The sequence below is a fragment of the Mauremys reevesii genome, linkage group 2 (genome assembly GCF_016161935.1).
Source record: "Mauremys reevesii isolate NIE-2019 linkage group 2, ASM1616193v1, whole genome shotgun sequence".
Lineage (NCBI taxonomy): Eukaryota > Metazoa > Chordata > Testudines > Geoemydidae > Mauremys > Mauremys reevesii.
The window spans coordinates 144,933,043-145,070,795 of record NC_052624.1 but is presented as its reverse complement, the minus strand read 5'-3'; the positions used below and the strand labels follow the sequence as shown (position 1 = coordinate 145,070,795).

The following is a 137,753-nucleotide window of genomic DNA, read 5'->3' as shown; positions in this document are numbered from 1 at the left end:
GGGCATGGAGTAGGCATAAGACACGGTGATGGCATTAAGCTTCTGATAGTCCACACAGAACCGGATCGACCCGTCCCTTTTGGGGACCAGCACCACAGACAAGGTCCCAGGGCTGGAAGACGGCTGAATCACCCCCAAAGCCAGCATTTCCCTGACCTCTCTTTCCAGGTCCTGAGCAGTTTGGGGAGCATCTGATAGGAGGATGTGATCCTGTCTCTACCTGGTGGACAGTCAGATTAGTGCATCCAGGCTGGCTGGAAAACAGCTGTCAGTACAAATGCAGCACCCCTCTGATCTCAGCTTGCTGGGCAGGGGTTAGCTGATCAGAGAGGGGAATTGTTTCCAGGGAGGAGCCAGCTCCTGTCTCAGGGAATAGATCTACTAAAGGGTCACCTCCCTGCTCCTCCCAGTGTCCACACACAGCCAACACCACATTCCCCCTGTCATAATATGGCTTCATCATATTAACATAGTACACCTGGCGGTGATGTGCCTGGTTAGACAGCTCCACCACATAGTTTACCTCATTTAGTTGCTTGACAACCTTGAAAGGACCTTCCCAGGTGGCCTGTAGTTTGTTTTTTCTCACGGGGATGAGAACCATCACCTGGTCTCCGGTGGCATAGGCGCGGGCCCGCGCTGTGCGGTCATACCAGACCTTCTGCTTCCTCTGAGCTCTGGCCAGATTCTCCTTGGCCAAGCCCATGAGCTCAGCAAGTCTTTCTCGGAAGGTCAAGACATACTCCACCACAGACTCTCCATCGGGAATGGCCTTCCCCTCCCATTCGTCTTTCATCAGGTCCAGGGGCCCCCTTATCCTTCTTCCATATAACAGTTCAAAAGGCGAAAACCCAGTAGACTCCTGGGGCACTTCCCTGTACGCGAACAGCAGGTGAGGTAAGTACTTGTCCCAGTCCTGCGGGTGCTGGTTCCTAAAGCTTTTCAGCATCATCTTTAGAGTTCCACTGAACCTCTCCACCAGCCAATTGGACTGGGGGTGATATGCTGAGACCCAGTTGTGCTGGACCCCACATTTATCCCACAAGCACCGGAGCAGGGCTGACATGAAGTTGGATCCTTGGTCTGTCAAGACTTCCTTGGAGAACCCCACTTGGCTGAAAATGGTCAGCAGTGCATCCGCCACAGTGTCTGCTTCAATGGAAGCTAAGAGCACTGCCTCGGGGTAACAGGTTGCAAAATCTACCACCACCAGAATGTATTTCTTCCCTGACCGGGTTGTCTTGCTGTGAGGCCCCACTATGTCCACAGCCACCTTCTGAAAAGGCTCCTCTATGATGGGCAAAGGTCTCAGAGCTGCTTTCCCCTTTGTCCCGGGTCTTCCCCACCCTCTGACAGGGGTCACAGGATCGGCAATACTGATGGACAGTATTAAAGACTCCAGGCCAGTAAAAGTTCTGTAGGAGCCTCTGCCTGGTACCCCAGATTTCCTGGTGTCCTGAGAGAAGGATGTCATGGGCCAGGTACAGTAGCTTGCAGCGATATTTCTGGGGGACCACCAGCTGCCTCCAGATCTCCCATGACTCCACTTCCCCTGGGGGAGCCCATTCTCGGTACAGGAACCCCTTCTCCCACAGGAACCTCTCCTGGCAGCCTCTCCCCATGGTATGTACTGCACTGAAGCCAGCCAGGTTCTTAGCTTCTGCAAGGAGGGATCTTTCTGCAACTCGGCCTGGAACTCAGAGGCTGGGGAAAGGATGGAGACCTGCTCCCTCTCGCTGGCTGGGTCTGAAGCCGCAGCCTCTCTGAGCCTTGTCCCTGGGTGCTCCCTCCCCACCAGGGTAGGGTCCTGTGCCTCAGGATATGGTTGATGGACAAAAAGGCAGAGGATCTGCAGACCGCAGGGCAGCTGGCCGACAAGTTTGTGGACAGCCGGTCAGGGGGTGGAACGGAGGAGTCCCAAAAGAATAAGCCCACCACAGTGCAGAGAGTGTGTCACCCTGGGATCCCCAAAGGGGGAATGTGGAGAACCCCATCTCAAGGGGAACAACCAGCACCAGGATCAACCGACCGGCTCGAGGGGACCAATAGAACGTGACTTGTTATTACCGTGGCCAGAGAGGCCACATACGGACCCAGGGCCCCAAGCTCAAGGACAGACTGAGCAAACCAAACCCTCACAGGGTTAACTGGGTAGGGACCCAGCCAGAGGAGGGGCGGGCTTCCCAGGTGTGTGTCTGGGGGGGGCTGGCAGCTTACCCACTGCTCAGGAGGGAGGACTTTCCCAGACCAGCTCCCCTGGCTGGCTGGATGCCCCAGACTCAAGGTTCTCAGTTTGGAGGGTGGGCGCAGGGTTGTCCCTGCCGAGCAAGTGCCTTGTTCCCCTGGAAGTGGATGGGAGAAAGGTCAATGGATACTGGGATACAGGTGCTGAGGTGATGCTGGTCCTCCCAGCCCAAGATGGTGGCCCCAGATCGGGTGGTGCCCGATGCCTACCTGACCCTGATGGGTGTGAGCGGGACCCAATTCAAGGTGCCCGTGGTGAGGGTACATCTGAAATGGGGGGCCAAGGAGGGCTCCAAAGACGTGGGGGCGCATCACCATTTGCCCACCGAGGTGTTGATGGGGGTGACCTAGAGGATTGGCCAAGCAACTCCCAGAACGCCCTAGTCATGATCCGTAGCCAGAGCCGGCAAGGGGCACTATGCCCTGACCTCGGGGAGGGTACCTCGCTGGAGGCACAGGACCCTACCCTGGAGGGGAGGTAGCGCCCAGGGACAAGGCTCAGAGGGGCTGCGGCTTCAGACCCAGCCGGCGAGAGGGAGCAGGTCCTCATCCCTTCCCCAGCTGCTGAGTTCCAGGCCAAGTTGCAGAAAGATCCCTCCTTGCAGAAGCTAAGAACCTGGCTGGCCTCTGTGAGGTACAGACCATGGGGAGAGGCTGCCAGGAGAGGTTCCTGTGGGAGAAGGGGTTCCTATACTGAGAATGGGCTCCCCTGGGGAAGTGGAGTCGTGGGGGATCCAGAGGCAGCTAGTGGGCCCCCACAAGTTTCGCTGCAAGCTACTGTACCTGGCCCATGACATCCCTCTCTCAGGACACCAGGGAATCCGGCGCACCAGGCAGAGGCTGCTACAGAGCTTTTACTGGCCTGGAGTCTTTACTACTGTCCATCAGTACTGCAGATCCTGTGACCCCTGTCACAGGGTGGGGAAGGCCCAGGACAAGGGGAAAGCGGCTCTGAGACCTTTGCCCATCATAGAGGAGCCTTTTTGAACAGTTCATAGTCTCCTGCCTCCACCCCTTCCATTTGGCTGTACATCCACCCCTCCCATTTGGGGTCCAGTAAGGGGGTGATAAACCGGAGCCTGTCTGCAGGGTCAACCCTGTGCAGCTTGCAGGCCTTCTCAAAGGCAATCAGGAATTCATCTGTGTCCTCCCCTTCCTTAAACTGGGACAGGGTGCGCTTATCAAAGCTCCATGTAATCCTGGGTTCCCCCTCACTCACTGCAGCAGGGGGCTCTCTGCTCCTCAGCCTTGCCAACTCCAGTTCATGCTGCTGCTGTTTCTCCCAATCCCCCAGCTCCAGCTCTTTCAGTTTTATCTCCCTCTCCCGTTCCAGCCGCCTCCGCTCCAGCAATGGGGAGCTCCACCGTGAGGATCCTCAGCTGGCTGCGGGGGTCAGGGTGCACCCAGGGTTCGCCAGGCTCCTTCCAGCCCCTCCCATAGCCATAGGTAGGAGGGGCCTCAAAGTGCCCTCGGCAGCAGACCACTCCCAGCCGGGACAGACACCGGTGCCCACGCTGCATGTGCCGGGCTGCTTCCCTCAGGGACAGGGATCAGTTCCTCCGAGCGATCCTCTTCCTCCAGCTGGGCCATCAGCTGTGCTTTAGTGAGCTTTCCAGCACGCAGCCCCCTCTGCTTGCACGGCTCTACAAGGTCCATCTTAAGATGGTTATACATCTCCCTGCTGTTTCCAAGTGGCTGTGGACTCACAGGCCTGTCTGCTCTCAGCTCCCCATGGTTTCCAGGAAGAACCCCTACTGTGCCGGCCCTTTTCCAGGTCGCCATCTCTCTTCCAGAATCAAGCCACAGACTTCTCCACCCCTGGAACCACTCACCAGGGGGACCCTGTTCCTGCAACAGTCCTTCTTGCAGGTCACACACTCCGAGGGGTTAAGTGTAGCTCCTTCACCTCCTGAAACCACTCCTCTCTGAGCCTTCAGCACGCCTGGTCCTCGTTAATCCCCCTTCGTTTTACTGCTCCCCAGTCACTCACTGCAGGAAGCGCCATCCACGGGGTGCAGTACATCCCACCACTGCCACCAGTTGTCATGGAGAGTGGGGAAGTCAAGGCCCTGCATGCCCCACTTCCTGCAATTCACAGTGACTCTCAGCCAGCTAGTAAAACAGAAGGGTTATTAGATGACAGGAACACAGTCTAAAACTGAGCTGGTAGGTACAGAGAACAGGACCCCCCAGTCAGATCCATCTTGGGGGTAGGGAGCCCAGACCCTGGTTCTGGGCCTCCCTCCATTTCCCCAGCTAGCTCCAAACTGAACCCCTCTGCAGCAGTCTCACCCAGCCACACCCCCAGCTCCTCCTCCAGCCTTTGTCCAGTTTCCTGGGCAGAAGGTGTCACCGGGCCCCAACCCCCTCCTGGGCTTAGGTTACATGCTCAAGTACCATCCCTCACATGAAGTTACACTCTTATATCCCACCACTATCTAGTATCAATGCAGACAGTAAACTAGTAAAACTCCCATGCAACATTACCAGGTTAAAACTCCCTACACCCTACTCTGTCACAGCCCAGTTGTCACAGAGCCTGGAAAGTGGCCCCATTAAAATTCTTTGCATGTCTTTGAAATGCCTTTTCCCGATTGCCCACCATGGCAAGCAAACCCAGCCCACCTACCACTTCACCTTTCGGGGTGCATCTGACCACGCCAGCCCCCGCCCCACACAGAGAGTTTGCAGACACGCTTCTGCCCAGAGCAGGATCTCCTCCAGCTTTGTGGGGAAGAGGCAGTGCAAGCACAGCTCCGGACAGGCTGTAGAAATATCGCCATCTGCGTGCAGATTGCACAGGGCTGCAACAGGACCATGGCAGGGCCGTGTGTGAACAAATGAACTTCGCCAGGCACACCACGAGGGAGGACAAGAATTCAGGTGCTGCCCTGCAGCCATGCCGTTTTTGCATGCTGGCCCTGTGCCCCCCCGCAGACCACGAGGGACACTTCAGAGGAGCCCGAGGCAGAGACCCTGCCATGAAGAGTGAGGAGAAAGGGTGGAGAACGATGTGGTGGGGACTCAAACACACCATGAGCCAGGAACTGTCTGAAACTCCACCAGAGTCAAGCCATGAAGCCAGTCGTACCAGGCGAGTGCAGCTGAGCCCGCTGCTGAAGGGGAATGTTGCTTGGTAACTGCATCTGTGCCTCATTCCTTACAGTGGCTTATTTACCTTCTGCTTCCCTGAAACCTCATCTCCCTCCCTCCTGGCCTCCCCATTTAAAAATGATGCCCATCCCAGCCGCAAGTTTAGAGAACGAGGTTATCAGGGTTGATCCCCAACTCTGTCACTCCAAGTGCAGGAAGTGGGGGCCCGCAAGGATTCTAAAAATTAATACTGGCCACTCCAGCCTTGTATTAAACTCCCAAGGTTACAGCTCTTCTCTGACCTTGGATTGGTAGATGCTGCCAGCACCCAAGTGCAGAACCCCTTTGAGAGCCCAGGAAGGAGCACTTGGGAATTCCTTCCTGTGGGGTCCCCTCAAGCCCTTTCGGGGAAGAGCTGAGAAAGAAAAAAAAAGGAAATCAGCTGTTGCCACCAGCTAATTAAACCACATGTGCACAAACCTCTTAAGACACAAAAATCCAATTCTGGTCTAAAAAAAAGTAAATTTTATTAATAAAAAAAAGAAAGAAAATACATCTGGGAACTCAGGCGATTGCTAGATTTTAAGAGAGCAACTACAAGGATTAAGCATCAAGAATAGCTCTCTGGAGGTCCAGCTTAAAGGTTACAAGCAAAACAAAGGCACCTGGGGTTAGCACAGAGGAATTCACGCACCATAACAAAATAAAGGTAATAAACCTAACTGCGTCTTCCAAGACATTTCCTGATCTACTTACATATTTGGGGGTTTAAATGAGTAGTTTCTAGTTACGAGACTGATGATTTTTTCATACCTGGCCCAAGTTTCTTACAGCATGACTCTGCCCTGGCCGCCTCTCCCTGGGAAAACAACAACAGACAAACCAAAGGGGAGTCTTGTTTCAATTTTAAAAAGTTCTAGCCTTCCTATTGGCTCTTCCTTTTACCAATGCAGAGCAGTGAGACTTTTTAACCCTTTAGAGGTAAAGCAATTAGAGAACAGCTACTAAGAGGGATTTTATAGCTACTGGCTGGCTGGGTCCATAAAAGGGGGCTCCCCACCCTTTTCATTTATCACAGAGGTGTTGAGTTTGGATTGCTTTACGGCTCTCATGTTACCCCTGAAATGCTAGGGAATACATTCAGAAAGGGCAGGATGGCAGCCCGATTACACAGCCCACATCAGCACAGAGTCCTGTGCTCGGGTAGAGTCCCCATCCGCTTTTCAGTTCTTTGGCTTGTTGAGCCAGACACAGGGTGCCGTGTGTAGCGCTCTGTTCGTCTGAACAGGGGTGTCTCTTGGGTCATCTTGAGAGATCTCCAAGAAGCTTGCATGGAGATCCTTCATGACCCTCTCTGCTAGGGAAGGCAGTCTTGTTTCTTCCCCTGCCATGGGAGGATTTCCCATGCTACTCTGTGACGTGCTGGGCCCATGTCACCGCAGCAAACAGGTAAGCAGCATAAGGGCTAGCCAGCTTCAGGATGCCAGTAGCAGCTAGATCCTCTGGATTGGTTACCCACACCAGAATCACCATGGCCTGCGAAACCAGTGCCAATATTTACTGCACTTGCCCTATGGCTGTACCCAGGTAGGGACGCCCAATGTTTACAGCTTCCATGTCACAGAACACTCCCACCACCCCGTCTGGCCATTCTCACCATGGTTTGAGCTGCCCAGAGGACCATGGAGAGAGCCATTGCTGCAGGAAAGACAATAGGACCAATGGGAAATGCACCAGGACAAAGCCAAATATTGCCCTCAAACTAATGTTCAACTCAGGATGGCCACTAAAGTGCCATTAGGGTTTGGCCCTGAGGAGGCCAGGGCAGGCGTTTTGGGTTAAGACAGGAGACAGGAGCTGGGGGGAGGGATAGCTCAGTGGTTTGAGCATTATCCTGCTAAACCCAGGGTTGTGAGCCCAATCCTTATGGGGGCCATTTAGGGATCTGGGGCAAAAATCTGTCTGGGGATTGGTCCTGCTTTGAGAAGGAGGCTGGATTGATACTGCCTAACCTGTCCCAGCATCACCCAGAACAGGCCTGATTGACTTGTCCCTGTGTGACAGAGATGGGAATTTTCTGTAAGATTTTTATGAGCTATTTGTGTGACTGTGCCTGTCATCTTGGCCTCATCATCCACTGACAGGGAGAATTAATTTGCTCCCTAGGACATGGGAGATCCAGTGTTTGAGACATGTAGCCACATCTGTGTCCACATATCTAAAACCTATGACAACAGCACCTTGTGGTCATCCGGAATTGAACATTCATTTGAGTGCTGTAAGGTCAGGCACTGGACACCCCACTGCCTCCCATGAACTACATCTTCCAGCTCACTCAGGGATCCTAGTGGACTGTTAGCCATGCAGGACCCTTGCTGGATTGAACCCATTCCTTTCCAGAAATCCCCCAACCTCCATGTGACAATTTCCTGCCTGTACAGTTCCAACCCTGCGCCTCCCATGAGCTAGTTTTCTTCTGGTTCCTTGCAGGCTGGTCCTGTGTTAATTCCATCCATCTGCATTTGGGCCATGCAGAATTTATAGCAGAGCCTCTCCTAGGCCATATGTACTTCAAAAAGTCTGCACCAGCCCCTGTGGACTTTAACTGGGCCACACACCCTCCCCCGGTCCTGGTCAATGTCCCTCCCCAGGAAGATCAAAATCAGAGTTTCTCAGCCAAGCAGCTTTGCCTGAGTCAAGAAAACCTTGGGAAGAACTTCCAAAATGGAGCCCCCACCCCCTTCTCGTTCGGCTCCAAGTGCTCAGGAATATTGGTTGGACTCTGGCAGGATATGAAAACAGCAGGGAAATCAGTGAGCAACAAGCACCTCTCCAGAATAGAAACACCTTAACTCTGCCCTCCCCACAAGCCACCCCTCTGATAGCAGGCTACAGAGCAATAGCAGAGACTGGATGGGACCTAGGAGCCCTGTCCCAGTTGCAAACAGGACCCAGCCGTCCTAGCCGACAGCACCAGCCTCGAACCTCTAGCTCCCTATTGTAAGCAGTGGGCTATAGCCACTGAATCAATCCGCCAAGCAGCGTGGCTACGGAGCGCATGCTCATTACACTCAGGCGCTAACAGAGGCTACGCATGCGCGATCTCCTCCTGCAACAGGTTTAGGGGCGGGGCTGGAGGACCCTCCGCATCCCCGCGCGCACCCGTACCTGAGGCGTGTGGCTGCGTGAGTGGTGGTTGGACGCTGCGCATGCTCAGAGTCCTTCTTCCAGGTATGGCGCGTGCGCAGTTCTCCTCCAGGGCCAGGCGTCCGAGTGGTTGCGCATGCGCGTCGTCCTCAATCCCCGGGGAGCCGTGGCAAGGCATGCGCGGTAGGCCGGGAGAGGGAGCGGGGCTGTCCATGGCCGGCGGCGGTGCGGAGCGGCTGCCCGGGATGCTGCGGACAGTGGCGGCCTTGGTGCTGCTGGCGCAGCTGGCGGGCCGGGGGGCGCATGCGCTCTACTTTCACATCGGGGAGACCGAGAAGCGCTGCTTCATCGAGGAGATCCCAGACGAGACCATGGTGATCGGTGAGGGGGCGAGACCAACCGGAGCGGGGATGGGAGAGACCAACCGGAGCGGGGGATGGGAGAGACCAACCAGCGCAGGGGGGCTGACACGAGGGGTGTGGTGGGAGCTGACAGGAGGAAGCGGACATGGGGTAAAGGGTACGGGGGGCTGACAGGAGGGGGTGGGAGTTGACAGGAGGGTGGGCGGCTGACACGAGGGGAGTGGCGTGGGGATGGGGGCGAGTGGGCTGGGTTTGATGTGGGGCAGGGTGTTTGGGGTGATGGGCAGCAGGGGTGGGGGTGATGGGGTGACAGGTCAGTGGGGGCAGCGGGAAGTGACGTCGGGGGGTGGAGTAGTACAGGGCAGTGGAGGGTAATGGAGTAGGGGGTGGGGGGCAGGGCCAGCTGGTGGTATGAGGGGAGGCCCTGCCCTGATCCCCGTCTCTGTTATGCAGGGAATTACCGCACCCAGCTGTGGGACAAGCAGTCAGAGTCGTTCTTGCCCTCCACGCCGGGGCTGGGCATGCATGTGGAAGTGAAGGACCCTGATGGAAAGGTAATGCTGGGGTGGCTGTGCGCCTCCTGCCCGGACTTGCCCTGCTGCTTCAGGCAGAGCCCAGTTATCCTGCACAGGGGCACCTTCATGTGCCCTCTTCCTTCCTGCTGCCCAGATCCTGGTGCCTCCCTTTGGTAAGGCCTCTGCTGCCCTTTGGGGCCAGATGTCAGGGGCTGCGGGCTTCGCTGGCCCAAGGCTTCCCTTGCCCTAGGAAAGTACCATCAGCAGCACGCTGGCACTGTGGGGTAGGATGGCGGGGCTTGCTCGGCACTCACGACTCTGTTGCTGGTGGTTCCAGGTGGTTCTGTCCCGGCAGTATGGCTCAGAGGGCCGCTTCACCTTCACCTCGCACACCCCAGGCGAGCACCAGATCTGCCTGCACTCCAACTCTACGCGCATGGCACTCTTCGCAGGCGGCAAGCTGGTAAGAGAATCCCATCAGTGCTTCGCCCTGGCTCTGCCTCTGAACCCGGCGAGGCAGAGGGCTCAGGGTGCAGGTTGTCCGTTTCTTGAGGGAGAGCAGTTGAAACACTGCCTGTTGGCTATGGGGAAGGGCTGTCAGCCTAACGTGCCTGACTGGGCACCAGTCCTGGCTCTGCCACTCTCTCCCAGGATGATCACCGTGGGCCATTGCCTGCCTTCTCTGTGCTTCAGTTTCTCCAGCCGTAGCACAGGGGTAATACCTACTGCTTGTGGGAAGGGGAAGTGGGTCTCTCTCATATGTGTAAAGTGCTCTCAGATGCTGGAGGGAGGGGACCAGAGGGTGTGTGGAAGCTGAAGGACAGATTCCCTGGGGCCTTAACCTGTAACTGCATGTGCCATGTTGCTGGAAGCCCTGTGCCTCTGACCCCACGTGTGCCATGTGCAGCGCGTGCACCTGGACATCCAGGTCGGAGAGCACACCAACAACTACCCCGAGATTGCAGCCAAGGACAAGCTGACAGAGCTGCAGCTCCGAGCCCGGCAGCTGCTAGACCAAGTGGAGCAGATCCAGAAGGAGCAGAACTACCAAAGGGTAAGGGGCCCCGGGGTATGTGGGTGTGGGGCTCTTGAGGGTTACTGAGGTGACTGTCCAAACCCCCCCCACCACAACTCGCCCCAGATAGTTCAGGGTTGTAACATCTGCTCTCACAGTGCTGGTTGGCGTTCTTGGAATCTGTATAGGGCTGGGACAGGGAACCGTGGCAGGAAAGCCAGCCCAGTGGCCATGGCAGAGAGGGCTCGTTAGGGGGCCGTACAGGCTGAAAACACACACTTGGCCTCATGTTCTGCCAAAGGGGCCATGCGAGATGTGCTTCGGCTTGTGGCTGGGTGAGGTGGGATTCATGAGGAGTGGGGGTGACATGAGGCAGCTGGGCATAGGATGGCAGTGCCCGCCCCCTCTGCTTCACCTGATCCTGGTCTGTGTCACATTTGGACCATTGCAGACTGAGTGGGTTGGTGCCTGCCTAATCTGGAAGCTGTTGGCAGGGGATGTAAGTGTGCATGTGGGAGACCTGCCCGGTTTGGAAGCCATTGGTGGGGGGCAGTAAGTGTGGGGGTGCCTGCTTGTGCACGTGAAGAGGGCGCCATATGCTGGCTGCACGGTAGCATGGGCAGTGATCCCCTTGGGGCGAGATGGAGAGGGGCCTACCGAGGGGGGGTGGCGTTGCCCCTGGGGGGCAGGGATTGGGGAGGGTTCCCCACCCATTCTGACTCCTCTTCCCATGTGCTCCCCCCACAGTACCGGGAGGAGCGGTTCCGCATGACCAGCGAGAGCACCAACCAGCGGGTGCTGTGGTGGTCCATTGCCCAGACCATCATCCTCATCCTTACTGGCATCTGGCAGATGAGACACCTCAAGAGCTTCTTCGAGGCCAAGAAACTGGTTTAATCCCCGGCCTCCCCAATTGCCACTGCAGCGCCCTCCTCCCTCCATTCCCCCTGCCCCCCCCCCCCACGTTGGCATGCCCTTCGCTGCCCCTCCCCCTCTGGGCATAGGTAGGCACTGAATTGCACTGGAGCTGGGAAGCATCGGTACCTACTGGCTGTCGCAGCACCATGCTCCCAAGCCCCTTGGGGGCCATGATTAGCCAGCCTGGCCACCAGGCATCTTGCTGTGTTGGCAGCAGGAGGCCAGATCCTGGCTGTCTTTGCCAGCAGGGGCTAGCAGCTCCTCCTGGGGGCTTGGCACTGATCTGCCTTTCTACTGGCAGGGCATCAGGGGTGTGCCAGCCTGGGCAGAGGTCGCTCTGTCCTCGCACAGGGGTGCCATCCGTGCTGCTCTCCCTCCAGTTGCTAGGGCCCTGATGCCCTGTCCTTTACCCTACTGGCACCTGTTTCGCTCTGGTTCATCCTGCCTGTGGTTGATAGCTGAGGCATTAGGGAGTGGAGTGCATCTGGTGCGTTTGGTCGGCGGGTTCGCACCTGGCGTGTGTATTTCAGCCCTTGGGTGCGAGGAGAGGTGAGGGGCAGCCGCTATTTTATACCAGAATCTATTTTGATAACTGCAGCCCAGGACAGTGGCATGGCCTCTTCTTTCCCCTGGCGCCCTGCCCCTTACCTGCAGGGGAGGCCAGACTCCACTTCCTCTTTCCCAGGTCATCTGCTCCAGTCCCCCATAAGAGACTAGAGATGCTCTGACTGTGGCCAGGAGCGCGCAGGAAGGGAGAGCTGAATTTAGCCTTCTAGGGCAGGCCCCATGCCAAGCTGTATCGGCCTGTCTCCTCCCGGCACGCGACCTGTTCAGTTTCGTCTGAGATCCCAGGCTTCTTGCACTCTCCCTCAGCTGGGTTGGCGCTGGGTCTACTCAGGGGGTGAAGTACATTGCAGTGGATGCTTTCCCCTGGAGTTTCTTCCCAGCTTTGTTGCGTGGCAGGGGGAAGCGGCCAGTGTCAGTGGACACTCCCCTCCCTTTTGGTATTTATGGTGGTGAAGGCAGATGGGTATGGGGCTGCCCTGGTATAGTTAAGATGCAGTAAATCTGAAATGCAGTTTGATGTTTTCTCCTTCCCCTATGGTACTACCGAATTGGGTTGGTTCTGTCTGGGCCCAGCCCCCATGCTGCAGGGAGAATTCATAACAGATGTTCTTTGTTACGATTTTGGAGTGAAATAAAACCTCTTCTGGTAACTCGCGTGCTGGGGGATGGTTATTGGACTGGGGCTGGTTTCTGAGCACTCTGGCTGGCTGTTTCTACTGCTGGGGAAACAGGGGAGACGCTAGAAAAACAACCCCAGTAAATTCTTTGGGGAGGCCCATATGTACAGTACCTAGCACCGAGCCCCACCCCAACATGCTGGGAAGAAAATGGATTTAGGTTTTGTTTTCATGCTAAATCGAAGTTTATCAAAAACGTGAGATTGAGGTGACAGTGAACAATACACACACACAACACAATCATAACTTGCTTTCTCGAGCCTCCCACCAGATACACTTCTCTAGAGAGGAAGTTAATCTCACCCAAAGCCCTCTGCAGCGTTTCAGCCAAGGTTGGCTGAGCCAGTTTTCATGAATGCAACCGCACAGTCTGTTTACTTCCCGGGTAGGAGGGTGTTCTCCGCCTTCTAGAAATCTCCCCCCCTCCCCCAAAGTTAGTTGTCTTAGCTTATGGACAGGATAACCCCCGCCCCCTTGCCTCCAGGCTTGCATGCTCCATTCCTGTTGACTTTACATCTCTTTGTTAACATTTGAGTGCATTTAGCTGGGCAGCCAGCGAGAGGAATAAATCTCTCTTGTCTGACAGAAAACCTGCTTTACACCTCTGCTGGTGCCTTGTACTTCGCTGCAGACTCTGACAACATATTTTCAGTCTATGTACGTAACTCGTTACAGGCTATTCGGGTGTACGTTTCACGCCAATGCTAAGGAGCAGTGTGACCCTGGCTTTCATATGAAACATCACCTGACACCCATTGGTGAACCAGCATGTACAGACCAGTCAGGATATACCTGTAAGCCCCTTGTCAGTGCCATTCCGAAGATCTTGGGTCACAACAGGAGCTGTTCTGAGCTCCACAGCTAGCCCACAAAGCATGTGGGAAGAGAGGGGAGATGCCTGTGCTCACCTACGGACACGACCCCAGAATGTAGATACAATCGCAGCCACAGTGATCCCGAGTGAATCGCTCACAACTGACACGCAGTAAGAACAGCAAAAGGGGTACGTGATGAGGTACATGCTAGAGTACATCCTCCCCCTGGGGCAATCGCTCTCTGGTGTTTCCTGTGGGATCCTGCAGGGATCAGTTCTTGGCCCTGGTATGTTTCATATTTTTATCAATGGCCTGGAAAAGAATAAAATCACTGATGAAGTTTGCAGGTGCCCTAAACGGTGAGGGAGTGGTAAGTAACGAAGAGGACAGGTCACTGATACAGAGCCAGCTGGATTGCTTGGTAAGCTGGGCGCAAGCAATACACATTTTAATATGAGTGAATATAAAGTTCTACATCTAGCAACAAAGAATGCAGACCATGCTTACGTGATGAGACTTCATCCTGGGAAGCAGTGACTGAAAAGGACTTCTGGAGGCATCAGGTGAACATGAGCTCCCAGTGACACACTGGGGCCAAAAGAGAACCTGGGATGCATAAACAAGCACAGAGGTTATTTTATCTCTGTATTTGGTGCTGGTGTGAGCGCTGCTGGAATCCAGTGCCCAGTTCTGGTGCCCACAGTTCAAGAAGGATAGTGATTAATTGGAGCGGGGGCAGAGAAAAGCCAAGACAAAGATTCAAGGATTAGAAAACCTGCTTCGTAATGAGAGACTCAAGGAGCTCAGTCTGTTTAGCTCAACAAAGAGAAGGCTAAGGGGTGATTGGATCATAGTCTATAAGCATCTATGTGGGGAACAAATTCAGTGGGGTGTGTCAATCTAGCGGGTAAAGATGTTGCAGCGTAATGGCTGGAAGCTGAAGCTAGACAAATTTAGACTGGAAATAAGCTGCACATTTTTAACAGGGAGGGTAATTAACCACTAGAACAATTTCCCAAGGCTCGTGGTGCAGTCTCCATCACCAGCAATGTTTAAGTCCAGACTGGATGTGTTTCTACAAGATCTGCTCTACTTCAAACAGGAATTAATTCAGGGAAGTTTTAGGGCCTGGGTTATGCAGGGGTCAGCGTAGCTGCGCACATTGGTTCCTTCTAGCCTTGAAATCTATAAAACAGTGGGGGCCCTGATCTGTAATGGCATTTGGGTGCAGTAACAATACAAGTAAAGTAGTTGTAAAATGGCCTGGTTCCACGTGGAGTCAGCCCATGGTGCTTAAACACCACAAATCTGGCCCCAGCTTAACCAAAAAGCTCTAAGTTGGTTCTTTTTCTTTGCCTTCATGTCTCTGAGCTGTTAGGCAAGGCATTTCCCAGCTTTTCTCTACCAACATGACTGGTAGAAACTTACACAATCACCTGACTCCAGGAGCAGGTGCTTTAGACTGCTGAGAGTTGGCAACACTGGAGTGAAGAGTGGTTGTCCTACAGCTGGGCATTGGAACTGGCCTGGAGGTTGGGGGACTGCTGGGTCAGAACTGGAACCAGGGAGCAGCTGGGTGGAGCTGGGCATTGGAACCGGCCCCAGGGAGCGGCTGGGGTGGAGCCAGGCGTTGGAACCAGCCACCATCCTGTGGTTTCTCCCTGCGGAGCCCCTGGCTTGTAGCAATGCCTTTGATGCCGCCCCGGCTAGCTAGGTGGGTGAGTGGAGCCTGGCACTGCTGGATCTCAAACCTGAGCCAAAGGTAGGGTGACCAGATGTCCTGATTTTATAGGGACAGTCCCGATTTTTGGGTCTTTTTCTTATATAGGCTCCTATTACCCCCCACTCCCTGTCCCGAATTTTCACATTTGCTGTCTGGTCACCCTAGCCAAAGGGTCATTAATGGCCCTTTTGTCTCCTGACCCCTGCTCTGGGGACTGAGGCCAAGGGCCAAGCCCCACTATCCCAGCTCGGGGAGGGGAGTCTAGTGGTTAGAGGGGGGGGGGGCTGGGAGCCAGGACTCCTGGGTTCTGTCCTTGGCTCTGGGAGGGGAGTGGGGGCCAGGGGTCAGAGCAGGGGGCGCCAATGGGCTCTTGCCAGGGCTCTGCTCCTGCCCCAGGCAGGGGCTGTGGGGGTGGGGCTCTTCCCCGCGGGGTGCAGGACTCTCCTCCTGCCCAGGGGGCAGCAGACGGAAGGAGGGGGGGGAGACGCTCTAGTCGCGTGGTTGCGCCTTTATGGTGCTTCCGCGCTGCAAGTGGCGCATGCGCCCTGAGCCGGGGGCGGGCAGCGCAGGCTGGAGATGGAGCCGAGCTTCGCGCACATGGGGCTGGACGGGCGGCTGCTGCAGGTACCGGCCCCCGGGCCGGGCGGGAACCCAGGAGCCCTGGCTCCCCCCACCCAGCTCTAACCACCAGATTCCCCCGACGCCCCTGGGCTGGGCGGGAACCCAGGAGTCCTGCCCCCCCCCCCAGTCCCTAGCCCCTCGCAGAGCCAGGAGCGGACCATGGGATCCAGCCAGTGCCGCCCCCAGGGCAGGGTGGGAGGCACGAAGCCGGGAGGCCCTTCTCCCTGCAGAGGCCACGGGAGACCCCCGCCCCGCCCTCCCTGTGTCCGTGGGGGGGTGTCTCAGCGAGGGACCAGGCGCGTCCCACCAATCACATCCCCCTCGGTGTCCCCTGGCAATGCCCAGCTGCTGCCCTGGGTGTGTGTGGGGGGGGGTGATGATGTGACCCCCCCCCCGCTCCGCTTGGCACAGCTGGCGGGAGCATGGCCTAGTGGCTAGAGCCCTGGCCTGGATGTCAGGGTGCTGGGGTTGTGTTCCTGGCCCTGCCACCCAGGCGTGTGGAGCTGGGGGGCATGTCCCCCGCTCTGTGGCATGGGGTGATGGGGCCGGGGTGAAATTCATCCCCTTGGCAAAGCTCCGTGCGATCTCAGCTGCCAGCTGCTGGCTGTGGTGGGGACCTCAAGACTTGGGCATAGAGCCTGGCTACTTGTGTGCCCTCCCCCCCAGCCCCCCACCCCCGTAGGAAGAGCCCAGGGCACTGAGCGCTCTAGTCTCAGCCAACCAAGGGGCAGGAGGGGCCCTGCAGCACCCCCCCCCACTTGTGCCCCAGACACTTTGGCTGCTCTCTGGGGTTCCTACCAGGCTCTCTCCGTCCCTCCCCGCAGGCCATCGCTGAGCTGGGCTGGGCCAAGCCCACACTGGTCCAGGAGAAGGCCATTCCGCTGGCCCTGGAGGGCAAGGACCTGCTGGCCCGGGCTAGGACTGGCTCTGGGAAGACGGCCGCCTATGCCATCCCCCTCATCCAGCACTTGCTCCAAGTGAAGATGGTACGTCTGCACCCAGGGGCACAACTAATGGCTCGGGCAGGGCCCCCTTCGTGGGGGAGCCCCTCACTGCACTGGGTCTAGGCCTGATCCTGTTAGGGGCCCCACTGCCTTAGGCAGAGCAGCTGGGGTCCTTCTGCCTCTCAGCCCGCATGGGCCCCTTTTGCTGCTCATGCCAAGGTGCCCTGGGTGGAGGGATGGGGACTGTCTCTGCTGCGGACAGCCTGGGGGCCCTGGTGCATTGGATCAGAACCTGGCTCTCCAGCAGCTTGGTGCCCTCTTGAGCCCCAAGGCCATTGCTGTGTAACAGGAGATGGTAGCTCCTGGGGGAGGCTGCCCTGGAATGGGGGCAGTGCCCGGCTCAAGGCAGTGTCCATCCCTGGGGCACAGGCATTGTATCCTCTCCAGCGAGATACCCCGGGACATCCCACTGAGCGCCTGGCAGGCCGTGGGTGCCCAGCTGGTGTCTGACATTGACCCTTATCCTCCAGTCCCCCTTGGTGATGGAGCAGGCTGTGCGTGGGCTGGTCCTGGTGCCCACCAAGGAGCTGGGCCAGCAGGTGCTGCAGATGATCCGGCAGCTGACGGCGTACTGCTCCCGCGATGTCCGTGTCGCCGATGTCTCCGGGCAGGTGGACATGTCTGCACAGAGGTGAGAGCTCCAGGGAGAAGGGGCGGGCTGGGGCAGACAGGAGGGGGAGTGGGCTGGGGACTGGAGAGGGGGAAGATAGGGATTTAGGGGGCCTGGTGCCCACTCATAGTCAGTGATCAAAGCTGCCTGGTCCATGGGAGCAGCCTGTGCTCCGAGTGCCAGCCGCTCGCGGGACCCGAATGCACCCTGGTGCACCATGGAGCCAAAGGACCGGCTGGCTTGGAGCATGTCTGGGGATACGTGACGGGGAGCTATTGGCCTCTCCCAACCAACCCCAAGGGCTCTGCTGCCCTGGAGAAACCAGAGAGCCCCCGTGAGCCAGTGGCAATGTGTCAGGCAGGGTGCCTGGTGGGGGCAGCTGCTCTCCGGCTGAAGCTCTCCACGTGGATTGGTCTTTCCTGCCCTGATGAGGGCGCTGCCCTTCCCTTCCCCCCGAGGCAGGAGCCCTGGGAGCTCTGCAGGCTCACGAACTCCCCATGAAGGAGTTTCGGGGACACCTCCCTGGTTGGGGGTAGGGGCTCTGCAGTGCGGTGACTAGCTAAGCCCTGCTGTGATCCAAGCCAGGCTGGCTACCGGGACCAGCATGGACCTGGCCAGGCCAGCCCAGGCTATAGACTAGCTCCACTCGGGGCAGGACTGGGGGCTGGGGGCACAGCCTCTCTGCTCAGTGAGGATCATTACCCCATGCCTCCACACCCCCAAATTGGTAGAGGCTGCCAGTGCCTGGGGTCGCTTCTGCTCCGGCCCCTCCTGCTCTCTGGCCAGCTGTGGGGAGCAGCCAGGCCCTGAGAGCTGTGTCGTTCTTGAGGAAAGGAGCGGGACCGGTCTGGCTCCCTGCAAACCCAGGCAGCTGCTGTCCCAATTGCACTGGAATCCTGGTCTACAAGGTCTTCTTTCCAACCGTAAGAGCTAGGGCCCGCGGGCACAGCCCTGGGGAGGGCGTGTGTGCGGGGGAGGGTGTGTGCACGTGGGGTGCCCGGCCCGGGGGAGAGCGTGTGTGCCCTGGCTGGCTCTTGGCTGCACTCTGGGGAATGCTGCTGTATTAGAACCTTGCAGGCAGGCAGCAAGATCTAGTGTTTGGGGTAGGGGACAAGGAGCAGGATCTTTTCCTGGCTGTCCCTGACTTGCTGTGCAGCCATGGGTAGTTCCGGTCCCCTGCACCGCGTAGGAGGTGCTGGCGATCGCTGTGTACCTGGCCTGGTGGTGACACGGGGCCGGGGGTGTGTGTGTGTGTGGCCCAGCCCCTCACGCCGCTCTGTGCCCCCGGCAGGCCCATCCTGATGGAGAAGCCGGATGTGGTGGTGGGGACGCCGTCACGGGTCCTGGCTCACCTGCAGGGCCACAGCCTTAGCCTGCGCCACTCCCTGGAGGTGCTGGTCCTGGACGAGGCCGACCTACTCTTCTCCTTTGGCTTCGAGGAGGATCTGAAGAACCTGCTGTGGTGAGCTGCTGGGGCTGGCCTGAGCAAGGGGGCCCTGGGGAGCGGGTGTGATCTGGGAGGGTGGGGGGTCCCTGGGTGTGATCTGGGGGCGGGGACCCAATGAGTGGGGTTGATTGCGGAGGGGGCTGTGGGGAGGAAAGATTTGCTTTGCTGTCTGTTGCCCGAGGGTCCATACTGCCTATAAGGCCCAGCCAGGGCTCCCCTGTCCTGGCTAGGGCTCAAAGCTGGGAGACAGCGACTGCTGTTGTGGGCAGGATCATACCCCTCTTGTGTGGGCTGTGGACAGAGCCCTCGGCAGCAGGGTGGCCGGCCCCTCCTGGAACCCGTGGGGGATGTCGCTCTGGGGCCGGGGGGAGGCTCTGAACTGGTCTCTGGTTCCTTGGCAGCCACTTCCCCAAGATCTACCAGAGTTTCCTGATGTCGGCCACCTTCAGCGAGGAGGTGCAGGCGCTGAAGGAGCTGGTGCTGCACAACCCGGTAAGGGGGGACCTGGGGGCAGCTCGGCGGGTTCGGCATCTTTTCCCCCATGGCTCTGGGCAGCTCTGCTCTGTGGCCTTGGGGCGGGCTCCTCACTGAACCATCCTGGCCTGTTATCCTGGGGGTCCTTGGGATTGGAGGGGGGAATGAGATCTCCCAGCCCCACTGCTGCGTGGGGGCCGGGCCCCCTCCTCAAGGGGCAGGGTTTGGGCTGAGCACTAAGCCCCGCCCCGCCCGCAGGTGACCCTGAAGCTGCGGGAGTCCCAGCTGCCGGAGGCAGCCCAGCTGTGCCAGTACCAGATCCGCTGCGCGGGCGAGGAGGACAAGTTCCTGCTGCTTTACGCGCTGCTCAAGCTGGGGCTGGTGCCGGGCAAGGCCATCCTCTTCGTCAACACCGTGGAGCGCGGCTACCGCCTCAAGCTCTTCCTGGAGCAGTTCAGCATCCCAGCCTGTGTGCTCAACTCCGAGCTGCCCGTGCAGTCCCGGTGAGCGGGGGAACAAGCCCTGGGGGTGGGGAGGGGTGACCCATTGGGGCAGGAGAGATCGGGGAGGGGGTCCATGCAGTCTGGGAGGAGGAGGAGTCCTGGGGGTGGGGAGGGGTGACTCATTGGGTCAGGAGAGATCGGGGGGGGGGGGGGGTGTCCATGCAATCCATGGGGGGAAGAGCCCTGGGGGGTTGGGAACGACCCCGGGGAGTGGGGAGGGGTGGCCCATTGGGGGGTGGTCCCTGCAGTCCGTGCGGAGGGGGCGGGCACTCTGCCCTCCCTCATCCCCAGTGGATCCACACACACTGTGCAGTGCCGGGCCCTAGCACTGCCGCGCGGACAGGCCCTGACTGAGGGTTAGCGCTCGCCAGCCCCGAGCTGCTGCTGGACCCACGGGGACCCCAATAGCGCTGGGCGAGCCCCCAAGGAGGGAGGGCAGCGCCTGTCGCCCTCCAGGGCGGGTCTCTGCGGCTCTCACCGGCGCCTCTGCTTGGACTCCAGGTGCCACATCATCAGCCAGTTCAACCGAGGCTTCTACGACTACATTGTCGCCACCGACGAGCAGGCGCTGGCAGAGCCTGCGGTGCGGACCAAGAGGAGGAAGGGCGCCAAGACAGAGAAGTAAGGACCCGTCGGGACCCCCGGGCTGGCCGGCGCTGGCAACAGAGACCAGGCTCTTGGTCCGTGTCCGCGGTACCCAGGCCTGGCAGCGCCAGCCTCTGTCACCAGCAGGGGGCACCTGACTTCTCCATACTGCCCCTGCCTTATTCTGAGCCCCAGCCCTTCAGCTCTGCCGGGGCACCTCGCCCCCAGCCCCACCCCCAGCTCTGCTGAGGCCCCTCACTCCCAGCCCCCTGCAATCCCAGCCCCAGCCCTCACCCACAGCTCTGCCGTGGCCCCTCGCTCCCTGCGATCCCAGCCCGGCCCTGGAGGAAGAGCTCTAGGGAGCTGTCCTGCACTGGCAGTGCTGGCTGTTCTCCTGGGTCTCTGGTTGGGCTGACTGGGGCTTGGGCTGGTGGGTTTGGCTGTGCCCTGAGGTGCCCCTTCCCCTTCCCTTGCAGGGGCAAAGACCCAGAGTACGGCGTGGCGCGGGGCATCGACTTCCAGAATGTCGCCACCATCATCAACTTCGACCCGCCCCCCTCGGTCGAGTCCTACATCCACCGGGCCGGCAGGTAGGGGCTCGGGCTGAGGGGAGGGGTGGGAGGTTCTGCTCTGGTCCATATGGGCTGGTAGCACCCAGCTGGCTGGCTGTGGAGCCCCAGGGTGTCTCCAAGGGGCACTGCCCCATGGCTGGACCTCCAGCCAGAGGCACCAGGCTGGGCTCCTCTGGCTCTCCCTGCAGTGCCCGCATGTGTAGGGCACTTGGCTGGCACTGAGCTCGCTGGGGCTGCGCCAGCAGCAGCCCCCAAGTCAGGGGGTTCTGTCTCTAGGCTCTCAGGTCAGGTGGGGCTAGGGGGACATTGGGGGGCCCATGGAGCTGGGAGCCAGCGCTGAGGCCTCTTGAAGTCCGTGGGGCTGTCCCCTGGGACCAAGGCCCTGCCCCATCCCATCGGCGAGATCAGGACACCCGGCTAATCAGACCCAATCCGGGACAGTGCTATGGGGAGGGCACAGCCCTGGCCTGGCCTCGGTACCTTCCTCGGCCGGGTCCCAGCCCCTGGGGCTGATTGCCCACCCATGGGTCTGGGGGGCAGGGCGGTAGGGCCCCTCTGCGCAGCAGGGCAGGCGGAAGCTGCTGGGTCCCAGGCATGGCAGGAGAACCCCTCAATGCTCTCCCCTCTGCCCCCTGCAGGACGGCCCGTGCTGACAACCCTGGCACAGCCCTGACTTTCGTGACACACCCAGAGTGCCCCCTGCTGGCCGAGATTGAGGAAGCTCTCGCAGGAGGTCAGTGAGTGCTGGGGCTGGGGTCCTATGGGGGTGGGGAGATCTGGGCACGCAGCTCGATTGGCTGCCTGGCTGGGAAAGGGTTTGAGCCATTCTTGGGGAAGGGCACAGCCAGTCTGGTGGGGGTTGGGTGGGAGTGGGGGTTTCTGTGTATCTCCCACACAGGTTGTGTCCTGCCCCAGCCCCGCTCCCACTCCTCAGGATGTGGGGGGCTGTGGGTCCCCTCCTGGCCCATGGTGCCCAGGTCCCTGGCCCTGACAGGCCCCTTCTGTCCTCACAGAGAGCACCGAGCCTGTGCTGCGCCCCTACCAGTTCCGGATGGAGGAAGTCGAGGGGCTCCGCTACAGATGCCGGGTCAGTGGAGGGGGGCGGGCGGGAGGGAGATGGGCACGGGCAGAGCCACCAACCCAAAACAGCGCCCAGCCTGCCAAGTAGCCAGGGGCTGGGTGGTAAACACCCCTTCCCTCCCCGTGGGTCCCCCGCATCTGGGGGACCCTCCCCATACAGCGCCGGGGAAGGGACAGTGGGGCCCAAGGCAGCTTGGCCAGAGCTGGGGGGCTTGGAGCAGGTGCCAGGCCCTGGGGGTTTGGGGGAGTTACCAGGGCCTATGGGGTTGAAGTCCCCCCCGGAGGGCCAAAGCCGTGGGGGAGGGACGTGCTGGAGCCTGGGGGGCCAGGTTCTGGCCCTGTCTGTGCTGGGGGCTCTGACCTCCCCCTTCTTCCTCCTCCCCCCCCACCACCTCCCAGGATGCCATGCGCTCCGTCACCAAGCAGGCCATCAAGGAGGCGCGGCTGCGAGAGATCAAGGAGGAGCTACTCAACTCGGAGAAGCTGAAGGTGGGGGGCAGCAGTGAGGGGGCTGGGAACGAAGCCGAGTGCGGCCCCTCCCTCTGCAGGGAGTGACCCCTACTGCCCTGGGGGATTGGCTCCCCAGTGTGCACAGACGGGCTGGCTGCAGTGGGGCGTGCCTAGGCATGGCCTTGTCTCTGGCCTGGGGGGTGGCCGCCAGAGCCTGACTCCTGCTGAAGGGAGCAGGCATTGGGGGCTTGCGGGGGCTGGGGGCATGGAACTCCAGGGGTGGGGTGAGCTGCAGGGGGCATGGAACCCTGGGGGGGGGGAGCACTGACTCCCGTGATGGGGTCTGGGCAGGGGGCACTGAACCACAGGGCAGGCTGGTTGAGGTGGGGGAGGGCAGTTCAGAGGGGCCCTGTCTCTCTGCAGCTGGGTCTGGGCTCAACCCTCTCCCTCCCCCCAGACGTACTTCGAGGACAATCCCCACGACCTACGGCTGCTGCGCCACGACCGGCCCCTGCACCCGGCCATCGTCAAACCGCACCTGCGCAACGTGCCTGAGTACCTGGGTCAGTGCCACCCGCCAGGGCTGGGCTCGCAGGTTTCCAGCTGGGGGGGGGGGAGGGGGACAGGGACAGGGGCACTTCTGGGGTCCCTTGTTGCCTCTGTAGCGCCTTTCACCCAGCATGATCCCAAAGGTCCTCCAGACCCTTTATAGGGCCCCCTTGTCCAGCGCTGAGATGTGCTCCTGTGGGGCAGGGTGCGGGGGCTGGTTATACAGTGACCCCTTGCCTGGCACTGAGACCCGGCTCCTCTGGGGTGGGGCATGGGAGCTGGTTATACAGGGACCAGTCACCGAGTCGCAGCCTATCTGGGGTGGGGCGCAGGGGCTGTTAGCCCCAGGGCACAGTCTCCTGCCAGTTTGGGGCAGGATTTGGGGGGGCCTGGCCCTGCAGCAGGGATATCCAGGGTGTAGGGTTCCCCCAGCTTTGTCCTGGCCTCGCTGGGTGGGGCAGGGAGTCCCAGGTTCAGGGCCCAGCCGCAGCTCTTGACCTGTCTTCTCCCTCGGCAGTGCCCCCCACCCTGCGCGCCATTGCCCAGCCCCTGCTCAACAAGCGCAAGCGACGGAAACACTTGGCCCCCAGCAGCAGCCGCCCCAGGGGGGGCTTCCAGGTGGGTGTCTGGGCTGGGCTCCTCCCCAAGCCCCAGAGCACTGATGGCTGGAGGGGGGGTTCTCCACAAAGCCTCCGTCTTCAGCATGCAGCTGAGGCCAAGGCAGAGGGCCCAGGAAGGGGAGGGGCTGTGATGGTGCCCACCCAGCCCCAGGGGCCCTTATCCTAGGGACTCGGTAGCTGGCACCACCATGTGCTGGGTGGGGTGGGGGGTGGGGGTCAGACCCACATTGTAGGGGGTGGGGGAGTATTCGGAGGGACCCAAGACAGCAGGAGATTCTGGGAGCCAGTGGGTCACAACAGCCCACGTTCTTCTTGATCCAGGGAGGCAGAGCCGCATCTGGCCAGCAGGGGTCACTGGGGAGCCAGCCCACTCCATTGCTTGGGAATGGGGCCCCAATGCAGGGGAGGCAGCTGGCGGGGGGAGGGAGGTGGAGCCCCCCACCCCCTGCCGACTCCCAGCTGCTGCCCCTAACCCCCGCTGCTTCTCTCCTAGGCCCGGGGGGGGCGCAATCCTCTGCGGAGCTTCCAGTACATGGGGAGGAGACCCCGGCGCCCCGCTGGCAAGGGGAAGACGTCCTGAGCCGTGGGCCCCCGTCAGCGACAGCACCTGGCTGGACTCAGAATGGACAATGTCCCGTGTGGCTGGGGCCGATTCCCCCGCTGGGCCAAGAGGAGACAAACGCTGCCCCCTGCACCCCACTGCCCCTGCCTGGCTCTGCTCTCTGAGCAGGGGTCTTATGGGGCATCTGTGGCTGGGTGTGGGAATCTCCTGCCACGCCCCAGTGCCAGGCCTCGGGAGCCTGAGTGTGGCTGTGGGGAGGGGGGGCTGGGGCCAAAGGGTTGTAGACGGCAGCTGACCCCAATAAAGCTCAGTGCTGGCTCCACACGGCTGGGTCTCTCTCCTGGGGCTCGGCTGCCCCCTGCTCCCATGGAGGCACCGGCCAGGGCACAGCTGGGGGTTGCTCTGAGCAGCCTGGAGGAGGGGGAACTGCTCTGTCCTCTCACCCCCGGCCTGCTCTGGCTAGGACGCTGGGCTGGAGGGGTGGGGGCTGGATGTGAATGTTGGGGGGGTGTCTAGCCAGGCCTGGTGCAGTGCCAGCCCCTCTGCCTAGCTGTCAGTGCCAGTGCTCATCCCACGGGCTGCCATAGGGGGTGGAACTGTGTCTGGCTCCCGGTTACGGTGCGAGGCTCTCCAGCCGGCTCGCTTGGACTCTCACCGGGGGGACATGCCTGGAGCCTGGCTCAGTTCAAACCCCAGGCACATGCTGGCCCCTCCAGGGGACACTGCTGTGGCAGTGTCCAGCAGCACATGTCATTGGAGGCTTTGGCAAACCCACTTTGCACGGTGGCCTCGGGTTTCATGCCCTGGTGTCGGGGGGATGGCAAAGGAGCCAACACTCGGCCCCTGGGCTCGGGGCTCTCAGGTCCTCGGCTGCTTGTGGCAACCTCCAGCAGGAGGCAGCCGTGAGCCATAGGGAGGATTCCACGTTTAGTTACAGCCAAGGATTGTGTTTGTGTGGCCCCAGAGATTGCGCCCCCCCCCCCACACACACCTTTTAAAGCAAGTTCGCTTCTCCTTTCAAAGTCAGAAACGCATCAGGTGCTTGTATCTCCCCTGGGCCGGTCAGTGCCATCACCCCCAATACAGCCATCAGTTCGTGAGAAAAGTGGCCCCTCTGCTCAGTGCCCAGGGTGTGGGCTGTCTGATTACATTGTCCTTCCCCTTCCCTGCTTGCCATGGAACAAGAGCTGGGATTGAAGGAATGAGCCAGACTCTCCTCCCCTGTGTGGCAGGCCAGCGGACGTGGGGAAGCTAGAGCTGAGCTGGATTTCTTGGGGCAATCAGGGCATTGAACCTTTCAGTTCTCTGGCTCGTGCAGGGGGCTGTTCCTACCACGTTGAAAGGGCGTGGGGGGTGTTCTGTGGAGTTTAGACAGGATGCTCCATCTGCCCTGCCTGGCCTTTCTCTGTGCCCCCCAGCCATGCTGCTCTCAGGGAAATTATTCCTGCCTGCCCCACCCATGCTGACAGGACCCCAGTCCCTGCATCAATCCAGGCCTACAGGGCCCATGAGCATAGGGTGGGCTAATGCCCCAGGGCCATGTTACCAAGTTATTTCACTCTCCTGGTTTAGGCGGAGAGGCTGGGGGCACCCGTCTGGGATCCCAGCAGGTGTCCCATGTCCTGAGCAGGCCCCGGGCCTGGTGCCTCGCTGGGCAGGGCTGGGCAGAGGTGAAGGCACTGTCTTGCTGGGGGTTCTGTGGTCAGCGTGACTCCCTAGGGTGGCCAGTACAACTGCAGCCCGGAAAGTGAGAGCTCTGCTGCCCAGCACTGGGCCCTGTCCTGGGGGTGTCCATTGGGGTAGGAGCCAGCTCACCAACTGCCATGCGTCTGAGGAAGTGGGCATTCACCCCCGAAAGCTTATGCTCCAAAACGTCTGTTAGTCTATAAGGTGCCACAGGACTCTTGGTCCCTTTTTACAGAGCCAGACTAACACGGCTACCCCTCTGATGCTTCTCACCAACTGTGAGCATCCTCCGGGGCCCTCTCCCTGCCAAGGGAAAGTCCCTGCCTGTGCCAGGGGTGTGCTGGCTTCATGGCCTGGCTCAGCCCCGTGCACCCCAGGGCTCAGGCTGGGGGCACTCTGCTGCAAGCGCTTGGCAGGGCTTAACGGCCCCAGACACCAGGGTTTGGGGTGGCTGGTAGATCCCAGACAGCAATGGGTCTCGTGGGGGAGAGGGGGCAAGTGTGCTGGGGGCATGAAGGTGGGGTTGGAGTCTCCTGGGGGATGGAAGGGTGGGGTCCTGTTACCTGGGGGACAGGAGGGAGGGGTCCTGTTACCTTGGGAACAGGAGGGTGGAGTCAGGGTTGCCTGGGGGACAGGAGGGCGGGGTCCCATTACCTGGGGGATGGGAGGGTGGGGTCAGGGTTGCCTGAAGGACAGGAGGGCGGGGTCAGGGTTGCCCAGGGCCCTTGCCTGTACCTTCACAGGCTGCCTGACAGTGCAAGCAGGTGTCCTTGGCACATCGACCAGGCTCCCCGTATCTGCTGCTGCATCAGCCTTATTGGGGCCTGGGACTGTGATCCAAGGCCGTAGGCGTCGGTTAGCCGGGTGATAACAGGATGGGGCAGAGGGCACCCACAGTCCCTGACACGCAGCACCAGATTAACGCATCAACTAACTAAACTACAGCTTAGGACCTCGAAACAAGAAAAACCTGACTCCATTTCCAATTTCTTCAAAATAGGTTGATAACTAAAGGAGATATGGGGGAAAGAAGATTCTCTCTAAATACAGATCTTTTCATGCAAATATGACACAAATTTACATACCTGGCACAAATACCCTTACCTTACCCTCACCCTTCACTAATTGTTCATTACTGACAGGTGGGAGGCCAGGGCTGAGAAAAAAAGCCATAACTGCACTTGTAAAATTAGTATTTCTATAAGTAAGTCTGCTGTCAGTCTCCTAAGGCAGCGTTTTGTTGGCCAGCTGCTACGGGTGAAATACTGACCGTGCTTTCAGAAGTTATTTAAATAAATAAATAAATAAATAAATAATCTCACTGCCGATAAAATCGGGGAAAAATGTGAGGTCGGAGATGACAGTGTCGTGTAGCAATCGTGCTAAGCTCATACTCGTATGGGACTCATCCTAGGAGTGGTGTCACATATAGCGTCCCCCTTGGCTGGTGATAGCCAGAAGGCCGCCATCTTTTGTTTATGGTCCTGCACGCTCAGTCATAGTGTCTTCGCTCCTGTTTTTCTTCATTTTCTTAAATGTTAGTGTGTTTGTTCCTCTGGTCTGTACATATGGACCATTGTGTGTTTTAGTGCACACGACGCTTTCTGCTCCATATGCTATCCAGGCTTCACATGACTGAGTTTGCAGGTGATGGTCTTATGGACTATGGTCAAGTGGATCTCGAGGAGGATAAATTTGTGTTGGCTTTCTTCCATCAGTTTCTGGAACCTTCCCAATAAATATCAGAGAGTGCTGATGAAAGGACAAATAGAGGGTTTTGAGAGAAAGTGAAGGCAGATATACATATATATCAAAATATTCTGAGCAAGTTATTTCAAACTATCTGCATATATGATTTATAGGCTATTAAATATTCATTATATTTGCTTGAATATAGACTAGTTTTTCCTCACTTTCTCAATGCCTGGCTAGAGATTACCAGTCTTTTTTCTGGTAAATTCTTTCTCTTTCGCACATATAGCTTGTTGTCACTCTGTGTGTCCGAGGTGTTTACTCAAGATTAATTAGTGGTCCTGGGGGAGACAGAGGATAGAGAAGCGAACACAAAGAGAGATGTCTGCCTAGAAAAAAAGACTGGGATATTCTGCTCAGCAGGTTTGGAGCACACAAGATAATATTTTATTATAGGTAGTATGTTATGTAAAAATTCATATATAGACTTATAAATCACATATCATATGCATAATACATTGTATTTTTTATAGTATGATAAAAGAAAAATCCCAACAATTCATTGTTTCATAGTGAAAATTAATCAGAATAAACATTTGTAAATATATTTTATAGAGAGTCTGGATAAACTTTGTAATAACAAAATTAATCAAATGTTTTTTTTAATTTATTCATATGAAAAGAAGGATAATTTTCCTTATTCATGGTGTAAAAAAAAAATGATATATCCTCTCTTGTTTTCCTGTGAGAACATAGACAAAATAGCACTAACTTTCACAGAAATATCCTGGTAAAATAACAGGTTTTGGGTGTATATATATATATTATTTGTTGTTGTATAGATATATAAATCTCAATATGTATAATATAAAATTATTATTTTTTAATTTTTTACTGGTTTTTAGAAGTGATTTTGCAGCTTTTTTTAGTCCAATGGTAACAAACTGCTCAGGAGAAATTTCAGTTGCAAAAATGACCTATATCAAGACTGAATCCAGGGAACCAATTGGCTCAGATGGAAATGATCAGTGAAAATGCAAATGACCTGGCTGGCAGGAGGGAGGGGCTGCTGGGCTCAGGATACCTGCCTACCTGTAACCAGACCTCTGGGGCTGAGTGGGACAGAGAGATGCTCCCCGCCCCCCTGCAAACCGGAGAGGGGGCTCACGCTGGCTCTGATGCTGTGACCAGAGCAGAGAGCTCGCTGCCTGCCCCCACTGGGACAGCCACGGCAACGCGGAGCATGGGGGGAGCTGAGACCCCAGCTGAGTGGGGGGACACACAGGCAGAGCAGGTCTGCTGCCAACCAGGTTTGCCTGGTCCAGATGTGCTGCTGGGAAGTGATTACACAGCAGGGAGGAAGCTACCAGGGACAGGGCTCAGAGGGGCTGTGACCCCAGGCCCAGCCAGCAAGAGGGAGCAGGTTCCACTCCCTTCCCCAGCAGCTGAATTCCAGACCGAGCTGCGGAAGGATCCCTCCTTGGAAAAGCTGAGGGAACTTGCTGGCCACAGCGCTGCAAACCCCCTTGGGGAAGGGACAGAGTCCTGCGGGAGAAGGGATTCCTGTACCGGGAATTGGTTCCCCAAGAGGAAGTAAAACTGGGGGAAATCGGGAGGCAGCTGGTGGTGCCCCAGGAATCCACAGGGTTCTTCCCATTCGAGCTGCTGTATGGGAGGAGAGTGAGGGGACCCCTGGACCTGGAAGGAGAGGATTGGGAGGAGAAGGGGGAAGACCCCCTGGTGGATCTTTTCTCTGAGGTGGGATCCAATCTCCCCATCGGGTGATCCCCATTCAGAGTCACTGGGAAAGCAGCCCAAACCCTGGAGAGAGAGGTCAAGGACATGCTGGATTTAGATGTGATCCAGCCGTTCAACGGGCCTCACTCGTGGGGCTGGTCCCCAAGGAAGACAGGATGATCTGGTTCTGTGGGGACCATCGGAAGCTTAAAGCCATCACGGTGTCCGATGCCCACCCCATGCCTAGGCCTGGGGAGATTCTAGACAAGCTGAGGGGGATGGGGAACTTGGCCTGGCGTACATCGATGACAGGTGTGTCTTTAGCCAGACCTGGGAGGAACAGTTGTCCCAGGTGAAGAGGGTGCTGGGCTGCCTCAAGGAGGCAGGACTGACGGTAAAAGCCGAAAAGTGCAAGGTGGAGATGATCAGAAATTGGCCCATTCCTCAGACCAAGAAACAAGTCCAGGCCTTTATCAGGTGGGGGTCTACCAGAGGTTTGTACCTCACGTTATCCCCCTAGCTGCCCCCATCCCTGAGCTATGTGAGAGGGATAAGCCAGACAAGGTGGTCTGGACCGAGCAGTGCCAGAGGGCTCTCTGTATACTTAAGGGGGCTCTAATTCAGGGCCCGGTAAATCCGGTAAACCCAGACTTTGCCAAGCCTTTTGCAGTGCTCACCAATGCCTCAGATGCAGGGCTGGGCATGGTGCTGATGCAAGCCAATGCTGAGGGGAGGAGACACCCCATCGGGTACCTGAGCAAGAAACTGCTGCCCCGGGAGCAGAACTATGCGGCCTCAGAGAAGAAATGCCTGGCCATGGTGCAGGCCCTTAGAAAGCTGCAGCTGTATCATTTTGGGTGGCGCTTTACTGTGTATACTGACCACTCTCCCCCGACGTGGTGGTGTCAAATGCAATGGGCTGATGCCGAGCTGCTGGGGACAGAGACACCTGTTCAGAGGGTGGCCAAGGTCCAGATGGGCGCTTTTAACCCAGAGAGCCCGAATTGCAGCCCTCCAAACTGGAGCACTGGGAAAAGACCCAATCCCAGTTTAAACCCCAGGGGTATTGGGGTGGCAAAAGGGCACGGGCCACATAAAACTTCCCACATGCAGCCTGCAAGTGCCATCAAGCACAACAGACCCACAGGAGGGTGAAACTGGAAAGGCCTGGTGTAACTCCCACCAAGGAATGGGAGAGATGCTGGGGCATCAATGGGAACGCTGGTGGGTTCGAACTTCCCCAGGTCACCGGCTAAAGTGACCTCGCTCAGTTCAGTCTCGAAGAGGGGAGAGATGTGACGAAGTGGGACTGTTCTTAATATTTCCTCTGACTACTGTGTGGGGGCCTCAGTTTCCCCTATGCATTTCTTAAGTCTCCAGTGTGCATAAATGGCCGACAATCTGTCTCCTAGCAACAAATGGCCAGGGTCTTTCCCCCCTGCCAGGGGATGGCTAAAGGTGAACAAAGAGATCAGGTGACCTCCTGGCCCGGGAAAGAGACAAAGGCCAGAAAGGAGGGGATGGAGGGGGTTTCAGTTTGGAGCTGGCTGGGGACGGGGAGTGAGGGCAGACAGGGGTGTCTGGCTCGCTGGGCCCCAGAATGGACCCGGCTGAGGGATCCCGTTCTCTGTACCTACAAGCTCTGTTTTAGACCGTGTTCCTGTCATCTAATAAACCTCTGTTTTACTGGCTGGCTGAGAGTCACGTCTGACTGCATAGTGGGGTTGCAGGACCCTCTGGCTTCTCCAGGACCCCGCCTGGGCGGACTTGCTGTGGGAAGCGCACGGAGGGGCATATGCTGAATGCTCCAAGGAGAGACCCAGGAGGTGAAGCCATGTGAGCTTCTTGCCCCGAAGACAGTCTGCTCCATGGGAGAGGAGGCTCCCCAAAGGCCTGACTGGCTTTGTGAGGAGCAGTTCCAGAGCATCGCCCGGGGACTCCGTGACAGTCAGTATTAAAATGAATGTGATGTGCAGACAGACATACTGCAGGTTGTCCTGCCTCCATTAAGTAAACTGGTCTGTGTAACTGTAACTGCTTTTGTGTTGCTGTAGCTATAAAGTTTTCATATCTACTAATTAAGAAATCATAGATGAAAATACGTTAATTTGAAACTATTTTATAATGCAAACAGGAATATTGCAAGACATGTTTTAGTTTGATTATTATTCTATTTTTACAACTTTGCCTTTGTATATATGCTACTATAAAGCCTTCGTGTTTATATATTCAATGTCCTTTCTGTGAAAATAATCAATTATTATTTTTTTAATAGTATGGGCCTTCTTACACTTGACATAATTTAGGGCCTCAGAATGTCCTAATCTGGCCCTGCTGACATGGGTGGGCCCAGTGCATCACACCCAAGGAGGGGCATGAACCATAGACCAGCACCAGCCCTGAGCAAGAGGGGCAACCAGCCCCCACTCTCCAACATGGTCCCACCACAGCCCCACACCCACCCACCATACAACAAACCAACCCCCTATAGCCGCACACACCGTACAACAAACCATCCCCCCAGCCCCACACCTGTACGGGGGCCATTGTGAACACATTATATGGACCCCCCAAACCTGCAAACCCTGTTGGGAATGTGGGGCAGGAGGCTCCATGTTGGATGAGGATCTAGGGCTGCCAGGTGTCAAGTTTTTGACCGGAACGCCTGGTCGAAAAGGGACCCTGGCGGCTCCGGTCAGCGGCGGGTGTAAAGCAGGCTCCCTGCCTGCCGTGTCTCTGCGTGGCTCCCAGAAGCAGCGGCATATCCCCACTCCGGCTCCTGGGCATAGGAGTAGCCAGGGGGCTCCGCATGCTGACCCTGCCCCAAGCGCTGCCCCCACAGCTCCCATTGGCTGGGAACCTGGCCCAGGGGTGTTTGGTTTTGTGCAAGTAGAAACCTGGCAACCCTATGGAGACCCCCAAGGCCGGTGGCAAAGGGCTAACGAAAGGGAGTCATTGACTTAAGTGCTCGCGCATTGCAATGCAACCGCGGAGCCGGGTTGCAAGAGGACGTCTGTGGGGACTGTCCCGGGGTGGCAGGGCCTGGAGGGCCTCCATCTCTTCAGCCATTCTCCCCCGCCCACGCTGAGTGCAGGAGCCAGATGGGGAGGGGGTCACAGTTGGCTCCTCCACGCTGCCCAGGAAAGCGGGGCGAGGTGGGGCCCTGCGTGGGGCAGGTTCAGGTGATCTCTAGACTCTGGTTTGCTGTTAAGTGAAGAGCAATGACAGGCTAGGCTCTGTGCAAAGCGTCTGGCCGGGTGCTCCGGGGGCCCCGGGACGCTCTGCGAGACAGTGCTTGGCCAGCGGGGAGGCTCTGTGCTCTGTGCGATCAGGTAAGGTGGCTCGTACGCCGTGCATGTGCAGGGGACGCAACGAGACGCTGGGCTGGGGCTCTGCAGAGACACCAGAGGGGAGAAGCGCCTGGGGACTCAGCCGCTGGATCCCTCAGCAGTGTGGGGAGCCGCCAGCTGTACACCAACCCCCGCCCCACAGCCACTACAACCAGACACCTCACCCTCAGCCACTCACCCCCACACACACACAGTGCACACGCCTGGCCCCACACCTACCCCCAGCCATCACAACCACACACCCCACCCCTACACTGCGCACCCCCAGCCCCACACCTACCCCCAGCCACCACAACCACACACCCCACCCCTACACTGCGCACCCCAGCCCCATACCTACCCCAGCCACCACAACCACACACCCCACCCCCACACTGCGCACCCCCAGCCCCACACCTACCCCCAGCCACCCCAACCCCAGCCACTCACCCCCCAACCTCACACCTGCCGCCAGACACTACAACCAGACATCTCCAGGCCCACATCACACACCTACCCTTACCCCTGCCACCATAACCAGCCACCCCATCCCCACGCGCCAACTTCTCACCTACCCCCCAGCCACCCAACCACACATCCACATCACACACCGACCCCAGCCCACCAGCCCCCTACCAACCCACACTCAAAGCCACTGCCCTCCCCCACCCACCTACCCCTTCAGCCACGGGCCAGGCCCCTCCCCCACTTAGAACCCACTGACTTGGCACTCGGTGGGGGAGAGGAGTTCCTGCTCTGTTCAGGAAAACACTTTGCGTTGCCCTCGAACCCTGATCTAATTTCTCCGTGATAGCCTTTATCTCGACGGCTTTTATTGCCGATGTGCAAGGCTACGTGTGCTGCTCAGTTCCACCTGGGGCAGATGCGTTGCAGTGAATCAGACCGAGCCGCACCGGGCTCACACCCTTCTTTATCACAGGCGGAGCCGGTAGCAGCATCTCTCCTCAAAGTCACCCGGCGCCTGCCAACGCATGATCCTGTTTGCAGCTGCTTTGGCTCAAGTTGGGCTTTTGGGTGGAAATTTTCCAGGCCGAGCATCTGCCTCGAGCTGAGTGTTCAGAAAAGTTTCAGCCTAGATGTTTCCAAGGAGATCGGCGGAAAAATACATTGTTTTGCCCATGTTAAAAAAAACCCGCTTATAACCTTTGGGTGAGAAGCTCTAGCATCCCCAAGCTTTGGAGCATGGGGTCGCCTCGGTGGCTGGAAGGGGCCTTTTGCTGCTCTCCTGAAAATACACCCACATTTGGCCAAGTTACGAGCCTTTGAAAAATCTTTGCAGCAAGTGCCCAGTAGAGACTTGTTAGAGTTTGGCTGCTAACTTCTGATGATTCTGAATGCACTGAGCATGCTCTGTCCCCGCAAAGTGACTGAGCGTGCTCCGTCCCAGGGCTGCAGGAGCTGAGCAGGACGTGCCCTGCAATTGATCCTCCGGGGACTGGGGTAGTGGCAGGGTCGGCTCTGGCTTTTTTGCCGCCCCAAGCAAAAAAAAAAATTTAAAAAAATCGGGGTGGCCAGAACAGCAAAGCAAAAAAAAAATCTGTGGTGTGGCCAGAGCGGCAAAGCAGGAAAAAAACCAAACAAACCTGTGGGGCGGCCAGAGCCAGGGTGCAGGGGGACTCCCTGTGCTGCAGACGTGGGAGGGGGTGGGAGCAGGGGGAGAGAGAGAAGGGGGGCAGCCAGGGCTTCAGTGGGGCGCTTGCCACGCGGCCTCGACCGCCGCCTGCCGGGCAGGCTCCGCACCGATCCGGTCGGCGGGGAGGGAAGGATGTGGGCTGCCCTGACAGGCTTGCTACAGACCTGGCACCGGCTGGGGCAGACGGAGCGCTCAGCCCACTCCCAGCAGGGCACTCCCCTCCTCCGCACCGCCGCCCCCTACAGGGCAGCCGGATCGGCGAACAAAACAAAACAAAAAAGCAGCCGTGCTGCCCTAGGATTGGGCGGAAGCCGCCCCGTAGAATCTGCTGCCCCAAGCACGAGCTTGCTTGGCTGGTGCCTGGAACTGGCCCTGGGTAGTGGCCAGTGTGAGGGCAGGCCGGGAGCCTGGCTCTCCTGTGCAGATTGGGACAAGGAGTCTGGGACGGGAGGGGAGCAGTGAGACAGGGCGCTAAGGAAGAGGCTCTCTGCCTGGGAACTGGCACACTCCTGGCGATTGCTGCACATTAGCTGCACCTCACACACAACTAACGCGACACTCATCACCCAAACCTGCAGTATCCCCGGAGATACCCCTGGGGTCAGCAAGATGAGCAGCTGAAGCCAATGTGTGTTGGGACAGGACAGCTGGGGCGGATGAGTGGAGGGATCCCCAGAGCAAGTTTTGCAGGGGGGCGCCGGGGTGGGGGTGGGGGAAGTGGTTCGACGATGCAGCTGGCTGGAAAGGAGGCAGCATGGCCTGATTCTCAAACCTATGTAGAGACCGCGAAATGCAGAGGACAATTGCTGCCTGAGGAGTCCTTGTGCTGGTCAGTATGATGTGACTGTGGGGCTTCCCCCTATGAGGGTGGCTGGATGGACGGGGAAGACTGGGTCTGGGACGTGGAGCCGGGCGGGGCAGGGGAGACAGGACTGGGCCGAGGACAAGTTAGACGGGGTGGGGCAGTGAGGGTCAAATCTGTTCTGGGAGAAACGGGCAGAAGTGTCTGTGCCCACTACAGATGCTCCCCTCCAGAGCCTGGCATGGAACCCAGGAGTCCTGAGTCTCACCCTTCCTCTGCTGTCAGCAAAAAACCAAGAACCCCCTGGCAGAGTGTTTGTCCCGTCCCCTGCTAGTGCTGGTCCATGCAGAGGATGACAACCTACTACTGCTGTCACTTCCTGCAGTAGCTCAGGTGGCAGAGATCTGAAGGGTGCAGCTCGGCTGTTGACCCAGAGGGGTGTCAACATGACCCCACATGCTGGGATTTCTAGTTTTCAGTTTGTTTGTTTTAAAGACACTCCCCACCCCTCCAAAAAATCCCTGTTAGAATATGTGTAACAGCAGCTCCTGTTGCCCCAGACGGCCTGCCCCCAAGTTAATGATACAAGGGATTTACGGCTGTGGCGCAGTCTGATTGGCTTCCTGGCCATCAGGCCAGCCAGGCTAATAGCAGGCAGTAGTTGCATTAATGCAGGGCCTGTGGGGGTGGGGCAGACCTGGCCCTGGGCTCCCACTGCCATCTGCTCCTCCAGGGCTGGCAACACTGAGAGGATGCTGGGCCGCTTCCCGCTCACCCTGGTGCTGCTCAGCGCCTCCCTGGGCCTGGTGAGTGAGTCCTGGGCATGGCCAGTCACTCCGCACTGCCCCAGCTGTTTGGCGGGGTCTGGGGAGTGCGGGGAGGGCAGGGGACCCTTATACAGAACAGCTGCTGGAGGCCTCCTGGAGCCACCCAGGGAACTGGGCTGGGCTGGCATCGTCTCTTCCAAAAACAGGGTGATTGTGCCAGTCTGGGACAGCTTCAAGGATGGGCAGGGAATGGGCAGGCTCCGATCCACCCCCAGGGCAGGGACTGGCTGGCTCAGGGGGGGCAGGGGAGGGAACACGGGGCCTTTCCCCTCTAGGGGGCACTGGCCCCTATCCGGCCAACGCTTTCAGTGTCCAAAGGTCTGATGGAGTTTAGGGGTCCCTACGCAGGGGTCTGAGCCCATAGTCCGTGGGCAGGGGGTGATCACAGCTCCGCTGGCCGAAGATGCCTGCCTCTGCCCCCAGTGGGGATCTCTCCAACCGCAATGGCGAGGGTGCTGTGCGGAGGGGCAGCTCAGCTGGCTGCCCCTGCTCCGTGGTTAAGGGGTGCCCAGTTTCTGGGCTGGTGGGACTGGCATTGTCCCCAGCACTGGGTGGGACTCACGCTGGCATTGGCGAGGATGTTTGTGGGCAGGTGCATTCATGTGTGTGTGTGGGGGGGTGCATTCATAGAATGCTAGGACTGGAAGGGACCCCGAGAGGTCATCTAGTCCAGTCCCCTGCCTCATGGCAGGACTAAGTATTATCTAGACCATCCCTGACAGGTGTTTGTCTAACCTGCTCCTAAAAATCTCCAGTGATGGAGACTCCACAACCTCCCTGGGCAATTTATTCAAGCACTCAACCACCCTGACAGTTAGGAACTTTTGCCTAATGTCCAACCTAAACTGCCCTTGCTGCAATTTAAGCCCATTGCTGCTTGTCCTGTCCTCAGAGGTTAAGAAAAACAAATTTTCTCCCTCCTCCTTGAAACAACCTTTCATGTAACTGAAAACTGTTATCATGTCACCGCTCAGTCTTCTCTTCTCCAGACTAAACAAACCCAATTTTGTCAATCTTCCCTCATAGGTCATGTTTTCTAGACCTTTAATCATTTTTGTTGCTCTTCTCTGGACTTTCTCTAATTTGTCCACATCTTTCCTGGAATGTGGCACCCAGAACTGACACAATGCTCCAGTTGAGACCTAGTCAGCGTGGAGTAGAGCGGAAGAATTACTTCTTGTGTCTTGCTTACAACATTCCTGCTAATCCAGCCCAGAATGATGTTCACTTTTTTTGCAGCAGCGTTACACTGTTGACTCATATTTAGCTTGTGATCCACACTGACCCCCAGATCCCTTTCCACAGGACTCCTTCCTAGGCAGTCATTGCCCATTTTGTGTGTGTGCAACTGATTGTTCCTTCCTAAGTGGAGCACTTCACATTTGTCCTTATTTCATTTCATCCTAGTTACTTCAGACCATTTCTCCAGTTTGTCCAGATCATTTTGAATTTTAATCCTATCCTCCAAAGCACTTGCAACCCCGCCCAGCTTGGTATAGTCTGCAAACTTTATAAGTGTACTCTCTATGCCATTATCTAAATCATTGATGAAGATATTGAACAGAACCGGACCCAGATCCAATCCCCGTGGGACCCCACTGGTTATGCCCTTCCAGCCGGACTGTGAACCACTAACTACTCTCCGGGAACGGTTTTCCAACCAGTTATGCTCCCACCTTATAGTAGCACCATCTAGGCTGCATTTCCCTAGTTTGTTTATGAGAAGGCCATGTGAGATAATATCAAAAGCCTTACTAAAGTCAAAATATACCATGTCTACCACTTCCCCCATATCCACAAGGCTTGTTACCCTGACAAAGAAAGCTATCAGGTTGGTTTGACGTGATTTGTTCTTGGCAAATTCATGCTGACTGTTACTTATCACCTCATTATCGTCTAGATATTTAAAAATTGATTGTTTAATTATTTGCTCCATTATCTTTCTGGGTACAGAAGTTAAGCTGACTGGTCTGTAATTCCCCAGGTTCTCCTTGTTTCCTTTTTTATAGATTGACACTATATTTGCCCTTTTCCAGTCCTCTGAAATCTCTCCTGCCTTCCATGAGTTTTCAAAGATAATCACTAATGGCTCAGATATCTCCTCAGGCAGCTCCTTGAGTATTCTAGGATGCATTTAATCAGGCCCTGATGGCTTGAAGACAAATAATTTTTAACTTGTTCTTTCCCTGTTTTAGCCTCTTATCCTACGTCATTTTCACTGGCATTCACTGTGCTAGACGTCCAATCACCACCAATCTTCTTGGTGAAAACCGAAACAAAGAAGTCATTAAGCACCTTGCCAGGGCCAGCTCCTAGCTCCCACCGAATCCTGCCGGAGGTCCAGGGCTGGGCACAGTGGGGCTGCTGCCAGTTTGATTGGTTGGCTCGGGCACCCGACAGTTTTCCAAACTCAAACTCGCTTGATCTGGAAAATTCCCCATTTTAAAGTTCAGAAAGATGTTGGGTCAAAAAACAATCTTGAGGGGGTTGAAAAGAATTCAGAGGCAGTTTGGAAATAGGGGGCGCTGGGAGCAGCTGGCCAGGCGGTGTGAAAGCTCTCAGCAGGGTGGGAGGGCAAGGCAGGTGCAGGGCCTGGTGCTGAGCTCATGCTGGGGGGGATCACAGTGTTGGGAGTTGGGGTGAGGAGGATGGTCTCATTAGGTTGGGGGTTGTGCGGTTGGGGGTCAGTCGCACTCTAGGAGGGGTCATGTGGTGCTGTCAAGGCACTGGGTCAGAGTCACACGTTGGGGGTCAGGGTGGGGGGGTCGGTCTCCCACTGGGAGGGTTTCTGGGTTGGGGGTCGGGGTGCAGGTGGTTGGCTCACACTGGGGGTGTCCCCGAGTTGGGGGTTGGGGTGCAGGTGGTTGGCTCACACTGGGGGTGTCCCCGAGTTGGGGGTCGAGTGCAGGTGGTTGGCTCACACTGGGGGTGCCCCCAGGTTGGGGGTTGTGTCGTAAGGGTCAGTCTTGCACTGGGGTGTCCCTGGGTTGTGGGGCTGGAGGCTTAGGGTGGGTCCCATCCCCAGTGACTCCCAGCTCCCCAGCCGTGCTGCTGGTAACCCGTCTCCTTTCTCTCCTGTGGGGACAGGCTACAGCGGCACTGACAGGAATCCACCAAGCCGGGTACTGCTCCTTCTACGGCGCGAGTGCGGAACCCCGAGATCAACGTGAGCCTGCTGTGGTCGCCGGTGCCCTGCCTCTCCAACACACCGGCCCGGCTGCTCAGAGACGCCACCCTCAGCAAGCTGAAGGAGGTGTGCCCCCAGCTGTACACGGGCGAGAACACCACGTACGCCTGCTGCTCCTACAAACAGCTGGTGGCCCTGCAGCTCAGCCTGGCCATCTCCCAGGCCGTCCTGACCCGCTGCCCCGCCTGCTCCGAGAACTTTGCCAACATCTACTGCCAAAACATCTGCAGCCCCAACCAGAGCCTCTTCACCAACGTCACTCGCTTCTTCAACCGCACCATCCTGGGCACGCGCCAGGTGGGCGTGCTGGAGTACCAGTGCTTCTACAACCAGAGCTTCGCTGACCAGTCCTACGACTCCTGCAAGGGCGTCCGGATCCCTGCCACTGGTGGCTACGCCATCGCTGCCATGTGCGGCAAGTACGGTGCCACCCTGTGCACCAGCCAGCGCTGGCTGGACTTCCAGGGGGACAGCAGCAACGGGCTGGCCCCTCTGGATATCGACTTCCAGCTGGTGCCTGCCAATGGTGCCGTTGGGGAGGGCATCGTGCCGCTCAATGGCAAGACTTGGCGCTGCGGCGAGGCCGTCAGTGCCGACGGGGAGCCGTGCTCCTGCCTGGACTGTGCTGAGTCCTGCCCACAGATCCCCGCCCCCACGCCCCAGCCCCCGCCCTTCAAGGTGGGCAGCCTAGACGGGGTCTTGTTTGTGTGCTGTCTGCTCTTCTGCCTGCTGACCGTGCTCTTCGGGGCCTTCCTGGTGTGGCGCTGCATCTCCAGATCCAGGCAGGCCAGCGGCAAGGGGCGGCAGCGCCAGAGGGACCGGATGACATGCTCGGAGAGGCTCAGCCAGGCCACCCACCGCGTCCTGGGGGAGATGTTCAGGAGATGGGGCACCATGGTGGCTTCCCACCCAGTCTCGGTCATCTTGGTTTCAGCCGTGGTGGTGATAGGACTCTCCTGCGGGATGGTCTTTATCCAGCTCACCACCGACCCCGTGGAGCTCTGGTCCTCGCCCGACAGCCAGGCCCGGCAGGAGAAGGACTTCTACGACCAGAACTTCGGGCCCTTCTTCAGGACCAACCAGGTGATCCTCACTGCCAAGGGCCTCCCCAGCTACACCTACGACTCCCTCCTCCTAGGCAAGAAGAACTTCAGTGGGATCCTCTCCATGGCTGTCCTGCTGGACCTGCTGGAGCTGCAGACGCGGCTGCAGGAGATCGAGGTCTGGTCGGAGAAGGATGGCAGGAATGTGACGCTCAAGGACGTCTGCTACGCGCCCCTGAACCCGAACAACACCAGCGCCACCGACTGCTGTGTCAACAGCCTGGCGCAGTACTTCCAGAACAACCGCACCCGCCTGGAGATGACGGCCAGCCAGACGCAGGGGGGCCAGACGGGCATGGTGGACTGGAAAGACCACTTCCTCTACTGCGTCAAGTAAGTGCCAGGCCCTGGTGTGGGAGAACAGGGGGTGTGCACACTTCCCACACAGCTCTGCCAATGCCCCTCATTCCCAACCTGCAGCCCCCCGCTAGCCCAGCCCTGGGCTCCCCCCACAGCTCTCCCCTTTGGCTCAGGAGGTAGGAGTCAACACAGAAGGTCGTGGTTCCATACCTGCTAATGGTCTGTAGAGACTTGGACTTGACTGATGCCCCTTTATTCCATGTCCCCCCCAGCCTCCTATCTGTGGCCTTTTCCTTCTGGAGCAGGACTGATCGCTTTCCACTCTGCTTCTCTCGTGCGTTTCCAAGCCCTCCTTGGTCCGCCCCGTCCCCTGTCGGCCTCGGGATTCCGGCCCAGCTCCTGCCTCGTTCCCTGGCTCAGCTCTTCCCTCCACACATGTTCTACCACCTCTGTTTTCACCCAGCATTTCCTGGCCCATCACTTTCCTTTTCATCCTCCCCCCCCCGGGTTCTGCGTTTGGGAGCTTTGCTGGCCGTCTGTTAGTGTGGATTTGTCCTAGGCAGCTGGGCCCAGCACTTGGCATTTGGTTTGGGTTGCAAATCATGTCTGGCTTCGTTATTCTGGCTTTAATGTCTCTGTCTGGCCGCCTCTTGTGCTTACAGCGCTGCCGAGTTCGGCAAAGTGTCAGACGCCACAGTCAATCCAGTGACAGTTCAGTGTCGGCTCTTCGGTGCCTCTCTCCTTTCCCAGTCCATCCCCGGCCGGGAGGAAGCTCCCTGACATCCTAGTGTCACGGATCCCCAGGACCGGGGCCATGGCCCCAGCTGTGGCACAGTCTCTGGGAGGCCCCCTTCAGCGAGCCAGACCCCCGGCGGTCTCGCTGTTCCACCAGGACAAGCCCTGCAGCTTCACCACATCCTTAGGCTGTCAGCCCCCGAGCTTCCCACCGTGAGCTCCGCTCAGTGAGTCCCACCCAGGCAGCCCCTGAGGGAGACTGGGATGATCTCGGGGAGCAGCACACGCCCCTCCACCAGCCTCTGCAGGGACACCCAGTCAGCGTGGGAACTCGGCTGGACACAGCACAGGGAGGCCTTTGGTAGCCCAGAGAAAAGAAAGATCCAGCCCTGTCCATCCTGGTTAGCCCAGAGCCCTCAGCCCCATCCCTCTGACCTCCCTTTGTCTCAGGTCAGGTGCCCCAACTGCTTCCCACAGCCCACTTTGAGCTCCCTGAGCTGCAGCTCAGCCCCTGGGAGAGGCGGGCAGTGCTGCTCTCTGGGGCTCCATGCCCGGGCAATCGGATTTGCGTGCTCTTCTCCAGAGCTCCACTGATGTGGGATCGAAGGCCCCAGACAGCTAGGAGCCATTCACACCTGTGTCGTAGCCTGCCAGAGAGCACACAGCCCTTCCTCTCACAGCATACAGGGGAAACTGAGGCACACATAGGCTTCATAAAAATACTACCAAAAATTCCCACTTGTCTGATGCTGGGAGTCACCTGGACTGGCTTAGTCAATCCCCTCCCCCGTGGGGACCATACCGGGGGCCGTCAGGCCGGCATTTGCTGCCAGGCTGGTCCAGGTGCTGCTCTCCTTGCTGTTGTGCTCAGGCACCGAGCACTAGGTCCTGAGACTGGCATTGCCGTGGCATCTGGTTTCCATGGGGACATGGTTACTTCCCAAGCCAATAGCCACATCACAAATGCCCAGTGTGGCTGGGCACTTGCGGGGAGAGAGTCCAGCAGTGCCACTGCCTGTCGCCCCCTGGTGCCCACCCAGAGGAAAGGCATGTAATGGCACCAGGTCCCCAGGGAGCATGGCGGTGTTCCAGGGCGCTCGAGCCAGTCATCTGGGGGAGGGAGCAATGGGGCCTGGACGAGGGCGGCCTGGGACTGGTGGTGCACACTGGGCTAGCGCTGGTGGGGGACACCGGCCTGGCAATGGCAGTGGGGGTAGCTGGACCGATGTTGGGGACAAGGGGGTTATCATGGGTGCACCCTGGCTTTTAAACAGCCCCGGGGACCCCTTCAGCTTGCCAGCCCCCCAGGGGTCCCCCTCTTCCTTCTGGGTGGGCCATGGCATCCCAGCCCTCCTGCATCGCACCCGGAGCTCTGCCCGGGAGCACGGCCGAGCCAGCCGGGTGTGCAGGGACCCCCGGCAGCCTGTCCCAGCAGAGCAGGGTTTATTGGTCAGCTGGGCGCAGACCAGCACAGAGACGTGGTGCTGGCCAAGCCGGTGCCCCCCAGCCACGTGGCCAAGGGCGCCTGCCAGGCTCTGCCTCGCTGCCCCATTGCCTGTCTCCGAAGCCGGATATGTATCCCCAGCCCAGGCCCCCTCGGGCTTTGTTCTCCAGCTGCCTCTGCTCAGCATCCCTGGTGAGAGCTGGGGGAACCCACCCCTTGCCCCCTCCAGCCCTGGGCCTGTTACACACCGCTCCCTGCCTGGATTTCCCATAGACCTGGGTCAGCCTTGGCCACTCCCACCTCCTCGGCTCCTGCCCAGCCCCAAGGGCAGACAACTCTTTCGCCCCCATGGGGTTGCCATGAAAAGTACGGGGGAAACTGAGTCACAGGTAGGCATCACAAAAATACTACCAAAAATTCCCACTTCCTTACAGGGTGGCTCTAGGGGGCTCCTTGCTGGGATGTGTGCTGGGAGGCTCTGGATCTACACTGGGGGTCTCTCCCTGGAGGGCCGTGGGGGACGGGCAGTGGCTCAGCCCTGGGGTGGGGAGCTCCCTGTGGGGCAGTAGCTCTGCCATGCTGGGCGCGCCCTGCAGAAAGGCTGGAGATGGGGGTGGTTAGAGGCTGCCGACCTTCCTCTCCTGATGCCCCTGCCATGCCCACTGCCAGCTCCTGCCCTGTCACTGGCTTCCTCCCTCTCTGATCTCTCCACCCTTCAGCTTCGCAGTTCCCCTCCCCACCCTGCGGTCTGCCTCCAGCCCCCCTTCTCTCTGCCGCCACCCTGGGTCCGTCCCTAAGGGGAGCTCCTGGCACAGGCTGCAGCTCGCAGAGCGCTGTGCGTGGGCACAGTGCCGCAGAGCCAATGGGACCGTGGCACCAGGAGGACCAGGGCACAGGGGCCCCGCAGCGCCCCCGGCAGGCATTCTGCCCTCACTCACTCCTTCTGCCTCCCCAGCTCGCCTCTCTCCTTCAAGGACATCACCAACCTGCAGCTGAGCTGCATGGCCGACTACGGCGCGCCCGTCTTCCCCTTCCTGGCTGTGGGTGGCTACACAGGTAAGGGGCACCAGCGCCAGGCGGGTACCCAGCCCCACGGCTTCACAGGCAGCGACCGCCCTCCTCCTCCACCGGCTCACAGCTCCGTCGGGGAGGGGGGCACAAGGGAAGCATGTGGTGAGTCGGCCTGGTGGGTGTTGGGCACAGTGCCCCAGCAGCCTGGCACCGCGGCCGGGGCACAGTGACAGAGGAGCTGAAAGGTGGATAACGAGGCAGCTCTGGGGATGTTTGCAGGGAGCTTCTCCCCAGCGTGAGGGGCAGCCGGTGCCCAGTGGTATTTGTTGGGCATGTACCACATGAGTGGTGCCAGCTGGCACGACTGGCAAAGCACAGCGGGGCTTGCCAGCGCAGGAGAGGCGATGGGCAGGGTGGAGAGAACCAAGCGGGACCTAGTGAGAGAAGACCAGCGGCGGGTGTCCGATGCGCCGAAGAAGGTGTGAGGCAAAGAGAGGAGCAGCAGTGTCCGAGCGGGGCAGGTCTGAGCAGTGGCAGTGCCAGCCGCTGAGGGGCCAAGGTCCAGACAGAGATGGGCTGCAGAAAGAATGGGCAGGAGAGGGCTGAGCCCCGAGGGCACCCTGTTCGAGGGCTGGATCATGGGGTAGCTGGTGGTGGGGCTGACATGGGGGGCAGCAGGGAGCCGTGGAGCTGCTTGCCTGCATCTGGCCTGGTGGGACCGAGCGGGGATTGTGCCCGTCAAGCCAGGGTGACTCCAGGTCTGCTCTGAAGTATCGGCCCTGCGGGGCTCCCGGCATCTGGGTGAGAAGCCCCCAGCCCTGGCACATGACTTAGCTGGTTCAGGCCAGTGGGGGCGCTATGCTCCTGGGGGTGCTGTCTGGAAGAAGAGACAGGAACTGAGGCCCTGGCTGCTTGGGGCCATTCGAGATCCCAGGACCCTGTGCTAAGGATCCTGGCTAGTGCTCCAGGGACTCCAGCCTGCCTCCCTGACCTCCCTCCACCCTGTGGCAGTATCAGCTGTGTACAGAACTGTCACGGCCTGTCCTAAACGGTCAGCAGGCGTTGCGGTGTGGGGTTAGCCAGCTACCGCGTTGCAGCCCAGAGGTGGCTGCCTGTCAGTGATGGTGGAAGGCTCCATGCCACTCCCGCACTGATCCTGGGGACTGGTATTCGGGAAGTGGCCCTCGATCCTGAGCTGGAAGGTGCCCGGGAGGGGCGGGGTGGCAAAGTCTGGATATTTACGATCTCCCTTATCAGACCCGCTCCCTTCCTGTGGACTGGGTGCTGCCTTGGGCGGGGGCAGGAGGCTGGCTGCCAGGGGCTGGCGGGAAGAGGGAGATGTCTGTGCCTGCTGGCTCTCAATGCCCTCCCCGCACCAGGTGAAGATTATTCGGAGGCCCAGGCACTGATCCTCACCTTCTCGCTGAACAACTACCTGCGCAGCGACCCGCGCTACGCCTGGGTGCTGCTGTGGGAGCAGCGCTTCCTGCAGGTGGTGGGGGAGTTCCAGCGGACCCACGCTCACACCTACACCGTCGCCTACATGGCTGAGGTACTGGGGCCATCACAGAGACCCGGCTGGGGGCCAGCCCTGCACGATGGGGGCTCAAAGAACTCTCTTATGGCTCATGGCTGTTCAGCCCCCATTGCTCTCTGGAGCCGGGACCCCCAACACTGCACAGCCTGGAGCAGCCCCCAGCTCGGAGTGACTCCCGCCATCCTGTCACCCCCTCTCCTTGCCCCATTAAAGGCCAACGATGAGCCTCTGCTGCTGGCACAGTGGGCAAGCTCTGGTTTGGGGGCATATGGGTGGGAGACGGTGACAGACACGGGGCATTTCCTGATGCCAGACTGGGGCTGGGAGGAGAGGGGGGACAGCAGGAAGGGATGGGGGAGGGACAGCCACAATCAGGGCAAGGGCAAATAGAGGGCACAGCCCAGCCCTCTAGCCCCATAGGAGGCCCCTGGGCACAGCTCTTGGCTCCAGCAGGCACAGTTCCAGCCAGTGGCAGCGGGAAGCAGGCGCTGCCCCTGCCCCATGTGGCACTGCCTGTGTCTAACCCCCGGCCCCCGCAGCGCTCCCTGGAGGACGAGATTAACCGCACCACGGCCGAGGACATCCCCATCTTTGCCATCAGCTACCTGGTGATCTTCCTCTACATCGCGCTGGCCCTGGGCGAGTACTCCAGCTGCAGGCGCATCCTGGTACGGGGGCAGCGGGGCTGGCGGGAGGCTATGGGGCTTGCTTTGGGAAGCAGGGGACTGGGGTGGGGGCAGTGCCTGTCTGCTGGCCTGTCTCATGCCAGTCTCTAGTAGCCAAGCAGCCCTTCGCCCACCCCTCGCTGGCACCCCCTGGGGCTGAGTGGGCCCTGGAGAGGGGGCTGCCCTCTCCCTGCAGAGAGGGGGGCTGGGGCTGCCTGTTGAGGACCCTCAGTCTCTAGAGCCGGTTGGGTCCTTTGCCCAGCTTGGAACAGACTCAACCAGCCGCCACAGAACGACCAGGTCCAGTGCGTGTACCCTGCACCTCTGCAGAGCCCCGGCTCGCCCGCCCCACAGCCCAGCGCCCCCTGGCTTTGCCACCCACAACCTCAGCCCCATAGCCTGCCCTGAGCGCCAGGGGAGAGCGCCACCCACTAACCCCACAACCGGCCCCTGGCACTGCCATGCACAGCCCCAGGCCCATAGCCTGCCCATAGCCTGGCCGAGCCCCACAGCCCGCTCCCCGCAACCCCTAGAAGGTCTCTGTAGCATCTCCCCCAGGCTCTCCATCAGTCCCAAGAGGCCCCACCCCCCGCGGGTGCCAGCCGCCCTGAATCACCGCGCTGCCCCCTGCAGGTGGACTCCAAGGTGACGCTGGGCCTGGGCGGGATCCTGGTGGTGCTGGGCGCCGTGTTCTCCTCCATGGGCTTCTATGCCTACGTGGGGCTGCCCTCCTCCCTCGTCATCATCGAGGTGGTTCCCTTCCTCGTGCTGGCTGTGGGCGCTGACAACATCTTCATCTTTGTGCTGGAGTACCAGGTGAGCCAGGGCACCCAGGCCCCCCCCAACACCCAGCTCAGCCCCCCCCCGGAGTACCCAGCCCCCCAGAACACCCAGCCCAGCCCCCCCGGAGTACCCAGGCCCCCCGAACACCCAGCCCAGCCTCCCTGGAGTACCCAGCCCCCCCAGAATGCCCAGCCCCCCACAGAATCCCTTCTATCCCCCACACCCCAGTGCCCCCTCCTGGCACATCCTACTGGGCAGCATCCCATTGGCTCCTGGGGCCCGCTGGGGAACATCCCATAGGTCATGGGCTGGGGTGTCCCACTGGGGCCCGGCTGAGGGGGCTGGGGTCAGGGTCTGACACTCATGAACGTGGGGGTCAGATATCAGAGGGGTAGCCGTGTTAGTCTGGTTCTGTAGAAGCAGCAAAGAATCCTGTGGCACCTTATAGACTAACAGACGTTTTGCAGCATGAGCTTTTGTGGGTGAATGCCCACTTCTTCAGATGCAAGTGGGGGTCAGAGGGGCCCTTCCCACAGCAGCAAGGGTGTGGGGAATCAACCCTGTCTGGCTGTGGGAGCAAGTGATGAAAGGAAGAAAACCAGGCTGGTCCACTAGCAGGACATGGCGGAGGGGCAATAGGCAAGGCGTGTGCCCCATCCAGGGCAGGGCAGGTAGGGGGCAGCAGGCTGGGTCTGGGTGCCCCTGGCAGGGCAATTGAGGGGCAGGTGGCCAGTTGGGGGTACCCCGGCAGGGTGGGGCAGTTGGGGGGCAGCTGGCCAGGTGGGGTGCCCCTGGCAGGCAGGGGGCCGGGTGGGGCTGCCCCCAGCGGAGCCAGGCAGTTTGGGGGCAGCAGGCTGAGTGGGGGGGGCAGCACAACAGTGGGGGGGCTGGGGGGCCCCACAGGGCGAGGCAGTTGGGGGGCAGGCGGCCAGGTGGGGGTGCCCCAGCAGGGCAAGGCAGTTGGGGGGCAGCAGGCTGGGTGGAGATGGCCCTGGCAGGGCAATGGGAGGGCAGGGGGCCAGGTGGGGGTGCCCCCGGCAGGGTGGGGCAGTTGGGGGGCATCGCCCAGCCCCTCCTCTCACCCTGGTGGGTGCTTTGCAGAGGTCGGTGCGGGAGCCGGGCGAGCGGCGCGAGCAGCACATCGGGCGGGTGCTGGGCACCGTGGCACCCAGCATGCTCCTGTGCAGCTTCTCCGAGGCCACCTGCTTCTTCCTGGGTGAGTGCCGGTGGCGCAGGACAAGGGGGCCTGAGCTGGGAGAGGGCTGGGCCCAGGTATGGGGCACCTGGGGGTGCCCAGCACCATGGCTGCTTGTGCCCTTCCTGGCATGCCGCCAGACCATGGCTGGGGCGTCGGGTCCCACGCTCGGGAAATGCCACTGTGGGCAGGGTAGCTCCAGGTGCACACAGCACCCCTCCCCCACACTCTCGAGCTGGCACAAGGACCCCCCGCCACTCACGAGCTCTCGTGTCCACAGGCTCCCTGACACGGATGCCAGCGGTTCGCACCTTTGCTCTCAATGCCGCCCTGGCTGTGCTCTTTGACTTCCTGCTCCAGATGTCCATGTTCGTGGCGCTGGTCTCCCTCGACGCTCGCAGGCAGGAGGTGAGAGGTGCCCGCCAGGGGGCATGGGGCTGGGGGGCAGGAGGGGAGGGGCACCTGCCGGGGGGGGGGGGGCCCAGGGACGGAGGGGGTGGGGCCATTCCCCAGCTGCACCAAGCAGGTAGATTTGACGCTCCCTTTGCCCCCAGGCTGCCCGCCTCGACCTCTGCTGCTGCCACCGCCTGAGCAAGGCGGGGTGCCCGGCGCGGAGTGAGGGGCTGCTGCGCCCTTTCATGCGGCGCATCTACACCCCCGTGCTGCTGAACCGTGCCGTCAGGGCCCTGGTGGTGAGTGGGGGCGGGGGAGAGGGAAAGGGAGGGGGCCCAGGTGCCAGGATAGGGAAGGGGCAGGGAGGGTGTTGGGTCCAAGGTTAGGGGAGGGGGCCCGGGTGCCAGGGCGGGAGTGGGGCAGGTAGGGTGTTGGGTCTAAGGTTGGGGGAGGGGGCCCAGGTGCCAGGGTGGGGGATCCTCTACGCAAGCAGGGTTGGGCCCTTGTGCTGGGGCTGGGGTGCTCTGCAGCAGGGAGGGGAGGGGGCTGAGGTGGGGGAGGGGCGGTAGAGCTGTCCTCACAACGGTGCCCCCCTACCCCCCAGATGCTGCTTTTCCTGTTCATGTTCTGTGCTGGGATCTACCTGGCGCTGCAGGTGCCCGTGGGGCTGGACCAGGAGCTGGCGATGCCCAAGGTAAGAACCCCCCTCCCCCCACACGCGCCCAGTGTCTGCCCGGGCTGCGCGGCTCTCACAGGGCGCCCGGAGTCTGGGCTGCCTGCAGGCTCCGTCCAGGCGCTGCCTGGCCCTGATGCCCCTTGGCCGTTGGGCAGTCGCCCCACCGCGGCCATGTTGGCAGCTTCCCAGGAGCCCCAACAGGGCAGCTTGGTCCTGCTGTGCCCAGGCCTTTCTGCCGCCCCATCACCAGGGTATCTGGGCACCTCCCCATCGTGCCCTTGGCGCCTGGGTGGGTTCCAGCCGTGCGTGGCTCGCTCTCCCCTGGGGGCGTTGCCCTGGGCTGGGCTCCAAGGAGGCTGGCTGGAGGCGGGCGCCCGGTGGGTTGGGCGGGGGCTAGGGAGGTGTGGGGTGCCCCATAGCCCTGAGGTTGCTCCATCTCCTGCTCAAAGACACCAGGTTGCCCTGGGGCAGGAGGTTCCTGGGGCTGCAGCCCCACTGGGAGCTCTGGCCTGGCATCTCTGGGTGGCCCAGGCTGGGGGCACCTGGGAGGGCAGGCCACGTCTTGGCACCGCCATCTGTTCTGTGGTGCCAGTGGAGGGGGCCGACACGCTAGTCACGGCTCGTGCCCAAGTCGGTGCCAGCGCGAGGTGGGGAGTTGATGGCGGATAAGGCCATGGCTGGGTGGGGCACAGTCTCCGAGCCAACCTAGCTACCCCCCCGCCCCCGGGTGGCAGGGGCAGGGAGCTGGCATGACGGGTCCTGTGGTGTCTCCTTAGGACTCCTACATGGTGCAATACTTCCAGTACCTGAACCAATACTTCATGGTGGGCCTGCCCACCTACTTCGTCACCACCGGCGGTTACAACTTCTCCACCGGGCCCGGCATGAATGGCGTCTGCTCCAGCGCCGGCTGCGACAACAACTCCCTGACCCAGAAGATCCAGTATGCCACAAGCTTCCCCAACGTGTGAGTGCCCCTGGGGCCGGGAGAGGGGCGCCCAGCCGTGGGGCCACACACAGCTCTGCGAGGCCTTCGCTCCGACCCACAGCCCCTGCCCCCCGGCTCTGCGGGGCCCTTGCTCCGACCCACAGCCCCTGCCCCCTGGCTCTGCGGGGCCTTCACTCCAACCCACAGCCCCTATCCCCTGGCTCTGTGGGGCCCTTCGCTCTGCCCTGACACCCCTGCCCCTCAAGCTCTGCCAGGGCCCTCGCTCTGACCTGCCACCCCTGCCCTTCCAGTTCTGCCAGGACCCCTTGGTCTGTCCCGATGCCCCTGCCCCGCAGTTCTGCTGGTGCCCCTCACTCCCGAACTGCAGGCCATCGCTCCCAAGCCCTGGGTGTCTTCTGGGCGCCCCGCTGTGTTGATTTGCTGTTTGGACAAAGACGGGCACCTCTAATGGTCACTTGGGACCTAAGTCATTATCTGAGCCCGGGTTCCCCAGCCCACACAGCGCCTCCTGCCCAGCTCTGTCCCTAGCCTGACCCGGGTGGGCCCGTGGTGCCCTACAGCCAGGCCTGCAACCCCCTGCCAGGCCCCCTCCATGCTGCGTCCCAGCAGGCAGGGCTCCTCACTGCCCAGAGTCTAACAGTCCACCCCCTGCTCCTCTTGCAGATCCTACCTGGCCATCCCTGCCTCGTCCTGGGTTGATGACTTCATTGACTGGCTCCACCCGCTGTCGAGATGCTGCCGCATCAGCTCCAACGACAGCCAGTTCTGCCCGTCCACCGACAGTAGGTCTCGCCCGTAGGGCTGGGGGGGTTAACCTGACAGTGCTGCCCAGAGCTGGGCACAGAAAGGGCTCCCACGGCTGGTGTGGCACTGTGAGCCCCCAACCAAAGGGGCAGGTGGTCACTGCAGTGAGAGGGGTCAGAGATGGGCTGGGGGCCCCCTGTGGGGCAGGGCAAGGCAGGGACCCTGCAGTCTGGGGAGGGGGAGGGCTGGAGAAGAGGGCTCACCCCTCAGCGAGACAGGACCACACCTCGGACAGAAGGGCTCTGCGCGCCCCAATGGCGTCTGGCTGCCACTGCTGAATGCCGCGGCCAGGCGATTCCAATACCAGGGGCCGGCCAGAACCCCAGGGGTTTAGGGCAAGGCGGAAAAGCCGGATTTCCCCTCAGATCGGCGTGAGCTCCTGATGGGGGCAGGCTGGGGCAGCGAGCTCGCTGGTAGGGTCAGTGGGGTCTGGCCAGCACCTCACCCACACTGGAAAGCTGGTTTCAGCCGAAAGTGACTGCCAGCGCTTGCCAGACTCAGTTCTGATCAGTGTGTGTTTGGGGGGTGGGAGTGAGAGGCAAAGGGGTGTGGGGGGAGGAGTCTGGCCGTAGTGGGATGGCAAAGGGCACGGCTGGGTGCACAGCTCATCCTGCAAAAAGAACAGGAGTACTTGTGGCACCTTAGAGATTAACAAATTTATTTGAGCATAAGCTTTCGTGGGCTACAGCTCACTTCATCAGACGCAAGCAATAAAGGGCACAATCCGCCGGTTTTCAATCCAGCGGAGCCTGTGGAACTCCCAGCCACTAGATCTCCAAGACCAAGAGCTGAGCAGAGCCCTGCATTGATCTGGGCAGCAAAAGCAGTTGGAGCTCCCTGGGGGGATAAAGCAGCAGCAGGGATCTGAGCCCTCCCATCCCTGACCATGAGCTGGCCCCGGCCTGACGGGGTCTGGGAGAAACAGCTCCAGGGGGCCGGTGATTCCAGAATAGCCATGGGATGGGGGCTCTGGCACATCCCTGGGACTGGCCCTGTGGGAGAGGAGACAGGTCCGGGCAGAGCCAGGTCTGATCCGTCCTGGGAATTCCTCTGGGTAAGCAGAGCCCCCCATGCCCCCTCGCCCCAGGATTCATGCCCTGCGGCCCCCTCACCGTGCCAGCCTCTTGCCCCACAGCAACTGCCAGCTGCCCGCTCAACTGCATGAGGGACCTGAGTGAGGTCATTCGCCCCTCCGTGGAGCAGTTCAACCGCTTCCTGCCCTGGTTTCTGCATGACATGCCCAACCTCAACTGCCCCAAAGGGTAGGTGCTGGCAGGGGCAGGGCCTGGCGCTGGGGCAGCAGCGGGGGAGGGTCCAGGCACGGGGCAGTCCTTGGGGGCTGTAAACATGCCCTGCGGGCACAGGGGCTGGGACTCGGGTGCAGCACATCCCCCACACAGCGCCCCCTGCTGGTGAGACATACACACATGCACACAGCGCCCCCTGCTGGTGAGAGGTGAGACATACACACATGCAGCGCCCCCTGCTGGTGAGGGAGTCCGAAAGACAGCGCCCCCTGCTGGCCAGAGGTGTCTCTCTCACACACACACAGTATCTGACTGTCCCAGGGGCCTGCGGCTCACCAGGCCCTCAGCTGTGCCCGTGGCTGTGCTGGGTGGGCGAGGCACAGGCTCCTGGCAGGACCCAGGGGCGCTGGCCATGAGCGCTGGCCTGACCTGCGGGGAAATGTTTCCAACTGACCCCTCCCCCTCCCAGTTTGCCATTCTAGGGGCGTTCTGCCCTGGGAAGCCACCACCTCGGGGCGGGGGAGTCCCCTGCCCTTTCTCGTACCAGCTAGCCGCACCTCCCCAGCCACCCCTCTGTCGCCAGCCTGACTAGCAGTGCAGGACACACGTACCCTGGCTGATGGGGATGGACTCAGAGCCCCATGCCAGCACCCTGGGGCCCAGCATTGCCTCACATGGGGACCCCACATCTGCCCCGTTGGGGACCTCTTCAGGCACTCCCTGCCCCATAGCGGGCAGCTCAGACTGTCGGCAGACTCAGGTGGGGGGAGGGCTTCCCATGGAGCGGGGGGGTTCACCCTGCCCCTTCCCGCTCTCACCCACCCCTCTCCTGTCCCCGCCAGTGGGCTGGGAGCCTACGACACCGCTGTGAAGCTGGGCCCAGACGGCGAGATCCAGGGTAAGTGCCAGCCATGCTAGGGACACCCACACAAGGGACAGGGGAGACCCCCACTGCAGTGAGATGAGCGGGGAGGGCCTGGCCCCCAGGGGAGGGGGGAATGGCACACCGCACTCTGCCCCCTGCGGGCGCCAGGACCGCACTGCCGTCCCACACCGCACAGCGCTGGGGGTCCGGCCCCATTGCCTGTCGCATGCTGGGGAAAGAGTGGGCATAAAGGGGCCCTGTGGGACCACACTGGAGGCAGGATCCAAGCATTGTGGGTGGTGGGGAGGGGAGGAGGGTACTGGGAGGGCATAGTGGGGGAGGGGGTCCCAGGATATGGGGGAGGGGAGCACTGGAAGGGGTGGGAGTCCCAGGGGAGCTCTCCAAGCCAGGGGGCAGTGGTCTTACCCCCCATCTCCCCAGCCTCGCGGTTCATGGCCTACCACACGCCCCTCACTAACTCCCAGGAGTACACGGCCGCGCTGCGGGCGGCACGGGCGCTGGCGACCAACATCACCAACTCCATGCGGCGGGTGCCGGGCACCGACCCCAACTTCCGGGTCTTCCCTTATACGTGAGGGGTCAGATGGCACGGAGGGGTCAGGGGGCGTCTGGGGTTCCTGGGGTCGGGGGGGCACTCTGGGGGGTGTTTCCCATAAGGATGTCACTGCCTTGTCCCATGAGGAGAAGGGGGAGGGGATGCCCATTGGGTTCCCTGTGGGGGGCAGCCTGGTTGAGCCCATGTCTGGAGGGATTGGGGCTGAGGCCAGTCCAGTGGGAGCAGGGACAGAGGGGCAGCACATGGGGCCCATGTCCCTGAGGCAGGGAGGGGATGGTCCTGGGGGCCCGTCTAGGGGCCCATGTCCCAGGCACATGGGGGTGGGTCCAGGGGGGGGCTGTGGAAGGGACCTGTGTTCCAGGGGAAGGCAGGGGAGGGTCCCGGGGGCACAGGTGGGGGTCGCAAGGGCAGCCTGGGGGGCCATGGCCCAGGCACAGGGGAATGGGTCCCGGGGCCATCCCAGGTGGAGGCGGGGAGGGCTGTCCAAGGGCCTGTGTCCCAGGAGGGAGGTGGGGAAGGTCGGGGGGTGGGGCTGTCCAGGGGCCCGTGTCCCAGGGGGGAGGCAGGGGAGGTCCTGGGGGCGGGGGGCTGTCCACAGGCCCATGTCCCAGGGGTGAGGCAGGGAGGGTCCTGGGGGGGGGGGGCGCGTTGCGGTCTCACACTGTGCCCGGCCCCCAGGGTCACCTACGTGTTCTACGAGCAGTACCTCACCATCGTCAATGAAGGGCTCTTCAACCTGGCGCTCTGCCTGGTGCCCACCTTCGCCGTCTGCTGCGTGCTGTTGGGTATGGACCTGCGCTCGGGCCTCATCAACCTGCTCACCATCATCATGATCCTGGTGGACACCGTGGGTGCCATGACGCTCTGGGACATCAGCTACAATGCCATCTCCCTCATCAATCTGGTGACGGTGCGTGCTGGCCCCGGGCACCCAGCTCTGGGTACCCAGTACCCAGCCTCCAGCCCCCGGTACCCAGCACCCAGCCCTGGGCACCCAGCACCCAGCCCTTGACACCCAGCCCCAGGCACCCAGCCTCCGGCACTGGCACCTAGACCTGGGCCCCCAACTCCCAGCCCCAGCCGCCCAGAACCCGTACCCAACCTCCAGCCCCAGGTGCCTGCTTCCCAGCATCCCCCAATCCTGCCCCAGGCTGCCATTCACAGATGCCCACAGGACCCAGTCAAGGCAGGGGAGGGCATGGCTGTGATGCTCCGAAGCCCATTGCATGCTGGGATAGGACTTTGTGGGTAGGTGGGTCCTTGATTCAGTGCTGCATGGAGAACCCGTTATCCGGCAGGCCCAGTGACCCCTCGCTGCCCTCTGCCACTGTGTCCCACGGGGTGGGGTCTCTGATCCCAGGCATGGGGTTTGGGTGCTGTGGGCAGACGGTGCAGGTGCTGGGGACCACAGAGTGCTGCGGGGGCACTTTGAGCCTGCCCCAGCTCCGCTAACTGCCCTGCACTCCTTGTAGGCCGTGGGCATCTCGGTGGAGTTCGTGTCCCACCTGACCCGGGCCTTTGCCGTCAGCACCCAGCCCACTCGGCTGGAGAGGGCCAAGGAGGCCACCATCAACATGGGCAGCGCGGTGAGTGGGGGGCTGCAGGGCAAGGTGGGGGGGGTCAGGGGCCAGTCAGCCCCAGGCAGGGAGGGACAGTGTGGGGGTGGCCGGGGCCATCTCTGACCAACCCCATTCCCTGCAGGTCTTCGCGGGCGTGGCCATGACCAACCTGCCGGGCATCGTGGTGCTGGCATTCGCCAAGGCCCAGCTCATCCAGATCTTCTTCTTCCGCCTGAACCTGCTTATCACGCTGCTGGGCCTGCTGCACGGCCTGGTCTTCCTGCCTGTGCTGCTCAGCTACTTCGGTGCCTGACACCTGCGTCCCGGCCACCCGTGCTCCCTGCCTCCCTGAGCGCCTGCCAGTGCTGCCCGCCTGCCCCAGCGCCCGCCCATGCTGCCCGCCTCCCCAGCGCCCACCCCACTGCCTTGCACTGCCTGCCCCAGCGCCCGCCCCACTACCCTGCACTGCCCACCTCCCCCAGTGTCCACTCTGGCTGCCCACCTCCCCCAGCGCCCGCCCCACTACCCTGCACTGCCCGCTTCCCCCAGCACCCGCCCCCCGGCCGCCCACACTGCCCCCCCCCGCACCCCGACACTGCTCACGTATCCCCCCCAGTGCCCCCCGCACCCTTCGCTGCCCCCATCCCATCTCCTCCAGCATCCAAGTCACCCCTCGCTGCTTGCCCACCCTTCCAGTGCCCCTGCCTGCCCACCAGCCCCCGGCTTCCCCCAGCACCCCTTGCCCCTGTCCCTTCAGGCTCTGCCAGTATGCTTTGCTGCCCGGCTCCCCTCACTGCCCCCCGCCACCCCCCGCCATGCTCCCCCAGCTCCATCTCTGAGGGGAGCCGCCCCCCAGCCCCAACCTCCTCCCCAGGGACCCCCTCATGTAGCCCCATGGAGGAGCAACTCTTCAGGAACGCAGTCCGACACCCAGGGATCCTGCCCCAGAGGTGGGAGCTGGGGGGTAGGGGACAGGGCATGGGAGCACCATGGTTGGCAGGGGGCGGGGGGGAGCTGCCTGTTATGCCCCTAGCCATGGCGCCCGCCATCCCACCTGGCTCTAACCTGCCCCTCCTGTACCCTAGGGCCCAGCCCCAGCCCTGCTGCAGCCCTGGCCGAGGCCCCGCAGCCGGAGCCGGAGAAGAAGAGCCCTGAGGGTAGTCTGACCACGAGGAACCCCAGCTTCCAGGACAAGGAAGAGCAGAGCAAGGGCCGGGGGTCCGGAGACCCTCCCATGGCCTCCCACCGCCTCTGAGGGGCAGAGCCAGGGGGCACCGAGCTGCTGCTACTGCCGGGGGGTCACTCCTCTCTGACTCAGTGCAGGTCGGGGGGTTCCGCTGCTGGACAGCCCCCCCTTTGCATCTTCAAATCTCCTCCCCCACTGCCTTGGAGGGCCCCCACGCACTCAGTGCCAGCCCCAGGGCAGAGCCCAGGGGTGCTGTGCTGCAGGGAGTGAGCTGGGGTTCCCCACCTCCAGCACTGACCTCGACGTCCTAGCTCGGCACTAGGGGGCGCTGTCTCCTCACACTCAGTGCTGCCCCAGCAAGACACCCCGTCACTCGGGCCCCTAGGGGGGCGCATGCACTTTCCTTGCCCAGCGAGTTGTCAGCCCCTAGGACCGGCCGAGCTAGGGGGGCCTGCATCTCTCTGATCCCCGGAAGTCTGGGGGCTCTGATTTGCTGTGTTTAATTCCAGGCAGATTCTGGCCCTGGGGCCGGGTGGAATCCGCCTCTCAGTGTTTACATAACAATTTACTACCTGAATTATATTTAAACCTTGTTCTCACCCTTCTACCTTTGTCTGCATTTAACCTTGCAAACAGGAAACCCCGGTGTGGGGTTTCACCGTCTCCACCCCACACTGGTGCAGGCTGCTGCACAGCAGCTGCGCTCCACCCCAGAGGCAGCTGCATTTCAGTGCAAAGGATTCCTGCCTCTGCTAAGCACTTCGGGATGAAATTGTTTCATTGACTCTTGAGCCAGAAGGGCCCCTGTTCAGCACAGGCCAGTAATTTTCACCCAGTTACCCAGTCTAAACCCAGACCAGGAGAGACTGAGGGGCTGTAATGATGCTGCCCTTGGTGGGACCCAACCGAGAGTACCAATTCAGGACAGATTGCTCAGAGCAGGGCAGTCACAGCCCCAGGCTGGGGTTCCTTTGTACACCAAGGCAAACCAAACCAGCCAGACAGAGAAGACTTTGGTCTTACCCCACTGGCTAACCACAAGTCACACAAGCAATTCCCTTAGACACTCCAGTTTCCCAGTATCACCACCAGTGCCACTCGTCCTGGGGATGAATGGTTATGAAAACCAACACCCCAATAAAAGAAAAACGGTTCTCCTGATGCCAAAGGACCAAGCCCCAGACCCAGGTCAATATACAAGTCAGATCTTACCCACCAATCACACTGTTGCCAATCCTTTAGAACAGGGGTGGGCAAACTTTTTGGGCCGAGGGTCATATCTGGGTGGGGAAATTGTATGCAGGGCAGGAGGTTGGGGTGCGGGAGGGAGTGCGGAGTGTGGGAGGGGGTGCGGTGTGCAGGAAGGGGCTCAGGGCAAGAGATTGGGGCAGAGGAGGGCTGCAGGGTGCATGAGGGGGCTCAGGGCAGGGGGTTGGGGTGCAGAAGGGGTGTGGGGTGTAGGAGGGGGATCAGGGCAGGGGGATGGGATGCAGGAGGGTGCAGGGGCTATGAGGGGCTTATGGTAGGGGTTGGGGTGCAGGAGGTGCGGGGTGTATGAGGGGCTTAGAGTAGGGGTTGGGATGCAGGAGGGTGCGGGGTGTATGAGGGGCTCAGGGCAGGGGTTGGGGTGTGGGAGGGGTGCAGGGTATATGAGGGGGCTCAGGGCAGGGGGTTGGGGTGCAGGAGGGGCGTGGGGTGTAGGAGGGGGCTCAGGGCAGGGGGTTGGGGTGGAGGAGGGGAGTGGGGTGTCTGAGTGGGCTCAGGGCAGGGGGTTGGGGTGCAGGAGGGGTGTGGGATATATGAGGGGGTTCAGGGTCGGGGGTTGGGGTGCAGGAGGGATGTGGGGTATACGAGGGGGCTCAGGGCAGGGGGTTGGGTGCACGAGGGATGTGAGGTGCAGGCAGGGTGTTGAGGTGTGGGGTACAGGAGGGGTTTGAGCTCCAACCTCACACCGCTGACCTAAAGCGGCTCCAGTAGGGTGACCAGACAGCAAGTGTGAAAAATCAGGACAGGGGTGGGGGGGTAATAGGAGCCTATATAAGAAAAAGACCCAAAAACCAGGACTGTCCCTATTAAATTGGTACATCTGGTCACCCTTGGCTCCGGGGTGGCAGCGGTGCACACCAGGGCCAGGGCAGGCTCCCTCCCTGCCTGCCCTGCCCCCCCCCCCCCCAGGCCGCTCCAGGAAGCGCTGCCCCTGGAGGAGGGAGGGCAGAGGGCTCCCTGTGTGCTGCCCTTGCAGGTACCTCCCCCGAAGCTCCCATTGGCCGCGGTTCCCTGTTCCTGGCCAATGGGAGCTGTGGGGGACTGGAGGCAAGGGCAACGCATGGAGCCCTCTGCCTCCCCCAGCCCGGGGACCACAGGGACATGGTGCCGGCAGCGCCGCAGGCCGTAGTTTGCCCACCCCTGCTTTAGAATCTAAAATCTAAAGGTTTATTCATAAAAGAAAGAAATATAGATGAGAGCTAGAATTGGTTACATGGAATCAATGACATACAGTAATGGCAAAGTTCTTGGTTCAGGCTTGTAGCAGTGATAGAATAAACTGCAGGTTCAAATCAAGTCTCTGGAACATCCCCAGCTGGGATGGGTCATTCAGTCCTTTGTTCAGTGCTTCCGTTTGTAGCAAAGACCCTCCAGAGGTATGAAGCAAGATTTGAAGACAAGATGGAGGAGCTGCAACAGCCTTTTATAGTCTCTTGCCATGTGGTCTCTGCTTTCTTTGTCCCAAACACAAGCTATCCAGCAGGTGGCATGGAAAAACTTTAGAGTTCTGTCCATAGGCAGGTCCCTGCATACCTTGCTGAGTCACGTGGTGTATCTGCCTTCTCTCAATGGGTCATTTGTACAGCTGATGGTCCTTAATGGGCCATCAAGCAGGCTAGGCAGAGCTGACACCAGCTTGTTGGGGGTGTCACCCAAGAAGCACAGCACAAGTTTGAAATACAGACAGGATAGAACCAATACTTATAACTTTAAATACAAAAATGATACATGCATCCAGACAGCATAATCATAACCAAAGCATAACCTTGTCTTAGACACCTTATTTGACCCCCTTTATACAAGATTTGGTACCACTACAGGATCTTGGTTGCAACAATGATGTATATGGTCCCAGTTCATATTAATAACGCCACAGGGGCGCCCATGCCCGAGGCCCCTGAGAGGGCAGGGACTTAACCAGGTGCAACATGCCCAGATGATGCCAGCAGGCGATCTGCTCCCCCAACTGCAGGGGAAGGCGATACTCCCCCCCACCCCCAAGGTCCCTGCCAGTCTGACCTGGGGGAAGGGCACATGTGCTGGGCATCTAGAATGGATTCTCTATGCCACCTCCAAACACTTGCCACCTACCCCCTCCCCCACAGGGTCCTGACCCCACTGTGGGCAAGCTCTGATGGGTCTGACCAGTTGGGCACTGGGAGAAAGATTCCTTCCTGACCCCTGCAGGTGATCAACTGCAGCCCTGAAGCATGCCATTGGATTACCATTGTTATCTTGGTGCAGGGCATTCTGCACATGCTGAGGGCCACAACGGAGGGCGACAGCCAGGGAGACGCAACTTCGCAGACTCCAGGGCCAGAAGGGCTCCGCCCAGCCCAACCTGACCCATGGGCTGTAGAGTTCCTCTCAGGAGCCAGCTTATAGCTTAGCCCTTATAAAGTGATCAGCTCGAGGTGTTGAGACTCCCAAGACGTGGCGATTCCAGCACCTTCTCACTGAGCTGTCCCGGTGTTTAACCGTCACTGCCGGGAATGCGGGACAAACCCAGACCCTCGTCCACGCGGCAGGACCTGGGCACGGTGCCCCGTCACCTCTTGGCCTCCTCATCCATAGGCGGAGTCAGTCGTGCTCCGTGGTGATTGTTGGGATGCCCTCCAGTAGCCCCCCACACTTCCTGGGGTGTGGAACCCAGCACTGGACTGGGATTCCTGTAACGGTCTCAGCCAGGCTGTGTCCTGCGGGAAGCTCACGGCCTTCAACTGGGAGCCCTGTTAGCCACAGCCCTGCACCAAGCGCTCATTAGCCACAACCCCCCTGTCCTTCTCTGAGTCCCTGCTCACCAGGGCACCGTCTCCCACCCTGCAGGGAAAACCCGGAGTCTGGGTTCCCTGCAGTGCTGCCTGGCCTCAGGCTGCATTCAGACACTGCTGGTCCATGGGCATAGCAGGTCTCTCTGTCGCAGGAACCCAGCCTGTCAGGACTTACACCAGCCTTCCACTTGCCTGCTAACTGTGCCAGCCTCCAAGATCTGAGCCTCCACTAGATCGGGGAGTGGGAGGGGGTAAGAGGAAATATTGAACAGCTTCGGCCCAAGGACCGAGCCCTGGGGGACCCCGTTAGAAGCATCACCCCTCACTGATAGCTCCCCATAACAACGCCCTGGTGTGATACGTGAGCCAGGTTTTCTCCATGCCCTACAGGCCCTGTGTGGTCCATGCAATGTGAAGCCCTACAGATCAGCCCTCCAGCAGCCCCAGGCCTCCCAGCCTGTTACCAGCGAGGGCCTGGAGCAATGACTATTTCCCTCTGGCCGTGCTGCAGCCAGGCAGCCCCAAGTGGGAATAGAACCCAAGAGTCCTGGGTCCCCGCCCCCCTGCTTTAACCCCTAGACCCCACTCCCATCCCCAGGGGCGGCTCTAGCAATTTCACCACCCCAAGCACGGCGGCACGCCGCAGGGGGCGCTCTGGCGGTCGCTGGTCCCGCGGCTCCGGTGGACTTGCGGGAGGTCCACCGGAGCCGCGGGACCAGCGGACCCTCCGCAGGCACGCCTGCGGGAGGTCCACCGGAGCTGTCTGCTGCCCTCCCAGTGACAGGCAGAGCGCCCTACTGCGGCATGCCGCCCCAAGCACGCGCTTGGCGTGCTGGGGCCTGGAGCCGGCCCTGCTCATCCCAGAGCTGGGGATAGAACCCAGGAGTCCTGAGTCCTAACCCTCCCCCTCCACACACATAGGCAGAGCTGGCTCACTTGTAAATCAGAGAGGGCAGGATTCCCCTCCCCCTTCCCTTGCAGTATCGACTCTACAGTGCCCTATGCCCTGCCCCCCTTGCTACCTCTGCCCAGCCTGCTCCTGCCATTAAGCTGGACCCTCCAGCCCCAGGTTTCGCAGGTGTGCCTCTGTGCTCCAGGGGAGGCCAGCTGGGTGGGCACAGGGCCCTGGGCCATTCACACGCTGATCACCCAGAGGCAGCACTACCTGCCCATGGGCTCCTCTGTCCTGCTCTCGGGGGTCCTGCCAGGTGGGGGGCAGGGTAGGAGTCAGGCCCCGTGGCCCAGCCAGCCCTCTCTGCTGCAGGGGGTGGCATAGCAGGAGGAGATAGGCCCTCTGCCCTGACCATGGGGGTTGCCCAGTTTGCAGGGGCAGTGGGGAAATCCTGTCCCTGAGTCTGGATCTAGCTGCCCCGCACAGCAACCCTTCTCCCTGCCCTGCTCTCACTGCAGTCCGCTCTTACCCATGCTGAGTTGGGGCCCCAGGATGTGGGTGGGGCACCCCCATCCCCAGCCAAAGTGGGACTCACACAAAGCATAGAGCCTGGCCCCAGCCCCTTGCAGAACCAACCAGCCACACACCGCGGCCCTGACCCACAGTCCTCATGGAAATCTCGGGGTCCCACATGGGCACGGTCCTTAATGAGTTTGGCAAAGCCCGGAGCCTGGTTCTCAGCCCTGCAAGTGGGTCGGACCTGTAACAATGCTCCCTGGGGCAGGGCCCAGCAGTGACCCACTCCGACCCCACTACAAATGGAGTGGAGGCTGGGGCTATGGAGGGCACCTGCCCTCAGCTGGTTATGTTCGCCCACCCAAGCTGACAGACACGCCCACTCCCATCTGCGACCAAGACAGGCTTTCTGCGCCCATCACCCTGGTGTCAGGGCCTGGGTACAGAGCTGAACACAGCAATCCATGCACTGATCACCTCCAGGCTCAACAACTGCTCCCAGGAACCAGCCCGAAGAAATCCCTGGTGCCACCCCACTGGGCATGCTCTGCCCTGCTATTCCCGGGGCCCGTGGGACAGGTCCTGTATACCCTGTGTCGTCCTCCATGTGAACTCCTGCTGCAGCCACATGGCACTGGGGGGACAACATTGGGCTGGACTCCAGAACTCGCTCCCAGAGATCAGAGCCCCTGGGTCTGAGCACATGCCCTGCTAACCGCAGCCTGCACGGCTCTGCTTTGGGGATCTGCTCCCAGAACCCCAGAAACCAGCCAGCTCTTCCCTGGCAGGCGGGCAAGGGGCAGAGCGAGGGGGCAAGACGGTATAAAACAGCCCCCAAAGCTGTGAACCTGCAGGCAAGGGACACTGGGACACATACCCCCAACGTGCCACAATGGGGCCCCGATTTTGGTCGGGGTCTGGGCAGCACCCAGCACGACGGGGCCCTGATCTCGGTGGGGGCGACTGAGTGCTCCCGCACCACACAAAATACCCACGTGTGTGTGTAAACTCTTGGGAGCCCCACGTGCCAGCACTGGGGGGGGCGGTTTGAGGAGGTCACAGGGGACCCCCCCGGGGCTGATGCTCCCGCGCCCCCAGAGCCTGCTGCTGAGGAGCCCCCGCCCAGGGGAGCAACGCGGGGAGCACAGACCAGCGAGCCCCGGGCCCGGCACCCCGCGCCCCTCCCCGGCCTAAGCCCCGCCCCCGCCCAGCAGCAGGCGGCATCGGGGGCGGAGTTACCCAGGCCCCGCCCCCTTCCCGGGGCAGTTTGGTTCGGTCTGGCTCCCCCCTCAGTGGGCGGAGCTTGGAGCGTTCCAAGATGGCGGTGCCCTTGTGGCGAAGGGGGCTGACGGTGAGATGCCGCCGCGGCCCGAGCCCCCTGGGGGCGGGGCCTAGCGCGGGAACTCGTTCCCCCCCCCCGGCGCACGTGGGGCCGGGGGTCGCTGGGCCAGGCAGACGTACCGCGACGGGCCGGAGCCGAGGCTAGCGGCTGACTCAGCCGGGCAGCGCCAGCGCGTGGGGATGTGCACGGCGCTGTACGTTGTGCCAAGGGCTGTGCGCGCACAGAGGGGGCAGGGGGTGTGTGAAACAACGGGGTGTCCCGGCTGGGTGGGACCAGGAGAGGGGGATGCAGCTCCCCCCCCCCCCGGTATCGCTGCCCACAGGCATTAAACCCCTTTCCCCGGAGAGCTGGCAATGCAAGTGCCCGCCGCACCGAAGAGCCAGCTCCGGCTCCTGTCAGAGCCCCGCGGACGTGCCGACAGCTGCGGCTTGCCCAGCCTGCCGCCCCTGGCAACTCAACCCGGGGACATTTCATCAAAATCCACCGGCCCAGCACTGAAATGGCCCCGCTGGGCGTCCCTGGAGCCGGGCTTGCAGGAGGAATGCGCAGGACCCAGAGGTGCCCGCGGCTTTGGAGCCAGCCAACGGGGCGTTACAGTAATAGACTGACTCTGGGCGCATCTCCCTCCAGTGGTTCTAGCACAGGGGTGGGCAAACTTTTTGGCCTGAGGGCCACATCTGGATACGGAAATTGTATGGCTGGCCATGAATGCTCACAAAACTGGGGGTTGGAGTGTGGGAGGGGGCGAGGGCTCTGGCTGGGGGTGCAGACTCTGGGATGGGGCCAGAAATGAGGAGCTCAGGGTGCGGGACGGGACTCCGGGCTGGGCAGGGGGCTGGGGTGCGGAGGGGGTGTCTGGCTCCGGTTAAGGGTGCAGGGGCTGGGGTAAGGCTGAGGATGAGAGGTTGGAGGTGCAGGAGGGTGCTCCAGGCTGGGACTGAGGGATTTGGCGGGCTGGAGGAGGATTAGGGCTGAGGGAGGGGGTTGGGAAGGGCTTCAGGGGTGCAGGCTCCGGGTAGCACTTACCTCAAGCAGCTCCTGGAAGCAGCGGCGTGTCCCGCCTCTGGCTCCTACACAGAGCCGTAGCCAAGCGGGTCTGCGCGCTGCCCCATCCGCAGGTGCCGCCCCTGCAACTCCTGTTGGCTGTGGTTCCCGGACCAATGGGAGCTCTGGAGGCGGTGCTTGGGGCAGAGGAAGCATACGGAGCCCCCTGGCTGCCTCTACATGTAGGAGCCGAAGGGGGGACATGCCGCTGCTTCCAGGAGCTGCGTGGAGCCACAGCATATGCAGAGCGGGGCAAGCCCCCAACCCCGCTACCCGGCTAGAGCGCCGGAGCAGGGCAAGCCCTGGACCCTGCTCCCTGGCAGGAGCTTGGGGGCCAAATTAAAATATCTGAAGGGCCGGATGCGTAATTTGAGCACCCTTGTTCTAGCAGCTGGTTCCCGGCTCCCACGAACATGACTCCTGCAGCTCAGTCCAGGGGTTTGTGTCTCTGGTGCTGCAGCTCCTTTGTTCAATTCCCAGCATGCAACCAGGGGTCTGTTACACTCGCCGCCTCCCCTGCTCCCTGACACCCTGTGCTTTGCTTTACTAGGCCGCTCCATGGACCCGGGGCTCTTTCTCGTGGCTCCTTTCCTGCAGCCGGGCTATTCAGACCACAGCTGTGTGTCACAAGGTAAGTGCACAGCGGGCTGCTGCTGCAAGGGTCTGTCCATGTGGATCCCAGCACTGACATACATGGCTCGTGCACTTGTGAGATGCAGGTGCCAGCCGTGGGATCCCATGGACAGCCCCTCAAAGAATCCCAGGAACTGTAAGGTAAGTAACAGCCCTCTGAACCTGCAAAACCAAAGCTGGAGAGGGGCCTGTGAGACAGGGCCTCACCCACTCAGCAAAGCCACTCCCCAGCAGGGACAGAGGCACAGAGTTCTGGGTGAGGCCTTGGAAACCCCCCATGTACCCCAGCAACCTGTGCCAGGAGCCTTTGCTGTCTCCTGTGGAGTCCACCCCAGCTCCGTGTCCCCCGAACAGTCCTGTGTGGCAGGTGTGGTTAGGGCAGGGAGGCAGGACTCCTGGGTTCTACATGCAGGTTTGCCACTGACTCACTGGATGACCAGGGGTGGGTCCTTTCTCGTCCATGCCTCAATTTCCCCCAGGACATGAGGTGATTCTGCCCTGTCCAGGGGTGGCAGGGGACTGGGGGCTCTGCGAGTCGATGTCGAAGAGCGGCTCCTGGGCTTAGTTCTGTAGCCTGCACCTCGCAGTGCCTGTTCTTCGCTGTGTCTGCACCTTCAGCGCCCCTGAGGTGCCTGCTCAGAGTGTGTGTGACTCTGAGGCGTCAGACTGGGCAGGACCCAGAGGCGCCCTTAGCAGGGAAATGAACACTCAGGCTAAAGCCTCCTGCAGGCTGCCTCTCACACAGGCTGCATGCCGTTCTGCTGCCACGCGTAGCCAGGGCATGACGGTGCCAGTCCCGAGGAAGGGCATGTGGATAGTGGGATCAGCCTGCTAGCACCAGGGGGTCAGTGCTCTGGGCCCTAGGTACTGCCAAACGCTTTGAAATACCTGCTGCCCCGGCCCTTCTGGGCCATTAACGCCTATGGAGCAGGAGAAGATGTGTGCCCCGCTCCTGGCCCTGCCGGGCGGGGGTAACCCCCATGTTGTTTTTCATCCCCCACCCATGGGTGTTATCTTACAGAACCGGGCGGCCCGGGTGCGAGTCGGGAAAGGAGACAAGCCGGTGACGTACGAACAGGCCCACCCGCCCCACTACATCGCCCATCGCAAGGGCTGGCTCTCCCTGCACACCAGTGAGTGACCTGCCAGCCGCTGCCCTGGGGGTACCTGGGCTTCCCCGTCTCTCAGCACGTGCCCTGCCCCCCACAGCGCCTCCTGCTGGGAGAGGCCAAGGCGGGAGCAGCTGGGAGTGCCTCCTCCCAGCCAGTGCCCTGCCCTGCCCCCCCCCCCAGCGCCCCCTGTTGTGAAGTCCCTCTGACTTAACAAAAGGGGGTGGGGGGTCTTCAACCTGGCATGGGCTGTTCTCCCCCCGCCCCCCTGAGCTCTTCTCCAGGCGTGGGGGAGGGGAGCGGAGGGAGAGGGAGTCTCTGTCCCCCGGCAGATGTGTGTTCCCTGGCCGGATCCTGATGCAGTGCCCTGGCTGGACACCAACGCAGCCCCCTGCTCTGGCTGGTGCTGCTCGTACCGTCTCTTAAGGGTGCCTTGTGGGCATGCGTGCCTGGCGCCGTCCCCTCACCCCCCTCCCCCGCTGCCCTGTCTGCCCTGCAGGTAACCTGGACGGGGAGGGCGGGGCAGCCGAGCGCACCGTGGAGGACGTCTTCATCCGCAAGTTCATCTACGGCACCTTCCACGGCTGCCTGGCCAACGAGATCGTGCTGAAGCGCCGCGCCAATGTGCTGGTCGTCTGCGCCGTCTTCCTGCAGCGCCTGCCGCCCTACAAGTTCTACTTCCTGGTGGGCTACACCGAGACGCTGCTCTCCTTCCTCTACAAGTGCCCCGTCCGGCTGGAAGTGCAGACCGTGCCCGAGAAGGTCATCTACAAGTACCTGTAGCCCTGCTGGAGCCCCTCTCCCCTGGGCCAGCCCAAGCAGTGGGGCTCCCGTGCCCGAGCCAGGCCACCTGCTGGCCCGTTGTGGGGCAGGAGAGTGGCTCCGCATGGGCCCGAGGAGGCAATAGACCCGCAGGTGGTGGCTGTGGGGTGCTCTGGGGCGGGTGTTACCGTGGCTCTGGACGTAGCAGTGGCCCGGCTCGGCAATGGGGAATAAAAGGACTCTGGCCCCTGTGTCCATCTGTGGAGTCACCGCAGCCCAGTTTCCTCCCAGCTTGGTCCCGGGGCGGTCAGAGTGTGGGCCTGGGAGCATGGGCAGTGGGTCGCATAGGTCTAGGCTGTGCCTCTCCAAACAGCCAGGCATGGCCCCACCCCATGCCGTGACCTCTTCCTGCATGTGGCTCCAGTCCTCCAGCTCCAGCCCACCAGCGCTCCAGTCCTCCAGCTCCTTCCCGGTGCTCCGGGGCCACGTGCCTCCCGCCTTCCCGGCGCTCTGGGGCCGCACGCTGCCTGCCCTCCCGGTGCTCTCGTGCTGGGGCCGTGCACCACCCTCCCTCATGGCCCTCCTTTGGGGCTGGGGGCTAGCTACGGGACTGGGCCGGTGGCCACGGTGGGGGGCCCTCTGGGCTCCGGCAGGTAGCAGAAGGGGTGTGGACTTGGGTGGAAGGGACAGGGCTGTCGGCTAGCCTCCCCCAGCCGCGGTTCATGCGCCGCCCATGCCTGGGAGCCAGCAGCTTCGCATCCCCCACCCCAGGACATGGCAACATCCATGAGGGCTCCCTCCTGCCCCCTTCCCACCTGAGGACCCCCCCTACTCTGTGGGGCCTACACACAGACACAGATCTGGGAAAGCCAGCATGGCGGGATTGGGCCCTGTGTTATGGAGTCGCCGAGGCGATGCTCTGGATCTGCTCCCTACGAAGCCAGGCAGGACTCTGGGGGAGCCTTCTTTGTCTGAGCAGACTGTGCCTAGGGCAAGAAGCTTCCACCTTCCTGAGTCTGACCCCAGAGCATTCAGCAACCCTGCCCCTCCATATGCTTCCTGCAGCCAGTCCGCCCGGGCGGGATCCTGGGGCAGCCAGAGGGCCCTGCACCCCAACTCCGCAGTCAGATGTGACTCTCAGCCAGTGTAAAACAGAAGGTTTATTAGTCGAGATGAACACAGCGTAGAACAGAGCTTGTTAGCACAGAAATCAGTGACTTTTAGCCAAGTCCATCCTGGGGGGAAGGGAGCCCAAAGCCAGGGCTCTGGTCCTCCCCCTGTGCCCTAAGCCAGACGAGACTGACTCCTTCCAGCTGCCTGGCTTCTGCCCTGCCCGTTGCTCCTCCTCTGGCCTTTGTCTTGCTTCCCAGGCCAAGAGTCACCTGGTCACCTTGCGAAGAGGCAGCCATAGCATCCATGCAGGCAGCTGGAGCAACCTCCACAGAAGTCACACACACTGATTCCCACCACCTAGACCAGGGGTGGCCAACCTGAGCCTGAGAAGGAGCTAGAATTTACCAATGTACATTGCCAAAAAGCCACAGAAATACGTCAGCAGCCCCCCAGCAGCTTCCCCTCCCCCACTCCCAGCACCTCCCGCCCACTGATCAGTGCCTCCCCGCACCTCCCAATCAGCTGTTTCCTGTGGGAGATTGTGGTGGGAAGGGAGAGGAAGGAGGGCACGGCAGGCTCAGGGAGGGGGCAGGAAAGGGTGGAGTGGGGGCAGGGCCTGGGGCAGAGCCAGGGGTTGAGCAGTGAGCACCACTGGTACATTGGAAAGTTGGTGCCTGTAGCTCCAGCCCCAGAGTCGGTACCTATACAAGGAGCCGCATATTAACTTCTGACACAGGTTGGCCACCTCTGACCTAAACATTGGTACAATACAAAGGGAAACTGAGGCACACACAGCATTCATGCAGAACAATAAGACTCACATACAACATGACAAGGGAAAATCTCCACTTCATCACACCCTGCATTGGCGCCTGCTCTGTAAAATGGGGTAGGGGTGGGAACCCCTTCTGGTGATAGCGGCGCCTGGCCCCAAGCACAGGTGTCCCTGGCTGGGGCACTGGGCGACAGCCCAGTGTGCCGTACTGCCAGGCCTGGTAATGGGGCTGAGGGAAGGGGTAGACCCCTAGTTGGGCAGGGGTAAGGGAGAGAAACCAGCAGGAATGAGGGGTCTGTTGAGCATGGCGGGGGCAAGATCTGACCCGCCCAAAGGGTGCCAGGGGACTCGGGGATGTGGGTAAGCCAATGGGAGGGGAACCTGGTGCTGATCAATGCCCAGCGGAGGGAGGAATGGACCCTGCTCAGATCTCGGTGGGCTGAAAAGGGGCAGGGCTGGGGCAGTGCCATGGAGATCTTGGTGTGGGGTGCTGCTGGACTCAGGGCATGAGGCACTGGGCAGGACCTCAGCACTGAAGAGACATGGCTGCCAGGGTGAGTGGGTAATGGGCACATGGATTGGCCACTGCCTGCAGCTCTGGCAGGCTCCACAGATGCTGATGCTGCGTTTCCTGGTCCCCACACCAAGGGGCGCAGACACACGGGGCTCTGGCCCAGAGGGGTGTTCTGCAGGAGTCTCTCGGGGCTGTAATGTGCCATCCACCTGCCTGTACTCAAGGGGCCAGCAGCTCAGCAATGGAGAAGAAAATACCCAGGGTTCCCTTGGCACCTGGGAGATGCAGCTGCTCTGGGGTGGAGCTGGCAGCTGGCCCCCAGCCACAGGGAGGCAGGCTGCACCATGATCAGCCTTGGGTGGTGGAGGGATGGTGTTCACATGCCAACTCTTGTGTGACGGTCCTAGTGGGGGCGTCCCATTGCCGAGCGGGCACCACAAACTGCAATGGTGCCAATTCACAGCCCATGCACAGGGGCCCAGGGGCCCAATCCCATGGTCCTGCTGCTCTCAGGATTGGGGTCTTTGGCATCGTGGGGCGTGAGACCAACTCCCTGGGAGTTAGCCAATGGCCAGTGCAGGAGAGTCCCCCCCCCTCCCCCGCCAACCTGCCTCCTCCGGAACCCACCATGCGATGCCGAACGGCTCCCCCTGCCAGGCCAGTGAGCGCCACAGCTTCAAGAGCTCCCAGTGGAGGAAGCCTAGAGATGGGCAGGGGGATCCCCTGGGTCCCTCCGCCCTGAGACTGTCCCAGCCTGGAGGCACTAAGTGCTGTCAGGGGCCTCAGCCTGGGAGGAGAGCGGAGAGCTCACTAGGAGCCAGGACTCGGGTTCTATCCCAGCCCTGCAAAGGGAGTGGTGGCTAGTGGTTAGAGCAGGGGTGGAGCTGGCAGCCAGGACTCCTGGGTCGTAGTTGGCTCATCCACTGACTTCCATGGGACCCTTCCCTTCTTTCCCAGAACGGGACGAAGCCCATGTCTCATGAAGAGGATGTGGAGGCAGTGTGGCCTGCGCATGATGGATCACGGGGCATGCACGGCACGCGCTGGGCTGGGCTGCAGGGCTCTCCGGGCCTGCCGGTGTGGGATGGACTCTGAACCACTGAAAATAACAAGAATGCTGTTTCCTGCTGCTCCAGCCAACTGAACGCTGGGGCACTGGCCCCACTGCACAGGAGGAGACCAAGTCACGGGGGGGGGGGCAGGCTCACATGGCAAGTCAGTGGATGAGCCCGTGAGAACCCAGGAGTCCTGACTCCCAGCCCAGGGATTAGGAACCAGGATTGCCAGGTTCTTTGCCTAGCTCTGGGTGGGGAGTGGGCTCTGGTGTGGGGGGGGGGGGGGTTGGCAGTCAGGATTCCTGGGTTCTAAACTCTGGTTTGCCCAGGGTCTCTCTGCCCCTGCTCCCATCCCTGGCATGGGCCAGAGCTCTGTAGCTGCATCCCGGGTGGCAGGTGCACGCCCTGACCCCGCTCTGGGCTCCTGCCAGCTCTGAGCATGTGAGGCAAACCGGAGTGAGGCAGAATCGCCCGTCCTGGCTGAGCTATTTACTGCGCTGTTCCCATGGGTGCCTGAAGGGGGGCAGAGGGCGAAGGATGAGCTGTGGGAAACTGACTTTCCTGGCAGGGCAGGGCTGGATTGTTCCCAGGCCTGTGCCCTCATGCCAAGCCAGCTTGGGCCTGGCCAGTGTGCGGCTGGGAGACCTGAGCAGAGGGTGCGGCAGTAGGGGCTGTTCTCCCCCCGTTAGTGCTGACCCCTGGCAGCAGGGAGCAGTCTCAGGACACAGCAGGGCTCCTCCCTGCCCCTCTGACACCAACCCCAACTGTGCCCCATAGACTGTAATTTGCTCAGGATCATTCTCACTGCTGGGGAATTTGAGGTAGGGAGAGGGGATGTGACCTCACTGCTGGAGAAACTGGTGGGGAGCGACATTACCTTGCTTCTGGGGAAACTGAGGCAGGGAGTGAGGCTGTAACCTTGCTGCTGGGGAAACTGGCGCAAGGAGCAGCAAACTGACTTGCCCAGGGCAAAGAACCCAGGAGTCCTGCTTCCCAGCTAATCACTGGAGCCCCTTTCCCCTTCCAAAGCCAGGACTCCCGGTTCGCAGTACAGTGCTTGGGTGGCAGGTGGGTGTGTGCAGTGTGGGAGAAGGCAGGTGCCCCAGGGCAGGGTGTGGCACTGGCTCGGGCCTGCTCTGTGGCAAGATCCTGTGGCAGGTGCCAAGGCAGGTTCCCATGTGTCAGGGCTGGGCTGTGAATCTCCAAGTGCACGTGAAATGGCAAAGCCTCCCCCAGGCCTGAGCACTGTGCGGGGCCAGATGCCAGCCGGGTGCTGCCAAGCAGGAAAGTGTCCGGGGCTCTCTGCTCCGCCGGGCACACGTTCCTGCCCCATTGCCTGGGCCTCTGTGCTCCACAGCTGGGCGCCCTGGGCAGTGCCGGGAGGGGCATCTGCACTCCCCACACACAGCGCCGCTAGCGCCCCTCAATCCCGACCTGCAGTATTCTAGTCCGGTGGGCGATGGCCTGAGGGAGGGGAGCAGGGAGAGTCGTGGCCCCAGTGGTACCCACTGCCCTACTGTTGCCCCTAGTGTGTCCTCTGCCCTAGCGCTGCCCCTGCAGTAGCCCCCTGCACCCTTGGGCCCTCACCCTTGTGTTCCCTGTTCACATGCAGCAGCTCATGCCCACGTGCCCTGGCTGCCCCCCTCTGGTCCCAGGGGGAGCGATGGACCTTGCCCCTCCGCCGGCAACAGGGAGCAGCCCGGCCATCTGGCTCTGTGGAACTCAGTCCCTGACCCCTAGCCCAGCCTGGGGCAGGAGGAGGTGGAGCTGTGGCCCCAGCCTTGCGCCAGTCAGGGGGAGCCAGGTGCCAGCCCCCAGGCCATGGGCAGAGGCAGCTCTGGGCCTTGCCATCAGCCCCGAGTCCCCCTGTGCCAGAGCCAAGGAACACCCAGCCCTCAAGCCTGCCCCTCTCAGCTAGTCCCTTCTCCCTCTGTACCTTGGCAGGCCCTGCCCAACCCCAAGTCCCTCCGAAGCCCACGTCTCCTGTGAGGCTTATTCGCTCCAAGATCAACATCTAGCCCTGGGCATCGCTCCCACCTCTGGGCTCCCTGGGTCCGTGCGCTGGGGGCTGCCTGGGGCAGGGACTCTCCTCACTGAGCCGGCTGCCATCATCTCAGCAGACCCAGAATCTTCGTCGGGGTCTGGGCAGCACCTGGCATGACGGGCCCCTGATCTCAGTCGGGTCTGGGCAGTGCCCAGCACAGATATAATGTAACTAATAACCTTCCAGGCCCGGTGCTTCCTGCTGAGAGAAAAACAGACATGGCTTTGCCTGGTATCAGCCCAGGGACACCATCCAGAAAGGTGCACTGCTCCCCCACCCCACCGCTAGTGTGCCCTTGCAGACCCCATGAGTGAGGGCCTGCAGTGCTGGAGTGTCTGGTATTCTGGGGATGCATGAGCAGCACCCCAGGGTGCTCTGGGACAGCGAGGGTGATGGGGTGCTAAGCACACAGGCCGCTGCCCACCCTGGGGAGACCTGGCTCGCCAGTTCCTCCACCCGCTCCTGGCTGGCTCAGTGCCGGGGCTGTGCCCTAGTTCAGAGCTCTGTGACGAGGTCCGGGCTGGCGTCAGGGTGGGCGTTAATGAATTCAGTGTTGCGTGGAGGAGCTGATCTCTGTGTTAATGAAAAGCACCTCCAGCGGGTTTGAAATTGCAGCGGGAGCGGAGGGCGGGGGCGGGGGCCTGAACTGCTGCCCTTCCTGACGGCAGGATCAGTCGTGCTGGGACCCCCGCACGCACCCCTGGGAGTGAAACATGCCCTCCCCTTCCAGGGCAGGCAGAGTTAGCTGCTGCCCCCAGAGCTCCTGGGTCCTGGTCCTCCCCCTCTGGCAATGTCACTCCGCTAGGCAGGGGGCCTTCATGCCCTGGGCAGCTGTGCACCCCAGGGAGGGGACCCACCCTGCCCGCAGCTGCTTCTGGGACTGGGTTCACTGGGCAGGGGCTGTCTGGCTCTGCAGCTGCACACTGAGCATCCAGCCTCTGCTCTGGGCAGTGCCCGGCACAACGGGGCCCTAATCTTGGGCGGGGCCTGGGTAGCGCCCACACATCAGGGGATGTCACAGCACAGGAGAATGCCTGCACTATGTCCCCACCACCCAGCCCTTCCCCCTCCCCAGGTGCGGATCCGTGGCTCTTTGGGGTGTGGATTGGGGAGGGTGACACCTCTCCTTGTGTGTGGAGGACGGGGAGGCTCCGTGAGCAGCCTGCTCCTCCGGGGGTTTCTGAGGGGCAGATTCGTGCACCTGCCGGGGTAGACCAGCATGCCCACCAGTGGGTGTCTGGGCGGTCAGATGCAGAAGGTGACTCCAGCCTGCCCGGCTTAAGGGAGTTGCCCAGGGTAGTGCCTCACCCCCCCCCCCCAGACGTTGGCACAGGTCGCTCTTTGCCTGGTACCTGGGCACGTCCCCATCCCACCTGGGGCAGGCGTAATCATGCTGCACCCACATGACTCACATGTCTCCTGTGTGATCAGCCCAGCACAACCGCTTGGGCGCTAACCTGGAGCAAACACGCCCGCCCTGCCAGCCATTGACCTGTGGGGCGGTGCGCGCCAGTGTTGGGCAGTGCCCAGCTTGGGCCCGTTCACCCACTGCCATCAGACAAGGCGGCCAGATCCCAGCCCCATCCGGGTACCATGGAGGGGCCCCTCAGGGAGCTCAGACCGCTTCCTCGAGCAAGTCCCCACAGCCCCATCTGGGAAGCTGGGGGGGAGGGGGCTGTGTTCATTGTCACACACGGTTCAAAACCTCCCCTCCCTGCCTCCCTCCCACACATCTCTTGGCCTTGAGTTTGAATTTGGATTTTGTTCCTGCAAAGGGGCCCAAGGAAGCTGCTGCTGCAAGTCTGACGCCCCGAACCCGCAGGGCCGAGCTAGCGCCAGATTCAAGGAATCCAGCCCCCCGCTGGCACCCGACTGCACTCAGTTCGTTGCAGGATGTGGCCATAAACCCGGGCACTGAGCCCTTCAAAGATCCCTGCCCACAGGCTCCATGTCTAGTTGGCAGCTGGTTTCAAGTGGAGAGCCCCAAGGGTCAGTCCTGGGGCCGGTTTTGTTCAATATCTTCATTAATGATCTGGATGATGGGGTGGATTGCACCCTCAGCAAGTACGCAGATGACCCTAAACTGGGAGGAGTGGTAGATATGCTGGAGGGTAGGGATAGGGTCCAGAGGGTGTGACGTTATGAGTATAATATCTCATTGAAAGGTGACAGGGCCAGAAAAAGTTAATTAACTCACCTCACAGACTGACCTGACCCATGGGTGAACCTTAAGAACTGGTTAGGAAGATCTGTAAATGAATAGAGCTTTGAAATGCAAGTCTGCATTGTTAGAGGTAGAAGGGTAGATGTTTGCTCAGGTCTTGTGATGTAAGCAAACAAGTCTTGTCTATTGCTATAGTTTTAATTCAAAGATCAAAAAAGGAATATTAACATTTATACTAATACTTGAGTGAAATAGTATTATTGTCTATGTGTCTGTTTGAAGGTTGTGGTAACCTGTATCTGAACTGTTTAATGGATAAATTACTCTGTGCTAATTGCCAGGCTGTTTGGGAGAAGGAGTTAAGCCTATTGTTTTCTCAGGCCAAAAGGCTGCTGGAAATGTATAAGAAGCCTGGGACATGATCCTGCTTCATCTCAGATCTGCTTTGGGTTTCAAGAGGTGGAAACCTTAAGCCATAAGGATTGAGATCCCCAGTCATTGACTGGAGCCACCCTGAATATGGACATTGGACTATAACCTCTGGACTATTTCTAAAAGAAATTTTGGCAACTACAAGCTCACCTCTCCTATGCATCTGAACCTCAAGAATTGAATTCAAGTCTGTCTGTATATTGATCTTTTAACCAACACGTCTCTCTTTTCTTTTTTAATAAATTTTAGCTTAGTTAATAAGAATTGGCTAATAGTGTGTATTTTGGGTAAGATCTAAGTTGTAATTGGACCTGGGTATGTGGCTGATCCTTTGGGATTGGAAGAACCTTTTCTTTTATATGATGAGATCAGATTTTTAGGAATCATCATCATATATCTGACAGGTGTGTCTGGACGGAGGCCTAAGGCTGGGTACTTTAAGGGAACTGCGTGGTTTGGACTTCTAAGTGACCAGTGAGGTACTAGAGAAGCTGTTTTGTGCTGGTTGGTAAATCTAAGTATTGAAATAACCACCAGCGTTTGGGGTTTGTCTGCCCCGTTTTGTTTGCAGTTCACCCTGATTGAGTGACCTCAGCTGGCTCCCACGGGTGGCACCATCACAGAGGGACCTAGACAAATTAGAGGATTGAGCCAAAAGAAATCTGATGAGGTTCAACAAGGACAAGTGCAGAGTCTTGCACTTAGGAAGGCAGAATCCCATGCACTGCTACAGACGAGTGGCTAGGCAGCAGTTCTGCAGAAAAGGACCTAGGGGTTATAGTGGATGAGAAGCTGGATATGAGTCAGCAGTGTGCCCTTGTTGCCAAGAAGGCTAACGGCATTTTTGGCTGTATAAGTAGGGGCATTGCCAGCAGATCAAGGGACGTGATCATTCCCCTTTATTTGACATTGGTGAGGCCTCATCTGGAGTACTGTGTCCAGTTTTGGGCCCCACACTACAAGAAGGATGTGGAAAAATTGGAAAGAGTCCAAGAGCGGAGGGCAACGAAAATGATCAGGGGGCTGGAGCACATGACTTATGAGGAGAGGCTGAGGGAACTATGATTATTTAGTCTGCAGAAGAGAAGAATGAGGGGGGAGTTGATAGCTGCTTTCAACTACCTGAAAGGGGGTTCCAAAGAGGAGCAGCGCCAGGGTTTCTGGCGTCCTAGGCAGGATTCAGGGGGCAGCATTTTGTGCGCTCCTCACGGGGCGCGCGGGAGCTTCCGGTTCCGCTCCAGTCAAGCTGCCGAAGAAAGACCCTCCGCTGAAATGCTGCAGGCAACAGCAGCAGTCATTGAGCTGCTCAATTGCCTGCCACTGTTTTCTGCGGCATGTCGGCGGAGGGTCCTTCTTCGGCGGCGCGATGGAAGCAGAACTGGAAGCTCCCGTGCGCCCCGTGGAGAGCGCACAAAATGCCGCCCCCTGAATCCTGGCGCCCTAGGCAACTGCCTAGGGTCGCCTAATGGAAGCATCGGCCCTGGTTCCAAAGAGGATGGATCTAGACTGTTCTCAGTGGAGCCAGATGACAGAACAAGGAGCAATGGTCTCAAGTTGCAGTGGGGGAGGTTTAGGTTGGATATTAGGAAAAACTTTTTCATTAGGAGGGTGGTGAAGCACTGGAATGGGTTCCCTAGGGAGGTGGTGGAATCTCCTTCCTTAGAGATTTTTAAGGTCAGGCTTGACAAAGCCCTGGCTGGGATGATTTAGTTGGTGTTGGCCCTGCTTTGAGCAGGGGGTTGGACTAGATACCTCCTGAGGGCTCTTCCAACCCTGATATTCTATGATTCTATGACTGGCACGCAGGCTGGAGGACCAGGCGTGGCAGCCACGCCCCAATGCCATGGATTTGCTGGGTGGCTACTCAGAGCTGGGAACAGAGCGAGTTTGCTGTGCCCATGCCAGTCCGGGAGCAGCCCAGAGCATGGGGCTCTCTGGCAGGAGCCATGGTTCCCCCCATGCCCAGGGCCAGCCAGCTTCACCCACCCACTCAGCTCCTAGCACTTCAGTAGCATGGTCTTGCTGCTGCCTCAGGGGCTATGGGGGCCTCGGAGCCCAGCGTCTGTGGGGCCCGTTGGTGGGTAAGTGGCTGGGGAGGTTGCCACATGGGGGGTGAATCACAGTGAGTAGTAGGGGCGGGATTCCCAGCAGGGAAGTGACTCAGGCTTGGCGGGGGTGGGCAGGAAAGGGCAGTGAGCTGAGCTGTGCTCCCCTGGGGTTGGGGGTGCAGCCAGGATGGTGTGGCGGAGAGTGAGGGGGGCAGGAGGCTGCAAGGAACCATAGGATCTGGCTGGGCTGCAGCTCTGGGCCAGCATGGGGGAGAGCCAGGACTCATGGCTGCTATTCCTGATTTTGCCACTGACCTTGGACAAGCCCCTTCCCTGTTCCATGCCTCAGTTTCCCCAGGTTAACAATGGTGATTGTTACGGGGTTCACTATACCTCTGTCCTGTTCTAGTCTCTCTGAGGCCCCCCAGCCGGAGGTCTCCCTCTGCCTTCACCTGCCCTGAGGTTGGATCATGTGATTCTCCAACTTTGAGGCCAGACGCAGGTGCAGGGCAGTGGGTACCAACCGCCGGTGCCCTGCAAGTCCCACTGGGACCCGGGACCAGGGAGGCAGTGGCAACCAGCCTCTCCCGCTCCTCCCGGCATTTTGACTGAACAAATGGAACAAAGCAGCAGAGAAAAAGAGTTTTCTAAACACACACACAAACACGCTGCCCCCCCCCCGGGCTGCCTGGACAATCTGCCTGTCAGCTCTGCTGGGCTTAGCCTGGGTCATGCCACGAGGCTGTGTGTGTACAGAGCCCAGCTGGTGGCTAGCAGGCTGGCTCTTCGTGCCGGAGATCCAGATCCAGGCCCAGAGGTGACACATGGGGCTGTGCTGGGGAGGCCATGCAGAGCCCCACCTGTGGCAATAAAACCAAGGTCACTGCCACGTGGAAATGGTGCAATCAGCTGGTGGGCTGGGTTCCAGCTCCTTCCCGTCCCCCTCTCACAGCTCACGGGCGTTTCTTGCCCGCTGCTTCGCTCCCCTGAGTTTTGATTGCCCACTGTGTCACTGGTATTGCAGTGTGCGCGGCCCAGGGACTAGCATTGATCAGTTTTACCCTTTGGAAGGCAACTTCCACTCTTGCGCTGGGGTGGGAGGGGTGGGGGGTGTGGTGATCCGGGCCCGACCCAGCTGTGCCCACGTGATGCTTTTGCCAAGTGGTGGCAGCAGCTGCCAGGCCGGGTTCAAACAGGTGGGAGCCTTCGGAAAACGTAACCACCAGCACCAGCCTGAGCCCTGGGGACAATCTACATGCCCCTTGGTGCCCTGAATGAACAGTACGGAGGGCTTGGAATGCAACAGTGGCCCGGCGGCTTCAGCGTAGACCCTCACTGCAGTGCCGGGCGGCGGGAAGTGTTCTTCTTGTGGCCAGCTGGGAATAGATCAGCACTGTCTCCCTCCTGTCACCTCCCGTCCGCCGGGCTGTCCTGGCGATAGATTTCACCTCCACCTTTGGAGTTGCGAGTGGCTAAGGAGGCAAAGTGGCCTAGGCGCAGCCCCGCCGTCCTCTCCTGCTCCCGCTCTCCGCTGGCCCAGAGCAAAAAGCTTCCAACTCCTCAGCCAACCACCTGTGTGGATCGGTCTCCTCTAACCCTGCGCCTCCAAGCTAAGCTAGACGGGAAGGGGAGATGCCATTTCTGATTCAACAGTGTAGTCTCCTCGCCAGCCTGGGCCTGGGGGCCTCTCCAGCCAGTCTGCATTTAAAAGTTATTCTGGGATGGCAGGTCGGGGGGTGATGATCACTGGCACAGCTACACCTAGGGTGGGCACAGGCAGAAAGATGCCTTGTACCCATACGGCTTATTCCCCATCCCATCCTGCAATAGCGCCACTTGTATAACACATTACACTCCTCGTTCCTCTGGCAAGCAGCGCCAGGGATGGGCATTTGGGGTTGGTTTCAGTTAAAAAAAACCCCAAATCAACAGCTTCTGAAGAGACCTAAATGTAGCAACGTCTCCAAAAACATCACAAGGTGCAGTGCGAAGCCAGATACCAACGAGCTCTTCCTGATGCGGCGCATCGATGGTTTGCCCCCCTTTGGCTGTGAAAGGAAGGGTTTTGTTGCACCTCAGTGCGCAGGAAATGAATGCGCTGAAGCGGGATATCTGCTGTTGTGCGCAGTGCTGTTGCAGCCGTGTGGGTCCTGGAATATTAGCGAGACAGGGTGAGCGAGGTCGTATCTGCTATTGGACCAAGGTCAGCTGGGGAGAGAGGTGAATTTGCAAGTTGAGCTGTCCTGAAGACAAGCTCTGCAGCTCCAAGGCTGGTCTCTCTCCCCAGCAGCAGCTGCTGGCCCAATAACAGATCTGGCCTCCCCCACCCCATCTCTGAAGCAGGGTGCTGCTCTCTGCTTAAATCCCAGCAAGGGACATTTTGTCAACAACCGTTCTACTGGGAATGTCAAAACCCTTAACAGCCCTGATGCTGCCTTTCATTTTTCCAGGGTAAAATGGTGACAAGGGATGCAGTTTGACTTCAAATCTGCTCCACCAAAGTAAGGTTTTCCACTCTCACATGCTCTCAGGGGTCAACTTCTGGGAATCTGCCTTGTTTCCTGGGAACTTCAGAGAAAGAAGCACAAAGAAACTGGTTAAAAAAACAAACCCAAGTCCACTTCCAAGCGGGAGAGTATTAAAACTACTTTGCACCATACCATGTAGACGTTTGTGGCTGGAGCGAGTCCTTTGACCGGCTATACCTAAATCCCATTGCTATGAAACTGGTTAACATCCACTCACTCCTGGAGTGCAAGCAATTTATCTGCACAGCGGCACAGATGGGAGCCATCCCAGAGCCTCGGAAGGCATCTTGGTCTGGTTCTCCCAGCCTGACCCACCCTGTGCAAACTGGTTTGGGACCTGCCCAAGGCTCTGGCATTGTCTCTTAATGACCCTTAAGTGGAACCAACTGTTAGAAAGGGCCCCCTCCCTTTGGGCTGGGCTACCACCCAGATGCCCCCCTGGGGGGAAATAGCCCGTCTCCGTGCATCAAGTTCAGACAGGAATTATTTCAGGCTGGGATCTGGCCTGTGCAGTGCAGGTGGCGAAGGAGATGATCACAAATCTCTGCCAGCACTGGCAGTGCAATGCCCAGGAGGGCAGAGTGGCAGTCCCCTGGGCTGGGTGGTTGATCATCTCCCCGCCCAGCCCCATCTCCAAGGCCAGGTGGGTCATGAGAGCTGGGTGTTTGCTGGGTGTTATCTGAGCTGTCACACCAAAAGATTTATTCCTCCCGCGCCCGCTGGGGCCAGGCGGTGCCGGGACTGCGTGTGCAATCCAAGTGGCAGAGATCACTCGGGCACATGCTGATGGCACTGCCAGGTTCTGCTCAGGGCCTAGCAACAGTCAGGAACCAGTGGGCTGGGCCTCCCATGGGGCACCTCCCACCAGCGGTTCAGATCCAGGGACCCCTTGACTTTGCACATCTGGAGAGTGCCCCAGCCAGCCCAGAAATGCAGCTGCCTCTGGGGTGAGGCACAGCAGCCGTTCACCAGGCGCACAAGAGGGGAAAGAGGGGCCTGTATGGAACTGATCCTGCAGGGGGCGTTTAGGGAGGCGAAACGGAGGCATGGCAGATGGGCTCTCTGGCCCAAACAGGCAGCGAGACAGCCTGGCTGAGACAGACCCGGGGGAGATGCCATGGCCTGGGCGGCTCAGATCTCATCCAAACTCACCGCCTACAGCACAGGCCCCCATGCGGTGGCCTGGTGTCGGGGCCAGCACTGACTGCCTGGGCACAGCGCCCCCACCCCACGCCCAGCAGACTGCCCAACCGGGGCTGTGGGGCTCCCATGTCCTTACCAGGAAGGGCCTGCCCACAGGGTGTGGGTGAAACTGGGACAGAGAGACAGGAGGGAACTCCCCACAGCCATTCAGTGCACCAGTGGCCACGCTGGGGACAGAACCCAGGAGTCCTGGCTCCCAGCCCCCCCACTCTAACCCCTTACCCCTCTCCCCTCCCAGAGCTGAGGACAGAACCCAGGAGTCCTGGCTCCCAACCTCCCCACTCTAACCCCTTACCCCTCTCCCCTCCCAGAGCTGAGGACAGAACCCAGGAGTCCTGGCTCCCAGCCCCCCCATTCTAACCCCTTACCCCTCTCCCCTCCCAGAGCTGAGGACAGAACCCAGGAGTCCTGGCTCCCAGGCCCCCCCACTCTAACCCCTTACCCCTCTCCCCTCCCAGAGCTGAGGACAGAACCCAGGAGTTCTGGCTCCCAGCCTCCCCGGCTCTAGCTCACAAGGCTCCCCTCCCCAAGTCAGGAAAGGAACCTAAGAGTCCTGGCTCTCAGCCCCCCGCTCTGTCTGGTGAACCGTGCTTCCTGTAAGTAAATGATCAACCCCCCCCCACCCGCCCTGCACCCACGAGGGGAGGGAAGGGGCCAGGACAAGGATCCTGGGTCTGAGTGGAAGAAGAGGCGGATGCTTGAGCAATCCCTGCCCCACACCCTTGTCCCAGGTGACCCAGGTGTCCCCGACCGCCCCCCAGCTGCTCTCCTAGGCCTCGCCCAGGTGAAGCGCCCTCCCCAGTCCAAGCTGGGAGCTGCCCCCCCACCAGTCAGCCTGGAGTGGAGGGCAAAGGGGCAGATGGGTGAGGACAGGGATCCTGGGGGATTAGGGAAGGGTCCCGCCTCCTCGATGGGCTGCAGCCATGAGCCAGGCTGAGCCAGCCTGGGGGCAAGGGGAGCAGGGGATGGTGCAGGGCTCTGCCCCACGCTGCTTCCTGCCAGTGCCCCCAGCCTCTCCCTCTGCCCATGCCCCTGTGCCTCTTCCCCCTGCCAGTGCCCTCCCCCACCCCATAATTCTGCCAGTGCCCACCCCCACCCTTTCCTTGCCAGTGTCCTCATCCCTCTCCCCCCTCCTCTGCCAGTGCCCACCCCCACCCCCTTCTGGGGGACAGTGCCCTTGGCCCCATACCAGGCAGACCCTTGGAGTGCCTGGGCAACCCACCCAGCTGTCTGGGCATTGCTGTCTCCACGTCCTGCCTAATAACTCTTTGCAGAATCCCGCACTCTGCCTGGGACGCGCTCCTCGGAGGGCGAAATCTGAGGACAAATGCTTCCTGATGCATTTGTACTCAGCACCTGCCCCTGGGCATCTCATCCAGCCGTGTCCCGAAGGAGCTCTCTCACACACAGGGGTTTTAAGAAGCCCAATGCAAAGCTGAGTTAATATTCCTGATGCACAGAACAGCCTTCCCTTCCCCCCACATGGGCTTCTCTCAGGATCCCCTGCTCTGTGTGAGCTCCTGGCCGCCCCTCAGCAGGGTGGGGGGCTGAGATCAGTGGGTGCCCTGAGCTGGGACAGGCTGCTGCTGATGGCACTGCCCAGGCCGGGGGTCCTCCCAGGTTGCATGGAGCCTTGAGTGGGGGATGTGGTTGGTCAGAGATGGGTGCTCCCAAGGCAGTGACTTGCCAGGAGAGGGAAGGCGGGGGTGGCAGCTGGGCGTCACGTCGGCCTCCAGATTGACCACAGCACCTGGCCTGCCAAAGCCACCGTCTGGCAGGCCACAAGGGCGGGAAACCAGGATCTCGCCCCCGCTCACTGGCCGAACAGCCATCTGACCTCACTGCTCCAGCCCACACTCCCTGAGTCAGGACCTGGCTGTGGGCCCTGCTCTGTGAGGGGGGCTGGAGCAGGGTCGGTCACACCCCCCAGCCTCCTCCAGCCGGGGCTGTGCTGGTGTGGCCTACTCTGCTCCTCTGAGCTGCTGGGAGGGTGGGCAGTGCCGGGCAGCCCCTTCTCCACATCGCCAGGCAGTGCTCTCTGTGCCCCTTACACTGAGGGGTCCTGTGGTGGTGGATGGGGCAGGGCTGTCCTCTGTCCTCTTAGCTGAGGCTGATTTGGGGGAGCAAGACCCCCAACAGCCTGCAGGTAGGAGTGGCTTTCAAACTTAGCAGGGCCTGAGCTGCTGAGATAAAGGGAAAGGGGCCTTCCCCCTGCCCCCCACCCCGCCCAGAGTATGGCAAAATTCCTGGCAAGCTTCATTTCAAACCACCAGATGGAAAAGGAGCTGGGAAAGGCTCTGTAAACACGGCTCCCTTTGAAAACACAAGCTGTAATTCTCCTGTCCGCGGTGACTCACAGTGCTGGGTTTCCATTAAAGCACCAAATCCTCCACACAAAACGGGGATTTGCCTCTTTAAAACAACGCTGATGGGACTAAAAAGCTGGGTCTGGGTCAGCTGCTGAAAAGTAGGCACAGTCTGCGTGTCAGTGTGTGTGTGTATGTGTGTTAGTGACATACAGGCAGAGTGGGCGTTGGCTCCAAGCCAAGCAGAATGGTTTAATTATAAATATCTGGCTACATGTTATTTGCAAGAAGCGCCCTGCAAAACCCTGACCCTTCTGGGGTGGTCGCTAAATATTGTAATTAACACAGATTGGCCTCTTCCAAAAACACCCTTGAAATAAGCCAACCTGGAGACAGCATAAACGGGAAGTGGGGAGAAAATCCACTCCCCGGGCAGGTTCTGGCACCACAGGTCAGCCTGTCTCGAGCTTTACAAACATATTAAAGATAATTAGACACAACAGTGGCGTCTATAAACAAGCCCATGGTCTGGAAAGACTTTCCCCCTCGGCGGGGAGCTCGATCCATTCAGGAAAAGGCCCTATGGTTGTCAGCGCAGATGAGAACACAGAGCTCTGGGAAATGGAGATTGCAAAGAGCTCATTTGCCATCCAAACCATCTTTCAGCATGGGAGGTGGCCAGAGCAGGTTTTTGACTTTATCTTTGGGCCTTATCAAAGCCATAAAACAGCTAATAGCCCCGATTGCAACATAACCAGCAAAGCCCAGCAGCTGGGCCACTGATTGCCACAAATCCGGCTTTTCAGGTGGGCAGTTTTGGGGGCGTTTGGTTGGGGAAGTCGGGACACAGGCTAACCACTTTTGCGACAGACACTCTTGTCAGACATGAATAGATCGTCTCTGTGTCACCCAGAGGAGAAAGCAGCAATGAAAGTAACCAAACCATTAGTGACTTATTAGTCAAGCAGCAGGATCTTATTATACTAGGTGGAGGGCTATACAAAGGAGTTTGAAGTTCACCTCCCAGAGCATAATGCCAGCCACCTCTTAAACCTGTCTACATAGTGTTTCAGTACAATTCAAACTGATATTGTTACAGGGGTTACACCAATCTGATGGCAGCGGTGCCACTGGGACGGCGGGAGACAAGGCGTAAAGCAGCCGCTGCAGAACATTGCTTACTCTGAGTTCTCTGGTTCATTCTGCCTGGCGGCTCTGTCTGCAGAGCAGGGATGCCAGCCCACAGCATTAAGGAATATGCCCTTTTTTGCGTCAACTGATCCTCTCTACAGGTGTCGTGAGCCCTACAGACAGGATCCAGTCACAGGATCAGGGCCAGAAACCTTAGCTGCCCTCTGTTATACTAGTCACAAAGTGGGGACTTAGGAGTAGACGAAGAATTCAGTGGGCTGACTGGTGCAGCAGATTGAAAGGAATTGCAAACGGGCTTGCAAATTAAGCACATCCAGGAAGGACGGTCCAGCGGTTGGGGCACTAGTTTATGACTTGGAGTCAATTCCATGCTCCGCCACAGACTTCCTGTGTGACCACGTGCAAGTCACTTAGTTATCTGTGCCGCAGTTCCCCATCTGTACAATGAGGACAAGAGTCCTGCCCTACAGGGGTGTGTGAGAACATAGACTCATAGACTCATAGACTTTAAGGTCAGAAGGGACCATTATGATCATCTAGTCTGACCTCCTGCACAACGCAGGCCACAGAATCTCACCCATCCACTTCAATAACAAACCCCTAATCTATGTCTGAGTTACTGAAGTCCTCAAATTGTGGTTTGAAGACCTCAAGCTGCAGAGAATCCTCCAGCAAGTGACCCGTGCCCCATGCTGCAGAGGAAGGCGAAAAACCTCCAGGGCCTCTGCCAATCTGCCCTGGAGGAAAATTCCTTCCTGACCCCAAATATGACAATCAGTTAAACCCTGAGCATGTGGGCAAGACTCACCAGCCAGACACCCAGGAAAGAATTCTCTACAGTAGCTCAGATCTCAACCCATCTAACATCGTATCACAGACCACTGGGCATGCTTACCTGTTGATAACCAATGATCAATTGCTAAATTAATTGCCAAAATTAGGCTATCCCATCATACCATTCCCTCCATAAACTTATCAAGCTTAGTCTTAAAGCCAGATATGTCGTTTGCCCCCACTACTCCCCTTGGAAGGCTGTTCCAGAACTTTACCCCTCTGATGGTTAGAAACCGTTGTCTTTTTAATCATTATCACAAGCTAGAAAAAAATTGCTTGTATAAAAACTGCAACTCCTACCAAATTGCAACACAGCCTGTATTCTGACATTTTTATATCTGATTCTGCCAAACTCTTGCATGGCTCAGTCAGGAGAAATGTGTTGTACAATATTGTGGTTGTACATACAGTAACTCCTCACTTAAAGTTGTCCCGGTTAATGTTGTTTCATTGTTATGTTGATCAATAAGGGAACATGCTTGTTTAAAGTTGTGCAGTGCTCCCTTATAATGTTGTTTGTATACATGAAAGAAGTGCTGTAAGATACTGATGCTATATAAGAGCAGGACGTTATTATTGTTTCCCACTAATGTCCAAGTGCATTCATTCCCTCTTTGGGATCACTTTTCGGGACGTTTCTAGCCAAGGAACATCTTAGAAACTCTGAATTTTTAACAACTATTTCTGGATATTTGCAACAAGCCAGTTTCCAATGTGTAATCACAAGCTTTTGCACCAGTATATGGTTCCTAAGAGCAATGCTCAACCAATCAGGAAAGAGAAACAAAGCACCTGTCCAACAAAAACAGCTTGGTCGTTGTCTGAGGAATGGTCTCGGGAACCAGCTCACCAATGAGCTGCAGCCCAAAGATCGCTCATAGAAATGATACAGCAAATCACTGGCTCACACTAGCTCTGGGGGGCGGGGAGGGGGCATCATAGACAGGGCTGGCTCTAGGTTTTTTGCTGCCTCAAGCAAAAAAATTTTTGGCTGCCCCCCACCCCAGACCTGGGCTCTCACCCCCACACACACTAGTGCCCTCCCCCACCCACACCCTCTGCCGCCCCAGCCCTGGCCTCTCCCTCCTACCCCACCCCACCCGCACCCCCTGCCACCCCAGCCTTGGGCTTCCTCTCCCACTCCACCCAGACCCCCTGCCCCCCCAGCCCAGGGCTCCCCACCACCAGTGGTGACTCCGCCCACTCCCCCCTCACCTCCAGCCGTTCCGGCGCTGGCAGGGTCGGGATAAGCAGCGGGGCTCCCAGGCCGTGCCTCAGCCCAGGGTCCCTCCAGCCAGGGCTCCTGCCTCCAGGACCGGCCAGGACCCGGGAGGGCAGAGCTGGGGGACCGCCCTGGCAGGGGGCTGAGGAGCCAGGGCAGGGCAGCCCAAGAGGGAGTGGAGCGCCAGAGAGTGGGACGAGGACCCTACATGGCAGTCCCCCACCCTCTATGGCCCTGCTGATGTTGCTGCTTCTGGCTGCCCTGCCGCAGTCCTGGGTGGTTCGGGCCACTTCGCCCAGCCCTGGCTGCGGCGCTGGAGGGGGCGGACACTCTGCGGCACCTGCAGGCGGCTCCCCCCAGCCCGAGTGTCCCCCACTCAGAGCCTGCCCGGCCCAGCCACAAGGTGCAGGCGCTGCTCCCCTGCAGCGCAAACTGCACCCCCCATGCACAATGTGCTACTGCTGCCAGGGCCAGCTCTAGGCTTTTGCCACCCAAAGCAAAAAAAAAAAAAAAAAGTGTCTGGAATGCTTCCCCTGAAAATGTGCTGCCCCAAGCACGTGCTTGGTTTGCTGGTGCCTACAGCCGGCCCTGATCGTAGGTGAGAACTCCATTGTACTGGGTGCTGTACAAACATGGCACAGAAAGAGAGGCCCTCCCCCAAGGATCTTACAATCTAAGGCCCTGATCCTGCAGACGCCTAGGGGACTACTCACTCATGGGAAAATGAAGCACATGCAGGATCAGGGCCGAATAGGACAATGGGTACAAAAAAGAGGCACAAGGTCTAACTGAAAGGCAGTCATCGCAGAGGGGGGCAGGGGCCCTGACCAGGAGCAGATTGTGCGCAGGATGCCTATGTAGTAAGGAATAACTGCGAGAAAATCGTGATCTAATGGCAGACAGAAATTCATCCATTATTCATTAACCACTAACGGGCCAGGCTGGGTAACTCTTCTCAGTCGAGAGCGACACTGGGCCAACGTGTCAGCAGCTGTATCTCTTTGCATCAAAGAGCTGCCTGGAGCCTGTCATTCCCAGAATGCACTACCCCATCCTGAGCTCTAAAGCAGTGGTTCTCCACCTTTTTGGGCTCAGGACCCATTAGTAAATGTTTATGGCCAGTCACAACCCAGGGGTGCAGGCCCTGGGGCGGTTTTGGTTGGATCCTCACCTTCTGTGTTGTGAGAATGGCTGGGCTTGGCTCTCTGCTCCGAGCTGTGCAGCCTCTGGGGTTGCAGCGCTGCTCAGCCCCGCACCCCTGACTGGACCAAATTTGTGTGAGTGGAGTTGTGACCTGGCTCATGGGGTTGCAGTGTCACTCACTTAAATTTGGGCTACCCAGGCTCCCGTCATCATGACAGCTAGGCCATACGTGAGTGGCACTGGGATCCCAGAGGTTGCAGTGCCTGGAGGATATAGGCAAGCCCAGTCTGTCCTTTGAAAAGTTCTGGCGACCCATTTTTGGGTCCTGACCCACGGGTGGAGAAACCCTGCTCTAAAGTACTACTTTGTTCTGTAGGCTGCTTGGATCAAGATGCAGCACCACTGGCAACCTATGTTCCTGCACCCGCATTTGGATCAAGACAGACCAGGTGTCTCAGGCGCTAAGCATTGTGGGCTGCACAGGGGCCCCCATCCCATTGTCAAGGGGAGCTTTGGTGTTGTAAGAGCGTCACAGTGAGACCTATCCTGCTTTATGATCTTGTGTTAATTTGGCATTGCATGGCTCTGCCTGATCTGTATTAGAGCCACCCATGGAAGCTCATAGCCCGGCCCTCCGCTGCCAATCCCACCCACTCATGGTTGAGGGGCTGCACATCATGTTTTGGGCACCCCACAGTGCATGGGCAGGACTGTGTGGCTCGTGGTACAAAGGGCAGTGCCAAGCCCCAGATTGATCTGTTCCTGTTTCTGGCTGGCAGAGGGCGTGGTGTCCTTTGAGTCAGCTAATGATGTTTACTGGGGATGCAAGTCATGATCCCCCTAAAACCAGAACAAATAAGCACAGGGACCATATAGGAGCCCAGGGTCGGACTCAGTCCCTCCTAGCAGGGTGGGCGAACAAGCATCCCACGGGGAACGGGTGAGGGAAATGAACCGAGGGGTCTTTCCCAGCTCCCGGGGGGAGAGGCGGGAGGAAGGAAACCCAGGAGCTGGGTGCCCTGGTGGGGCTGGGAGCAGACCCTGCATTGGGGCAGGCTCAGCCCGCTGGTGGGAGGCAGCGTTACTACCAAACCCCGTTCCCGATCGGCGGGCCAGGGCCCTTCGTTAGGGTCCAGAGTGAACAGCCCGTGGCCGGGGTCGACCGGAGCGGGAGCCGCGCCCATCCCAGCAGGGGGCGTGGCCAGGATCCGGGGGCGGCCAATGGCCGCGCGGCAGCGAGAAAGGGGGCCGCGTTCCCCCTGCGTAACGCGCCGGATGCGTGCTCGGCAGGGGGGCGGGGCCGGCGGGTCACGTGGCCGGCTCAGGCTATAAAGCGCGGCCGGCGCCGGCGGCAAGCTGCGTGCGCTGGGGGCTGGTCGGGACGGAGCAGCCGGCTTGAACCAGATCGGCGCTGCGGTGAGCGCCGCGCTCGGGCCGGGGCAATGGCGGGGCGCTGCGCTGCGCTGCCCGCCGGCGGGAACCGGCGCTGGGGGGCGGCTCGCGGCGCAGGGCGGGGGCAGGGCTGGGCTCTGCGCGCGCCGCGCCCCCTCCCCCCACGTGCGCCCGGCTGCCCGCGCGGCCCTGGACCCGCCTGAGGCGAGGCGAGGCGCGCGCGGGAGCAGCCGTTTCCTGCTGCGCGGGAAGGCAAGGCCGGCGCGCGGGGGGATCTGCGCAGCGGGTGATGCGGCGGGGGGTCGGGTGGGGGGCGCGAGGGGGCGGCGCGGCGCTGGCGCCCCGGGTAAGGGGTCCTGGTGGGTGTCGGGGCAGCAGGGCCCTGGCCCCTGCAGGGCGCGGGGTGCCCGCCGGGGCGGCACAGCCTGTCCGGGCACAGCCCCCGCTCGCCGGCAGCCGGGCGGCGCTGACTCCCCTCCCGCGGGCGGGTGACAGCGGGGCACGCGCGCTTTGCCACTTGCCGGCTGCCCACCTGTGCCCGGTGCCGCGGCCTGGCCGCGCTCGGGGTTCAGCGCCTTGGGCGGGCTGGGAGGCCAGGCCTCTCCGAGCCACGTTTGAATTCACCCGGAGGTGATGGAAGAGCCATGTGGCTACAGCGGGGCAGGCGAGCTAGGCAGGGCTCTTCTGCCCCCCGGGGCTAATTCACCTGGCCTGGCTAGTGCAAAATGGAGGGTGACGGTTGAGTTTGCTAGGATTTTATATTGAGGTAGCTGAGATAAGGCTCAGGTGGTTTTTAACTATTTGTAGCTGGTTTGAGGCCCCCATGTACCTCCCACCTGGGGCTTACCTTGATATAGCCAATTGGCACAAAAACAAGTGACTTGTTCCCTTGAGGTTTTGACACTAAGGCCAGGTCTACAACTAAACTGACCTAACATCTTTAACTCCCTGTGTAGACTGTGCTGGTCAATGGGTAACCTGCATGTCAGTGTAGGTAGTGTCTTCACTGAAGTGCTGCTGCAGCATTTTAAGTGTACACAAACCCAAAGATGGCTAATTTGATGTAAAAACACTCCTCTTTTTGCTGGGAAGACTTAGCCTTAATGAGTGCCTAAAACAGTGAGGGGCCGAGTATCCACAGAGCCTGTTGATTTCCAGGTGCATGGTGGCTATTTGGTTCCTCAAGTGATAAGGCTCACTTAGATGCCCCAATGTGGACTTTGTAATTTCCTCAGGGGGCAGATGGTGGGCAGTCCCTCTTGAGAGGTTACATCTTGGAATCTGAGTGCCAGCTGGGTCCCCCACTTGCTCACTTGAGATACTGCAGCCACATAGAAAACCCAGTCTTCTGTCTCCATGCAGCAGATGCTGTTTCCCCAGTGTGTGCTTTGTAGGCTTGCCTTTTCAGGCAGATTGTTCTGCCTTTCCTCCCTCCAGTCTAGTAGGGGGATGATCCTTGGCAGTGTTTCAGGGAGTTTCAGTTTAAGTGGGCCTGTTGCTCAGATGAAAGGTGTGCTGCTTCCATTCCAACTCAGGTGGTAATGGTGTGTGAGGAGCTCTGGGGCTGGTGCGGTGCAAGACCTGATGTTAAATTGGCTGGATATTAATCTCCTGCCTCTTAGTGTTGTGGTGAAGCATAGCTGCAAACAGATAGGGTAGAGGGGGAAATAACTGAGAGATAGGACCTTCTGACAGCATCTGTGATGAGCTCCTTCCTTCCCAAATGCTCTTGGGGAAAAGCAAGAATCTTAATGAACAGTGTCTTTCCTGCTCTGATTCTTGAGGGCTGGGAGAGGGCTCGCTCCCTCTTCTGATGGCCCTTTTCAGGGACATCCAGAGCCAGTGCTGTCACCGTGGGGACAGGCAGCAAACAAACCAAGAGAGTGAGTAATTTCTGCTGCAGCAGCAATAGCCAGGCTAAGCACAAAAGACTGCAGCTTAGGACACAAGGTACTATGGGGAATTCAGCTGAGCTGCCAACATGCCTTACTCAAGTCATTGTTCAGGTACAGGATTTGCAGACTGACTGGGGCTTTTCCTTATTTTGGTGCTTGTCCACACTAGGTAGAGGTGCTGTTAGCTATCAGATTTTAACATGTTAAAATCCTGGTGTAGATGGGGGTAAGTTGCAGTTTTAACATGTTAGCTGGCCAGGGATGAGCTATGGTGTTAATTGTCTTGCAGCAGGGCTTCAAAGGGAAGCCACTTCTACTCTCCTGCTCCACTGCAGCTTGCATCTGCGGCCTAGCAACAGCCCACTTAGTCCAGGAATCTTTGCTGGCAGGCAGAGCTAGCGATCTTGGGGTTTTGTTACACCCAACATAGTATCTGAACACCTGCCGTTTAATAGCAGTGGCAATAGTGAAGTCCTTTAAGGGCTTCATGGAGTCTGACACTTCTCTCTTTTTGGGGCCAAAACTCTGCTTGGGTAGAGGTTGTTTTTGGTAGGGTTTTAAGGATTGAGAGGGCTCTGTGCTGAGTGTCTCTTAAGTTGGAAAGAGCTGAAATTAGTAGACCCAGTGCCTGATGTGCCTACCTTCCAGCAGATAATGTTTTCCTTCCTTACTTTTGTGGTTTTGGCTGCACTTCTCCCACCTTCTTGTATATGCACACCCTATCTGTGGCCCCATAAAGTTGCAGGGCGTCATCAACCTCCTCCTAGCAGTGGCCAAAGTGGCAGTCTTTAACACCAGAGAGGCTGAGGTGGGTTCTCTCTGACTGTGGAGCCTGTTTCCAGTCCTCTCTGCACTCACATATCCAGGCAGAGTTCCTCTGGGCAGCAACTGCTGGCTCCCTTGTCACCTTTGAGGATCAGTGGGTGTTGTCCGGGGTTCTCTGCTTGGTGTCCCCTTCAGGTTCCCTACTTTTGACCCTCACCCTGATATTGTTTTTTGCTGTTGTCCCACATAATCCCGGGCCTTGTGGATCCTCCTCATAGGCTGGGGAAGAGTCCTTTAGTTCCTTCCTGGAACCCAACAAGAGCGGATAATGTTTGTAGCCTGTTCAGGAAATACTCGGCCTGGAGTGTGCCTTTCAGGCTAATAGGGATGGTGGCTGTGTTTGTCCTAATAGATTTAAGGTAGGGTTCTGTGGTACTGCCTGCTTGCTTTTGGCAGCATGGTGAGAATGTTGGAATCGGCCCCATTCTTCTAGTCCAGAGCTCGTATCTCTCTCCCCAAGGAAAAATAATTGATCTGGTACTTGCTGTGGGTCTCATGCCCTCTTATTTTACCATGTTCAGCAACTAGACTCCACTGAAGTGCTCTCTAAAATCACTGGCTCAAATCCTCTTCTCTATAGGCTGGAGAGCAGCTCCATTCCAAATCCTGATGGCATTGTCAATGTGGTGGTACTTTTTTTAAGCATGCCAGCAGGGGGGAGCTGGCATTCAGCTTGGATGGTGGGAGGGTAGAAATCACAAGGGATCTTGTGTCCCCATCTGCATTGTGGAACATAGGCAGAAGGCCAGGAATACAGCACTAATGGAGCAGCAGATAGTCACTTAGTTTCCTAATGGGTACCCAGTGTGGCCTCTAGCTGCTAAACAGGGATGTAAGCTTATATACTTGGCCTTCGTCTAACTATTTGGGGGATAGCCTTGTGCTCACTTAGCCAGCATCCATGGACCATGGGGACTCAGTTCTCCCTCTCTCATTTCAGGATGAAGAACTTGTGTTCTCTATTTTCTGCACCATGGAATTTTATTCAGCTCTTCTAATTCTCCAGAGCCACAGGAACTTTAGAAAAGAGATTCCCATACACACCGTATAGCAGTAACTCTCTGGTTCTGAACATATCTTTGTTTAGTTTATTTAATTTTGTAACATTATTTATTTTAATATTTTCATACCTCATATTTTGTTTATGTATCAAAGTTGCAAATTCCTGTTAATTTGAAACCACTAAATTAATAACATGGAATTCACAATCGAATCAACAACGGCTCTGATGGATCTGCTAACAGAAAGTAAGGCATCTGGTCCCATGGTAGCTTTCCTCTGGATGCTGATATTGGGCTTCATCATTGCCTTTGTGTTGGCGTTTTCTGTGGGTGCCAATGATGTTGCAAACTCATTCGGAACTGCAGTGGGGTCAGGTGTAGTGACTCTGCGGCAAGCATGTATCCTGGCATCTATCTTTGAAACGGTGGGCTCTGTTCTGCTGGGTGCTAAAGTGAGTGAGACCATCCGGAAGGGGTTGATTGACGTGGAGATGTACAACTCTACACAAGAGCTACTCATGGCTGGCTCAATCAGCGCTATGTTTGGTGAGTAACATTCTAGCTGCAGCAGCAAAGTGATTAAGTACACATGGATTAGTTATCTTGTTGGCGTGTCTGTCCCCAAATCTGCCATATATTGTAATGGTGACTAGTCACTGAGACACAACTTTGTTGCTTTAGGGTCAGCTGTGTGGCAGCTAGCAGCTTCATTCTTGAGGCTTCCCATTTCTGGTACCCATTGTATTGTTGGAGCGACAATTGGCTTTTCGCTGGTGGCCAAAGGACAGAAAGGCGTCCAGTGGTCAGAGCTGCTTAAAATTGGTAAGTAAAGTACAACCCACTAGCTTTTTCATATGGTAAGGTGTGGCATTAATAAACCATCATAGAATATCAGGGTTGGAAGAGACCCCAGGAGGTCATCTAGTCCAATCCCCTGCTCAAAGCAGGACCAACACCAACTAAATCATCCCAGCCAGGGCTTTGCCAAGCTGGGCCTTAAAAACCTCTAAGGAAGGAGATTCCACCACCTCCCTAGGGAACCCATTCCAGTGCTTCACCACCCTCCTAGTGAAAGTGTTTCCTAATATCCAACCTAGACCTCCCCCACTGCAACTTGAGACCATTGCTTCTTGTTCTGTCTATGGCCTTGGACAACATTAGATTAGTATGAAAAAATAACTGGGTTTTACTGCCCAGAGCCACCTTCTAGTAGCCAGGATATTAATCGCCTCTTTATCTTCTGTCCTAGTGTTGTCCTGGTTCATCTCTCCCCTGCTTTCTGGCATCATGTCTGCTATCCTGTTCTTCCTTGTCCGTATGTTCATTCTTCGTAAGGTAAGGATGCCAGATCTCCACAATGTGCATCTGCTGTGTGAAAATTGTTCTGCAACTGAAATTGTGTGAGCTGATAATAGGAATAACACTCTTGGTCAGGACGGTCTTAAATGCTTATTACTGAGAACTTTGTGATCTTTAATGCTTTGATCTATGCATCTCCCACACTAGCACCCTAGCTGCTGGGCTGCCCTTCATAATTACTGGGTACCTACTTGCCACAGGCTGATATGAACTTTTTTGTGGGGAAGGGAGCATAGAGATCAGTGCAGTGTTCTGAGAAGCCCTGTCCCCAGCAGTGGGCATGGAAGAGGTTGCTGGGATAGTAACCTGGCAAATGTCTCCAGGCCTTGTTTGAATGCTCCATCTTTCATATCTGTCTCTGGCTAGTGGTAATCTCAGCACTCTGGAGACTTGAAGACAGGAGGAGCTTTCTGTTCTTGCCCTCCTATCCAAAGCTGCTAGTTCAGGGGTTAATATTCCACACCTATCTCATCTTCGACCAGATGGAGAACAGAAGCAGGCATAGCTTTCCAAGCAGCAGCAGCATGAAACTGATAAGACGCTGGCTACTTGTGCTGCTGTCCAGTGCCTTGTGGGCTGCAAATCAAACTGACCAGTGTCACCTTGGCTTTGTGTTGCAGCTTATTACCTAGTAGTAGTAGTTAATTCTGGCTGCAGACTGGAAAGCATCACTGCAACTAGAAGGGCTAGAAACTTCTCTTTAATAAAACGTAAAGTCTGTAGACACTGGCTTATGCATCAGACTTCCAAGGGCAGGCTAGCTGAGTAGACCAAATAGATTTTGAAATACCTTATCCTCAGACCCATTTCATGTTAATACCATTCTGCCTGCCTCTTGTTTATACTATCCAAGTCTCTCTCCCCCCCAGCTTGTACTATGCAGTGTTGTAGCTGTTAGGATTTTAAAGAGAGCTCTTTAGCCTTTCAAAGGCAGGAAGGAATCTTGCACCTTGATTGCCACTTGGCACTCAATGGAACAGTTTGTGGAAGTGCCAATTAGAGCTAGTTGTAACTTGAATGACCTGCCTTAGCATTAAAATGCTTGGGAGAGCTCTGCCCTTGTGATGGTAACTCTGCTTCTATGCATGACTGAACTGGCAGCTTGCCTACATGGGGAAACTTGGGGCTTGTCTACACTGGCACTTTACAGCGCCAAAACTTGCAGTGCTCAGGGGTGGGTTTTTTTTCACACCCCTGAGCGAGAAAGTTGCCGTGCTGTAAAGTGCCATTGTAGACCCTGCACCAGCACTGGGAGCTATTCTCCTTGTGGAGGTAGTTTTTTAGCTGTGCTGTGACTACACAAGACATGTTAAAGCATGTGGCAGCACTTTAATGTAGCCAGTGAAGATGTGCCCTTAGCGGCAGAACTATACTGATATAGATATCTGCCATAGCTCCCCATGTACTTGAATGTGTTGACATAGGCAGTTGTATTGAAAAACTACAGCAATATAGTCTTGATGTAGGCAAGCCCTCATGGATCTTGGGCTCATGTCTTAAATTAAACCTGCAGACCAGAGGTTCCCAAAACAAGTTCTTGTCTTGAGATTCCACCAACCTAAAACAAGTTGCTTGAACTTCAGGATGGGCTTTGTCTGGGAGGTTTGACTGTATTGGGCTGAACTCTACTCAACCAGACAAATGCTTTCTGTTGTGAGGCTCCTTGGTTTGGAACTCTTTACAAATACTGTTCTCGTAAGTGGAACAAAAGTAGCAGTTGGAAATGGGAGCATGAAATGAAACTTGTTTGAATGATTTAACACAAGCCACTCTCTATACTCCTGCTGTTCAGTATGCTGAGTAGATCAGTAATCTGAACATGAATTAACACTAAGCATGCTAGTAGTACAGACTAGATTGCTGGTCAAACAGATGCTGTAATTATATAGAGTCTGGTGTCCAGGATTCAACTTGTGTGTAAACAGCTTACAAATATAAAACATAAAATTAGCTCGAGTTACCAAGTGTATTTTGAGGATGTTATTGAGTAGCTTAAAACGAACTTCAGATCTCAAATCTAACTCCTGTGGATTCTGCTTTGAAAAATACAGTAATTTTGTTTTCTCATAACCTTCCATGTTCATTTGCAACCTGGCAGTAGTTCATTTAGCACAGCTGTCAGATAATTATTGTATAACTGGCCTTTCAAAGTTGTACTAGCTACTTAACACTAAACATGCTTTTCAATACATTAAATTTCACTGAACATTGAACATCAGAACACTTGGGTTTGGCTCCTGGTCAACAGTCTCAAACAATGCCACTGCATGGATGAGATGTTGCTTTCAGTACATAGGAATGCATTTGTGAATAATCTCTCTGAATCAGTCAAATGACTTGACAATTGGCCTGACTCACCTGGGGAAATGGAGAAAAAAGCCCTTTTGACAAATGAGACTTTTTCCAAAAGAGAACTCCTTTAGTGGATTGAAGCAAAGACTTCTAGAAAGTGCTGTTGAAAACTGACACTTTTAGAGAGCATCTGTTCTGATGGGTAGGCTGTTGAATGCCTGAGAGCAAAATCCAGAGCCTTACAGAATACAGAGAGCAAACAGTCTTGGGATGTAGCTACTTTGATGTCTACAACTTAAGAGCATTTTACTTCTCTAAGTGAAGAGTTCTCAAGCATCAGATTCCATCCACTCTTTCTGTGGGATGGGCTGTTCAAAAGGCAACACTGCTGTTTCAGGGAATGTGCATTTCTGCTTTGAAACAACAATGGCATCAGGGGAGAGGCCCATTTCTGTCTTCAACATAGAAAGTGCTCTGTTCACTAGTAGGGAGAGAGACTAATTGGCAACCCTAAAACCCCACTGGATCTTGTGATGCACAAGTTCTAAGGGTTCTTCAGGCCCAATTCTCTCCTTGCCGACTCCTGTGTAACCCCACTGTGGACAGAGCTTTCACAGCTGTAATAGATAATCCTGTAATTGATATTTTGCAGACAATTCTATCTCCCTGTTCTGGAGCTGCCTCTGCTGGGCTAGTAGGAGGGAAGTAGTAAACTCTTAAGTCTAAGTGCACAAAACAGATTTGTATGAAGTTACTATTTTTCTACACTCTTCCATGTAGAAGTGTATTTTAAGTGTCTGCTTTGCTGTTGGGTTCAGAGTCTGGGGTCTGGATTTGTATAGCATCAAAACTAATCTGTTTTACAGGCAGATCCAGTTCCCAATGGATTGCGAGCTTTGCCAGTCTTCTATGCCTGTACCATTGGGATCAACCTCTTTTCCATCATGTATAGTGGTGCACCTTGTAAGTACATGTCAGAATACTTCAGCGCTACTTTTATAATTCTTTACAAAAACCTCCATTAAATGCATGATTTACCCCTTTTGCTTTACAGGGCTGAAATCTCCTAGAAGGCTGCCGGCCTGTGCCGGCTACAGAAGGCTGCAGGCTAGCGTGTGCTGAGTTCTAACCTAGATAGTTACCCAACCAAAGAGGCCTGCTCAAACTCTAAATCACTACAGAGCTTTCTCCTTAGTCTTCACAGGAACAGCAGATAACATGACTTCCCCTTTCCTCTCTCCTACTTATGCTAGAGCTCAGAACCCAGCTGCTGAAGAGTCTCCTTAAGCTTTTCCTATTCTCCAGTAAGGCTAGTTAGCACTGGAGTCTTGTATTGGATTTGCTCAGTTTGGCCTTTCCAGCATGAGAGCTTGCTTGCTTTTCATCCCTAAGAATATATTAACTGCCCCGAAACTTCCTGACCGAGAAGAACTGGCATGTCCTAGCCGGCACAAGTACTCCGAAGAGGAATTCATGCTTCGGAGTTGAAATCTTTTGGGAGCTCCAGATCAAAATGTTTGTTAACTTTCTGTTGCGGTGGGGGGAGAAACACAACCGATGAAGGGAACAGACAGCTGCCATCATTATCCAATGTAGCTTGGCACAGAAGGGCCTGGAGACCTGCAGAGTTAAAAGGCAAGCTGTAGAAAATATCAGTCACAGCTAACTTAAGTCAGTTTCAAAACTCTGTATACTGAACTACCTTATTCAGGGCCTGCTACCTTGGACTGTGATGGCAGCTTCAGCTGGGGCTTCTTCTGTGATGTATTATAAAACAGGTCATTAAGGAGCCAGAGCTAGGTAGAGGCTGACAGTGGCAGGTATTCAGTGTCATATTAGACACTTTAGATCTATTTCAGTATTTAGTAGTGAATAGCCTGGTGTGTAGCTATGAAGTAATGACTCCAGCTTTCCCTTCATACATTGGTCCCTTCAAATGCACTTTATGGTCCTGAAATTCTAACAGATGTTGCAGCACTAATGGAGTTCAGCCAAAGTGGTGTTTATGCCTGTGAATGACATTGTCTTGTGAAGTAGGAATCTTAACCAGTTAAAGCATAAACAGCATTGCACCATGTGATCCAGTTTATAAGTTTGCACATTACTAGCCAGATTCATGTTGAATTTACATTCTGTAGACAAGGTTTGGTTAAACTTTGTTCCACTTTAGCTGGGGGTTTTGCCAGACTCTGTATTTGTTGTAAGCTGCTATTAGTGGTGTGTTCCATGTTAACTAAGCCATATGAAATAGATGTGACATTGTGCACTTGACCTCTGCAGTTCCTTTATTTGCCCTCTATGTACTGGGAGTGTTTATAGTTCTTGGCTGCAGCAGAAAATGCAGAAGCATTTTGATGGCCATTTAGCAAACACTTGATACCTTAGCTTAAGATTATAGTAAATATAAGTGAGTAAACTTCTATGTCCAGCTACTCATTTGTAAATGCTTGTGTAACTAGGTCAGTTAACACCTTAAAGCCTCTCCTGCTTCAAGAGATGTCGATTTGGTTCTAATTTAAAAAGTGCTCTGGAGTGAGATGCAGAAGCCATCATTGTTGCACCATGTGGCTGGAAAAGTCCTATCCCATCAGAAACCTAAAATGCCACATCACTATAAATCTATTAGATCTCTTGTGGGTACAACTCTTCTCCCCCCAGCTATTAGCAGACAGGCACGCCAGGGGGAATAGCGCTGTCTGCTGCAGCAGCAGACTTGCTGCAATGTCAAAGCAAAAAAAGTCAGGACATAAGCCTCTGTGTGTATACTATATTGGCAACTAAACTGAGGGAAGGATGGTAGAGCATGTCTAGTCAGTTGTTGCTGGGTCACCAGCATGTACAATGCTCTCAGTAATCCAGTTTTCCCTGGGGAGGGGAGAGGTCAGGAGAGCTCTGAACATGTGAAAGATTAGCTGGGGAGAGATGGAAGCCCCTACCAGGTTACAATGTGGGTTAAGCTCTAATTTTTGCAGGGTTATATTGGATTTTCTATTACATATTCACATCTCTCAGATTTTTTGCTAATATAGCAAAGCTAGTGCAGGACACTGCAGACTCCTGGGAGGCAGCAGTGAATGTCATGTGCCAAGCATCCCTTGATCCAGTGTTGTGAAGAGAGTAGTCATACATTCTGAAGGGGCTCTTGCCCTAGGGTTTTCAAGATTCATTGTTTTATTTCCTAGTGCTGGGCTTTGACAAACTTCCTATCTGGGGTATCCTTCTAACTTCGGCGGGGAGTGCTGTTGTCTGTGCTCTCATCGTCTGGTTCTTTGTATGTCCAAGAATGAAGAAGAAAATAGAACGTAAGTAATACTTTAGAATGACATAAAATCACATGTTCTGCTTAATGAGTTACTTAAATATCCTGTTTTGGCTCATCTGGCTTGTGGGAGAGGGGAGGGGCGGGGGAGTGTCTTACAAAGCTCACCTTTAACAGTCTATTTTATTAAAGGATCCTAAGGGCGGGAGGGGGGTTAGCACTCAGATCTCACTCAGCCTCCTCTGAAAATCTCATGAGTCACTTAAGTACTGTATTTGTCATCAAGCTTTTGCTGGTTACCGTAAAACTAAACTTGCTTATAACAAGGGGTGGCTTCTAAGAGGGCCCCTTAAGCATGCTTCTAGCTGAGTAGCCATCCACTGGTAAGAAAGTACTGTTGGTAGGCTGCAGCTAACTTCTGTGCCTACTTATCTGTTTCAGATCAAGCTTTGTGGAGTAGGCTTTAGGCGCACAGCGCAGAACAATTACCTGGAGTGGATATACTCCTAAACAGCACTATTTCATCATTAATCTTAAAGAGTGCAGGGGGTAGAGAATGCAGGAGGCAGTGTGCCTAATTGTGGCATATAACCTTTAATACCATATGTACCTAATGAGCAATCTGACCTTGCTGATGCAGATTAGTTTTAAGTAGGTGATCTCATAAAATCCCTGCCCTGTAGCAAAGAATACCTGTTGAAAGGCACTCAAATAGCATTCCTCAGCTTTACTTTTCTAATGTTCTGAGGGGCTCCTCTATAAATTACTTGGGAGAGGCATCCTAAGCAATAAGTAAGAGAAAATAGCTATTCACAAGTACCCTTGTCAGGTTTGCATAAGTGGTGAGAGACTAATAGCTTGTTAAATACTTTCTGGTTGCCTTTGAAATTTGTCTAGAGACAGCTCATCCTTCCAGCTGTTAAAGGAGTTTATACTCTTGCTGGTAATTCAATTTCCCCCCACTCGCTAATGTAACTTAGCAAATCTGTTCGCCTGTGTGGGGGGGAGGGGGGTTCAGCGTAGCCTATTCCTAAGCAGAAACCCGGTGACACACATACTGCAGTAGTTTGAGCAGCCCCACACAGCACTGCAGCAGAACTGGGGAACTACACAGAGGTTTCATGCTATTTGTATCTGACCTGACCAGCCAGACTTAAACTTCTGACCAAGTGCTTGCAGTGAGCTAATGAGTTCTGAAATCAATGGTCTCTGCTTTAATATAGTACAGATTGGGAAGCTTTTAATTGACTCCTACTGTTCTTTGAAGATTTCAAACATTTGTTAGCTTTGTCCTCCCTCCTGTAAGGTAGAAAAGTCTTTGCATTTTATGGCCTGGGGAAAGAGGCAGATGTTAAAGCCAATTTTCAGTCCTGGCTATGCGGTTAGGCTCTTTAAATACCAGGCCATGCTTTCTCAGAAGAGCTGAGAACCCACAGCTCCTTTGGAGTCATTGGAGACCTATGTTCAGATCCTCTGGAAAATGCTACTTGTGTTTAGGTGCTTGCTTAGGCAGCCAAAAGTGAATTTAGGCCAAGGTCGTGCAGTCAGGATCACTCCAGAGTCCCAGTTCTGCCCTAACTAGTAGACTGTTTCTGTTCATGTTTGAAAAGTAAAGTCCCACCATCAAGGCTCTAGATTAGAGCTGAGTGAATAATACACTTTTTGGTTTGGGGGCCAAACAGAACCTCATTTTCAATTTGAAACTAGCCAGTGTTTCTCCCTGGAATGAGAACCAAAATTTTTTATGGGGTTTTGTTTGGCCCAGACAAATTGTGATGTTTGGTTATTTAGGTGGCTTTCACTTTTTTGGGTTTTTATAACTAAATTTCAAAACAAATCACCATTTTGAAAGTCAGAACATACAACATGAAACACTGTTTTGCAATGGCCAGAATGAACCATTTCAACAGGGTGGATGAGGTAATCTTTTTTTTGCAGTGTTTCTCAACCTTTTTGATACCAGGGACCAGCTTGCTGCCTTCCTAAACTGTCAGGGAGATCTCAGGAACCGATGTTGGTCCACAGACGAGTTGTTGAGAAACACTATTTTATTAGTTCAACTTCTGTTGGGGGGGTGGGGGGGGGAAGGGAAGCTGATCCAGTAAAAGTACCTCACCCACCTTGTCTCATGCCCTAAACCAACACCGCTATAACACTGTTTCCCCATTACTTTTTTAGCAGACTTATTGTTTGCTGAATTTTTTTTGCCTGCCTCTACTCCAGATGTTTAAAGTTGTGTGAGAGCTTTAAAGCCGAGCTGGGTTCATTTTTTTCAAAACACTCCTTGCAGTGGAAACCCTAGTGTTGTCATGGCTCATCACCATGTGAAAAAGGTACCTTCCTGCCCAGTGCAGTCTCTGTATTGTCACATGCTTTAACCCAGCAAAAGGCACAGATGAGTCACCTGTATACTCCTATGGCTCATGCATCACAAAGTGCAAATTGCAGCACTTCACTAATGATACCCTGGTGAGAGATTTGCTGCTTAACACTGCTCCCGAGAAAAATGGCTCTGTCATCTGTATTTAAAATCTTAACTTGTAATCAAAATAAGCTTTCTTTTGCACCATTGTAGTGTGGTGCAAGTCTTGGCCATATCATGGGCCAGCTCTCAACCACATAACTTCTCTGGGCTGCTGTTTGCAATACTAGGAATGTATCTTTAGCTTTTCCTAACACTAAAGTGGAAGCAAAGTATTGGCACCATGTGTCCAGTCAGTTCCTGGTGGCCCACCACTGTTCTCATTGTGGAGTGAAGAACCAGTGCTCTGGGAGTAACAAACACAGAACCCTGCTATGCCATTAGTCACTCTGCCAGTTATAACCACACCTATACTGGGTGCCAAGAGGGCGCTTGAAATAGTAAAAAAGCACAGTTCAGACTAGTGAGTTCTGTGTCTGGAGATCTGGCTGTCACATGCACAGCACGTGTAACACATCTAAGCATGTGAGTAGTTAGTTGGTTACTAACTTGAGCTGTAAACTGAAATCCAGCATGCATAAATCTGGGTTCTGACAGGTGCCAGCGTTGCTCAGGTCTCAGTGGATGCAGAGTAGGCTGGAATCGAGTGCTAATGGCTGAATGGGCTTTAAATGGCAATAGCCTTTGGGAAAGGGGACCACTAAGTCACTGCTTCTTTCCACAGGAGAGGTCAAGTCAAGTCCTTCTGAGAGCCCCTTGATGGAGAAAAAAAACAGCCAGAAGGAAGACCAAGATGAATATAAAGTGCCACTGGGCAATGGCGTGGGTGACAAGAGCTCTGTCACTGATGTGTCTGCCGTGCATCACAGGGCAGCCGTGGAGGAGAGAACAGTCTCCTTCAATCTGGGAGATGTGGAGGAAGCCCCAGAGCGGGAGAGGCTCCCTAGTGTTGACCTGAAGGAAACCAACATTGATAGTGGTGAGTTGGGGTTAGCACCTGCCTTGATTCAAGGCCTTATGGCTGGAGGTTGAGATGGCCCTGGCAAGTCCAGATGAAGTGGGAGTCCCTTAAACATGCCATGTGGAGGCATATTCCACCAGCAAATAGATCAGGGAATCATGACACAAGCATGAGGTCTGTAGTGTTTTTAGTTTGGCTCCTGTTTGAGGCATGTTCCTTACTCCTGGACATGTGGATGTGGGTTAAACTCAAGTTCCATTTGCAGGAGCTGTGCGATTACCCAGTGGCAACCTTGTTCAGTTCAACCAAGCTGTCAGCAATCAGATCAATTCCAGTGGCCACTACCAGTACCACACTGTGCACAAGGATTCGGGCCTGTACAAAGAGCTGCTGCACAAGCTTCACCTGGCCAAAGTGGGCGATTGCATGGGGGACTCTGGCGACAAGCCCCTGAGACGCAACAACAGCTACACATCGTACACTATGGCCATCTGTGGCATGCCGCTGGATTCATTCCGTGCCAAAGAGGGTGAGCCCAAGGGGGAGGAGATGGAAAAGCTGACCTGGCCTGGAGCAGACACTAAGAAGAGGATCCGTATGGACAGCTACACTAGCTACTGCAATGCTGTGGCAGATACCCACCCAGCTGCTGATGTGGATATGGATGTAGGCAAGGTGGAGATAGGCAGTGGTGACAGGAAGTGCAGCACTGGTTCTCTGGAGGAGTGGCATGACCAGGATAGACCAGAAGTGTCCCTGCTCTTCCAGTTCCTGCAGATTCTCACTGCCTGCTTTGGTTCCTTTGCTCATGGCGGCAACGATGTCAGGTCAGTAGACTTAATCTACGTGACAGGTTTTAGCTGGTTACACTTACTGCAAATGTTAATGCAATATGTTCACTGCTTCTCTAGGGCATGTATGCCTAGCATGCTGGGTGTGAAAGCTGCTTATTGTGCGGGCTCTTCTGGCAAATACTTCTCCCCACTAACCTGGTCATCCAGAAAATGTAGCAAGTTAGGGTTTATAGCAAGATTGGAGTTCATCACTTCTCAAGTCAGCAGCATGGAAAGATTCCTTGATTGTCTCTGACTGGAATGCATTTTTGTTTCCTTCCAGCAATGCCATTGGCCCTCTGGTGGCTCTGTACCTAGTCTATCAGACGGGTGATGTGGCTTCCAAAGTGGCAACTCCCATCTGGCTGCTGCTGTATGGAGGTGCTGGAATCTGCATTGGCCTGTGGGTCTGGGGGAGAAGAGTCATTCAGACCATGGGGAAGGATCTGACTCCCATCACACCATCTAGGTAAGATGCTTCATGAGGGACACAGGAGGATGCTTATGGTATTTTCAGTGTACTGTGTCCTCTGTACTCACGACTGTGTACATAACACATTATTACTCAGAGGCTGGGTGAGCATGTAATTATACAATGCGCAGTCTGCAGCCTACTGAAATTGAAAGGTTCATTAATTCTTTCCAGCTTGTTTGCTCACATTCCAAAATTCCTAGTGCTGAGGTACAATAGCTTTGATAGTCATGACATGTGGGTTACCTTCAGGAAGACCACTCCACAAATATCACCCCTAATTGACGTTTCCATTGGTATGGTTCTAATCTGTGCATTTGAACAGATGGCTGTGGGATCAGGTGCTTGTAATAAACACACATGCCTTCCTCTCTGGGTCAAAAGCCAGAAGAGCTGAACCTTCCACTGTACCTTATAGCTCCACCCTCTGGAGCTGGGGGGTGGGCTGCAAAGATCATCCACTGAATTCCCTGCCACCATCTCCAGGTGGCTGTCCTAAAGGGGACTTATCTCTGATATCCAGGTCCAAGATCATATCAGGGCATTACAGATCAAAGCAAATGCCTTGAGGAATTGAATGCAAACAACTACTGAGCTCAGTGAGTGGCAGTGTGAAATCTGCTTATTCTCCATTGTGTAAAGGGGGTTGCCCTAAAGTTATTTGACTTTTATCTAAACTTCCTGCAGAGATGCATGTATCCACTAGAAATGGAAGGAAAAATGAAGCTCTGATTAAAGATCTCTAGTCTTGCTTCTGGCCTCCAGCTAGGAGCTGTCAAGAGGCCCCAGGTGCGCACTCCATACAAAGCAGAAGTGTGTACAAAATCTAATGCCGTAGAAATTAAACTGGTTAATGAGGGAGACCTGGAACCCTGCGTAGAACAGGAGCCATAAGCCAAAGTTCTATGTGCTGTGCCATGCCATGGACTGTCTGGTGTGCAGGAATCCCTTGCTGACATTGTGTGGCTCATATCAACCTCTGATATTACTATCTTTGTGTATACACAGTGGCTTCAGCATTGAACTGGCATCTGCTCTGACTGTGGTGATTGCATCAAATGTTGGTCTTCCTATCAGTACAACGCACTGCAAAGTAAGTGGAATGCTTGTCCGTATGTTAAATGGCTTCTGTGGTGACCTGCTTATGAGTTCTGCAGGAAGTGTCACTACTGTCTCAGGAGATGGAGTTAATGATGTAGGGTGTAGGACCAGAAGTGATGGTCTGGTCTACTGAATGAGAATCCAGTTGTCTCCCAAGTATTGGTTCTTGCCTTTTTTCCTCCTCAATCTCAGATCTGGTTTGTATTGACTTCTAGTAGAATAGCTTCCAAAATACACCAAGCATTGGTCTTGAGTTTGACAGGTCTACAGTTTGCATGCAGATCTGTCCATTTGTGGATAATGAACATAGAGTAAACATAGGAAGTGGTGGAGGGAGAAGCTGAAGAGAAATAGGTATTGAGGAGAAGTACTGAACCACTTTTCTCCACAGAGGGCTGGTCACCACCTCCCCATGCTGTGCTGCCCAGTGCAGTAGTCTGGGAGCTGACCTTGTTCATGAAGACAGGCAAAAAAAGCATTGAGTACATTAGCTTTTTCCACATCCTGTCACTAGGTTGACTCCCTCATTGAGTAAGTGGCCCACACTTTCCTTGACTTTCTTCTTGTTCCTAACATACCTGAAGAAACCCTTCTTGTTACACTTAACATCTCTTGCTAGCTGTAACTCCAAGTGTGATTTGGCCTTCCTGATTTCACTCCTGCATGCCTGAGCAATATTTTTATATTCCTCCCTGGTCATTTCCAGTCTTCCACTTCTTGTAAGCTTCTTTTTTGTGTTTAAGATCAGCAAGGATTTCACTGTTAAGCCAAGCTGGTTGCCTACCATATTTACTATTCTTTCTACACATTGGGATAGTTTGTTCCTGCAACCTCAATAAGAGTTCTTTAAAATACAGCCAGCTCTCCTGGGCTCCTTTCCCCCTCAGTTGTTCTCCCAGGGGATCCTGCCCATCAGTTCCCTGAGGGAGTCAGTCTGCTTTTCTGAAGTCCAGGTCTGTATTCTGCTGCTCTCCTTTCTTCCTGTGTCAGGATCCTGAACTCGACCATCTCATGGTCACTGCCTCCCAGGTTCCCATCCACTTTTGCTTCCCCTACTAATTCTTCCTGGTTTGTGAGCAGCAGGTCTAGAAGAGCTCTGCCCTTAGTTGGTTTCTCCAGCACTTGCACCAGGAAATTGTCCCCTACACTTTCCAAAAACTTGCTGGATTGTCTGTGCACCGCTGTATTGCTCTCCCAGCAGATATCAGGGTGATTGCAGGCCCTGGTTCTCATGGGAGACTTCAATCTAGTAACATCTGCTAGTTGCCAGAAGAAAGCCTTGTCACCTCATCCCCGTGGTCCATAGCAGATTCCCATCATGACATCACCTTTGTTGCTCTCACTTCTAAACTTAATCCAAACGTCTAAACTATCTAAACTTTTTCTGCAGTTTCATACTGGAGCTCTGAGCAGCCATACTGCTCATACATACAGTGCAACTCCCCCACCTTTTCTGCCCTGCCTGTCCTTCCTGAACAGTTTATATCCATCCATGACAGTGCTCCAGTCATGTGAGTTATCCCACCAAGTCTGTTATTCCAATCACATCATAGTTCCTTGACTGCCAGGATGTCCAGTTCTCCCTGCTAGTTTCTCAGGCTTCTTGCATTTGTGTATAGGCACTTAAGAGAGCGTGATGATCATCGCGCTTTCTCAGTATGAGGCAGGAGTCCTCCCCTCTTGTGCTCTCCTGCTCATGCTTCCTCCTGGTATCCCACTTACCTTTAGGTCTTTGATCTCCTTCCCCGGTGAACCTAGTTTAAAGCCCTCCTCACTAGGTTAGCTAGCCTGCTTGTGAAGATGCTTTTTCCCTCTTGGTTAGGTGGAGCCCATCTCTGCCTAGCACTCCTCCTTCTCAGAACACCATTCCATGGTCAAAGAATCCAAAGCCTTCTCTCCAACACCACCTGCGTAGCCATTTGTTGACTTCCACAATTCAATGGTCTCTACCCAGGCCTTTTCCTTCCAGAGGGAGAATGGACGAGAACACCACTTGTGCCTCAAACTCCTTTATCCTTCTTCCCAGAGCCACGTAGTCTGCAGTGATCTGCTCAAGGTCATTTCTGGCAGTATCCTTGATGCCCATGTGGAGAAGCAGGAAGGGTAGTGAGTCTTGGCAGTCTCTCTGTCACATTGTGAATCCTAGCTCCTGGCAAGCAGCAGACCTCTTGGTTTTCCTGGTTGGGGCAGCAGATGACTCAGTCCCCTTAAGGAGGGAGTCCCCAACCACCACCACCACCTGCTGCCTTCTCTTGGGAGCAGTGGTCATGGAAACCCCATCCCTAGGACAGGGCATCTCATGCCTTCCAATCAGTGGAGTCTCCTTCTGCTCCCTTCCCTCAGATGTATCATCTAGTCCACTCTCTCTGCATGAGAACATGAAAACGGTTGCTCACCTGTCTCCATTGCTGGTACATGGACACTCCTCCTTCTGGAGGTCACATGCTGCCAAACTTTTTCACCGTCCTTCTGTTCCCACTGCACAGCCTGCTCTGATTCTTCAGGATGTTGTACCCATAGAAGCATATCCAGACATCTGTCCAGGAAATCTTCATTTTCTCTTATGCCATGCAGGGTCGATACTTGTTTCTCCAGACCTCGAACTTTCTCTTCCAATATGGAGACCAGCTTGCACTTTGTACAAAGTCGCTTTTGTCCTGCGAAGGAGACAAACATGTTGCATCCTGTGTGGGTAACAGCTGAACACTCACCATCCAGATTACCTTCATTCAAAGAGCTTCCTCAGCTGTTGCAGTAACTACTCAGAAGCCTGTAAGATGAAAGCCTCAGTGCGCTTTCCCCAGGTGAACTCCCAGGCTAACTCCTTCTGTTAGCCTCTGCTGTTAGCTGCTCGGCTGGTTCACTGCTGACTGCCTTTTTAGAACAGTCAGGCTCACTCAAGGCACTCCCAATTCACACTTTTCAAACAATCAAGCGCATGGTCAAACTGTTCCTGCAACACACTCAATGCAGCACTTAGTGTACCACCTCAGAGGCGGAGTTGATGGATGTGATTGAAGAGCCATTGGCCGTTATCTTTTAAAACTCATGGTGATCTGGGGGAGGTCCTGGATGACTGGAAAAAGGCTAATGTAGTGCCCATCTTAAAGAAAGGAGGAGGATCTGGGGAACTACAGGCCAGTCCTCTGTCCCTGGAAAAATCATGGAGCAGGTCCTCAAGGAATCAATCCCCTGAAGCACTTAGAGGAAAGTGATCAGGAACAGTCAGCATGGATTCACCAAGGGCAAGTCATGCCTGACTTACCTGATTGCTGTCTAGATGAGAACTGTCTCCATGGATGAGGGGAAAGCAGTGGATGTTCCTTGACTTTAGCAAAGATTTTGATAGTCTCCCACAGTATTCTTGCCAGCAAGTTAAAGTAGTACAGGCTGGATGAATGGACTACAAGATGGATAGAAAGCTGGCCGGATCATCGGGCTCAACGGGTGGTGATCAATGGCTCCAGGTCTAGTTGGCAGCCAGTATCAAGCAGTGCCCCAAAGGTCGGTCCTGGGGCTGGTTTTGTTCAATATCTTCAATCTGGAGGATGGTGTGGACTGCACTCTCAGTAAGCTTGCAGATGACACTAAACTGGGAGGAGCGGTAGATATGCTGGAGGGTAGGGATAGGGTCCAGAGGGACCTAGACAAATTAGAGGATTGGTCCAAAAGAAATCTGAGGTTCAACAGGGACAGTGTAGAGTCCTGCTCTTAGGACAGAAGAATCCCATGCACTGCTACAGACTAGGGACCGAATGGCTAGGCAGCAGTTCTGCAAAAAAGGACCTGGGGGTTATAGTGGATGAGAAGCTGGATATGAGTCAGCAGCGTGCCCTTGTTGACAAGAAGGCTAACGGCATTTTGGGCTGTATAAGTAGGGGCATTGCCAGCAGATCGAGGGACATGATCATTCCCCTCTGCTCAACATTGGTGAGGCCTCATCTGTAGTACTGTCCATTTTGGGCCCCACATTCCAATTTTTCCACATCCTTCTTGTAAAGAGTCCAGTGGAAGGCAACAAAAATGATTAGGAGGCTGAAGCCCATGACTTATGAGGAGAGGCTGAGGGAACTGGGATTGTTTAGTCTGCAGAAGAGAAGAATGAGGGCGGATTTGATAGCTGCTTTCAGCTACTGGAAAGGAGGTTCCAAAGAGGATGGATCTAGACTGTTCTCAGGGGTAGCAGATGACAGAACAAGGAGTAATGGTCTCAAGTTGCAGTGGGGAAGGTTTAGGTTGGATATTGGGAAACACTATTTCACTAGGAGGGTGGTGAAGCACTAGAATGGGTTCCCTAGGGAGGTGGTGGAATCTCCTTCCTTAGATGTTTGTAAGGTCAGGCTTGACAAAGCCCTGGCTGGGATGACTTAGTTGGGGATTTGTCCTGCTTTGAGCAGGGGGTTGGACTAGATACCTCCTGAGGTCCCTTCCAATCCTGATATTCTATGATTCAATGATACTTAGGCACCATACTGTGGTAGAACAAACAACAGTTGTCAAACAGACCTATTACAAAGCTGCCAAGCTCCCTGGGCCACTCAAGTCTTGGGGAAACTTCATTCCTATAAGCCTTGCACTTCTGCATCAGATGCCTGTAATCTCATTGTGAAACTCTTCTCTGCTGGTTCCTTGCTGCCTGGCCCCATGCTGTGCTGGCTGTGCACCACAGTTCCAACAGGGAGATTGCTCTCCATAATGTGCACAAGGCACTTGGCCACACTTCAGCATGACTCAGGTTTTCTCTGGGCAGGTCTCATTGGATTCAGGCTCGTCTTGTATCTGAACCTAGTCAAAGCTGCTCTCTTCTTAGTAAGGCCATATTGGAAACTGAGTTTGCCTGTGGAGGGGCAACATGTTGGGATGCTGACAGATTGGAGAGGATACCTAAAGAGCTACAAGAATGACCTGAAGTCTAGAAAACCTGCCTTAGATTGAATTTTTAGTCTCGCACTCTCATTTAGAGAAGGTTGAGGTGAACTCTGAGAGCTGGGGGCAGGCTTCTAGCAGATAAAGGCAGAATAAGATCAGTATCTGGAAGTGAAGGTAGTACATTGGTTTTCAAACTTGGGGGTGCCCCCCAGGCACCATGAGATTATTGGGTGTGCAAGGACCTGACTGGTTATGGATTTTTTAAGATTATCAAGTAGGTACTAATCTTATTCCCTGGGGATCCTATCCAACCCTAGTGTGCCTTGGTGCAGGGTGGCTGGGAGGAGGCTGGGCCCCCATTAGCCATGGGAACTGCACAACCTTTGGAGAACTCATTCCCCTGTGGCTTCACTGGGAATCAACATGGCAGCTGTGCTACACAGATGTCCTGGCCCCATTGCAGACACATCACATCTGGTGCATGTGCAGGTAGGGGGTGGAGCTGCCATGCATGAGTTCCCACTCTAGGCAGCTGGGATTTGGGTGGGGTGCACAACCTGCCTCCCTGTATGTGCTGCTCAGTCTCTAAAAATTGCAATGTCTTTCTAAGATACTCTAGCTGACTAGAAGCGGTTGGGTTTGATGCTGGAAGCACTGTGTGGTGGTCTCTGGCCTGCTATGCAGGAGCTGAGACCCTAGTGGTCTCCTAGTCTTTAAATTGGTCCTTTGGTGTATCTTCCTTAGGTGGGCTCCGTGGTCTCAGTGGGCTGGCTCCGTTCCAGGAAGGCTGTGGACTGGCGTCTCTTCCGTAACATCTTCCTGGCATGGTTTGTCACTGTCCCGATTTCTGGCCTCATCAGTGCAGCTATCATGGCACTGTTCAAGTATGCCATCCTGGGAGTATGAGACCAGCTCGAGTGAAATCCATATCATCTCGCTGCTCTGAGCAACTGAACCAGTGCTGGGGTGACTCGCCTGGGGAGGAGATGGGAATATTGCATTTATGCTGTAACTGCTTTCATGCTAAAGGACTCATCTCTAAATTAGCTGCAAAATAACCAGTGCCCCTGATCTCATTAAGATCAGTTTCCTGTTTGGGCTGTGAATTACTGTACATATTTCTATATTCTTTTGTATCAAGCTTACCTTCCATTATGTATGTTTGTCACTGAGGTATCCTTTTTTAAATTTGTTTTTCCTTGGCGCTAAATCTTAGAACTGGCAGGCACAGTAAATTCTGGTGTGACCAGCTTGGAGGGGTGACTGTTCCACTGACATGTTTGCTGTAGGTTAGCAGTAATGGGCACTATAGCCAGAGGCCACACTTATTTTTTTAAAAATAAAACTTTTAAACTAAACATACCTATTGGCTGACTCCCTGTGGAGCAATACCTGTTGCACACCATTTCCTGACTACCCCCCCTCTGCAGCTCACATGGTACCTGTGGGACATGTTGCCACCTCCCCAAGAGCTGTGAAAGATGCTGGGGGTGGTTCTTGCTAGGAAGCAGGTTGATGTCGAGCTTCGCTTCCATTTCAGTACTTACAGGTGTGAACAAGAGAAACCTACAGTACCATGATGCTCTGCTCTTGTGTTGTCTTTGCATTTTGTGCAACTGCACCTGAAGCTCTGGGGGAGGAATTTTGTTTTGAATCTAAGATGGGATCAACTCTGTTAGAGTTGATTTAAATGTTGAGATAATTGACTGCTCCCTCCCCCCACTAGCCAAGAACCTAGCTCTCTCCACTGACACTACAGGACTCTGCTCCCCATTGCTACCTCTAACTGAATAAAAGCTTAATTATTAAAACAAAAATCTTCTTTGGGATTTTCCATCCAGTGAAGTGTTAACATTGATTCCACAAGCAGTGTGCTCCATCCCATGATCTTAGCATGGCTAGCTATAGCTGGAGGAACATGACCCCCCCTTCCAAAGCTACAGCAGTGGGCAGGATTTGAGTGTGTTACCTGGTTAACTCAGGAGCAAGAGCATGTACAAAGAAATCACAAGCAGCAGGAAAGGTGAACTAAGGTTGGGATCAGGGGAGGAACCTCTGTGGTCTAAACTCCACTGTTTGCCTGAGGAAAGCAGTAGGTGCCTAACTGTAGACTCATTAGAAGCTGCCCTTGGCTACTGCTAGAACAGCTGCATTGCTGTGTCTAACCTCTCATTTTCTCAGCTGATGTACTGTTAAAAGAGGCTTCTCAAAGCACACATGCTTGGTTTAAAGCAACCTCTGATTTGGCACACCCTCTAATCCAGTGCTCAGTCTGTTTGTCAATTGGGGATTAAAACCTAGCCTGAATGCTCATGTTCGTGCAATGTACTTAGATCAAGGCAATCCTAGCTGGTGCTGTCACTATAACAGCTAGGCCCATATCAAATACTGATGTTCCCCAGCTTACGCAAGTGTTCTGTTCTGGAACATCTTGTAACTCAAATTTTGCGTAAGTGGGGAATGTATCTCCAACCATTACATGGAAACCCCCACCCCTCCTATTTCTAGCTCACAACTTTTTTCCGTAAGCTTGGATGTGTGTACGTTGGCTTTACATAACTCAGGGAGTATCTGTACGCTAGAGTGGGAACATTCCTCCCTCCAGCAGAAAGATAGGCACAGACCTGCTTTGGAGCCAGGCTGAACCATACTCCTTGAACAGTCCCATTTTGCTACTGCCATAATGGCAGAAGGCAGCATAGCATTCAAACAGTGGGGCCCTTTGTGCTGGAGCTTCCTGTCTTAAAGCATACAGGAGCTGCCATGGTAGACTGAGAAGGGGTTTGGAAGGAAGGAGTTAATACCTGGCACTTTCCCTCAGTACCTCCCAAAGGAGATTGGCGTCGTCTCCATTTTACAGATTGAGAAACGGAGATCCACGTCAGAGCTGGAGTGAACTAGTCCCACTCTGCAGCCCTATCCACTAGGTGGCACAGCCTCAGCCTGTTGCTGTGGAACAAGCCCTCCACCCCAATGGTCCAGCCTAGCACAAGGAAGGGAGGAGTAATTTGAAGGTGCCCCACACAGGGAGACAGTGTTCTTGCTCTCAGGGTATAGAGATGGTCATGGGCCTTCTGTTCTCAACTCTCCCTCCTGTTTCACTGGAGTATGAAAGCGTAGATGGGGGGGCAGGGCAGGCACAGCGGCAACTTTCTCAGCCTGTCATGGTAGGGTTGAGGGTTGGTTTCCCCTGTCCAGTCCCAGACAGCTGCCCCCTGTTTACAGCAGTGCTCTTACCAGGCAGGGATGATGCTGCAGCGACACAGATGGCACTGACACAGAACTTTCCTCAAGTGGTTGGGTTCAGTAGGTAGTGGGGGGAGGGGTTAAGGAAGGGGCTTCTAGTACTCCACTTGCTGCTTGCAGTCTTGGGGATCTCCTAATGTAAAGTATCCTCCAGCAACCTGCCTGTGCTTGTGTTAGAGACTGCTGCAAAGCCTCTTTCCTCTCTGCTGCTCTTAGTAGTAGATCTCCAAGCACTTGGTCAAGGCTTGTCCTGGCCTGTTTCACAGGGAGTGAAATGAAGGTGCAGAAAGTGGGAGTGGTTTGCCTGAGGCTGCAGAATCCTATGCTGTGCTCTGGCCCAACCTGCTACTCCTAGAAAAGAGAAAGGGCGCAAAGCTTAGCTTTGCCCTTGGGGGGCAGGTGCTGGGATCTCACCAGGGGAAGAGGTGAGAAGCAGAACAGCTTGGTGCAGGGGCAGAGGAACTAGTGTGGAAAGAGGAAGCTGCTGGAGGGCTTTGTACAAGAGGGTGGGGTCCTTAACACTTCCTCTGAACTCCTGCCTGGGGCTAGGGTGGAAACTCACTGAACCAGTTCCAGAATAGCGCATTGTCCCCTAGGATGGGCCTCTGCAGTGTGGGTGCCCAAGTGGAGCTGCCCAATCGCTTCTAGTGCTGTTGCTGCCTGGAACTTCTCTGAATCCCGCCTGATGGGCACCCATGTTGCATGGTTGCTCTGGGAACACTGGCCCTCCTGGTGCTGTGACCTAGCAAACCCACTGCACCCAGCTAGCCAACCTCCCCAAACCATCCCCACTCTAGGACAGATGCTGGACTTGGCATCCCAGCTTCTTCACTGGCCCAGCCATCCCTCCCCAGGAAGGGTGGGGGTGGACAACCCAAAGGAAAGAAGTTACAAGGCCATGCTTGTCTCCACCCCGACCCCCAAGTTTAGACCAGGGTGGGGGCCTGTTGGCACAAGGACCTCTGAGCTGCAGTTCCATGGGGGAGAGGGGTGTTCTTCCCATAGTGGCTCTCCAACCACTTTAGGGGTCACAGGTAACCGCAACAGGTCATGCTGGGAGCCTGATGCATGGCTTGGGTATGTGCTGGGTCCAGTAGACTAGGAGTGGGGGAAAGGGTGCACATGCCACCTCTGCTCGGGAGGGCAGCTCTGGCCAGACCAGCCTCCCGTTAGCATGAGGTGATCCAGGGCTTCACCTGCACCTGGGCGCATGAGCAATAGTGCTCACTTGCATGCCTGTCCCTGTGCAGTTTAAGACCCACCTGTGCTGCTTAGCCCTTTATTTGCCTGGCCCGGGCTGGCCTGGCACACAGAGCCCTCGTGTTCATCCTGATCCCCAGTGTCTCCTGCTTTGCAGGCTGCAGTCAGTAATTAGAGCATTACATTAATTCATATACACCCCATGTCATGGCGGCAGCATAAATTAGCAGGAAACGTAAGTGTGGAAGATAACGGAGGCAGTGATTCTGAGTGAGCCCCCGGGTGCTTTCCTAGGCCTGTATCAGTGGGCTGAGGGGCATGTGCTCCCCCTGTTCTGTTGAGCAGTTCAGTGGGTTAATAACGTGTCTGGATAAATCCTGCAGGTGTGGCTCTCCTGGCTGCGATGGGTCAGGAGGAAGGTGTGTGCCTCCATCACAGAAGCTATTCCCTTGTTCACAGATGCCACCTGCAGAGGGTGCTCTGTGCTGCCCTGCCATGGATGTGGCATCCCCACAGAAACCCAGTCTGTCGCTTCCATGTCCCTCCAGCTCGCTGCGCTGCAGCGCTAGCTCCAGCCTCGTCCTATGGATCCCATCCGCCAAGCAGGCCGAATTCCCTGCAGCAGGCACTGTTCTGACTCCTGCTGCTGAGGAGCTCTCCACCTGCCCCAGCAGGGCCGGCTGGGGCCACAGCCTGGTGGATCTCAGACCCTTGTACCTCATCCTCAGTGAATTGGGTGGCCCCCTCCCCATGGTCTAGTGTAGTATTTTCAGGCACCCCAGGCTGCTGTGTGGAAACTAAAAGGCACAATCCAAGCAACGCCTTCCCCTCCAGCAGGCGTGTAGACCACAGCCAGGGGCCGAGGCTGCTGTACAGCAAACCCTGGCAGCTAGTAGCAGAGGGCTGCGTAGGGACCTCTCCCAGGCTGGATCCTGCTGCCGTGGGGCAGGCCCTTTGGCAGGAGGGATTCCCATACAGAGATGTCCCAGCCCGTGCTTGGATACAGCCTGGAAAGCTATGCAGGGGGTGGGGGAAGGAGCTGGTTCCTGCCCTGGGTTGTGATGAGCTCTGTAGAATAGGAGGAATGAGGGGTGGAAATGCTGGTGCCTCCCATCCAAGGTCAGCCCCCTCAGGAGATGGGTTGGTGCCACCCTGACCCCAGTGCCTGTCTGCCATCACTCATCTGGCTTTGCAAAGAGGCATGAGACGTCTTCCTGGATTACAGATGGGGAAACTGAGGAAGTAGAAAAGCCAGGGCTAGAATCCAGCAGTGGTGGCTGCTAGTCTTGTGCTTTAACCAATAGACCCTCCTGCTCCAATCTCTGGGGATCTACCTGTGTCACAAGAGAGTGGTTTGAACTGCTACCCCAGGGCTGGTAGCAGGGACGGAATGGGGAGAGGTGGGTGATTCCTCAGCCTGCAGCAGCTCTGGGCTTTCCCACACACTGGCTGCTGGGATCTAGCATGGTACTGTGCAGAGGTGAAGCACGGGACCCAGCCTAGAACTGGGGGCAGGTAGCAGCCCTGATTTGTGCTGGCTCTAGGAAGGAACCCATGGCCCCTCCACCTGCTGCTTGGCTATGGGCACCTCCCACCAAGCTCCAGCCCAATGTCAGTGCAAGGTCACTGGCAGCTGTCGCAGTCAGATGTCACCAACTCATTTAGATCAACTCGCCTCTCGCCTGCTCCTGGCGCTGCTCTGCCAGACTACAGCACTGCAATCCCCAGTGCGCCAGATGCACGTGCGTGAAGGCGCTGGGCCCCCAGACTGATTTACCCACAGCATCTGCCCTGCCCCAGTGCTAGGAGACAGGGGCCTCCAGAGATTTATGTAAAAGGCAAGAGACTGGGTACTGCAGGCTGGGGGTGGCTGACAGTCCCCTGGGAGCTCACTGGACTTGGGGGCCATGTGGGGATGCTGCTTTTCAAGCAGAGCCGTGCAGTACCCCATCCCTGCCGTGCAGGAGGCAGCCCTGCACCCATGAAGGGTGTTCCAGAGAATTAGTTCCTGGCCGAACTGTGCCACTGGTTCACTGCATAGTGTGTCTCTGTGCCTTGGTTTCCCCATCTATGCAACAGGAGTGGTATTTATTTCCAGCGGGGGGGGGGATTCTCTGAGCCCCCCACACGGCAGACGTGCCCTCCATCCTCACCCTGGTTTTCAGAGGGCAGCTCGGATCCCTCTGGCTCAGTTGCAGGCTGGATCCCGGGTGTCTGCATGGTGGTTGGAAGAAGATGGAGCCCTGGTGGGATCGGCTGTGTCTGGCCCTGGAGCTAAAGCCCCATCTTCTGCCCTGTGAATCATCCCCAGTGTGAGAGCCTGCAGCCAGGTGGGAGAGTCCAGGGGACCAATCACTGGGTCTGAGCCCTTCCCCTGGGAGTGAATCAGTTGGGGGAGGGGCCGTGAGACCACAGCAGGGAGCATGCTGCGGGGGGGGGGGGGGGTTTCCCCATGCATGTGAGGGGACGGGGAGAGGGCTGTGGGCCTAGCAGGCACAGCCGCACCCTGGCCTGGCCCGGCCTGCTGAGTTCTCATGTGCTTGTTTCCCATGGGGACAGGACGTCCCCAGGCTGCACTGCCAGGGGCCATGACTCATTGGGTGTTCCAGGTGACCTTTGGATGCAAATGGAAAGGGCCTAGGGCCCCCCCCCCCCGAGTGGGAGCAGTCCCCATAAAGAGAACGGATTAGCGTCACCCCCTGATCACACCCCTCAGCTACCTGAGAGACACACACGGAGGACACAGTCTCACATAGGATACACACACATGGGAGGCACACAGATGGGATACATGTGTGCACACACGCAGGTCATAGAGATGGGTAACCCATGTGTATGTAGAGGATACACACATACAGATGGGATGTGTGTGTGTGCACATGGGATACGTGTGCACACACGAGATAGGCACACAAAACACACTGGACACACACACGGGATATGCACACGCACACTGATGGGATACACACGTGCACACATGCATGCATTCACACACGCAGGATGTGTGTACACAACACCCCTGCCTGAGCTCAGAACATTCCCCAGAGCACCCCATTCCCAGCCCCCATCCCAAATGGGCACGTGGAGCAGCCTGAGATTAGGCTCCAAGATTAGGCTGCCCTGCCCTGTTCCCCTGAGCTCTGCGGTTGGCTCCAGGGATGGGAAAGCCCTGCCCAGTGCTAGGAACATGCCCATCCACGATCCTCCCGGGTGCAAGCAACACTGCACTACTACTGCGTAACTCCCCCCGGGATCCAGTTGGCAGAGCTGGGCAGGATCATGGGTTCTGCTATCTGTTGGCACCATTGAGGTCAACAGGTTTTGGGGCCAAAATCTATTGACTTTGGCTTTGGGTGAGGTCAAATGGAGCCACTTCAGCACCGGGAAGGGCAAAAATAATTTCTGAAGCCAGCGCACGGGTTGGGAGAATTTCCCAGATGCTTCCATGATTTAAGGGGTGCTGGCCACACACCAGGGCTCTCTGGCCTGCACGTTCGCCTTTCGATATTAGCGGGAGAGAGGATTTGCCTGCACTTCCTGTCCTAGCCCTTGCCAGAAGCTGGGGTGTGGCATTGCTACGCGCTGGTAGACAACGGCAGTGCTCCACCCCAGAGATGGCTGCATTTCATGCTGCAATATGAAATGGCTCAGGGTCTGGTGGGATTCAAATGGCTAATAAATATAAATTGTTAATAAGAGCGCCACCTCATACGTGTGATTTAATTAGCAAGTGGTGTCATTATCCACACTGGAACAGAGGGCCGAAGGGAATGGAGGCAATTGGTGGGGTTGTGCCGGGTGCTGCCCAGATCCCAACTGAAATCAGGGCCCCGCTGTGCCAGGCGCTGCACAGACACAATTCCTGTTCCAAAGAGCTCAAAGAAGACATGACAGTCAAAGGGTGGGAGGGGAAACAGAGGCAGAGAGGAAGTGACTTACTGAAGCTCACACATCAGCCTAGCAGCAGATCTGGGGAGAGAACCCAGCTCTCCTGCCTCCTGTGCAGCGCTCTCCCCACTAGACCCCTCTGGCCCTGGGCAAGCTGAATGCAGATGTTCCTATTGTCTCACACGCCCCCGAGGATACACCATTTGGGAGAGTGGACAGCACCGGTTGCCCCTCCACACACACCGGAGATGGGCCAGGCGAGAGCAACAATTGAAAGACAGAAAAAAACACAAGATGCGCTTTAAAAACAAAAATATTCCATGTTTTTAGAGCCAATCTCCTGATATTTTGGGGTCTGACTCATGTTTTTTGCTCTGTTGAGGTTGGCAACAGCAGGACCTGCTCACGGGAGCCTGTGGTGCAGCGTTCGGCCCCCACTGGGGCTCTCCGAGGGCTTCATGCCCAGATCTATGGCAGTGCTGGAGCCCAGGTGGGAGGGGACGCTGGCTGGTAGCACCACTGTCAGGGCATTGCCTGACAGGCGGGACGCAGTCTCCGAGCCAGCCGGAGATGGTGAAAGCAGCACCTGCGAGAGCTGAGCATCAGCGAGGAACTTAGGAAACCAAAACCCACAGACTGTACACAGACTGAGGCATGGGGTGGGGGAAGGGACTGCCCTAAGGTCACACCATGAGAACAGAACCCAGGAGGCCTGGCTCACGGGCCTGTGGCCTATTCTCGCATGCTGGCAGCTTTCGGTCACGGCATGAAATCCTGGAAGAAGCAGCCCTTGCCTGACACTTGGCTGGAAAACTTTGCCCACAGAGCTTGGCAGCAGTGCGGGGTCCCAGTTGGCCCTGAGCCGTGGGCACCATGGGGTGGTGGCAGCGATCAGCCCAGCCTTGCAGCCCCCAACCCATGGGATGCCATGGGAAAGCCAGGCTGCTGCTCCCACAGAAATGCCAGCTATGGAAGGTGAAGGGCTTGGGAGATGGGGGCCAGCAGGGCCCAGTTGAGCACAGGGGCCTCCCCCCACGCCTGGCACAGAGCATGGGCAGGACCCTGACATCTGGTGTGGGCTCCGTTATATAAGCTGCCCCTTGGGCAGTGGGCGCAGGGCCTGGTCCTGGGAAGGGAGCTCAGTGCTTTCACTACTCACGGGGGCCATGCCAGGGCAGGTTGGGGGGGGCATTGGACTCTTCACCCGGGAACCAGAGACCCCAGCGGAAGCTCATTCAGAGCCCTGGCTGGCAGCACCGTGGATGCCACAGGGGCTGAATACAAATGGGCTGTCCCTGCAGGCTGGGCACACGATCACCAGGAGGCAGCAGCTTTCACAGGATCACCAACGCAGGGACCACAGGCAGCAGGGGTCTGCTCAGGGAGGGGCATGGGGGTTACAGCGGCGGGACTGGGCGTCAGGCCTCCTCTGATATCAACACAGAGCAGCGTGGCCTTTAAAACCAACCCTACCAAAACGCACACGCACACCCCTGCTTCCCACGCACTATCCTCTGTGAGAGAACAACCCACACGTGATAGGTGCTTCATGCATGACTGCAAGGAGCCCAGATACCATGGTGATGGGGTGGGATAAGAACTTCTTATAAGAATGCCTACCTAGCACGTTTCATCCGTAGATCTAGAGCGCTTTACCAAGGAGCTGAGCATCATTCCCCTGCAGCATCAGGACTGGTAGCACTGCCTGGAGTTAGCATTCCCTGGCATGTCCTAGGATAAGACCCTGCTTGTCACTTGACCATAATTGAACTGGTTTGGGCTGGTCCCAGCCTCCAGCTGCATTTTTTTGGAAAAGCGTCAGCTAAAAAGGCTCAGCTGTTTCCAAGCAGGAGATCAGGGGTCTTGGCTGGCCCACGCTAGGGCCACAGCAGCGACCTGAGGGCTTGAGTTAAACCCTCCCCCAGCTGCTGCAGGGGAGGCGGGAAGGGGGCAAACAGTGGATGAGGCTGGGTTGGGACAGCTCTGTGCTCTGGGTGATGGTGGGGGGAGCAGGAAACAGCTGAGACAACTAAAACAACCTGCAGCTGCATTGTCAAGGACCACAGGGCAACCAAGTACCAGGGCTAGGCATGGCCGACAGGATCAGAGCAGGAGGTGGTTGGGGAATCTAGCTCCATACACCCCATCTAGGTTTTCTTTCTTTTTTTCTTTCTTTCTCATGCTCAACATTAAGGGACCAAGGACTCTAGGATCTTTCCCCTGCACTCTAATAATCATCCTTCACTCTCTTTAGCTCCTTCCAGCTCGGGATCCCAAAGTACTTGTCAAACATCAGCAAACACTGCCCTTTGCCATCTCCTGCTCCTGTCTTCCCGCGGCTGTCAGGATTAGCCACACTGGACAGCTGGGTAAACTGAGGCAGCACCAGGGCATGACTTGCCCTGAGGTCACATGCTGGGTCTTCTGATTGCCAGCACTACAGGTTTGGCAATCAGCACTGACTACGCCCTGCGATAAGAATCCCAAAGGCAGAGTGTCACGGAGGGTGGGGGAGACAAGGCCCTGCCCCCCCCCCCCCGGCTTCCTGCGATTCACCGTGACTCTCAGCCAGCCAGTAAAGCAGGTTTATTTAGATGACAGGAACACAGTCCAAGACAGGCCTTGCAGGCACAGACAACAGGACCCGCTCAGTTAGGTCCCTCTTAGGGTGGGCAGGGAGGCCAGAGCCCTGTTGGGAGGCCAGAGCCCATCTAGGCTCCCCTCCATTTTCCCAGCCAGCTCCAAACTGAAACTCCCTCCAGCCTCTCACTCAGCCTCCCCCGGCTCCTCCACCACCCTTTGTCCAGTTCCCGGGCAGAGGTGTTACCTGGCCCCAACCCCCTTCCTGGGTTCTCATGTTACGTGCTCAGGTATCTTCCCTCAAGGAAAGCCTCCCATCCCCCAACGCAGATAGTCCCAGCAACACTCCCCTGCAACCTTCCCAGGTCAATACTCCCGGCTCAGTCTCCAAAGAACACATTAAGAACAGTCCCACTTCATCACACAGAGCTTTGGGTGGAGGTAGGTTCGGGCTGGGGCCGTTCGGAAGCTTGTCTCTAGCAGTGAGCAGGGAAAGGCCCTGTCTGATCCCCGGCTCTGTGCCCGTACCCTGGATGATGCTCCGATGAGGGACAGATCCTGTCCCAACCGACGCGGCTGCCCATGGCCCCAGCCGGCTGACCGCTGGGTGTTTAACAGGCATTCCTGGGCTCTTTCTACCACCCAGAATCATGCCAGCCCATTTTGGAGGGGGTTGCCCAGAACCATGCAGCTGATAACGCCGGCATGCGGCTCAGCCTGGGTCAGGACGGAGAACTCCAGAGTGTCTGAGAAAAACAGCCCCCCCCCGGCTGCCATCTGCCCCCTGCCTCACCCCCACCGATCTGGGCTTGGTGTGTAAGGTGGCGGGGGAGAGGGGGCCTGGAACCCCTGCTTCCCCCTGCAGCCTGTCCCTGGGGGAGAGAAAAGGCAGCAGGCGGCTGTGCTGACGCCATCCTTATCAGGGCAGAGCAGCAAGGAATAGGCCCCCACTGTCCGCACAGGGCCTCTCTAGTCCCTTATCAGTCAGGCCAGGCGAGGGCTGGCCAGCAGCTGGGGCGGGCTGGCAGGTCTTGCTCCCCGAGCCAGGGCTCCCTGCCAGGGAGGACAGAGCCCGAGGCAGGCTGTGCTCTCGTCGCCAGGGCCAGCCTTAGGGAAAATGGCACCCTGGGCGAACTTGCCTTTTGGTGCCCCAGGCCCCCAGAGGTGTGGCACCCTCCATTCCCCCCAGCCCCTTCACTGTGCCCCCTTCATCCCTACCTGCTCCCACTCCCCTAATCCCTACACCCCTTCACTCCCAACCTCTGCCCCCCTCCTGCACCATAATCCCTACACTGTGCCACTTCACCCCTAATCCCTGCACCTCCCTCCTGAGCCCCTAACCCCTGCCCTGTGCCCCCTCATCCCAACCCCTGCCCCCTCCTGAGCCCCAACCCCTGCCCTGTGTTGCGCCACGCAGCCCTAGGGGGCTGTGAGGGGAGAGGAAGAAGCCACCTCAGGGCTTCCTGCATCCAGGTCACTTTCCCTGCGGGCTGTTTGAGGGGAGGGCAGGAGAGCAGCAGCCTCTGCACGGGCCAGGTGGGGAAGTGACCTGGATCCAGGAAGCCCTGGGGTGTGTGAAGGAGGAGGGTGTGACAGTGTGTGTGTCTGAGTGAGTGTAGGCGCACTCAGGGGCAGGAGCCTGAGCTAGGCTTGTGCAGACAGAAGCAGCCGCCAGCAGCTCCGGCCCCAGAGAGGAGCAGCACTGACGGACTCCCCCTGTCCTGTCACCCCAGCTCAGTGGGAATTGGGGACACCACACAGCGCCATCAGCATCCCCGCGGAGCAGACAGGAGGAGGCTCCCAGTCTGGGGTGGCCAGGGGCGACTCCAGGGATGAACGGGGGGAGGGGGGACAGGAACAGCAGCAGCTGAGCACGTGGAGCAGGGTGGGGGGATACCCGGGAGCCGGGGGGGGCACCCCAGCTCCTGTTTGCCCATCTACCCCCTGCAGCTCGGGTCTCTCCCCCTCCCTGATGGCTCTGGGCAGCAGGTCAGGTGGGAATCCAAGCCCCCCTTGGGCGGGAGCCACACCCATCCCAGAGGGCGGCCCTGCTACGTCTCCCCGCACTCACCCCACCGCCCCAGGTTTTCCTGAGCCTCCCTGGCAGAGCGCTGAGCCCCTGGGCACCTGTCCAGGCTCTGGCAGCCCCTCCAGTCCCAGATCTGCCCTGGGACTGACACCTGTGAGAGGGCTGCACCCCTCCTTACTCATGGCAGGCCCTGGGGGTTCTGGTCTACAAGGGTGGGGGGGCAAGGAGCCCCCTATAAATCCAGCAGGCTGATAGGGCACTTCATGTCCCGCCCACCGGGAGCTTTCTTTCCTTCTGCAGTAGCCGGGGGTGCGGTCCTGGCCGCCCCCACTCAAAGCGGGTGCTCCATGGTGGTACCAGGGTATTTCCGGGGTTGAGGGTCCTCGGCTCACGCTCACCCCCTTGCTGCCTTAGCTGCTTCCCCGCCATTCCCGACTGGGGGGAGGGTGAGTCACCCTGCAGCCTGCTTAGAGAGAGGGGCCCCAGGGAGTTCCCACGCAGTGTCTGGGCAGCCAGGAGGGCACAGCTGCTGGCTGGCACCTGGAGTAGGTGAAGGCCAGAGGTGAAAGTAAGCTGGTCCAGTCCGGTACAGGATACTGGCATGAACCGGTACGCCATGCCAGACTGGACCGGCTTCCCGGTGGTGATTTAAAGGGTCCTGGAGCTCCGGCCCCTGTGGGAAGCCCCAGGCCCTTTAAAGCACCACCCGAGCCCTGCTGCCAGAGCTCCGGCAGCAATTTAAAGGGCCTGGGGCTCCCCACAGTGGCAGGAGCACTGGGCCCTTTAAATCATTGCTGGAGCCCTGTTGCTGCTACCTCAGCCCTAGCCTGAGTCCTGCTGCCCCAGGGTAGCAGTGGCAGGGCTCCCACGGTGATTTAAAGGGCCCGGACCTCTGCGGCGGCCAGAATCCCTGGCCCTTTAATTCACCCCTGAGCCCTGAGGCTCCCAGCTGCCTCTGGGGTGATTGAAAGGCCCCACCTCTTCTGGCTGAGGCCATGCCCCACTCAGGACTCTGGCATACTGGTAAATCCTTTAAGTTACTTTCACCCCGGTGAAGGCTGCTCTCCGTGAGGCCCTGCTGAGCAGGCACAGACCACCTGTGTGGTCACATGGCTACTATACAGGGTGGACTAGTGGCTATAGTGGGGGATTGAAGTCAGGACTCCTGGGCTCTGTTCCTGGGGAAGCTCACAGCGCCATGATAGAATCACTGCGCCACTGCTCCTGGGGAAGCTCACAGCGCTGCACTGAACTGCAGTCTTCTCAAACAGAAGGTCCTGCAGCCAAGGCCCAGCCACCCCACTCCTTTGCCTACCATTCCCCCTACTGGTGACTCATCTGGTAGGGAGACAGGGCCCTGACACATAGTCAGCATCCTGCATCTTTGCTGGCTGGCTCTGTGCCCCCTGGTTAAGGGAACCTCTGGCATTCAAGAACAGGCCGGCATGATGGGGAGAGACAGACAGCCTGACCTGCGGGGGCTGGAGCCTAGCTGATCTCATCTGTGTCGCAACAAACACGGGGTTGTGGAGTTACTCTGCCGTGGGAACTCTGCCAGAACTGAGGGGTGTGGGGCTGGTGTACCCCTCTTGGGAAATGCCTGGGCACTCGGGGGCTCTGTGCCATCCCTAGAGGGGACCCCGATGCAAGAGTCATTCCAAGGGGGGTGGATTGGGGGCAGGAGCTGGTGGCTGGGCTGGGCTGTCCTGCACAACAGGGAGGGCAGCATGGGGAATCCCCTCCCCCCTATGGTACCAGCTACCTTCCCTCAGTCCTTGCGCTGGCCCTAGTGTCAGCACAGCAGACGATTCATTGGCTAGTATTGGCAGGGCACTGTTCTGAGGAAGCTCACAGCTCTGGGAATCACACTGCACACCCTGAGCCAGGGCATGTGTGAAGGTGGCTGGATTAGCAGAGCGGTCCAGAGTGACTGAAGGGGGACAGAGGGGAGGGGGCAGACTGGCTTCACAGCTCCCACCACCCTGAGCACCTGCTAATCAGGCCAGGGGCCTGGGCAGCAAAGGGTGGGGTGTAGGACCCCAGCTTTCCCACCGGCTGCTGAGTGAGGTGTGGGGGCAGACGCCTCGAGCCCTGGGTTGGACTTGGACTCTGCAGCTGGGAGGTGGCTGAGCGGCCCTACAGCGGGACATGGGGATTGGGGTCAGGGCAGCCTTGCCTGGGGCCCCTTTCCCAGTGCCCTGCAGGGTCACTTCAGTGTGACCACGTCGACCCCAGTGCAGTCACTCCTCATAGACCTTGGCGGGAGTAAAGGCCGCGTCTGGCCTGGGGCACAGGCGGGAGGGATGGTGAAAGGGCAAAACCAACAGAAAGGGGGAGATGGAGCTGTGGGGCAGAGAAAGCAAATGCAGAATCTCCTCCTCCCTCCCCTTCCAGCTCCGCATGGCACAGTTCGCACAGCGGAAAGGAACCTGGGAGCTGAACGCAGCAGGTGAATCCACCACCAGGGGGCGCCCGGGCACCAAAAAACTGGGGACTCGAAGCCCATTGGTAACTCAGCCTTTGAAGGCAGGAGCACATCTATGCCCAGACCTCTGCCCCGCAATCTATCCAGCCCCCCCTGCAATCTGTCTATTCCCACACTATCTATCTATCTATCTATCTATCTATCTATCTATCTATCTATCTATGTTGTGCTGATCACCCTGGCACATGAGCCTGGCACTCAAAACGCTAACGGACAGAGGTGCTGGAACTAGGGGTGCTGGGGGTGTGTCACCCGCTAGCTTGAAGTGGTTTCCATCATATCCAGGATTTACAGTTTGGTTCAATGACTCTCAGTGCCCCCACTATAAAAATTGTTCCAGCCCCTCTGCTAACAGGTGCGCTGGGAATACTGGGTTGGGAGATGCTCACACTGGCCCACCGGGCAGGTGCTGAAAGCCATGGAGAGCTGGAGAGCACAGTGCATTGTGGGGAGTGTTGGGGGTCATTGCGCTGTGTCCTGGACCCATGCCCCCAGGTTCAGAGCTGGGGTCTTGGTGAGTGGGCTGACTGCCAGGTACCTGACTCACCCCATAGCCAAACACCTCTGAGAGGGGAGTGGGGTCTAGTGATTCGAGGACAGGGGCTGGGAGCCAGGACTCTTGGGTTCTCTCCCTGGCTCAGGAAGGGGGCTGGCTGATGCCCAGAAATGAGGCTGAAATCCAGCTGGGAGGAGAGGGGTATGATTACCCCTCCTGCTGTTGTCCCTGCTCTGTCTCCCAGGGAGACTCAGTTCCCAAGACGGACAATGGGTCCCTTTTCGGCCTCCTTGGTGCATTCCCGTGCTTAAGAGTGGAATGAAGTATGTGTCAAAGAGTTCTGTGGCAGACGTGTTGGATTAGTCTATGAGGTGCCACAGAACTCTGTCGCTTTTTACAGATCCCTTCTAACACAGCTACCCCTCTGATACATGAAGTGTGTGTGTGTGTGTGTATTTCTGCATGCACGCCCCCCACGCTAACTACTATGGACCACTTCGCTCCCACAGCCAGGGAGAGAACCCAGGAGTCCTGGCTCCCAGCCCTAACCACTAGATATCACTCCTTCCCCAGAGCTGGGAAGAAAACCCAGACATAACCATAGGTGCTGGAACTGAGGGTGCAGCACCTCCTGGCTTGAAGTGGTTTCCATCATATACAGGGTTTATAGTTTGGTTCAGTGGCTCTCGGCACCCCCACTATACAAATGGTTCCAGAGCTCCGGACATAACTCTGAGCTTGATAAACGTATGGAGGGGATGATGTGATGGGGCTGCCTACAATGGCCTGGAGCCGATCTGCAACTGCTAGCAGCAAATACCCCCAACAGCTGGAGATAGGACACTAGATGGGGAGGGCTCTGAGTTACTACAGAGAATTCTTTCTCAGGTGTCTGGCTGGTGGGTCCTGCTCACATGCTCAGGGTTGAACTGATTGCCAGATTTGGGATCAGGAAGGAATTTTCCGCAAGGCCAGATTGGCAGAGACCCTGGGGGGGTTTTGCCTCTCTCTGCAGCGTGGGGCCTGGGTCACTTGCAGGTTTAAACTAGTATAAATGGTGGAGTCTCTGTAACTTGGGGTCTTTAAACCATGAGTTGAGGACATCAGTCACTCAGCAGAGGTTCAGGGTCTGTTACAGGAGGGGGTGGGTGCGCTTCTGTGGCCTGCCATGTGCAGAAGGTGAGACTAGAGGATCAAGATGGTCCCTTCTGACCTTACAGTCTATGAGTCTGAGCTATAGGCTTGCATGCATTCCCAAGAGCGTGCAAGCTAGTACAGCTGTGCACACTGTCTGTGCTTGTCAGTCTGTGTGCAGGTATCTTGGTGGCTGTCGCTGGGTTCCTTGCAGCCCTGGGGGACATGCTGCGAGGGCAGGGATCAGCCTGTGGTGACCCTCCCTGTTAAGGAGGAGGAGCAGCTGGTTCCCCAGGTGTCAGTCCTTCCCCTAAATAGGCAGTCTGGTTTGTAGCTTCCCTGGTGGGTCTGGAGGAGAGCAGCCCTCAGCCCTGGAGCAGCCTTCCTCCACCTGCAGCGGCTTGTCTCTCCCTGCAGGAGTTTGTAAAGGTTGCAGGCAGGAGGCAGCCCTTAACTGGATCATAGAATGCTAGGACTGGAAGGGACCTCGAGAGGTCATCTAGTCCAGTCCCCTGCCCTCATGGCAGGACTAAGTATTATCTAGACCATCCCTGACAGGTGTTTGTCCAACCTGCTCTTAAAAATCCCCAATGATGGAGATTTCACAACCTCGCTAGGCAATTTATTCCAGGGCTTAACCACCCTGACAGTTCAGAAGTTTTTCCTAATGTCCAACATAAACCTCCCTTGCTGCAATTTAAGCCCATTGCTTCTTGTCCTGTCCTCAGAGGTTAAGAACAATTTTTCTCCTTCTTCCTTGTAACAACCTTTTATGTACTTGAAAACTGTCATCTCCCCCACCCCTTCAGTCTTCTCCAGACTAAACAAACCCAATTTTGTCAATCTTCCCTCATAGGTCAAGTTTTCTAGACCTTTAATAATTTGTGTTGCTCTTCTCTGGACTTTCTCTAATTTGTCCACATCTTTCCTGGAATGTGGCACCCAGAACTGGACACAATGCTCCAGTTGAGGCCTAATCAGCGTGGAGTAGAGCGGAAGAATTACTTCTCGTGTCTGGCTTACACTACTCCTGCTAATCCAGCCCAGAATGACGTTTGCTTTTTTTGCAGCAGCGTTACACTGTTGACTCATATTTAGCTTGTGATCCACTCTGACCCCCAGATCCCTTTCCGCAGGACTCCCTCCTAGGCAGTCATTGCCCAGGGATCCAGGGTCCCTAGCTGACCTGAGGTACCCCTTCTCAGTTTATAGGGGAAAGGGGCCAATATACTGGCCTCATAGGCACAGACTCCGTGGCTGCTCCGGGGCTGGAGCACCCACAGAAAAAAAATAGTGGGTGCTGAGCACCCACCGGCAGGCCCCTCCTCCCCCCTGTTGTAACAACCAGGCAAGGTACTAACAAACTTCAACAGGACTTTATTTTTAAAGTGGAAACCACTTTACCAAGCTGCTGCTGCACCCTCTGTAACTCCCACTCTGCCTCCTCAACTCCTTCCCCCTCCTTCCTGTTTCCTGTCCTTTCAGACTCCCAACAGCCAGTGCTCCCAGTTCTAATAATTACAAGCAACATCTAAACACCACACCCCCCCAACGCCGATCAGCTCGTCCCTGTCCCCCATGGTGCCTCCCACCAGCCGCCATCAGCTGTTTGGCAGCGTGCTGGGAGAGGAACAGGGGGTGGGCCTGGGCGACGCATGGCTCAGATGCAGGGAGTGGAAGGGGTGTGACCAGCCCCTTCCAGCCACTGAGACGCTTGGCGGTTGCCTGAGAGAGCAGAGCTAGGGAGGTGACTCCTGCTGCCTGCCCAGGCTCGGGTGCTGGGGTCCCCGGCAGCCAAGCCAGGTGGGGAGCAGAAGCCACCTCCTCCCTAGCCAGGCTCTCTCAGGCAGTTGCAGGGCAGGGCTGCAGAGCAGCGACCGGGAGGGGCCGGCAGGGCCGGCTTTAGGACCTGTGGGGCCTGATTCCACGGTCCAGGTCTTCGGCGGCATTTCAGCGGTGGGGGGTCCACTCCGCATTTTCCGCGGCACTGAAGGACCCCCCACCACCGAAATGCCGCCGAAGACCCTGGAGCAGATCCCCCACCACCACCGAAATGTGGCCGGAGTGGACCGCCGCTGGGTGAGCCTAAGGCGAGGGGCCTTCTTAGGCATGGGCGCAGGGCCCGATTCCGGGGACTTGGTGGAATTGGCCTAAAGCTGGCCCTGGGGGCCGGTGTTATAAGTGGCTCCTTCCTGCTCCCTGCCTGGGCTCCTGGGGGGCAGGGAGAGCAGCAGAACGTGCCAGGAGGACAGGTGCCCCCCCGCAGGTAACACGGGGTGGGGAGAGTGTGGTGGCCCCGGGGCTGAGCCTGGGGACACACATGTGACCTGCCCTTTTGCTCGTGCCCCCCCACACACACTATGGGGAGGCATGAGTTGAATAGGGGGCACCCTAGGGGGAGGGGGCGGAGCAGGGGCAGGAAGACTGGGGGTGGGGCATTGGGAGAAGGGGTGGAGTGGGGGCAGGGCCCTGGACGGAGCAGGGTGTCGAGCGTCCCCCAGGAAATCTGGAAGTTGGCGCCTATGACTGGCCTTCCACCCTCTCACAGCCATCCAGTCTGACTGTCACAAATCCCCTCCTGCTCAACGCCCTGCGGCTGCGCCGTGGGCTGAGAACCAGGGCACCCTCGTCAGGCCGTGCCTAATCCGTGCCCTGGGTGGCTCTCCGAAGCAGAAGGGTTGAAGCGACAGGAACCGTCGCGTTCCCTGGCATGTCTGTCCTTGTTCCGGTGCATCCATTTCTGGGGGTCTGTGACGAGGGCAAACCTCCACCTGAGTAGGTAGTGCCGAAGGGTTCGAATGGCCTGTTTTACTGCCAGGCATTCCTTCTTCACCAGGGCGTACTTTGGCTCTCTGGGAGTTTCCTACTAAGGTACAAGACCAGGGGTTCTTCCTCTCCGACCTGGTGGGGAAATCCAGCTCCCAGCCGGACCTCGGAGGCATCCCTCTGTAGTATAAACTCCTGCTCAGAGTCTGGGACCACCAGCACTGGGTCACTGCAGAGGGCTGTCCTCAGCTCTGCACAAGCCTCTGCAGCTGCACTGCTCCATACTGTGACGTCTGGGCCCCAGGCTTTGATCAGGTCTGTCAAAGGCTATGGTGTGTGATGCTGTCGGATTGATATTACGGTGGTTATACAATTGCAATGACTCTGGTACAAAGTAAGGTGTCAATGGAACAGCTATGAATTACTAAGTATGACTATCCGGTTTATAAACACATATCATTGTTGTATTCCCAGTTATGAATACTGGCCATGGACTTGTGTATCATACATGTGTTGTATTCCTGGGTGACACCCTCCCATAGATTGACATCAGGTATGTGCGGAGGGCCCATTCACGACACTCCACTCTAACAATGGGCCATAGAAGAAATTCACCCCACCCTGTAAGCCTTCCTGCGGTCGCCTCAGTAAGGATATGGGCAATGGGTGCCCCTGTGAGTCATCAGAGCATGTAAAGACATGTGCTATGCCCATGTGAGCCTGGACTCCATTTTGGGCCGGTAACTTTCCACGAACAGGGGCTGTGAGCTGTGTTTGGGACAGTAAAATTCCAGGCACATGGCAGAGAATATAAAAGATCCTTGAGATGGCTCCATTTTGCCTCTTCCCAGCCCTGATTCTCCGGATTGTGGATTTACAACTAAAAGGAACATTTTGAACTATGGACTAAGGACCTTCTAATCTTCTGGCAGTTCCCAGAGGGACTTTACAAGCCAGCCATCTGTACCATTGCTGCTACAAACCTGCTATAAGGACGTTGCAATTATGTGTATGCATTTCACCTATGAGCCGTTATTAAGTCTCTTCTTTTCTTCTATTATTAAATCTTTAGATGTTAGTCACTAAAGGATTGGCAGCAGAGTGATCACTGGGTAAAAGCTGAGTTATAGATTGACCCGGCTAAGTGGCTGATCCCTTGGGATTGGAAGGACCCTATATTTGATGAAATTGGTTTTCAGTAACCACTCTGCACAGAGTCCAGTGCCTGGGTGGTGAGCCATGGGCTATGGTGCCTAAGGAGCCTGCATTTTTGGCTTCTTGTTAACCAGTGCGGTGAGACAGACAGTCACTTTTGTTACTGGCCTGGTGTAATCTAATGATAGAAGAACCACCAGTTTGGGTGAGTCTGTTCCATTTCTCAGCAGCGTATCCTGAATTTGGCATCCTCAGCTGTGTCCCACTGAGGCCCAGTGACACCCTGATAGCAAAGTGGGGAATGAATTGCCCGTAGTACCCCATGATGTCCAGTAATGCTCTAACCTGTTTCTTCCCGATCAGTCACAGCCAACTTTGTATCGTTCAAGTTTGTGTGGCTGGTGTTTCACGACGCCTCTTCCCGCGGTACCTGAGGTATTTGACTTCCGCTTGCACATTTGGAGGGATTCGCAGTGAAACCTGCTTTCCTCGGGGTATCTAGTGCTGCGTCCACCTTTTCCGGGTGCGTCCCACAATCTGGGCTGTGTATGACCACATCTCCCAAGTGAGCAGCAGCATACTTGCCGTGTGGACGTAATCGTTTATCAATGAGCTATTGGAAGGTTGCTGGAGGAGGATGGTGTACTGGCACAACCCTTCTGGTGTAGAAAAGGCTTTGGCTTCCTTGGCCAGAGGGATTGGCCAATAACCTGTGGTCAGGTTGATGGTGGACAAGAATCGTGCTTCTCCCAGTCAGTCGATTAGCTCGTTTATCTTATGTATGGGGCAAGCATCGAACTGGACCACCTGGTTTAATTTCTGGAAGTCATTGCAGAATCTCCTGGTGCCATCTGGCTTAAGGCACCAGAATGATTGGACTGGACCATTGACTGTGGCACTCCTCAGTGACTCCCAGCTCCAGCAACCTCTTGACTTTGGTCCCGATCTCTTCTCTTTTTGCCTCTGGGTTCTGGTCTGGTTTCTCCCCCAGCGAATTACATAAAGCAGCTTTTCCAGCCGGGAAGCCTCCCACATCCCCCCCACAACCTGCTCCAGTGGCTGCCTCGACCTTCCAGCCCCGCAGCCTTGACCTGCATATCCCAGCCCCAGAACTAACAGCTGGCTGTTGTTTGGAGCCTGCAGCCAGCGGGAGACATGACAAGCTTTTCTTCAGGGGGCACACGCTTGTTTGCTCCATCAGCAGTACCCTGGGGATCAGGACGCCTGGGTTCCGGCCCTGGCTCTCAGAGGGGCATGTGGGGTAACGGTCAGAGCTAGGCTGATCAGCACATGTAGATTGGGTGCATATGTGGCTGCTATGCTGGAGACCTGGGCAGCCAGCCTGCTGGCCCCCTTTGTAAAATTAAGGGGGTGTCCTAATCAGTGCCAGCCTCCCCGGGGAGGCTTTGCTCATTGCTGAAATACAAACACAGACAGCAGGGGTCAGACTCCAGCTCCCACCATGCGCCCTGTTCTCAGCGCAGAGCATCTCCCCTGGGCAGCAGCGGGTTGGCTTTGGGGGCTGGGGGGATCCAGTGGGAAATGCCCTCCCAGGCAGAGTGACCTGGCAGAATCTGGTGCCCATAGGAGTGCTGCCCCCCTCGCCGCTGGGACGGAAGGAGACCTTGAACTTTGCTTGTTTGCCATTTGCAGGGAATTCGTTCACCCTCACCCCATGCACCCCCCAGGATGGATCCTCCTCCAACCCACCTCCTTCCCCCATCCTCGAGGTCCCATTGCCGAGCACTCTGCTGCTGATGCAGTGCTGGCTGTTTGAACAGGAGCGATAAGGGGGCCAGGGCCACTGGGGGTCAGCCAGGCTGGGGGTGTGTGAGGCGGGATGAGGGATCAGCTGTGAGAAGCAGAGACTGCTGCAGATGGGCTGCTGGGGGATGAATGGGGCTGGCGGCACTGACCCATGGGGGCAATTCAGCCCTCCTGATCCCCTGTGTCCCCTGCTTGCCTGCTCCCCACCCAGGGCAGGGAATGCACTAGCCCCTCTCCCCTGCTGGGAGTCTTCTGTGTTTTAAATAGTTTAGAGGCAATTTGGTGCCCATGAAAGCAAGGGCCTGAGAGTGCAGTGTGATGTGGGGGTAGGGACTAGCCCCCTCCACTGCCAGTGCCCCTCAGTCCTGACCTGCAGCTTTTCTGCTATCCCAGCCCTGGGCTCCCCACAAACAGCTCTGCTGGTGCCCCTCACTCCCGACCTGCAGCCCCCTCCCCCATGCTGTGTCAGCTGATTCATTCAAAGGACCCTCCCCTGCAAATGGGCTTGGCTGTAGATTTGTCAGTAACATTTCTGAGCAATAATAACCATACATGACACCCCCTGTAGCCTGGCACTGCTGCCCCACGGCACAGTCCTGAGCCCCAGACTCACTGTTCACAGCCAGCAGAGACACACCTAACACAACCATGATACAAATGGCAAACTGTGGGGCATGGACCCCTATAATGGCATGGTGGGGGCTGTGAACGAGTCACTCAGCCCGGGGCGCTCTCCCCTCGCAGTCAGTGCAGGCCCCAATGCCCAAGGCCAGCAGTAGGGGGTGCTGTGCTGCAGGCAGTGAGGTGGGGGCTCAGTGGGGGGGATCGCCCCACACACTCAGTGCTGTTCCCAGTGCCCCAGAGTGGTGCTGCAGGATCCTGACAGGCTGTTCTGGGGTGTAAGGCCCCCACCCCAGCACTTTCCGCAGGAGCTGAGGTTCGGGCCCCATGTAGCAATTTGCGGCCAGCATGCCCCTCCAGGGATGCTGGATTCCCCTTCTCAATGGCTGGGCTGTGTTACTGTCAGCAGCAGCCCCGCTCCAGCCCAGCACTGGCTGCCTTCCAGCAGGGCGTACAGTGATCTCTGAGCGCACACGGCCCACGCTCTGTGTACACATGAGCACCTACACATGAAGTGCTGCAGACGACACACACCCAGCTGCACACACACACACAGGCAGTTGCACACACCCTCCCAGAGTCTGTTTCCAAGCACGGAAGGGCTGGTGCTGACTATGGAGCTCAGAGCCCACTCCCCCCCACCCAGTCCAGCTGGTAGCTCCTGTTTGGTTCTGTCAGGGGAGGGGCGAGCCAGGCCTTGTGGGGTCTGGCCCGGGGGCTCTGGGGTGTCACAAGCCACAGGCAGGGGGCCCAGGGGGTCCATTATCTGGGAGTGCCAGGTGGGTATGGCCCCTGCGATCTCCTCCACGCACGTCACAGGGTCACGGCCCTGCTGGCTCCATGACTCAGCACCCGGCCCCACCCTGCCTCCAGAGCCCTGCCCAGGGAGTTTGGCCCAACACATGGCGCCGCGGAGCCCTGGCGTCAGCTTGCGCCATGACTGGCCTGCCCGTCAGGCCCAGCCCTCCACCGCCAAGCAGACGTCAGGGGCAACGGGCAAGAGCAGGGGCTGACGTGCTTTGCAGGGAAGGGCTCTCCCCAAACCACTGGTCAATGTACTTGAGTGGCTTAGCAGCGCACCAGACTGGGGTGTGGCCAGGACTCCTGGGTTCTCTCCCCAGCCCTGGGAGGGGAGTGGGTCTGGTGGGTTAGAGCCAGGGCCGGCTCCAGGCACCAGACGAGAAAGCATGTGCCTGGGGTGGCACGTTGTAAGGGGCGGCATTCTGGCCAATCTTGGGGTGGCACATTCCAGCTGCCCTGCCGTGGTTCTTTTTTTTTTTTTTTGCTTTGGCAGCCCGGTCCACAGCTCCAGAGCCCCCGGCCAGCTCCCCGCACTCTGCCAGTCCCAGCCCAGCCCTGCAGGGGCACAGAACCTGGCCCGGGGGGAAAAGAACTAGCGATCCCTGCTGCTCACTGTGCTGCCGGGCTCTCCAGGACGCGCCACTCCCGCCGCCTGCTCCGGCCTCCGCCTCCCGCGCTGCTCAGAGCCCGGCCCGGCCGAGCCGCCTTTAAAGGAGAGGCTGAGCCAGCACCTCCTGCAGCCCCCGGGGACTCCGCCTGCCCGGCTGGGAGAGACACCCCAAGGCTGGAGGGGGGATCCCCTCTCGCCCGGCTGCTAGTGGGCTGCAGTGCCTGGCTGCCCACGGGCGGAGGGAGCAGGCGGGTGCTCCCCTTTACCCCCCTGTGAGCCGCCTTGACCACTGGCTGCCAGTTTTTTGTTTTTTTTTTGCTTTGGCAGTCCAGCCGCCCTTTATTTATTTATTTATTTTTTGGCTTGGGGCGGCAAAAAAGCTAGAGCCGGCCCTGGTTAGAGCAGGGGGGCTGGGAGCCAGGACTCCTGGGTTCTCTCCTCAGCTCTGGAAGGGGAGTGGGGGTCTAGTGGTTAGAGCGGGGAGGGGGAGTGGCACTGGGAGCCAGGACTCCTGTGTTCTATCCCAGGCTCTGGGAGGGAGTGGGATGTAGTGGTTAGAGCTGAGGGAGGGGGAATCAGATCTCCTGGGTTCTAGTTCTGGCTGTCGAAGGGTGGGGGCCTTAGGAAAGCCCTGTCACCGCTGCGTGCCTCAGTTTCCCCCTATGGTCTAGCTCCTGCATGGGGGTTATAAGGCTGGAAGGGGCCCTGCAGTCTCCTGGCTGATCTGGGACAGCCCCTGAGATGCATATGGGGTTCTGCTGGTAAAGCCGAGTTCACCTCAGGGGAGGCCCATGTGCTAATGAGACCTAGTGAGAACGCAGCTGCTCTGCCTCTGCAAGGAAAGGGCCAGGTGCTCACCAGCGGCGGGGGCACCACTGAGGATCCCCCCGGGAGGTGTGTGTGCAACTCGAATGGACACAGGGATGCAAGTCACACAGACCGCAGCACAAGTGGGGCCACTGCGCTGGGGGGTGGGTGGGTGGTTCTAACTAAAGCAAGTTGCACCTTGATCTTGTTCATAAAGCATTTGAACAGTATCTGGAGCTCAACCCTGCAGAGCCACCGCTCAGAACCTGGGCTGGGTCAAAGGCCTTACAGACTGGATCAGACCAAGGTCCCCCAAGCCCAGTCTCCTGTCTGTGCTGGGGGGAGGGAGCTGTGGGGTAATCGCCTGTGAGGAAGTGGGACTGTTCTTAATGTTTCCTCTGAATACTGTGTGGGTGCCTCAGTTTCTGGCCGACCCTCTGTCTCCGTGGCAACTAATAGCCCGGGCCCCTTCCCCCCTGCAAGGAGATGCTAAAGGTGTGGGAGAACAAAGAGGTCAGGTGACCTGGCCTGGGAAAGGAACTCAGAAGAGGAGAAGGGGCTGGAGGGGGTTTCAGTTTGGAGCTGGCTGGGGACGGGGAGTGAGGGCAGACGTGGGGGGTCTGCCTCACTGGGCCCCAGAATGGATCTGGCTGAGGGGGTCCGGTTCTCTGTACCTACAAGCTCTGTTTTAGACCGTGTTCTTGTCATGGAATAAACCTCTGTTTTACTGGCTGGCTGCAAAGTGGGGGTGCAGGACCCTCTGGCTTCCCCAGGACCCCACCTGGGCGGACTCGCTGTGGGAAGTGCATGGAGGGGCATATGCTGAATGCTCCAAGGAGAGACCCAGGAAGTGAAGTCGTGTGAGCTTCTTGCCCTGAAGACAGTCTGCTCCATGGGAGAGGAGGCTCCCCAAAGTCCTGACTGGCTTTGTGGGGAGCACTTCCAGAGCATCGCCTGGGGACTCCGTGACACCGCTCCCCTGTGTCATTAGGTCTCCTGGCCCATTAGACTGGAGCAGTGAGTGGAGAGCAGGGGGATGAGTTTACCTCTGTACACAGCATTGGTGAGCCCTATGGCCTCTGGTTCTGATGCCACATTTCAAAACGTTATTCTGTGGTCCTGCCTGGAGAGCAGGGACCAGAACAGACGACCGCTCATGGCCCCTTCCAGGCCTAGGAAGAAGGGGATTAAACATTGGAGACGGGCCAGCAAAGAGCCCTCAAAGACTTGGATGGCTGGAGGAAATGCCTGAGTGCGGGAGACTTGGTCCATCTGATTAATATGTCCAGAACAGGCTAAACGTCGCCTGGATTACAGCACAGGCTGCTAAAGTCACCTAATGGAGCACAGGAGAACAAGAGCCAGTGGCCGGAAGCTGAACCAAATTGAAATTAGAAATAAGGCATATGCACAGCGTCCGGAAGGAGGTGATGGATTCTCCATGGCTTTGGCCAATGCCCGGGGCCTTTCTGGAAGACACTTTAGTCATTCCCAACTTTTTCCCGGCCTTCACATTTATGAACCGAGGAGTGTGAGATGGCCAGGGGAATGCCAGGATCATGGACTATGGTAACAGGCTTGGCTATAGCCTCTGGGAGGCCAGAGCTCTGGCGCTGATCACAGAGAGACAGAGGGCTGTGGGGGATGGATGGCAGGGGGCTTGTGGGGATGGACGGACAGACAGAAGGCTGTGTGGGATGGATGGACAGAGGGCTGTGGGGGATGGATGGCAGGGGGCTGTGTGGGATGGATGGACAGACAGAGGGCTGTGGGAGATGGACGGACAGACAGAAGGCTGCGGGGAATAGACGGACAGCCTGGGGCACCCCCATCCCATGACTCTTGTGTGCCAGTTATTCAGGCTGGCTGAGACAAAACCGTGTGTCCCTCGCAGATGCTGTTTCACATCCCCCTTAGTGACTAACAAAGGAGACCTCGGGGGGAGGGGGTGGTTACCCACATCTCCCTCCCACTGGAGCAGACAGGAGACTGGGCTGGGGGGACTTTGGTCTGATCCAGTCTGGAGGGTCAGATATTCCTGCCCCAGTAAGGTCCTTGGCCCAGCCTCAGCGGTGCCTCCCAGGGCCAAGAACATAAGAACGGCTGTACTGGGTCAGGCCAAAGATCCATCCGATCCAGCCCAGTGTCCTGTCTGCTGACAGTGGCCAATGCCAGGTGCCCCAGAGGGAGTGAGCAGAACAGGGAATCATCAAGTGATCTCTCTCCTGCCATCCATCTCCATCCTCTGACAAACAGAGGCTAGGGACACCATTCTTACCCATCCTGGCTAATAGCCATTAATGGACTTAACCACCATGAATTTATCTAGTTCTTTTTAAACCCTGTTATAGTCCTAGCCTTCACAACCTCCTCAGGCAAGGAGTTCCACAGGCTGACTGTGCGCTGTGTGAAGAAGAACTTCCTTTTATTTGTTTTAAACCTGCTGCCTATTAATTTCATTTGGTGGCCCCTTGTTCTTGTATTATGGGAACAAGTAAATAACTTTTCCTTATTCACTTTCTC

General features: G+C 57.2%; 5 protein-coding genes and 1 long non-coding RNA gene across 7 annotated transcripts; 5 read left to right on the top strand and 1 right to left on the bottom strand.

The window, feature by feature from the left end:
* The first annotated feature begins 8,541 nt into the window (after nucleotides 1-8,541).
* Nucleotides 8,542-12,511, top strand: TMED4 (transmembrane p24 trafficking protein 4). Its single transcript, XM_039526498.1, has 5 exons — nucleotides 8,542-8,865; nucleotides 9,300-9,400; nucleotides 9,699-9,824; nucleotides 10,269-10,415; nucleotides 11,124-12,511. Exons 1-5 carry the CDS (start codon nucleotides 8,547-8,549, stop codon nucleotides 11,271-11,273), a joined length of 843 nt encoding a protein of 280 aa, XP_039382432.1. The 5' UTR covers nucleotides 8,542-8,546; the 3' UTR covers nucleotides 11,274-12,511.
* Nucleotides 12,512-15,557: 3,046 nt separating this feature from the next.
* On the top strand, nucleotides 15,558-25,510 carry DDX56 (DEAD-box helicase 56). The gene is made up of 14 exons (XM_039521481.1): nucleotides 15,558-15,700; nucleotides 16,522-16,683; nucleotides 17,172-17,332; nucleotides 18,603-18,773; nucleotides 19,160-19,250; nucleotides 19,491-19,735; nucleotides 20,237-20,356; nucleotides 20,797-20,910; nucleotides 21,531-21,625; nucleotides 21,906-21,979; nucleotides 22,372-22,461; nucleotides 22,880-22,985; nucleotides 23,489-23,589; nucleotides 24,085-25,510. The coding sequence occupies exons 1-14, from the start codon at nucleotides 15,653-15,655 to the stop codon at nucleotides 24,169-24,171; spliced, it is 1,665 nt and encodes a 554-aa protein (XP_039377415.1). The 5' UTR covers nucleotides 15,558-15,652; the 3' UTR covers nucleotides 24,172-25,510.
* Nucleotides 25,511-35,748: 10,238 nt separating this feature from the next.
* Nucleotides 35,749-56,690, top strand: LOC120399665 (NPC1-like intracellular cholesterol transporter 1). Its single transcript, XM_039528131.1, is given in 20 exon segments — nucleotides 35,749-35,859; nucleotides 38,968-39,026; nucleotides 39,028-40,503; nucleotides 43,605-43,705; nucleotides 45,040-45,212; nucleotides 45,737-45,865; nucleotides 46,496-46,678; nucleotides 47,747-47,861; nucleotides 48,121-48,248; nucleotides 48,395-48,532; nucleotides 48,838-48,927; nucleotides 49,686-49,876; nucleotides 50,522-50,640; nucleotides 51,798-51,924; nucleotides 52,752-52,807; nucleotides 53,216-53,366; nucleotides 54,030-54,261; nucleotides 54,824-54,937; nucleotides 55,053-55,215; nucleotides 55,996-56,690. Coding segments are annotated over 20 exon segments (3,969 nt in total). The 5' UTR covers nucleotides 35,749-35,805; the 3' UTR covers nucleotides 56,166-56,690.
* A 6,074-nt stretch (nucleotides 56,691-62,764) lies between these two features.
* Nucleotides 62,765-66,696, top strand: MRPS24 (mitochondrial ribosomal protein S24). 2 transcript variants are annotated; one of them, XM_039521711.1, is made up of 4 exons: nucleotides 62,765-62,892; nucleotides 64,478-64,558; nucleotides 65,582-65,693; nucleotides 66,169-66,696. In XM_039521711.1, exons 1-4 carry the CDS (start codon nucleotides 62,860-62,862, stop codon nucleotides 66,450-66,452), a joined length of 510 nt encoding a protein of 169 aa, XP_039377645.1. In that variant the 5' UTR covers nucleotides 62,765-62,859; the 3' UTR covers nucleotides 66,453-66,696. The 2 variants fall into 2 exon arrangements, with proteins under 2 accessions (XP_039377645.1, XP_039377644.1); XM_039521710.1 differs by lacking the exon at nucleotides 62,765-62,892 and adding an exon at nucleotides 63,143-63,529.
* A 21,616-nt stretch (nucleotides 66,697-88,312) lies between these two features.
* Nucleotides 88,313-112,095, top strand: SLC20A1 (solute carrier family 20 member 1). The gene is made up of 11 exons (XM_039524070.1): nucleotides 88,313-88,380; nucleotides 92,017-92,623; nucleotides 92,759-92,899; nucleotides 93,327-93,412; nucleotides 96,595-96,691; nucleotides 98,911-99,030; nucleotides 102,134-102,388; nucleotides 102,636-103,197; nucleotides 103,487-103,672; nucleotides 104,684-104,768; nucleotides 110,390-112,095. The coding sequence occupies exons 2-11, from the start codon at nucleotides 92,272-92,274 to the stop codon at nucleotides 110,549-110,551; spliced, it is 2,046 nt and encodes a 681-aa protein (XP_039380004.1). The 5' UTR covers nucleotides 88,313-88,380; nucleotides 92,017-92,271; the 3' UTR covers nucleotides 110,552-112,095.
* Nucleotides 112,096-114,998: 2,903 nt separating this feature from the next.
* On the bottom strand, nucleotides 114,999-119,680 carry LOC120396522. Its single transcript, XR_005593203.1, has 3 exons — nucleotides 119,600-119,680; nucleotides 116,245-116,385; nucleotides 114,999-115,325 (listed from the first exon to the last, which is right to left on the bottom strand). It is a non-coding gene; the product is annotated as an uncharacterized LOC120396522 (long non-coding RNA).
* Between the last annotated feature and the right edge of the window lie 18,073 nt (nucleotides 119,681-137,753).

What these genes read in the sequence shown, in the direction of transcription:
- SLC20A1 (XM_039524070.1), top strand. Translation starts at nt 92,272, where the DNA reads ATGGAATTCACAATCGAATCAACAACGGCTCTGATGGATCTGCTAACA. An exon ending in CTCAATCAGCGCTATGTTTG is followed by an intron (nt 92,624 to 92,758) that starts GTGAGTAACATT and finishes TTGTTGCTTTAG; the next exon opens with GGTCAGCTGTGTGGCAGCTA. An exon ending in TCAGTACAACGCACTGCAAA is followed by an intron (nt 104,769 to 110,389) that starts GTAAGTGGAATG and finishes TATCTTCCTTAG; the next exon opens with GTGGGCTCCGTGGTCTCAGT.
- DDX56 (XM_039521481.1), top strand. Translation starts at nt 15,653, where the DNA reads ATGGAGCCGAGCTTCGCGCACATGGGGCTGGACGGGCGGCTGCTGCAG. An exon ending in GTGGACATGTCTGCACAGAG is followed by an intron (nt 17,333 to 18,602) that starts GTGAGAGCTCCA and finishes TGCCCCCGGCAG; the next exon opens with GCCCATCCTGATGGAGAAGC. An exon ending in AAGGGCGCCAAGACAGAGAA is followed by an intron (nt 20,357 to 20,796) that starts GTAAGGACCCGT and finishes CTTCCCTTGCAG; the next exon opens with GGGCAAAGACCCAGAGTACG.
- TMED4 (XM_039526498.1), top strand. Translation starts at nt 8,547, where the DNA reads ATGCTCAGAGTCCTTCTTCCAGGTATGGCGCGTGCGCAGTTCTCCTCC. An exon ending in AGACGAGACCATGGTGATCG is followed by an intron (nt 8,866 to 9,299) that starts GTGAGGGGGCGA and finishes TCTGTTATGCAG; the next exon opens with GGAATTACCGCACCCAGCTG. An exon ending in TCTTCGCAGGCGGCAAGCTG is followed by an intron (nt 9,825 to 10,268) that starts GTAAGAGAATCC and finishes TGCCATGTGCAG; the next exon opens with CGCGTGCACCTGGACATCCA.
- MRPS24 (XM_039521710.1), top strand. Translation starts at nt 63,383, where the DNA reads ATGGCCCCGCTGGGCGTCCCTGGAGCCGGGCTTGCAGGAGGAATGCGC. An exon ending in CCACAGCTGTGTGTCACAAG is followed by an intron (nt 64,559 to 65,581) that starts GTAAGTGCACAG and finishes GTTATCTTACAG; the next exon opens with AACCGGGCGGCCCGGGTGCG. An exon ending in CTGGCTCTCCCTGCACACCA is followed by an intron (nt 65,694 to 66,168) that starts GTGAGTGACCTG and finishes TCTGCCCTGCAG; the next exon opens with GTAACCTGGACGGGGAGGGC.